Raw genomic sequence first — 136,329 nt, forward strand, 5'->3', positions numbered from 1 at the left:
TAAATAAATCCCAGTGAAATGACATTCTTTTATAGTGTTAAGAACAATGAGCGGGTGAGAAAATATATTATGACATAGTTAAACACAAGGCTATAATTTCTAAACTGCATAAATTACATGTTTTCCCTATTATGATACAGACAGCCAAACTGAACATTTTTGAAAGAAAATGACCAACGTATGATTAATTGCAAGCTCACAGATTTTGCAGCTTCAAGAGTAAATCAACTGCTAAGAAGTGCTAACTTGCTAAAATATAAACTAATTTTAGTCTCTAGATATTAAAATATAATTCATCTTCTTCCTCCATTGGGAAAGCTAATTAGAAATTGTGACTGGCAGAAGGAGGAGAACCCAGAGAACACAAGGATTAAGTTCACACGCTTAAAACCTGAGCCCGGAAAAAGTGGCCAGATTTTTTATCCTTTACGTTTCACATATTTGAGTTTCCTGAAACCAGCTTACAGTAATGGCTGCTGCCCAAATGTGCAAGTGACAGAAAAGAGAATTTGTGAAAAGAACACGTTTAGTTAACATAGAATGCTATAAATATAATGTGGAGATATAGAGAAATGGCCCATGGATTCCATTTGTACACTTCTCAAAAAAAATGTGATTGTGCACACGTAACACATCTAACAGCTAAGGTTTTGGAAAGGCCATCAGATAAGTGGCAATTGTGTTTTGAACCTTTATATTCTAGGAAATCTCGCAAACTTGTGAGCAAGTCTTGACTTCAAGTTGGCCTTACCTGGGCTCTGAGGATTCTTTCATTGGAAGTTAAGGTAAACATTTACAGGGTTGGAAATGCATAATGAATAAATAGACTATCTTACTCACACATTCAGAGCTCTCATTGATAATTTCATATCTCCTATTTTATATGGCTAGGGTCTTATTTCACAGAATTGTTATTTTGACACATTTTTTAAAGCATAAGTACACTATTAACCCATTTCACAGTATGAGTGTGAGATTTTTCAATTGAAAACAATGGACATAGCAGAAATGCAAAGGGAAGTTTCCTTACCAATATGATGATTTGGTGTGAATAAGTGAGTGAATTAGAATTGCAGTTTCAAGGAGCAACAGTTTTATAATAGTAACACATTTTTAAAAATTTGCCACTGAAAAAAGAGATTCAGGCAAACATTTCATAATAGAAATAGAAGACTACGAAATATGAAGTTGATATTCTATGAACATTAAAAAAATTCTTCAATGGATATTTTCATGTACATTTGAGATAAATGTATAAATCTGACATTAAGATTAGTTGCAATATAGCTTTTAAAGAATAGCATGAATTTCCCTAAAGAATTTTCAGCAATTTCAGTATGCATAACAAGACAATGACTTTCTTGTTGAGTTTTATTCGAACCAAACTTACACACATTTCTTTCCCTGCCCTTAATTAGTAATGATTTTAACTTGCCAGGATTCCAAACTCTAAGGTAATATTCCTAATGAAAATAGTAATTGTGAGAGGCATTCTATGTAGAGATTAAAAACTAGACCACAAGGGTTTTATGTTGGCTCTTTTGGCTCTGCCACTTCCCAGTTGTGAAATATTGGAGAAATTATTTAAAATATCTGCCTTAGTTTCCTCACCTACAAAATGAGAAAAACAATAGTATACACCTAATAGCATTGGTACAAGGATTCAAGATATTAATACATGTTGAATATCTGGACTAGTGCCTGGCACATAGTACGTGATTAATAAATATTAAACCACATACATACCTCAAATATTATATGTTATAGCCAATGTGTAACATGCATGAGCCTATGGAAACAAAATTTTCCTTCTTACGATAAGGTTTTTTGTCTTTGTGTCTTCAACATAAGGTAGCATGAAGCCAGGAAGATCTGGTAAGATGAAATGAGGGAACAGGTATGAAAACTTGCACTCCTATAAAATAACACCCATGTCTAAGGATACATGTCTTATAGAGAATGGAATATATCACTCTGGTTTTTGGTTCACACCTAAAAACTCTGGTTTTTAGTTCGTTACTATAATATTTTATTCAGAGGTTTATGATTTAGCACAAATAACAGTATTATTTTTAAAGCACCTAACACTAATTCATCAATCATATAAAGATTAACAATTATAATATGGGCATTCTTCTCTAAGAAGGGTTGTCCTTTTGAATGCCTACTTTGTGCCAAACACATGTATTTCAGTTGATGCTAATTATCACCACAATACAAAATGTTTAACATTATTATTGTTCCCACTTTGAATATGTATAAACATTTCCAGAGAGATTATTTAATGTACTCTGGGTCATAAACTTGTTAACAGTGGAGCCAGTATTCAAATGCAAATTTATTTAAGTTTAAAGCCAGTGTTATTTGTACCACATTATATATTACGGGAGATAAGAAAACAAGGTTTGAAATATGACTGTGCTTCTAAAAAAATTAACTTTTCTGTTCTTTGATTTGGCAACCTGTAAAATGTGTGAAAGGTGAAAACACTGTATTTATTTATTTACTAATTTTTTAAGAAGCAGGGTCTTTCTTTGTTACTCAGGCTGGAGTTCAGTGGCGTGATCATAGCTTACTGCAGCCTGGAACTCCTGGGCTCAAGTGACCCTCCCATCTCAGTCTCTTGAGTAGCTGGGACTATAGGTGCACTACCAAGCCTGGCTTAATAATTTTTTTTTTTTTTTTCAGAGATGGGGTCTTACTATGTTGTTCAGGCTAGTCTCTAACTCCTCCCATCTTGACTTCCCAAAATGCTGGGATTACAGATACGAGCCAATGCCTGGCCCTACGGAAAATTTTAACTCAAGATTCTTAGTCAAGAACCTGAAAATACTGGGTAAAAGTAGCTGTGGATGTCATCTCATTTATCTGAAGTATACTTTTCACACATTAGCTCTTTCAATTTCATTGCCTCATTAGATCATCAATGCTCTTAACCCAGCGTTCTCTGAATTGTATCAAATTATCCTAATTGTCCTTTGTAGCAGCACAAATCTGCTGCAGACTACTCTAACCCATCCGGGACCAATCCCTTGACATGCAGGACAAAATGAAAATGTCTTACATATGTTATTGAAATCTCAGAAAGAGTAGAAAAAAAGAATGTGGTAGAAGCAATATTTGAAGAAATAATGTTAAGATTTTTCAAAATTTAAAATGTGTATCAGATTCAAAAAATTCTGCAAACCCAAGCAGGTTGAACATAAGGAAAAACACACCTAGACACATAGAGAAAGATAGCTAGATACTGAAGACAAAGAGAAAATATTAAAAGCAGTCAGAGAAGAAAAGACATGTTACTTTCAGTGAAGTGGCAATGAAATGGACAGTTGAGTCTTCAACAGAAATGGTGGAAATAAAGACAATAATATTACATAAAATGCTGAAAGAAAATAACCATCAACCTAGAATTATCCAACACAAATATAAAATTGCACAAAGCAATGGAGATCAACCAAAAAGGTAAGTATATGGGTAAATATAAGTGGATTTTGATTGGCATTGAATATACAGAACAAAAATAGAAATGTTGGAGAACTTTATATGTATGTAGAGCTAAAATGCATGACAATAATAACATAAAAATTGAGAAAAGTAAATTGAATTAAGACATTTTAAAATTTTTAGCACTCGGGAATGTGATAAAATTATTAATTTTAATAATAAATCAATATACGATAAATCAAGGGTGTATCTTCTAGGGTATCCATTAAAATAATGTTAAATTATGGAGGAGAAATAGAGTAATGAAGAAAAAAGACAAGAAAAGAAATATAAGTAACACGAAAGGCAATTTAATGGAAACAAATAGATAAATAGTAAATACAAACCTAAGTGTATCATTATTTACTATGACTGTAGATGTACTAAATATTGCAATTTAAAAGACTGAAGTTGTCAGATGGGATAATATGTAGCAAGAAAGGAAAAGGTAAAAACAAGGAAGGAAAAAATACTAGCCAAAAGCAAAAAATAAACACAGAGAAACAAGAAAGAGTAATCTGCCTTGATAAAGCAAAGAGCTGTGAGTAGCAGAATTATACTAGAGTAGAAGTAACAAGAATGGGAAGAAGGAATCCCCTGAGAGTGGGGAAGCTTAATGAGAAAGTGACATTATTATGAAGGAAGGAGAGAGAAATTAGTTAAATTTAGAAAAAAATGAATTAAAACAACATAGTAGTGTGTGGAAACTCATATAGGATTTATTAAAGCATGAATAATGCACTAACTTTTAAGTTCATTTTTGTTTCCAGCAGTGTTATTATTGAAGCTCATAATAATGACCAGTACTTATCAAAAAAAGGTTAAATTATGTTCAGTATATGGTATTTTCGGAGATTATGAAATATGTTATATGTTTTGGGAAATTTTCCATCCAAATAAGGAAGCAGTGCTGCAAAAAGTGATGCCTGTACATTAACTAGAAAATCAGGATCCTCTCCTTCAAGACTCTAATGGTGGCTCCTTCTTTTATGTTGGAATAATGAAGGACATGAACTTCATGGCATGGGGAACTAAGTTGGGGACATGAGAAACATTTAAAATCAGCTGATAAAAGAATGTGGAAATGGTCCTAAAATACGTAATAGAATTGTTAGAGTCATGTTTCTGAAAATTTGAATTATCTGATGTTTCTGTTAAACTGAATATTCTTATTCAGTAGGTCTGTGGTGGAGTCTGAGATTTGCAACAAATTGTCAAGTGATGGACAACACTTGGGGTGGGCAGGTTGAGAGAACACAGAACAGAAGCTTCTTATGATAATAATCAAGGGTCAATGATGAAAATAACTTATTTATTTTATGAACATTGCCCCCATGGCTCTAAACTCTGTCTAATCAAAAGATACTCAATAGATCCCCAAAGGAAAAATACAACAAAAGAGCAGGCCATTCAGGAGATTTAGGAAACTTATAAAAATGGAATAAATATGCACTAAATTATTTCCACTCAGATAATTTTTAAATGGGTTTGGAATTCTGATTTATTTCTACAAAGCAAAAGCCTTTTAATGCTGCAATTGTGTCTCAGAACTATCAAATTCAACTTGGAAAAACAAACGCTTCCTTAGAAAAATTCTTACAGGGAAGCTGCAGTCATTTTTTATTATGATTTCTAAACTATAATTCCTACCAAATTTCATATAAAATTAAAACCCAGGGTCATATAAAACTGCCAATCAAAACATTGGCAAATGAAAAATGCACACAGTAAACATTTGGGAAAATAACGTAGCAGTTTTCTCGTTTTATTAAATTTTGACTGAACAAATGGTAAGTGCTTTGGTATCAGAGAAGCTGCAAGAAGAAAAGGCAATGAGGTTGAAAGCAGTGTGTCATAAAGATTAAGATAACTGTATTCAATTATCTTACTTGAGTATTCCCCTTACCCTCTAATACCCCTGTCCTCCGAACAAAACTTAATCAGTAGTTATAAAACCTGAAAATTTCTGGGAATTCTTCATGTTGCCTTAATTTGGTGACTTTTTAGCTCTGTCAGATAGTATGAAGAAATCAAGAGCACTAAAATATAAAATAGTTTTTCTAAAAAAATATACCAAAAGTAATAAAGTATACTGAGGTATCTTAAAAGGAATCTGATTCTTATTAAAAGTTCTATTTATATAGGGTTTAAACTAATATTGTTTAAAACCAACAATCATCTTTCCATTTAATCCCATGGCCAGAGTAATGAGAGAAAAACTACATAAAAATATTAAAGTCAGAAATATGAAAATTTAGAAGAAAGACATTAATTTGCATCATCAGAATTGGGAAAATCTAATTAGAAGAAAGAAAATAGTAACAGAATCTTCAAATAATATTTTGGAGAACTTTATATAAAGGTAAACATGAAATAAGAAACAATTTAGCACAACAGGGAAAAGAAATGTTGAATAAAATCCTGATGGAATTCTAACAAAATAAATATTATATTATAAAAAGAAGGAAAGGAGAAAAGTTCTTCCAGTTTGGAAATGAGAGGAACTCCTAGAAAATGCACTTTTTAATTCATAATTTTGGATATAGAATATGTATAATAAGATAACTTTAAAATGTATTTTTACACTGCAATTAGTTTCTAAAGACCTTAGTTGACTAAAATAACAATCAAAACATCACCATTATCCTTCTCCATAGTTACTTGTACCTAGCTACGTAACAGACAGTTTTCTAGACCCTGAGAACCCAAAAGGTATAAAATATGGTCAAGTGCTCTAAGTAATAACAATGCAGTGGAATGGAGAATGTATCATCTTATTTATTCATAAATTTATTTCTTTATTCAATCTGTATCAGTGCAGCGAGTATCAATTTGGCACAAGAGGCCACTAGGGAAGAAAGGATGAATGCTATAAAGTTCTTGGCTTCAAGGAGCTTATACTTCAATAGGAAACATAAATCATGTGCATAAATTAGGTACAATTAGAAGACATCAAATGATGGGTTATTCCTCTGTTAGCTGCAGAATCAAGCATAGGTATTGAGATACGCCCCTGAAAATTTCTGGAAAGAGTATTGAAGGAGTTTTCAAAGAAAGGGAGAGATGATGTGCCACATGATGCCACTGTTAGAACTATTACTTATGGATGATGAATGTTTTCTTCAAGAAGTGGCTTAAAAGCCAAGTATAAAAAAGTTAATAAGGTTTGAACAGAATGATTAAACAGGGAAGAGTCATGTGGCAAAGTGAAGAGCAGGGACACCAAAATAGGAAAAAAGGAAAAGCATAAGGGAAGTGGAAATAAAGGTGGCCATGATTTGGCTTGAGCATAAGAATGCATATAAAGAGATCTTCAATGGAGGTGGCATGTGAGTTCATACATTAAAATACATACTCTATCTCCTGCTAGCTCATGTATTTTTAATGTACAAACTTATAAGCCACATGCATGTCAATGATAGACTGGCTAAAGAAAATGTGACACATATGTACCATGGAATACTATGCAGCCATAAAAACAATGAGTTCATGTCCTTTGCAGGAGCATGGATGAAGCTGGAAACCATCATTCTCAGCAAACTAACACTGGAACAGAAAACCAAACACCACCTGTTCTCACTTATAAGTGGGAATCGAACAATGAGAACACGTGGACACAGGGAAGGGAACATCACATACTAGGGCCTGTCGGGGGTACTAGGGGAGGGCTAGCATTAGGAGAAATACCTAATGTAGGTGACGTGTTGATGGGTGCAGCAAACCATCATGGCACGTATATACCTATGTAACAAACCTGCACGTTCTGCACATTTATCCCAGAACTTAAAGTATAATTAAAAAAAAAAAAACATACTCGAAACACACCACATGCATGCACACCCTGCCAAACATCAAACAATGATATGTAAAATATTTCATAAGAGAAAACAGTCAGATGCAAGAACAAAAGGAACATTTCTGTGAACCAGAAACTGTCAGCAATATAATCAGTAATTGCTGAAGTAGCTTGTCTCCCCAAGTAAGAAAGAAGAGTCTGGGAATTCAACTGGTACAATCTAATGGAAATTACTCCATCTGAGGCAGGAGATTATAGCAAGTATGGTTGCTTTCTGGCTGAGAAGTATCAATAGCTGCCCAGGCTGGCCTGTGACTGTTCTGCCCTCCAGGACATTCTCTAGAACTAGAGTCCAAAGAGACCAGTAGTATAAATGGAAGATTCTCAGATCTTAAATACTATGTAAGGAAGAGTGGAAATTGAGTGAGAAAAATAAAATCTCACTCAAGAAGAGCTTCCAAAGTAAAATTTCAAGAGACAAAAATAAAATAGAACACCAAGAAAGATAACACTCAAACAAAGGGAAACCAGAAAATAGAGCACATTGAAAACATTGAAAAATAAATATGTTTAAGAAAGTTAAAGAAATATGGATAGGAATATCATTAAAATAGAAAATTATGAAAGAGAAGTTAGCAGCTAGGAATAATGAAAGAGTGCATATGAAAAAGAACAAAGTAGAAATCATGTAAATAATCAATGAAAAAAAGATTACTGCCAAAAAGAGGATTACTAAGTTGAAAGATGGATGGGAAAACTATTCAGAACACAACTTCAAGAGATAAAGTTAAAAATATGACCAAAAAAGGCAACATCGTAGCAGAATGACAATAGAGAGAATGATAAGAAGCAAAGAGATAATGACTGAAGATTTTCCATAATTAAAGAAAACCTTAAGCTCTAAATTAAAAACAAAAACAAAAACAAAAAAGCCCAGAATTTTAAAAATGCCCAGACACATTGTGTGAAACTGTAAAACATTATAAATAGAAATACTTAAACGTATCAAGAAAAAGGAGAATACTTACAGTAGACAAATAGATCAGCAGCACAATTCTTACTAGCAAAAAGATATGGCAGAAGATAGAATAATAGCTCCAAACCATCCAGCTAAACTTTTAAACGTGAGCACAAAATGCACACTTGCAGATTTTTAAAGACAGCATTTGCCACTCATTGACCTTCACTGAGAGAACTACTAAGGGACTATTGATACTTCAGCAAGAAAAATACTCGTCCCGTTCATTCCATAGAAAATGCTTTACAAGCACAACCTATATGGTAGACATTGTTCATATGCCAAGAATAGAATGGCCAAAAAGAAAACCAAAACGAAATGCAAAGTCCTGCTATCAAGGCACTTTTACTGAAGTCAGGGAATGATGCAAACAAAAAGCAAATTACTTGCCCTCAAATAATGATGAGTACTATGAAGAAAGAACAATAAAGCAGAGTGAGATAAATAGTGAGAGTCTCATTGGTTGGCATGTAGCAGTCAGTAGTCCTTCACAAGTTTAAATCCGATTGGTCTCTAACATTACCAGCCCCCCACCCCCACCCACACCCCCAGGATAGAGGCTAAGCCTTGATTAGGTCCCGGATCTCCCGGGGACCCCCTGTGCATTTCATTATATGCCATAGCTGCCGAATCCATTCTTCCTTTAAGGTCATCCTCTTTTGCGATTTCAGAAGAAGGCTTTGAAGGATATGCCTTTCTTAGCCACTAAGCAACTTATTCATTCACTTTCAGAATGTAGAAAATTGGGTGGCCAGAGGTGTTTCTGACCCTTTCAAACAGATTCAAACTCTTTTTGTCCAGTCCATGCTGGTAATGTGGTTGCCAAGAATTCTCTCAAAAACCTCATTGATTTTCCTTATGTTTGATTCAAGTCAAATTCAAATGCTAAAAGCCACACTCACAATTCTTTTGGAGACATATCTCTTTCTCTAGTATAAAAAATGGTATTTAAATGCATCAAATTTATGTGGGACCATTCCTTAAGCTTTCTGGGACCCCTTGTATACAGGTGAAAGCAACTACCAGACTTAGAAAACATAAATTTTATTAATATCTTAAATTCATAGGCCTTACCAAAGGGTGTTGATAACCAAACCCCTGATTTGGTCTTTGCACTGAGACCATATTTTACTACCAGTACCTGAATTCTGAGGCTGTCCATAAAGTTTACACATATTATGTAGTGGGAAACGATTTCCATTTTCAACACTGAAATCTATGGATTCTCTATATTCTCTTTAAATTCTTCCTGTAAACCAGCCAATTGTTTTCTGGGTTTATTTCTGCTTTGTATTACCTTGTCAAATATAGCTAGTGGCTACCAGAGGAAAAATATTGGAATTCCAGAGGGCAAAGCAAATCATGCAAGTCTCTGATCATGCAGTTATTCAGGTCTCTGATCATGTCACATCTTGTAACATCCCATTTGTACATCATCCCATATGACCAAACTCAACATCAATTAGACAGAGAAGTATACTCCTTTGGAGGTTGGGTGAGGAAAGGAGCAGAGAACATTTGTTGACCACTTATCATACAATCAACCATACGTAGGAATAATAAGTAAAGTTCTAAATCTTCACAGAGGATAGAAGATTCTACATATCAAAACAGATGGTACTGAGGCTGTAGAGAGTATACATAAACAGAGAGGAGGTTCTTGCAAAGGACTGTTGGACAATAGTTTAAAAATGACAGGGGTAGAAAAACACATGCATACTCCTCTTTATGGTCTCAAAAAAGATGAGGCAGAAAACAGTAGCTTCTTTTAGGGAAGATTTTAAAATAATTTTTATATACGAGGAACAGCCATCACGTGTATTCATATACATATGTCCACGGATGTTGAACCTAGAAGATTTCAAAGCTGAAAAATCAGTTTTTCAGAAGTTATCATCCATCTCCACCTTCAAGTAAGAAGTCTCTTTTATTCTGGGTGTCATATTAGTGGTCCCTTAAATATGCAGATATAAGACAATGCATATTCCCAGAGATGGGAAGAAGGCTAGGTCCTGAAATGTGGAAGCTATAGGGACCTGACTCAGTTGTTTTGATGTTAAATTTGAGCATGCGAGTTATGAGTGGACACTTCCTTTCCTTTCTTCCCACCTCTCTCCCTTCCTCCCTTTCTCCCTCTCTTTCTCTGCTTCTTTCTGTTTTCCTTCCTCCATTCCTCTTTTTTACTTTCTTTCTCTGCTTTTTTTTTTAAATATTTTATTATGAACCATATCTATAGCAAGTAAAAAGAAGAGAATAGCATAATGAGGTCCCATTGCACCTGTCACTCAGTTTTGGCATTTTCATTTCATGGCCACTATTGTTTCATCTATACCCCAGTCATCTTCCTTACCCCAAGATTTATAGAGAAGTAACCCTAGACATACTATTATCTCATTCTAAATATTTCAGTAGAACTGCCGTTTCTGATAGTTGTATTTTGTTTTTTATCCACAAGCCTTCAGTAAAATTGTGTCAAAAGTGAGCCTCTGGTGTGTATTATGCTGTGAAAAATTATGATGGTGGCATGTGTCTGTAGTTCTAGCTAGTCGGGATGCTGAGTGAGGAGGATCGCTTGGGCCCAGGAGCTATGATCACACCACTGCACTCAAGCCTGGATGACAGAGAAAGACCTTGTCTCAAAAAACAAAACAAAACAAAACACAAAAAGAAACACTTGTCCACATTCAGAAAGAGTAGCTAAGGGGAAATTGCATCTTTTTCAGGATTGGAGTGGGGTTGTTGAGACAATCACCTGGAACAGAAGTTTGTGCATGACAGAGAGGGGATTTCAAGAGGGAAGGCCATCTCAGTAAGCGAGCAGTGTGGGGCATGAGAAGAAAGCCAGAGCCCAGGTCCATGAGAAACAGATCTCTTGGACAGTACTTTTCAAACTATAATCTGCTGTCCATTAGTGGGGAGTAAAATCAGTTTCCTGGGTAACACCACCAAAAAATAAAATAGAATAGGTTAGAATGGACTAGACTAGAATTGAAAATGCCCGTACACATAATATGTTTCAAGCTAACTACAGTATTGTTTTTGCAAACTTCCACATGGGTATACTGGGTCATGATTCATAACACACTGGTGACTGGTAATTATGGCTACAGATATTTGAAAAGCATTGCTTTAGAAACTCTTAGAAATTGCTCAGGGGCATTTTGGGAGGACCTGGAGTTTATGACAATACCTGTCATAGCAGGCCATAGAGACCTGTTGAGTTGGCTTCCTGAGTATAAGGACTTACTTTGTTCACTAATGTTTTTCTGGCTCTTTGCAAAGCGTCTGACACATGGTGGGTTCTCAATAAATATTTGCTTAACACATTAATAAAACAAATACATGTATTTCTAATTAACTAGTAACTTTCCTTCTTGTGGTCATTTAAATGATGTAATTTTGTGACTCCACTTTCTCTAGGGCCTCATTGTTATCTGCATCTAGCTGCTGGTGGGGAAAAGAGCCCAGGTAGACATCCCTGCTCTTTAAAGCCTAGGCAAGATCTAGACTCAGGTCTATTCCAAAGTATAAAGGAAGCTGGAAAATAGAGTTCAGCTGTGTGCCCAGGAAAGAAAGAAGTAGATTTAGTAGACAAATGGCACAGTTAAATAAAGTAGTACATAATACAGACCAAATAAATAGTATGGTGAATGTTTTCTGTTCCAGTGAAATTGAGAGTAGTGTTTGAGAGGTTAATTGAAAAGATGAGTTAAAGAGAGGAAATTTTAAAAAGCTAACTTATAAATATTAAACATTGATTTTAACTTAAAAATGTAATTTATTTTTTGCCAATCATCCGTGCAGTTTGAACATTTAATATAGGTATTCCATTGGATATATCCTCCTTATAAAAATTATATCCATAGGGCAAACGATTTTCAGATTGATTTCTTGAAGTTGGAGTGAGAACTTGTGAATCAACTTGCATTCAGAATTCTTCTAGATTTTTATGATTTTTCAAACTATTTTTTCACTCATATATAAGCTGACATCAGATTGTTTTAAAAGAACTCTGATTAAATCTTTCCATCATTTTCAGTGTTTTAACAGAGACAGTTCTCTGTTTTTCTATATTCATTTCATTAGCTTAGCATATGAAATTATATAATTACAATATGCAGTGGAAATAAGCACATTTGAGAGCAAACATCACTTATGCTTTGTAGGCATTCAACTAAATTTTGGGGTTCATCCCCGCTGGTAACCTATGAACACAAATATTCAGCATGTTGTAGGGAAAAGTCACTAGTTTTCACCAAAAGAATGGTGAGCAATGGAGAGTTGATTCAGAGGAGAATGATTGAGATGGCTTCACCTGTTCATAATTAAATATTGCTTATATCATCAATCTTTGTTGCTACACCCTTAATATGCTCTTACAATATCTATTGTATATGCATAAATATATAAAGGTCATATATTTAATATTTTTATGTTTTCTCTTGTTGCTATTCAAACAAAGCTGAATTATATTAGAATCAGTCTTGTTGGCTCACAGCTGTAATCCCAGCTACTGGAAAGGCTAAAGCAGGAGGATTGCTTGAGGCCAGGAGTTCAAGGCTGCCTGAGCTACAATAGTGCCACACCAGCCTGAGAAACAGAGTGAGACCCCGTCTAAATAAAAAATTGATCTTTTTGATTAATACATTTGTTTAGTGTGTGGATATTTTTGGTTATTAGTGAGGTTACATGTAAAGGCTTTTCTTAGTCTTGATAATAATAATAACATAGCAAAGTATTTCTTTTACACTTAGTCCCCAGGTTATATATGTATCAACTCATACAATACTCTAAGCATCCTAGGAGAAGAAATATTAGTATTCTTATCTCATAAAGGAGAAAACAGGTTTGAGATGTTGACTATTTTGTTAGGATCACAGAGCTAGAGTCTAGGTTTAAACTAAGATACTTTGATTCCGGCTGAGCGTGGTGGCTCACGCCTGTAATCCCAGCACTTTGGGAAACTGAGGCAGGCGGATCACGAGGTCAGGAGATCAAGACCATACTGGCTAACATGGTGAAACCCCATCTCTACTACAATAATAATAATAATAATACAAAAAATTAGCCGGGGTATTGGCGGGTGCCTGTAGTCCCAGCTACTCAGGAGACTGAGGCAGGAGAATGACCTGAACCCCGGAGGCAGAGCTTGCAGTGGGCCGAGATTGTGCCACTGCACTCCAGCCTGGGTGACGGAGGGAGACTCGATCTCAAAAAAATAAATAAATAAAATAAAAAAACTTCGATTCCAAAGCCAATGCGCTTAACCACTGAATTACAAGTTTTAATCATAGTTGTTAACTTTGCTTAGGTGCCTCATAAATTGACTCAATTATTTAAGTAAGTTCCTGCTATCCAAATGTAAAATGGGGTACTACAGGCTGAAGAAACTATCTGTGAAGTCAATTATTTAACCTTTATAGGTTTTTGATTATCCTTTTGATATGCCCTCATTTAAAGCATATAAATAATATATAATGTTTCTATATCAAGAAATTATTCTGATAATCCTTAAATATATAACCTTTATACCTTAATCTGTAATCTAGCAGGTCAGGGACTGGATCTCCTTTTGCTGATAGCTGAATTTTCTTATTTATAGCATAGTACCTGCTTCAATAAAGATTTATTTGAGAATACAGTGAGAGGTAATCCCAGCACTTGGAGAGGCTGAGGTGGGCAGATTGCCTGAGGTCAATAGTTCAAGACAAGCCTGGCCAACTTGGTGAAACCCCGTATCTACTAAAAATACAAAAACTAGCCAGGAGTGGTGGCAGGTGACTGTAATCCCAGCTACTAAGGAGGCTGAGGGAGGAGAATTGCTTGAACCTGGGAGATGGAGGTTGCAGTGAGCCGAGATCACGCCATTGCACTCCAGCCTGGGCAACAAGAGCGAAACTCTAAGAAAATAAAAAATGCAGTGAGAGGATGCATTAATGTTTTTTCAGTATAATATAAACATTTCCTGAGAATGGAATAGCATGTCAAAGGTAAGAAATTGTGAAATAGCAATCAATATTTTTAGTATCAGTTGATATCCTTTATTTAATCTTTTGCAATTTGTTAAGACTGATTCAGCAGTTAAAATATAAAACCTCAAATATCATAAAACCTATGAGGAGTAATATACCTGAAGGCTCATTCCCACTAAAACAAGGTTAGGCCTTAATAAGCATAAATAGAATAATTATGTTATTAATTATCTAAAAATTTATTCCAGAAAACTATCCAGTGATTATTTAATGCCAGTTTTTACCAAGAACCATTACAATTTAGAAAATTCAGGATTACCAAATGTGTATGTTATATTTAAATCATACCTACTTCTATCTGAAAATCCATTGATTTAAACCAATATGAATTTGATATTCTATGAGTAAGCATTTCAGGAGGTAGCAAATGGCACACTCTTTAAAGATAGTCTAATAAAGAGACTCTTTAGAAAGGCATGTCTAGGGTTTAAGGGAACCACAAGAGATAATATAATGCCCCAGCACAGTAACTTGCATACCTTACTAGTAATAGCTAGTAACTAGTAACGACACTTTAAATGCCACCCAATGCCTGATGGTGAGAGAGGTAAAGGCAATTATGGAGGGGGCTCTGGGCTGAGGGCTGCCTTGAAGGAGATCCTTGACCTTCAGATGAGGGATGCAGTTTCCCTTGACAACCCTACATTACCTCACTCTCATCCACCCCTTTGATCATCTACTTAGGCTTCCTATATGCCTAAGCCAAAGGGCAAGGGTTCTCCTTCCTACTGTCAATACAGGATAGTTTTGCCTCTGAAAAGCAGGGTGGGTCACAGTTGAAAGTAGACTGGTTGGCACAAGCAGAAGAGACGTAGCATGGGGGCTAAATAAAATTTTTAAATTATTTTGGAAAAGATATTCAACCTCATTATTGTAATTTTAATTTACTTATTTATTTTTATTTTTATTTTTATTGTGAAGATGAGATCTAACTAAATTGACCAGGCCGGTTTCAAACTCTTGGCCTCACAAAGTGCTGGGATTACAGGCATGAGCAACTATGCCCTGCTCAAATTTTTTTCAACTTAAGAAGTCCTTTATAAACTGTATTCAAAGAATAATTTCTAGCAAGCACTTAGATTTTGCATTGTATAAACTAAATGGGAAAATAAATACGGCAAGCCTATATATGAAGGTATTTTTAAAATGATATTTTAAATATCATTTACATGTACATTATCATTTTAATGTGTTTGCAAGGGTGTGGAGAAAAGGAAAGTCTTGTGAACTGTTGGTCGGAATGTAGATTGGTACAGCTGTTATGGAAAACTGTATGGAGGTTTCTAAATAAATTAACAATAGAACTACCATATGACCCCGCAATACCTCTTCTGGGCATATGCTCAAAGGAAATTAAATCACCATCTCATACTGATGATGACGTTCTCAAGTTCATTGCAGCATTACTAATAATAGCCAAAATATGGAAACAATCTGAATGTCTGTTGACAGATGAATGAATAAAGAAACAGTGGCATACAGTGGAATATTATTCAGCCTCAAAAAAGAACGAGATCTTGCTTTTTGTCACAACGTGGATGAGCCTGCAGGACATTATGCTAAGTAAAATAAAACAGACACAGAAAGAAAAATACAATATGATCTCATTTATATGTGGATTCTTAAAAATAAATTTAAATATACAAAAATAGAGAATAGGCATGGTGCAGTGGCTCACACCTACAATCACTTTAGGAGGCCGAGGTGGAGGGATTACTTGAACTCAGGCATCTGAGGTTACAGTAAGCTATGATTGTGCCACTGCACTCCAGCCTGGGCAACAGAGAAATACCCTGTCTTATTTTTCAAAAAAATAGGTAATAGAGAATAAATAGTGATTACCAGGTGTGGGGGGTAGGCGATGTGTGTAGGTGGGAAGGAAATGGCAAGACTAGGTCAGAAGATAAAAAGTAGCAGATACATAGGGAGATCAATTCCAGAGATCTAATGTGCATGAAGACAATAAAACTTTATTGTGGTCGAGATTCCTTTTAAAAAAGCAGATTTTAGCTAATCTTGCTACAAAAATGAAAAAAAAATGGGTAACTGTGAATAATGGAGATGTTAATTTACTTCAGTATATTGTAACCTTTTACTATCTATTTGAATCCCATAATATGTTGTATATCTTAAATATACATAATTCAATTTATTATTTTTGTTTTTCCTATTTTTTTTTTTTTAACTATACTTTAAGTTCTGGGATACCTGTGCAAACCGTGCAGGTTTGTTACATAGTTATACATGTGCCATGGTGGTTTGCTGCACCCATCAACCCATCATCTACATTAGGTGTTTCTCCTAATGCTATCCCTCTTCTAACCCCCCTACCCCCAACAAGCCCTGGTGTGTGATGTTCCCTTGCCTGTGTCCATGTGTTCTCATAATTCAATTTATTTTTAAAAATTTTTAAGTGATACTTTTGAAAAGTGTAGTAGAGAATCATTAATTGATTTTAAAGAAAACGTTATCAATTTCTTTTTAATTGACAAAAATTGAATGTATTTATGGTGTACAACATGATATTTCAAAATACGTATACACTGTGAAACGGCTAAATCAAGCTAATTAATATAAGCATTGCCTGACATACTTATCATTTATTCATAACAGAACAATTAAAATAACGAATATTGATGAAAGGAATAATACTTTCCTTGCCTAATCCACAAGGTTACAGTGGGATTAAATAAAATGTCTATGAAAATGACAAAAATTCTATGCAAATGTAAGTTGTCTTTTTTTAAGCGAAGAAAGCAACCCGGTAATTATGCTCTTCATTTTTTCTTCTTTCACTGACATTTCTGAGAATGCACAATACTATGTTTCTAATAATCCAGTTAAAATGCAATCCAATCATTATGATATGACGTGGTAAGTATGGGAGATTAAATCTACATCTGGATGAGGGTTAGGTAAGGCTTCAGAGAGGAGGTGACATATGAATTGGATTTAGAAGGCTCAATAGGAATTCAGCAGGGTGGCCAAGAAGAGGCTTTCAGCAGGAGAAGGAACACAAGTAAAGGCATGAATGTATGTCACTCCTCGGCTTATTTGGGAAAGAAGGAGACCAGGGTTTCTGGCATAGAAGATGTATAGGATGCAAGAAGTGGCAGAAGAGGCTGAAGAAGATGTATTAGTCTGGATTCACCAGAGAAACAGAACAAATAAGAATATATGAAGAGATTTACTGTGGGAATTGCCTCACGTGGATATGGAGGATGGGAAGTCCCACAACTGCAGCTGGAGGCCCAGGAAAGCCGATGGTGTGATTCAGTCCAAGTCAGAAGGTCTGAGAATTGGAGTGGGATGGGGGACTGATGGTAAGTCTCGGGTCGGAAAGCCTGGTAACCAGGAGTGCCAATGTCTGAGGGCAGAAGAAGATGGATTCCCAGCTAATGAAGACAGAACAAATTCGCTCTTCCTCTGTTTTCCTTATCTATTCAGGCCCTCAACAGATTGGACAATAGCCGACTACATTGGTGAGGACAGATCCTCCTTACTCAGTCCACCAATTCAAATGCTACTCTCTTCTGGAAACATCTTCACAGATATACCCAGAAATTTTTACCAGTTATTTGACCATCCTTTAGCCCACTCAAGTTGACACATAAAATTAGCCATCATAGAAGAATTGCATCCAATTATCCAGGACTTTTTTCCCTGGATAATTTATATAGTTGTATATATAATATATTACTGTATATATAATACATATGTTATACTATTTACTACATTACTGTATGTATGCTATATTATACTGTGTATATATAATATATGTTATATATTTCTATATATACACTATATTACCGTACAGCAGTGGTTTTAAACCTAGGTTTCATTTTATAATTTTCTGGGAGCTCTTAGAAAATACTAGTGCCTGTGACCAATTAAATTAAAATGTTTGGAAATGAGGACCAGGCACAGTTCATTTTTTTTTTAATGATTAAGTGATTATAATATGCAGCTGGTGATCAGAACCTGCATCGTTGAATGAATAAGAAGACACATCAATATCTTCAGTCAAGCATTGTTTTTCTTGAGCAAATAGGCTCGTGCACCAGCTGCCTCCTGTGTACATCTTCAAGCTTACATCATCCTGGACATGGAACAGATGCCTACCTCACATTCAGAACTGCATCATCATTTCTCACCATGTCCCAAATACACACTTTGTATAAAATTCTCTATTCTTGTTAATGTCACCAAAATGCATCCAGTTCAAAGATGCCTTAGTCATTCTTGAGTCCTTCCTACCACAATCACCATATCCCTTTGTCTGCCTCGTAATTACTCATCCAGGTTGCCTAACTTCTCCCTTATCGTGCCACCACTGCCCTATGCCAGACCTCTATTTCTTCTCACCTGGACAGTAACTGGCATCCTAGCTGCAATTTTGTCCCAGTTCAATCAGTTTTCTATATAATTGCCTTAGTGACATTTCTAAAATATAGATCCACAAGTCATTCTAATATCGAATACCCTTTGATATTTTCTCATTAAAAAAACTCAAAACACTTTAACATAAATTGAACTACCTTTAAAACTACTTCACTTCCTGCTATCTGCCTCTTTCCCTTTGTTGCACTTCTCAGTAGGATGTCCACACACACTGTTCCTCTCACATGAAACCCTACACCTGCTACCCTTTACCTGGATAATTCAGTTCATCCTTCAACTATTCTTTTCAGGTATTTATGCTTTACTCTCTGGGACCACAGAAACCTAGAGTACCCTTATCAAGGCATGTATTGGGCTATATTTTAACTATTTGTTGAATTTAATATTTTACTCACAGGATACAAAGTTTTGTAGTACAAGGAAAACTTTTTTTTTGTTCATTGTTTGTGTTCCCAAAGGATAATGCAGTTATTGACGCAGAGAAGGCATTGAGTAGTTGCTGAATGGATGAATGAATGAATGTGCTAATCTTGGGGATGTAATGGTACAATGATGTGCAATACTCAGGTCCTGTCCATTAGAAGTTTAGTCTAATGGGAAGCAGACAAGTAAGTGGAAAAACATAATGTAATGCGATAAGTAATATTTTAGGTAAAAGCTATGGGTTTCTATGGAATACATAGGAGTGGCATCTAATTCAGTCATGACAGGGGTTAAGAGAGGTTAGTTAAAGATGATTTGGGTGAGGATTTAATATCTAAGCTTATCCCCAAAGGCATAAGGAATTGGTCAGAGAAAAAGGAAAGAGCAAAAATTTTAGGACACAAAGAGCAAGTTGCTAGCAAAGGCCAGGAGAAAGAGAAAGCAGCACAGGGAGGAGGAACTCCAAGTATTGAAGCATGGCTGAGACTTTGGAGGGAAACAGTAGGGAGAGAGAAAGGGAAAGAGCTGGCAGATCCCATATAATGAAACGGATGTGCATTTGGGACTTGATCTTGACAGCCAAAAGCTAGTAGATAACATAAGCAGGCACTTGACATGATCTGACATGATTTTTTTGGAGTGATCATTGACTGCCTCCTGGATATTTTTCGAGGAGGGAACAGCTAGAGGATCAGTTAGCAAACCTGGGTGGTGCCAGAAAAAGGTAGTTCCAGTGGACATGCAGAGATGAGAACTAATGAAGAGGTATGAATAAGGAAGCCTCACTAGGACTTGATGATTGATAGGAAAAAGGGGGCATAAAAGAAGATAGAATAAGGCAAAAAGACTGGTTTCTGACTTGGGCTGAAATATAATGGATATCAGTACCATCCTTTGAGATGGAAGTGGCTGACAAGGATCAGACTTTGGGAAGAAGACACGTTCAGCTTCGGGCCATTTGCCGGCAGAAATGTTAGTTTGCCCATAGGATATAATTATGGGTTAAATTGTGTCCCCTCAAGAGACACTTGTAGAAATCTTACACCCTACTAGCTCAGAATGTGGTCCTCACAGATGTAATTAAAATGGAGTTGCTGTCATACTGGGGTAGTGGTCCCCTAATCCAATACAATTGGTGTCCTTATGAGAAGACGGCCAAGCGAAGGCAGGCACAGGTAGAACACCACGTGAGAGCAAAGGATTGTGGCGATGCATCTACGAGCCAAGAAGCACTGACAAGGATTGCTGCAAACCATCAAAAGTTAGGGAGAAGCAAAGAAGTATTCTCCTCTAGGGGCTTAGGAGGGAGCATGGCCCTGTCAATACCTTGATTTCAGACATCTAGCCTCCAGAACTATGAGACAATAAATTTCTCTTGTTTGAAGACATCCAGTTTGTGATATTTTATTATAGCAGCACTAGGAAATGAATATAGATTTTATGACAATACTACTTAATATTTTTGAACATTTGCTATGTGCACGTTTCTGTTCTAAGTGATTTATGTGTGTCAACCAATTTAATCCTCCTGGCAACTTTATGATGTAGGTACCAATATTATAAAATATTAATGATATATAAATTATTATTAAAACAGGCAGCAAAACAAGTTGAGTAAAATAAGAAAATTGTGGAAAAAGGAAAGGAATTGGGTCGTTTTTGTGTGTTCTGGGTAACACTTCCTTTTGAGACACTTGATATGCCTCAGGAGCTGCTTTGGATGACAGAGGTCAGTGGGTTTCCTTTAATGCAAAAATCAAAACAAACAAGCAACTCTACAGTGAGTGATGCCTAAATCTAGCAACTGTGTAATGTAACCATTTGTTTCCATGTTTCTGGTTGTCTCACCAGGTGCTAATGACAGAGACCAACATGGAAGGAAAGGAGTGAATTCTCCCTCCAGGTGCCATAGATGACATCTTTTTAGATGGATCTTTCGGTTTGCCTTTATGGTAAGAAATGAAAGGGGCAGCTGATGCATTTAGATGAAACACAAACAAGCATGTTTGATTGTTTGATTTGTTTGGAAAGTTGTCAGCTTTATAACCATGTGGCTGATTTTCTTGAAGGACAGAGCCTCTTCCTGCCCCTCTGCCTAGCCCTATCCACAACCAAATGAACACTTTAGCCCCCATGCTCTGTGGGTGGTTGCATTAGGATTTGATTTCCTTCCTGCCTAACTGTTAGGGAAACACATTTTCTCAGAAATAAATCCCCATCGTAAGTGTATATATGAGTTGAGCCTGTAAAGTTATGAGATGGGATTTTTCTTGTGGTTTGTGGAATCAGTTTTAGAAGCTGAGGAAACAACGGAGGTGATTTAGGCTGCCCAGATGGATAAGTTGTAAGAGATAATTTATGTGATGCTGAGATATGTGATAGAGTTGAGATGATGTAAATGAAGAGATTTTGGAAAGTAGAAAGCACTACATAAAGACATTCCAACTCAGAGTGGTTAATAATCACTGTGTTATTCAGCACATTGACTGGGAATTAACTTATTTTATAGAAGCCTTGTATTTCAAGTTAAATGTTATCCAAAAGAGCATTTTAGGAAGTGATTTGTATTTCATCAGGAGTAGTCTTCTGGTTTTCATTATGATTTTAATATTACTGACAATTCATATTTGTTTTAGCTGAGGAGGATGTACACAGTGTTACTTGCACCTTTTTCCAGAGCTGTTGCAATGTTCTACAGGCAAGCATTAATTCAACTTTGCTAATGGATATAAAGGCACAGAAAAGTTGAGAGTGCTTCGTGATATCACACAGCAAGGCAGCAGCAGGATAAGGTTAAAACACACAAGCCTTGACCTTCAGTTATATGCTCACATATCTTGAACATTCCCTCTTTTACTGAACATTTTAAAACGTTGTTATTTATACTTGAATAACGGCCTAATTAAAGAAACTAGAGCTCAATTTTCAGCTTATAAATTCTTCTGAACTGAACTCCAAGTAGAGCCAGGAAATGATCACACTAGCTAATAGATGCAGCAAAAGGAATCATGCTATTGTGCCTATTAATATATGGCTGACAATGAAGATAATCACAAGTTTAGGTACTTTTCATTAAAAGTTTCTCATATAACTCTGTAATACCAGATATTGGTATATTCGTATTCTGGGAACACATATGTTTAAGTGTCATTCTGCTTTTTAGCAATGATTTTTAATGTCCAAATGCCCAGATATTTCTTTGGGATGTGTGTTCAGAATCTTGAAAAGTGAATTTGTGGCCAGGCGGATGGCTCACGCCTGTAATCCCAGCACTTTGGGAGGGGGAGACGGGTGGATCACGAGGTCAGGAGATGGAGATAATCCTGGCTAAGACAGTGAAACACCGTCTTTACTAAAAAATACAAAAAAATTAGCCGGGCGAGGTGGCGGGTGCCTGTAGTCCCAGCTACTCGAGAGGCTGAGGCAGGAGAATGGCATAAACCCGGGAGGCGGAGCTTGTAGTGAGCCGAGGTGGCGCCACTGCACTCCAGCCTGGGCGACAGAGCGAGACTCCGTCTCAAAAAAAAAAAAAAAAAAAAAAGAAAAGAAAAGTGAATTTGTAGGTAGTTGTGGACATATGGAAGTAAGGTAGCATTGGGAGTTGATGTCTGAGGAAGTTATCTTTAGGGAAATGGCATCACCAACTCTGGCTGCAAATATATTTTTATTGTTGCTTGTGATGCCATTGTCCTGGACAGAAGGAATTTCTATTTGCACTCACCAAAGAGACTGTAGCAGAGAATAATGGGGATATTGAGTACTACTTAACCAAGATATCTTGTTTGTATTCATTTATTTGTTTACTTACTTATTTGTGAACAACTGGCATAGTTTGTTACCCTGTGTAGGGATGTTCTGTCAATTGTCAATGTGTTTGCTCTATTTCATGAATGGGTATATAACATTCAAAGCATTCAAAATTAACATGGTCATTTTTATATTATTATTCATTTAAGAATAAAAACAATAAAATAAAATGACAACAATGAATTGATGTCACTGACACTATTTGGCAGGGATGGGGTGGGGCGAGAACCCAACTGGTTGAATGAGGGTAATGTTACATTATTCCTTTGAAATATTAACAGAAAAGTTTGGGGGATAATTAGGTACACGCCAGAAAAAACTCTCTGGACTCTATAAACTTCTATGTCTTTATGTTATACTACTTTGAAGCATCTAGAAATTATGTTTGTCATTGAGGAAGAAGAAATTATTATAAATTACCTATTATAAGTTTAAAATAGCTTCAAACACAAGTACTAATGATATGAGTAAACTAAGCTGAAATAAAATAAAATTGTATATTTACATACATGCATATATACATATATTTCTTTTAGGTTGAGTCATCTTTTTGAAATGTTACCTTCTAAATCATACTAAGAACAGCATATCTTTAGGTTATGGTTTATTCTTAACTCAGGAAAGTTACAAGTTACATTGGTTTTAAAAATATAATATTCCCTTTTCTTCATAATCATTTCACTTCCACTAGCTAATAATACCAAAGCATATAGATGCCCATGTTTCAATCCTAAAAATACTGTTGCCTCAAATGAACTCCAAAATATGCACACATCTATGCTGTCAATCAAAGATGAAAATGTTGGTATTGATAGACCCTACTCCAAAGTATTTGAAACTTATCACAATTACATTTTTAAGGTGTTTGCGTCTCATTTAACACTTGCATTATAATCAATAGTTTCTCAAAACGTGTCAACAGTATTGATATATATTTTGGTCCTACGTGCTGCTATGAATTTGGGAAGCACTTATTTGACTGTGGAATGGCAAATTGGTATGGTTACTATTGTGAACCTTTTCGTATGCTTTCTCATTTCCAATACAACAAATGCTTGTATGTCACACCTGATGCAGCAAAAGATCCAAATAAGACTCTTTAAGTTTTCAATGTGACTGTCATGAACATAATAATGTGTTATTCTTTCTGCTTCATTCACAACTCTGTAGATTGGGGGATCAGAATTTAGCTGGACATGATGCATATGATACATGAGAACACAATTTAATTTGTACTACACTGACTCTACAGTGCTGACTAAAAAAAACCCACAACTGATTTACATATTAAATTCATTTATCCAAAATAAAAATGCACAGTGAGGCCAAAAGAAAAAAATGCTTAGAAAAGATTCAAAACCTTAAACAAATTGCTTTTAATTTTAATAAAAACTGCCCAGATTCCTCTAACTTGTCACTTCAAACATAATTATTAAGGTCATCTGTGCTGCCTAAAGAAGAAAAGTATATCATAATTACTGAGATCAGCTCCTGAATTGAGCATGAAAACTTAGACTCTGACTGTCCAACCAAACTAGCCAATTCTGAAAGAATACTAAAATCAGTTGAGAGCAAAAATTAATTAAACAAATATTTGGACAAGTACTAAAAACTCTTTTTTTGGGGTGGACTTTTTCATATTGTTATAATGGTAGGGTTCTTGATACAACCTTAGTTTCTGATTTTTCAAAATATGCTATTGAGCACTGTGGCTTTGCAAAAACCAGTATCCATCACATACCAAGGAGGTATAAATTGTTGGTCCCCACCTAGAATGTAGACTATCCTCAGGAACCAGACCTATGAATCCCAGTGCATTTTTAGATGAGGTGGAGGTGGCTATGCAGCAATCCTGATGGTTTGATGCACTACTCACCTTTGATGTCAAAGCCTAAATATTAGCTAAGGTTTTTCATCAAATGCTCCATCTTTAATGGACTTTCTCCCTTTCCAAGACAACTTTTGAGAATAACATCTTCTGTTTTGCAGAAGCCTGGATAGGTTTAAAAAATACCCATTTGCTTATGTTAGCTTTTTGCTTTTCATAGCAAATTCCCTATGGCAAGTATATCATCTAGATGACTCTGAGTGTATGAGTATGTGTGTGCATGTGTCTGTGTATATGTGTGTGTATGCTCACAGATATTTTAAATTACTCTTTTCCTCAAATTCTAAGAAATCAGAAGATTAAATGATTTAATTATATAGCCTCCTATTTCCCAAAATCTTATAAAATGTCAACATCTCCTGTTTGGTCTTTGCAAACTTGATCTCTCTCATCCTTAACCCATTTATGAACATGTCTATTTTGCTTGGACCTTTGGGAGCTGACGACAGTCACCCAAAGAACCTGTTTCCTTGGTTAGACATGCTGTTTTACATGCTGGTAATTATTAGGTGATAAGAGATGAAATTAGAGAAGTAAAAAGATGAAGTTTGGCTAGAAAGGTGCTTTGTTCTGTTTATTTTAATTTTATGGAAATTAAAAGGTACCACTGACTCATTTAGTGCTCCTTAACATTGTGGACTGCCTTACTGGAGGGTTTTCCCTTGTTCTCACATTACACACATGCACACACACGCACACACACACAAACTAGATGCTCAGTTACTATTTATAGACTATCATCTGCCAGGGTCTTTGAAATTTCTGTTTTGCATTAAAGACAAAGAATTCCTCTTTCTGACTGCTCATTGAGGGTTTCCTGATACAAGAACATAATTAACTCTTTACTGGCCTAACTAATTTCTGCATTTTAAAAAGTAGCCAGATATGACAAAAGTGGAGCACTCAATCCACAGGGTGGCCATTAACTGCACTCCGTTACTGTATGTTCTCAATTCAGACCACAATTACTGTCAGGGAATTGCACTGGAAGCTCCTTCTTGTACGCAAACAGGAATACTATTCATTAAAGAGCACTTTCAATAAAATACAATCTATATTTTTTAATGAATATTTGAGAAAGAAAATACAATCTTGGGTTCAGAAACCTGCAATATGGTTATTATTCTTTTAATAACATAGACTTTCTCATGTACATATACTGACAGACGTAGAAGAAGGAAGCAGAAATGAGATGGCGGGCTTTAGCTCAGAAAAAATGAAAAAGACGAGCCACAGTAAACTAAGTCAATGTTAAATAAGGATTTCCTCAACCACCTACAGCAGACACAGCTTTCTATGGGTTTTATTGATGTCCCTGGGATAGTAGATTCCACTTAAATCTTTCAAGCCCAGTTAAATATGGGAACATGAGACACTTCAGAGACTGAAAAAACCATGAAGCCCATCAAAGACTATCTCCCGCTCTAAGAATTTGCCACTCCACACCAAATTCTTTTTCCTGTCAATGTATTTTTAATTTTAGTGACTGTAGTTTTCGTATTTTTGGACTGTTGGTTCTGATAAAACACCTAGTTGCAGTCCCTAGGAAATGTTTAATGCTCAAAATTGCCTACAATTATTTCCTTTTAATGAACTTTAAATATGAGTCAGTACTAAAAAGAAAGACAGAAATAGCAGTGTGTGTGCGCATACACACATAGGCACACACACATATGTATATACATATATATATACACACATATATTTGTAAAAAAAAAAAATAAGCTAGTAGACTTGTTAAATGCAAGAGTAGTTTGCTCTGATAGCACCCCTTTGGTAGTCCAGCTACATTGCCAGTTGCTTCAGAGAGCAAAAGAAGCACTCCATAGACTGAGAGTGTTTCTTCTTTGACAAAAAAAAAAAAATTCCAAGAATTCTGCTACTCAAACAAACCTTCCATTGAAAATCTAAATTGTGCTTTCCAGAAAACAACTGGATTACAATTCTTTAAGGAATGGAAAATAGGTGGAAATAACCTATTAAAGTATAATAAGCTGCCAAGGGGAAAAATGCAACATCTTAAAGAAAAGGCAGATCACTAATTTAGAGTCTCCTAAAGAAAACTCGTATATAAAGTCCAGAATTCATACTGAGTTATGTCATTTAAAATCATATGCAGCTTTCATTCTCTGACTCCCCACAAAAGAAACTGAGTGCCAGTTATCAGGATTATTATCAATATCCTGGTATTAGTTTTGAATCATGTTTTAACTAATAAGATGATGAAAACTGTGAAGTAAATTCCCCCAAAATGAACACGGTGTTTCCTCCCTTTTGTTTTTAGTTTGGTTACCTAGGAGAACCAGAGTTCAATAACACACTGATTGAATATTTGAGAATAGGGACATAGTAAAAATATCTTTCAATATTTCCTAAAGCAGGTTGCTTCTCCTCTTGCCTATCATTGGCAAATGGAAAAGGATTTAGAATTTCAGAGGCAGCACTTTGCTCATGTGTGCCAGTCATGCATGGAGTGAAATGTGTTAACCTTTAAACAATTTGGGAGTGGATGCAGTTAATAGGTAAGACAGATAGTTACAAAGTCCTGATTAACTACAGAGCACATAGACATGTGTATGGTGAAACTTGTATATGGTGAAAGGGAAGAGACAGCAAGGATTATTTACCATTCTAGAGAACAGGTCCTAGGGAACAGAATGAGGAAATTCTGAACAGCAACATTGCCCTCTTTTGGTAAAACAGTGTACAATGTGTTTACCTCACTCGCAGGTGAAAGCATTTCTTCAGGACACAGACATTTTCCACATGAAGAAAAATGACACAAACTAAAACAAACCGCAGAGAGGGAAAGAGTTCACCTATATGCCTGTAAGGTGGACGGAATTTGCATATAGAGTAAAGACACTTGAAGTGACAGGCTAACAAAGAAGCTTTTAGACTCAGTCTTTCTGGGGTCCAGTTTCAGTGACTGCCGGATTCTTTAACCCTTGTATTTATCCTTGACTGCTTCAAGCCGTCTGCGTTGTAATCAGAATCATGTAGCCCTCGGAATGTGAACAAATAAAACAGGAGCTGGTTCTTTTTGAGTCCCCAGTGCTTAAATATGCAGGGAGTCTGCAGTCTGAGCGGAAGTCACTGAATAAAGAGCCGTATCCCGCAGAAAAGACGTCCCCAGCAGTTTGTGCTTTGTGGCTCTAATGAAGCCTGCGATGATTTAGGACAGTGAAGGAAAGGGGCTTGATTGCATCAGAAAAGGAAAAGAAAACTGTCAGGACAAGACACAATGTTAAACTAATTACTTTTATTCATGCTGTAGGTGCCAACAGCACTCTTTAAATAATACTAATTTCAGGCTTGTCTCCATCTCTAATTTCCTCTCTGTTTTTCAACTTAGAGTCCTTCTCTCGCTGGATCCGTGTTACGGGATTTTTCTACGTGATACTTCTGGAACTTAGGGATGTCTAGTGTAAATGCAGACTCATTGAACCAGTTTAGAAGATTATTTGTTATATTTTTCTCTTCCTGACTAGGATATTAATCACTGCTAGTCACCTTTGCTAGCTTACGGGCTAAATACATTTGAAGGAAGTTATCAGTTCCCTTTAATGATCACAGTCCTTTTAGGGACTAGGACAAAGCAAGTTCATCTTCTTTTCCTCAGTAGTTTGAGAAAAATTTTACTTCCTGAAGGAAAGGTAGCATTATGGTCCATTCTTTAGCATTTAATTTATTCTCACTAAATAAAATACTAGTAAAGAGCAACGAGTTTCTGAAAGTGAAAATGTAACTGTAAAATAAATAATTACAGTCCTGGAGTAGGAAAGGTAACTCAGATTTGTCTTTGTAAACTGATTTTTCTTCTTCTCATTCTTGTGATTTGGAATACCTGGATCATTATGTATATGTTATCATTATTTTCAGAGTAGGGTTTGACAGGACTTATGAGTTTAATGTTTAGGTCACATTTTCTTCATAGAATTCATTTGCCAAAACAGTGCTGGAATCACTCACTATACCAGGACATTGAATTACATTTAAAAATTCTAAAAAAAATCTTTTGAGCTCTTTTGCAATCAATTTAGAAAACCTTAAGTCGGTTAATGCTATTAGTGCTAAAAGTTTACAAACTGCTTTCATATAAATCATATTATTTTATCTTTACCCAGTGAGGTAATTAAAGGTCTATTATTGCCTTCACTTAGCAGATAAGGAATTTGGAGATCAGAGAGTTAACTGTCTAAGAGCACACTGAATGTTGATGGTGAGGTTGGACTCAAATCCAGAGTTCTAAATTTAATTTTTCTGCTCTTTTACTTTTCCTGATATGTGAGCTTGTATAACTTATTTCTCTACCTGCCTGAAGGCAAAGCTAATGGAAATCTAGCCCCTTAAAGCCTCCAAATAGCATGTGGAGTTTGAAACTAAAGTGGATAAAAACATTTTAAAAATGAAACTGAAGTTGGGCCTTCCTATTCACTCCTGTTTAGACAGATTTAGAACTCCAACATTATCTTAATGGAAGCACATTTTATAGGAAACCACATTCTACGAGGCGAAAACAAAGTTTTTACTTTCTTAATTCCATCTACAATTTTGGTATGCTTCAAAGCAACAAATGAATCTATCCATTAACATGCTTGTTCTGTCACGATCAAATGGACGTCTCTCCCACATCCAGTGGCACCTCTCTAAGTTGTAGCTATCAGCCTTTGCAGGATTTGTACCTGAAGAAAAGGAAGCTAATCTTCCAATGGCAGGATTTGAGGGGCACACAGGTGGCAAAAGCAATTCTATAGGTCTGCCACCAAACACAAACAGCACTACAGGTAAGCCTTCCTAGACAGTATTGTTCAGTTAGACCGTATTTTCACTGAATTCCCCTTTGAACCTAAGGAATTTGCTTACTATTACCTGTAGAAGAAAATGTCCTTGTGCAAATTTCTCCTGGCCAAAATATGCAAGCCTTTATTATGGTAAGAAAGAGCCAGTTCCCTGTAGCCATCTATGTCTTTCTGCATGAATGTGTTCATTGACCTTTGAGGCCAGCAACATAATTGGGGAGTGGGGGGGGAAAGAATATTATTTCTTCTAGGATAAAATAAGAAAAAAAAATCAGTAAGTTTGCTGCTTTTTACATCTGGAAAGAGAAAGAAGCAAATTTTTCCTGTCTCTGTGAGTGCTGACATCCACATACACTATAGATTTAGAGTAACTTGTGGGCTGTTTCATTTTCACATAGGAAATATAATTCAAGTAAGATTCAAGTGACATTTTCCAGCATGATGCTCAAGTTATAAATAATAATGGTTCCCAGGATTTTTTTTTTCTGGATCAAAATGAATCCAAAAAGATTCACATAGGTATTGCTACTGTAATTTAATCTGTTGGTCAAATAGGAGTGCTTATGCTAGTGACAAAAATCTTGAAAAATTATTTGTTAATATTTTTTTCTTTCTTTATACATTTGGATCCTGGATACAAGAGGTATCAGGATATCATTAAAGGTTACTGTCACAGGTTTCTTTCAAGAAATCACACAATGTCTCATTAGTGTATTCTGTAAAAATTTTCTAGTTTCTTATGAATGCTTTAATTTCCTGATTTTTGAAATGTCCTCAGACATTTTATAAGTGGCCAAATGTTATATATGTGTGCATATATTGTTTTATATATATTATATATATTGTTTATATATAGAGTGTTGTTGTTTTTCTTAAGCTTGGTTGGTTTTGCATTCTCTATGCTACTTACCACTGTTTTTATTAGTATTAATTTTGTCTCCTGGTTGAAGTGATCAGTTTGAATAACAATTTATGCCAGGTGAGGGAAAATAAATGAACTTTCGAAAATGAGAGGTAACTCACTGCAAAATTGGTTGGGCTGGTGAATAATTTGATTTATTTACATGTGAAGTTGCAGACTTTATGATGCCTAATGGTATGAAGCCTCAGTGATTTTCCAACTATGTATATAGGCAGTCCCCTCATTCAGAATGGGTTATGTTCTGAAAGTTCATTTGTAAGTCACTTGCGTGGAACTCAGAATGCATTTTCTTCCAGCAACAATATTATAATGGTGATTAAGACCCCAGGCTAACCTCTCCCAATGTTTTTGCAACATTGTTTTACAGTTTCACAAAAATCCTGTAAAAATTGTGGGTGTTTTCATACTAATAATCAAATAACACAGGAAAATAACAAAATTGAAAAGGACGGTTTTTGAAATATTGGTGCTTGAGGAAAACAGGTTTAATTAGAGGAGGACGAGGATGTGGGTGGAGACTGTTGTGGAAATTCTGTAGGAGACTCCTGGGTACACTGAAGGGCTCTTGCAGTGTATGGCACTGGCTTGTGATTGTGTCTAATTTCACTTCACAATTTGAGACTCTCCTTCACTCTATATTACAGGTGTGTCATGAATGCTTATGAACCATAATTGATGTCATTGTTTCTCTGTGTGTTCACAAATGGAAGGAATTGGTAAGGGGGAAAAAGATTATTTTGAGGTAACTGTGTGAGAGACAGAAGAGGGAAACCAACAGCAACAGCAATGGCCACAACAACCACAGAATGTTTCCTGAGGGGAAATTAACGCGTCATAAATGGTTTTTCAGAAGGAAAAAATGAGCGAGCATGTCTAATCCCCTGAAAGTAAGAGGTGTGCTGCAGATACTTTTTAACCCTGGTCTGTGGATCTCCTCTAGAAAAAGCTAGGGGAAGAGAAAGATAGGATGGCTCTATGTGCATAGGCCGAGTTAGGGATTCTTTCCTGGTTGCATATTTATAAGATTGGAAATGTCTATGTTCTGTAAGTGGGAGAAATAGGGAGGCATAATACATGGAATAAGCTATGTTTGCTGTGCTGTGTTTTAAATATTTGCAAGCTCATACATTATCTAAAAATGCACATACACACACACACACACACACACACACACAGAGGGATCAATAGATTTCAATATATTGGGAAAAAGCAATTAAAATTGACCCTTATATTTTCACAAAGGGCACTTTCTCTTAGAATTTTCTTTTCATAAATTTACACTTTCTCTTAGAATTTACTTTTCATAAATTTTGAAAAAAATTGTAAAATATTGAAAGCCAAATTACTTGATAAGCAGAATTTGTAAGGAGAGATTGTGTGTGTGTGTGTGTGTGTGTGTGTGTGTGTGTGTGTGCGTGCGTGGAGAAAAAATTGATCCTTGGAATGATATGTCTATTTTAAAAGAATCCTGAGCCATAGGTTATACAAAGGGAGTAATCCCATTTTATCCCATTTTATTCATGGCTACTTTTGAAACACTGAAAATAGTTTCTTATCAAAAAGATGTTGAGAACCACTGAATCTAAAATAAGGGTAAAAAAAAGAAAGGATGTTGAGGTATGCCATGTAACATATACTGTCCATAACTACTCCCAGGAACGTTGTGAAAGAGATTCTTTATAAATCCCATGTGTCAGATGAAGAAACTGCAACTCACAGGTGTTATATAATTTGTCCAGGATCACACATATGGTACCTGATGGGGGAATTTAGATGCAAATATGCTTGATTTAAAATCTACTACTTCTTACAATTATGTGAATTCCAATGCAGAGAGTTGTTAGAATGTAAAGAAATATAAATTTTCTTACTTAATCCATTTCAGGGCAATGGATTTCTACCACTGGTTTCTGCCTAGTTCAATAGTGACCTCAGAAGGCAATAACAACAAAGAAAACAGTTCTATCCTCCAGGCTCTGATAGATGATTTTGCTCCTTTCCTGATGAGAGGTCTTCAGCTGACTTAGAATATCGGTGCCACTGGTCATGAGGAGGACATGTGACATGTTATTACACAATTATTTCTACTGCAGAAAGATCTTCAAATTATTCTTACAATTGGCTATTTTACCTTTCCAGAGATAAAAGACACTATTTTTGTTAAGTTGGAGGTATTGTTTATCAACGGAACTTTTAAATAGTTATATAGAATTCAACAGAGTCAACAAGGTTGTTTTTAATTTTTGGTATCTTTCATTATGAGCTTTAAGTTATATGAATAAGCTTCACTTACTAGACACACACTAACTCTGGTCCTTCCCAGGACCCATCTTCTGCTCGAGTAAATGCATAGACATGCAAATAAAGAAAAAAGAGAGAGAAAGAGAGAAAGGAAGAGAGAGAGAAGATTTTGAGGAGTGAGTCAGAAAACAACCAGTGATTTCAGCAAATTTCTGAAAGACAGAAAGCAAATAAGTATAGAAGAATGGATGAAATAGGAATACTACAGACTAGAATGTACCACAGAAGAGCTGCAGAGAAGTTTGAATCCAGTTTTCTGTCAAATGAAATTATTAAGAAAACCAGACACCAGAGTTAGCACCTATTGGAGAGGGCTGATCTGATATGCAGGAATGAAAAAACATTAAAATCTTTGTAAGGGTCAAATGAACCTGTGGTTTCATGAGTAGTCAACATTCACCTCCAGATGTTTCCATGGAGGTGAAAAAATGTTTCCATCTTTCCAGATGGAAAGCAGTTGAGTCTTCTCTAAACAAATTCCCTGAAATGCCTGTAAAAAAGATGTATATTGCAGCACTGTTCACAATAGCAAAGACTTGGAACCAACCCAAATGCCTATCAATGATAGAGTGGATAAAGAAAATGTGGCATATATAAACCATGGAATACTATACAGCCATAAAAAAGAATGAGTTCATGTTCTTTGCAGGGACATGGATGAAGCTAGAAGCCATAATGCTCAGCAAACTAACACAGGAACAGAGAACCAAACTCTGCATCTTCTCACTCATAAGTTGGAGTTGAACAACGAGAACACATGGACACAGGGAGGGGAACGTCACACACCGAAGCCTGTCAGAGGGTGGGGGACTAGGGGAGGGATAGCATTAGGAGAAATACCTAATGTAGATGACAGGTTGGTGGGTGCAGCAAACCATCATAGCACATGTATACTTATGAAACAAACCTGCACATTCTGCACATGTATCCCAGAACTTGAAGTATGATAAAAAAAAATTAATAAATGGAAGAATGTGAAGAGAAGGTATTCTGAAGTGTTCCATTAATAGGACTCTTAAAGATAATCAAAATTTAAATGAGCAGAGAAAAAATTGCATGTTGTTTTTGACATTTTATCAAATGGCCAGAGCAGACCTACCTTCTGTGTCATTTTTCAAAATATACAGAATATCTAAAGATGAAATAAAAAAATTTCTAAAGTAAAAAAAGATATATAAGTTTGCAATCATTTTTTAAAAATTTGACGACAATCTCAAAGATATTTGCAGAAACAAACAAAAAGGCAGAGACAGAAATTGTAGAAAGGGAGGTTTGAGAATATAGCCATGCCGTTAACAACTATTCAGGACTGGAGCCAGAGGATAGAAGGCTGTAGGGGGAAGGTTTGTGGAAAAAGAAGGAGTCAATAAATTACATGGTATTATTAAAAACTGGAAAAAACACATGACTCAAAAAAAGAAAAAATTAAATTTTATTTTATTGTGATAAGGACACAATCTTATGTCTAGGCGCCACCATGCCCAGATAATTTTTAAAAATAATTGTTGTAGAGACAAGGTCTTACTATGTTGCCCAGGCTAGTCTTGAATTCCTGGCCTCAAGTTATTCCTGCCTCTTGGTCTCCTAAAGTGCTGGGATTATAGGCATGAACCACCCTGCCCAATCTAGAAACATTTTTTGAGTCATCCAGAGTCATGACATTGGACCAAGAGGGAAAAAAAAAATATTCCCAGCCCACTAATTGACTCAGCAGTGAAAAATTTTTACTTAGCCATAATTAATTCTTTATATTGTTTTTCAACTTGTAAATTCACAGCCAGAGTTAGGAAGACTGCTTTTGCTTGTAGAACAAATGTAAATGTTAACAATAATAACGTGGAAAAATTCAAGTGTAACAGACAGGAGGTAGGATATATGAAAGCTGGCAGAAAGTAGAGGAAGAGGTAGAAGAGCTAACATATTTTAAAAAGTCGGGAACAAAGTGATATTATTGAAAATGACCATCTCAGATTTCAAACCAAGGCAATATAAGGTCATGTTTCAAAATATCCTCTTGTATTCAAGCAATATAGCAATTCTTGACAATATGATCTTTTCACTCAAACCTCTCTGAGCAAATCTGATCTCCATAAACTTCACAGTGGTAACAGTGATGTAATCATCAAGTTGCTACAATCACTTCTATACCAAACTTTGGCAGGCAGGATAATGTACCTCCCCAAAAAAGATGTGTGTTGTTTTAAAATGCTAAGCTTGTGATACTTTGTTACAGCAGCAATAGGGAACTAATTCACAAGTCAATTTACACAGCTCATCAAGAGAATGGATTTCTACCATTTCTCTGTCCAAGGTCACTTTCAGGCCTTGTGACAAAAATATACTAGAGAACAGAGAAAATATAGATTTGCAACTACATGATGTTTATTCATTATTTCTGTGTAGTATTTCAGCCTTATTTGCACATTAGAAACATCTGAGGTACTTTAAAAAATAACATGAGCCAGGCCCTACAGTAAAACAATTAAATCAGAATCTTTGGGAATGAGGCTTGGGCATCAATATTTTTTGAAATGTCACTAGTTGATTTTATTGTGAAGTCAGAGTTGAAGACCAGTGGTCTACATGACTCAAGTAAGTTACTGAGAGACACAAGAGATGGTACAATACGTGTACCCTTAAAACATGCAGGACTAGTATAAGACCTTATTAATAAGTCAATTCTCCCCCTTGTTCCTCTCATGCTCTGTTGCTAGATAAGTTTCTCCATCTAAATTGCTATATACTTTTATTTTCATGCAATTTTCTCGCTATAATTATTTTAAAAATGAGAATCATTTTGTCAAGATATCTATGAATACTGAATGGGAAATTCTGAATCCTTTTCTCGACTTGATCAACTCCTATTGAGATCTTAGTTCTCCTCACTTTTTATGTCAGAGGAAGGGAAAGTATCCTCTTAGTTCTGCTGCCTTCTGTTCTCTGTCTGTCCATTAGGTCCTATTAATGTGTTCTGTCTTTTCTAAATTTATTAACTTAACTCATTTTCTACTAACTCAACAACACGCTGTTTCTCTCTCCATACAACTGATTCTTTCTCTGGAAGTATTCTCTGATTATTATGTACAGAAAAAGATTAAATTAAAAGGATACAACCATACTCAAAAGCAAAGAAAGCCTCATTGTGAAACTGAACCAGAAGAGAAATAAAAAACAGCAAGTGGAGCAAAGGCTGTGGCTGGCTGAGGACCACATCTGTCAGTTGAGGAATGTTCAAGGGTAAAAGGACTAGAGGAAAGGCCATGCTTGAAATCAGGGAATAAAATAAGGCATCTTTAACCCAGAAAGGAAGCTGTATAAAGCTGTAACAGGTCACCGACTGGGACCGATGCCTATATGAATTGAACTGCATTTCTAAGAAAAGGGAGGACTCTACCTTGCATCCAAAGTCTGGGCCAAGCTATCCACTAACTCGAGTATCTGGAATTGAAAATATTCACAATTGCCCTGCAACCCAGTGATAACATTCTTCCAGGACAACTCATGTTCTGAACTGAAGGCCCCAAGCAGAAAGTGATGTGTAGTCAACTTAAAACTTCACACACGGAAAATGGAGGGAAGAGAAAGACACGGAAAGGCTGAGACAGAGAGAGTGTAGTAAACTCCCAACCAAGAAATGTCTGAAAATGATTATTAAAAATGAATGCCCAAAAGACAGCTGACAAAATAAAAATCAATTGCTGGGAGATGAATTCAATGTAGATAAAAATGAAAATTATAAAGTTACCAAAAAAAGACTTCACAGGCACATTGAGAATCTCAAAAAGATAAAACACTGAATTATATCTATTAAAATAACCCCTAAGAAATTATGAAAAAAAATCATAAATTAAAATAATTCTTTTAAAAAGTTCAAAAACAATACTAGGTGGACATGAAACAATAAATTAGAAATGCTAAAGTTTTCTTTTTAAAGAGAATTTAAAAATCTCAAGAGAAAAAAGTAACATTTAGACAGAGATGAAGAGAGAATTCATGATTCAAGAGATAGTACCAAGGATTTAGTCCAGATTGCAACACAGAGAAACTGAGTTTAAAAAAATACTAAAGAGCAGCTAAAAAAAAGAAAACATGTTTAGTTGTTTTTTTTCTTCACATTTTTTAAAATGCTAAAGTAATGTTTCTTTATAAATTTAGGAAATATGGAAAATTAAAAGGAAGAAAAAAATTCACCCATAGTTCCATCGTACAAATTCAATTTCTGAGAGTTTTATTTTTGTGTGTTTTATCTTATATTCTTCTACATTTTTAATATTACCATGTATGGGATTTTGGTTGCTTGCTTTGTAAATTTCTTTTTTATACAATTGTAATCATGCTGTATACACAATTCTGGTTTTAAAAACATTCCAGCAAGCTTTTCAATACCTTTAAGTCCTTTTGAAAACTGTGCATTATTTAAAAAATTATATAGCTGTTGTATTTATTTATTCAACAAATATGTCCTGTGAACTAAAGATAGTTCAGGCATAGACTGTTATAGGTGCTAGAGATAGAACAGAAAATCATCTTTCCTCATGGAGTTTACACATGAGTGGGGAGAAATCCACACTGAAGATAATAACTGAGTCACTTACATGGGATATTAGAAGAGACAAGGGAGATGAGTGGTGTTAGGGCAAGTTTCCAGCACTAGGTAGAAAAGGAAGGCCTCACTGAGAATATGATATTTGACTGAAGGTCTGAAATTGGTAAAAATGATGATCCCTATTGATATCTGTGGGAAGAGTGCCATAAGGGCAAGTAAACAGCCAGTGCAAAGGCCCTAAGGTGGGTGCATACCTGGTTTGTACAAGGAAGAAGAACAAGGTGACTAGACGAGGGTGATCATGGTGAAGAATAAAAGAGCTTAGTAATATAATGGGGAGCAGAAACCCACATGAGATTTCTGACTCTCATAAGAGAAATAGGGAACCAAACTCACTGAAGCTAGTTTTAGTGGAATTTTGAGCAAAGCTTTTAATACTGAATAACTAATTGGAGAAAACACTACATACTTGTATAAAGAAAACTTTCAGGTCATTTCAGGAAGGACTGAATGACCTTTCAATTTTTTACTTCTGACATTGGACTCTGTATAGTAACAGTCTATTCAAAAATGCTTTTGGAAGAAAATGTAATCTAATGGGTTTGTCACTGAGTTATGACTCAGCAGGGTATTTAATCTGCCCTTGATTTAATCTTGAGACACTTGATACCAGGGTACACTGACTATGGTCTCTGCTATGGAATTCTCTGTTCAAGTTATCTTTTAATTTAAAATTAAATTGGAAAGTATCCATTTGCTGCTGTTTACAACCTCCTGAAAAATGCAGAAATGTATTATTGAGCATCCTGCAAAGTGTTCTTGGACTTTTCTATTCTTCCTATACATTTTGTTTTTGGGTAACAGGCAGAAAGGTCAACTTGGTTTTGGCTTTACCATATATGGGAGTCATACGTTTCTAACGTTTTTGTGCTTCTGATTGCATTAATGATATTTGGGATAAATACATACACATAAAGAATCTGTATGAATATGTTGAATGTGATAAAAAGGATACTCATAATTCATTGTGTCTCTTATGGTGGATACAACTTTCATTCAGTTAATATTTACCTTGTAGTTACTCTGTATCTGAGGCTGTTTTAGGCACTGCGACACAAAAATGAGCAATTTATAGTTTCTACCTTTAGAGAATTTAAATAAGCAAGTCAACCTAGTGTGAAAAGTTCTATGCTAGAAGTACAAGATGCTACATGAACATGTAGAAGGATCATCTCATCCAACTCTGGAATTGCAGTGTTATTTAGGGTATGTTTCCAATGGTTAAGTACACATACATGCACATACAAACACAAGCTTAGATTTGCTGTTTTAAACATCTAAGACAACTGCATATGGGGCTGTTTTTCCTAGTGAATAGCCATTTGTAACCAGAGAAATGGGTCTGGTCCTCATTATAAAGTGAAAATCAGGGGATTTCCATGATAACATATAATGAACAAATATTTATCATTTCTACAGATTTTGCCAAATTTAGATGATCTGTTCTTTTACCTCATTAGAAACTCCTTATTCCTAGCAGAGTTCCAACCTGGGAGGTAATTGCAGCAACTACTAGCAAATTTGCACTTATCTGAAATCAAGCAAATAGTTGACTTCATCATACTGGCTACTAGCAATTAGTACAAAAATTGTTTTATAGATAGATGCCCCATGGGTAAAAGTCAAGAGCCATTTTGAATATAAGCCCCAAATTTCTGCAAAAATAAATAAATAAATGAAATTGATTGCCTCCAATAAACAGGTTAGACAGCTGGGAATAGGGCTGTCAGTACAGGTGTTTAAACAGCAGCAGAGGACAAGCCTCTGGTTTTCCCTTTCTTTGAGTATACTCTAGAGATTACTTGTCATTTTTACTATATTTAGGACCAAGGGTGATGGAAGAAATTGTTCAGTTTTTTCATTGTCTACCTTGTCTGCAGCCAGGAACTTAATTTTTCCTAATGCATAGGTTTTCTATGTTAACAATCGTTTCCCCCCCCTTTAGAAAACAAGAACTTTCTCTCTTGTGTTTTGTTGACAAGTGGTGAAATTTTGTTTCAGCAAATTTATAGAGACATTTAAATCTCATTCCCTGGAAAAGAGTAAACGAGTCAAATCCCAAGATGAAGAACCAACTCTTGCCATGCTGGAAGGAGTTAGAACAGGTTCAGGATCTTGGATAAAAGTACCTCTGTTGGCTACAAACAAATGCAAGAAATATGCAAAAGTTTCCTGGAGGAAGAGTCTAAAGAATCCCTGAAAGATGGGAGGAGTTAGCCCAGGGAGGAGTGGGAGAAGAGAGTTTCAGGCAGAGAAAACAGCTTGTGTTACCTGGAAGCTAGAGGTAACATGGAACCTATAAAGAAATGAAGAGATTCAGATTCCGTATGGGTTGAATGGAAAATGTGAGAGTACAATATGTAGCCATGCACTAAGAAGGGCTGCATGGCCATTTGTAGAAGAAATGGCTGTTAAACATACAGGTTTGTCCTGGAAAGTTACAACTCATCTGAATTGTGATTATGGAAAATTTGTGATTTCAAAAGAACTGTTAGAACTCACTACAACCGTTTTGTTCAAGAAGAAAATGAAACCCAAATTTTAACTCTTGGGCACAAAATCCAGTCCTCAGATATTTTCTTTCATGGAATATCACTATAAGTAGAGGGGTAAATATGATTATTTAGCCTTACAAATATATTTTTGAAGATGTTTTATGTGGGTAAATATACATATATGTTACAGATATGAAACTCTAACAAAACAGTCTTCAGGGTCCTATTATATAAAATAAAAATTTCTCAATGTCATAGAAAACAATCTATTTGTAATTTTTCCCAATATTTAGATAATGCACTTATCTTCTTGACTTTATTTTTCCCATATGTTACATTTTTTGAATAAGATTAGTTTATCTTTCATGTATTTTGAAGTTACCTTAAATTGATCCTTTTTTAAACTAAAAATATCATCTTAACATTTTCAGTGGAATTCCGGAGAGGTGGTATCATTTCGACTTCTATATTCTGTGCTACTTGCTTGCCTGTAGTGTGTATGTGTGTGGTGGTCACTCATAGTAAAGAACAGTGCATTGAACATTAGGCTGGAGGACTGGTATCTTCATACTAATTATAGGTTTTTGACATATGACTTTAGATAACTTACATGGCATTGTGTTCTAGAAAGAATGTGTGCCCTAGAGACTCACATCTGAGCTTGAAACCCAACTTTTTTATTTAAGACTACAAAAACTCGAGAATATTAATTGTCCTCACTAAGTCTCAGTTTTCTACTGTGTGATGGGAGTAAATCCATCACTCCAATGTCATTTTGAACATTAAAAATTTAATAAATGTACATAAAGTATGTACAACATGGTTAACATTAATAAAGAAGAGTTGTTGTGGCTAAAATAATAATTAAAAGAGTATTTACATAAGCTAGCAGCAAGTATTTTATGGAGACAGGGCAAAATTTAGAAGTCTTAAGGAAATATACTTTAAAGAGATGTGATACTTTGTAATGATAATTTAAATGAAATTAAGAGAAAAATGATCAAGTAAAATTTTACATACTGTTAAATAAAAATCCAAATGCTTTCAGTTATACCTGAGTAGTTGCTGGGTATATAATGAAATAAAATATAATTTGACAAATCTTAACTTTTTAAATAAAACCTAAAATAGGACTTCATTGCTTCTATTGTTTCTGGAGTTCCTTCTCTTACAATTCATATTAAACTCAGAAATTTCGTGTAACTACATTTCCATGTTCATTGGTCAAAGATTATAAAAGTACTTATAAATCAATAAGCATGATAAAAATGAGTATATCCTATTCTTGATATGATGAAGTTTATGCATTTTTAATAATGTACAATGCTATTATAGTACATAGTATTATAAAGTAATATCCACCTAATAAGTCATCTAAATTGTCATCCTAACCTCAGTAGGGTTACTGTGTCCTACATCATGAACTAGAAAGAAACTTGAATTCAGAATTTAATTCAGGACATTGATTTCTTAGAATGAGTTAAGAGTTATAATGTAGTATTGATGAACATGCTATGTCAAGAACTATGAGGAATAACCCTAATTTAAGAGAATGGCTTTTTCCTTGGATGAAATAAAATTTATATGACCTTGAAAATCAAGGGATAGTCAAACGCAAATAATATGAATTTGCAATGGACAAATACAAAAGAATACCAAAGAAGGGAAAAGCCTGAAATAACTAGAAATTACCAGTATTCCAGATAACAAACTGAAATGTATAAACTATAAAGTATATTCTTCTGCTTTTTTTAGTATACTGAAAAATTTCATACATACACAAAAATAGACAAAATGGTATAATGAGTCCCAGTGTTAACATTCAGCTTCAGTAATTATCAACTGCTGTTTAATTTTGTTTTATGCCTCATTCACTTTCCCTCTTTGTTTCTAGATTAATTTGAAGCAGATCTCAGGTAGCATGTAATTTCATATGTAAATATTCAGTATCAAAGGATATTTTTGAAAACATAACCATGATATCATATTTCACTAAACCAATCAATAACAATATATTTGTATCATCATATAACCAATAGCGTTCAAATTTCCCTATGTATCTCATATATAAGTACATGTGAATTTATGTGTGCATAGGTGTACACATACATACTTATATACACATATATACACAAATAAATATATATTTTTAAAATCAGGATCTACAAAGGTATTGACCTTTTTATTGTAACTGGTTGATACATTGCCTTGTTCCATGATATTTAGGCCTAGAACCTTGACCAGATTTAGGTTCATTTTTAATAGTTAATAAATTGTGTTTTGTGTTGTTATATACTTCTATCTGGAAGCATATACTCTCTTGTTATCTCTGTCTCTGATGTTAGCTGCCATTGATAATCATCGTCTATATCAAAGAAACTATGGCCCATGGGCCAAATTGTCCTGCAGCATCTTTTGGTAAAAAAAAAAGTTGTATTGGAACACAGACACATTTATTCATTTATGTTTTCTCTATGGCTTCTTTTATGCTATAGAGCAGAGTTGAAACAGAAACCATATGGACCTCGAAGCCTATAATATTTACCTTCTGATTCCTTACAGGAAAAGTTTTCTGACCTCTGGCTTAAATCAATTATTTTGATAGATTATGAAAACAAACATACTTTAGATATGTCATTTCTTCTTCTATTTGTAGACTGTACAACAGTTAGTATTCAAGTAACTGGACTACTTTAATAAAAAGAAATTTTACCTCATCAACTATTTGGTTACCTTTAGATGAAGATTGCATAGAAAAATCATATTCAATGTTTGATTTGCTAGTTTAAAAAATGAGTTGGTTTCTCAGCATCTTCTAGAGGACAACCGTATATTGTTTTTCTTTTAATATTAGTATGGGCTCATTTATTTAAATCTTTTAGATGATTTTTAATCCATTGCATGTTCATACCTACTGATGTTAGATTGTCTCAGTTCAGGCTATTGACAATATCTTTAAGTAGGCTCCTGAGTCATTGTATTATTACCCTGGTAGTCTTCGTTTCTTTGCTTTGGTATGACAAAATGTTCCAGGAGCATCTTGTATGTGTTCTGCTCAAAATGTGGAATCAGCCATTTCCTAAGGGATTCTCATATTCTTTTAGATATAAATGATATTTAGAGACCACTTTGAGGTTTAGAGACTTTATTTGATCATTGCTTCTAGGATTTTTCAGTAGACAGAGCTAAGAAATTTATTTTCTTTTCTTTAATATATCATGGATACTTGTAATTCATATTCAGAACTACATAGTTTTTACGTAATCTCATCTCTCTGATATATATATGCTGTTTCTCCATTGCCAAAGCTCTTGGTTCTCAATGGCACCAGGATAATTGTGTATTTGTTTTTTATCCCATAATTCATACACAACAGTCTGAAAATAACAATACCCATTAACTAAAGACTTTGTCTTTTTTCTCTCCCCTAGGTTATATTCCACTAGATATAAACAAATACTACAAGTTTTAGAATTATTTGGAATACCGTTCTGTGTTTTGCTACAAACTCGACCACAGAGTTGAGTTTCATATGTTGAGTCATGCTTTACTGTCTTCTCTAACCACAGATTTTACAATAACTGGCCAGTCATCTCAAAATTTTTATTTTTCATCTCAATTGTACCAGGTTAGAGAGTGTTTATGGGCTTTTGACTCTCCTTTTCCCTTTCAAAAAATATCTTCTTTCATTGGCATTAGCAATTCAACACTGAGCATACATTCATGCAATGGAATCTGTATTTTTCCTATATTGGGATAGCCAGACATATTGGATAGGGCTGCTTGTATTGACATCACCTTTAAGCTAAGAATATAATAGGAATAAGGGTATATACAGAGACAATCTGTATCCCTTCTTAACTGGGAAATCTGGCTTCCTAGAACAGTGATCTACTCTGTGATACCACTTTTTAAAATATAGAAATGTAGGAAAGAGACCACTTAAAATATATTAGGTGGAAACAATAAAAACTCCTATGATTTAGAATAACAAGTGGAACATAACACTTGATGGACCCAATAGTCTTTACTACTCCAAATAACTTTTATTTCTCATAGTCAATACAATATTTAGGTAAGCTTTTACATGTAAAAAATTTTAGTTCCTAGAATTTAAATAAAATTTGTCAATGTCGAGGCAGAATAATAAAATGGCTATTTAACAGCACCATGCATGCCAATAAATCACAGGGAATCTCTCTCTCCCTTCCTCACCCTCCCTAGTGTGATAAACATGGTTTGTCACATTCAGAGAGTATTGTATACCGTAGGAATAATCAGAACATATTGTTAGCTCCAATTTTCCATCATTTATTTTTCAGTGCCAAACAAAAGTAAACCTCACCACACAGTTTAGTCATGGGTAGAAAGAGAATTAGCCTTTTAATGGGAGCTGCTGTTTTAAAAAGTGGCTCTTAAAAGTAGAAGACGGAAGGAAACACTGTTCATGTTAATGCGCAATTGTTCATTGTGCTTACTAATGCTATAGAAAAGCCTCTTTCAAAACTTTTCATTACTACCTATTTTGCATAATGTCTATACTGAAAATCAATGTACTGTTTGCCTCTGGAAACACTACAGCTGATCTGTAAGTCAGTTTGGAAGAAAACTGAACTCAATTGACAAAGACGGATTCTTCACCCATCTGATATGTCATGCCAACAAATGGTTTTTTTGTGCACTCTGTCAGTGTCTTAATCAGTGTCGACAGCCCTCAGCACTGACACAGCTCTGAAAGCTCTTCTCACACTTAATCCTTCAACTTGTATATGTTGTAGAGACATTCAGATGAGGCATGATAATACACATGATTTACACGGCCTTGTCAATTCTTGGATTTGTCACACATCAAAGTCACATAAGATGATTTTCTCCCTTATTGCTATCTAAACTACTTAAAGAATAAGTTGCAAAGATAATTCTTAGCATAATTGCTATGCGGAACTATTTATTGTAACTTGATGTTAGAATTTTTATAAAAAGAGGTTTTTATGAACCTGTTAGTAAGATTTTATAGTAAATACGTTCTCACACATAGATGTTTATATTTAGGTTGTTTACTTGTTTTTTGACTATTGAATATATATAAATTATCACATGGTTATATAAATTATGTTATGTAAATTAAGGCTGAATAAGTATTTGCCTTATTAAATGGACTTTTTAGAGCCACGTAAATTTGAAGCTTTTTGGCTAATACATACATATGAATGAAAAATTCTTGATTTAAAACTTGGCATATTTTCTATGTATTTCAGATTAAGCTAATATTATATAAGAGAACATAGTAGCACAAAGTGGAACAATTTGCATTTATTGGATAGTTTAAAAATATAGACTGATTTGTATCTGTCTAACAATGGGCCCAAGAACTTCACAGTTGGATTAAAATTGGGAATATATATATTTTTTCTTCTTCAGAGATAAAGATACCAAGAATTCAGGAAGAACAAAGGAGCCTTTCTCTGTTCAGTGGAGAAAGGATGACAAGTATAAATGAAAGGTTTTATCTATAGTATGAGATATAAATGAGATAGCCAGAGAAGCTATAACAATAACCTAAAATACAGAAGTAACTGAAGAGCTCAATTAGGTGACAGGATGTAAATAAAAATGTTTTGATGTGATATTAAAATTAGGGTCTCGTAATTAGGCAATTTACATTTAAATACTTTATTATAAGCTATGGCATCATGAATAAGTTGCTTAAACTTTCAACGCCTCAGTTTCCTCATCTACATCATGAAGCTAGCATTAGTAAGTACTTCACAGAAATGTTGTGAAGATTACATTACAAACTTCATAAAAGCTGATTAGCAGCCAGCATGTTAAATGTGTTGAATAAATGTTAGTTATTAATATTATGATTATACAAGTAATAAATCATTAGAAAATATAATGAAAAACAATCTCATTAACATGATAAACAAATACTATATAAAATACTGGGAAATAATCTCAACAAGAAATGTATGGGACACATGGAAAGAATCCCTAAAATTGTGCTTAGATAAATAGAGAGGAATACTTAGCATTTGTAAACATGTCATTTTTTTTCCCCAAATAGAATTAAAGTTACATCATAGTTTTAGTTAAAATAAAGGGGAATATTTTGGGAAATCTGACAAATACTTCTAAAAAAAAAAAAGTTGAAAAAACATGTAAGAAAACTAGTTCTTAAGGAGAATAAAGGAGGAAATCAATGGACCCACTTTATCATGTTATGAACAAACTACCATAAAGGAGAAATTAGAAACTAATAGAGTGGAATAGATAGCCCTGATGCATTAGTTAGATTAAACCATCTGAAATTACCAGTATTGAACTGCTTTTGACTTACAAAACTGGCAATTTCATATGGTTCAACGTAATATTTTCTATGCATAAAGGTAGCATACAAGTGAGTGGAAAAAGATAAAATAGCCAATAAATGATGCTTTAAAAGTTAATTAGTTAGAAAAACATTATACAAGAGCTTTACCTTAAATTTTAGATCAGTTAGAATTAAGTAATAAATAACATATGAGGTATTTTATTTATAGTAGCCAAATATCTGTTTGCTACAAGCAATTCAAGTATCTGACAGACAAGAATGGGTAAATTACACTCTGATGCAAAAGATACAGTTAATAGCAAGGGTTATTTGGAAGAAAATTTAAAATATGGAAAAAAAATGTTTCTCTTGTAATTCTGGGAATAAAGCAGAATCTACTATTTTACATACAACCTGATTCAAATATAATACATATCTAGGGTAACTTATTAAGATCAATAAATTTGCATAGTAAAATATCTCTTTATGTTAAATCTATTAAAACAAAATAGATATATAAATATTATTAGAAAGTTAATCATATTATGACAGTTATAGGATTTTTCAAGCACATCCATATCTGTTTTGTGTTTTTCATGTGGCAAAACATTGTAGATGGGACTTAAGCCACTTCCTTATTTGTGTCCTTCTCTACACTGAGGAAATCTGATCTTGAATTTAGGGTTTCCTCATTTTTGTATAGTTTTAAAAGTATCTATTTATAAATAGTGTAAGTTCTTTTTACATTTTCAAAATGTTTATATAAATAATATATTATTTCTTATAGGTTTATTGTGATATAACTTATATAACAATGTTCTCATTCTGAGTGTACAATTTGATGATCTTTTAATTGTCATAGACTTGTGTTTCTTCTATACCATCACCATAATCCAATTTTAGGACATTTGCTTCAAATTTCCTAAAGTTCCTTGAACCCCTTTGCACTCAATCCTGCTCCCACCCCCGGTCCCAGAAAACCACTGATTTTCTATCTCTAGGAATTTGCTTTTCTGGACATTTTGTATATATAATACCATGTAATAATATTTTGGTTTGACTTCTTAGTATATTTTTGTGGTCATTAATGTAATGTAAATTGACATTTCATTCTCTCTCTGTATTGAATAGCATTTTATTTTATGGTATACTACATTTTGTTTGTTCATTTACCAAATAATGAAAATTTGAGTTATTTCCAGTTTTTAGCTAATATGAATAATGCTGCTGTGAAAACTTGTGTACAAGTCTTTGTGGGGACTTATATTTTCATTTCTCTTCAGTGGATTCCTAGGAGTTGAATTGCTGAGACATCCTTTCTCCACTGAACATATAGCAAATATGTGTTTAACTTTTTAAGAAATGGCCAAAATATTTTCCAAAGTGGCTATAACGTTATACATTCCCTTTAGCAACCCATGAACATTTTAATTTCTCCACAGCCTCACCAATACTTGTTATCGTGTTTATTTTATTGTAAGCAATCTATAATGCCTAATAAAGTTAGGTATCTTTTCATGTGCTTATTGGCTATTCTTATATCTTTTTTGTGAAATGTTCATTTAAGTTTTACCCATTTTCATATTGGGGTTTTGTGTTCTTATTATGACTTATAAGGCTTCTTTATTTATTCTCGATACAATACCTTTATGAGGCAAGTGATTTGCAAATATTTTTTCACAGTCTTTTGTCTTTTTATTTTCTTAAAGTATTGTTTGAAGTGCAAAATATTTTAATTTTAATTTTAATGAAATTTAATTTATCATTTTCTTTTGTTTTATGCACTGTGCTTTTGATGTCATGTCTGAGAACTCTGCCTAACTCAAGTTCACAAAGGTTTTCTCCTATATTTTCTTTCAGAAGTTTTATTGTTTTAACTCTTATATTTAGACCTAAACCCGTTTTGAGTTAATTTTCTTGATAGTGTGAGAAGAGACTAAGCTAATTCTTTACAAATGGATAACTAATTGTCCTAGCACCATCTGTCAAAAACACCATCCTTTCTTTAATTGAATTGGCTGAGTACCTTTGTAAAAAATCATTTCATTTCTTAACTCTCAATTCTGTTTATCTACATTCCTATCTTTATGCCAACACCACTCTGTCTTGATTCTTGTAGCTTTATAGTGCATTTTAAAATTCAGTAGTGGAAGTCCTTCAACACTGTTCTTCTTTTTAAAAATTGACTTGACTTCTGTTATCAGTTAGGGTTCACTCAGATGAGCAGAACCCATGCAAAATAAATACTAAGAAATTTACTATAAAGAATTGGCTTAGGGCTGGGCACAGTGGCTCTCATCTGTAATCCCAGCACTTTGGGAGGCCAAGGTGGGAGGATCACCTGAGATCAGGAGTTCAAGATCAGCCTGACCAACATGGTGAAACTCCGTCTCTACTAAAATTACAGAATTAACTGGTCATGGCGGCGCATACCTGTAATCCCAGCTGTTTGGGAGGCTGACGCAGGAGAATCATTTGAACCCGGCCGGCGAAGGTTGCAGTGAGCCAAGATGGCGCCACTGTCACTGTACTCCAGCCAGGGTGACAGAGACAGACCCTATCTCAAAAAAAATAAAAAGAATAAAAAGAACTAAAAAATAAAAAAAGAAGAATTGGCTTATGTGATGATGGGGACTGATTAGACAAGTCCACAATCTGTAGAGTAGGCCATGAGGAAACAGTCCCCAACTCTCGGGTGCAAGTTGAAATTGCTGTCCATGGCAAACTTTCTTCTTCAGAGATGTCTCAGGTCTGCTTTTAAGATCTTTCAACTTATTGAATCAACACTACTGAGATTATCTGGGATAATGTTTTTTGCTTAAAATCAAGTGATTATGAATTGTCATCACATCTACACAATACCTTCGCAACAACATCTAGAATAGCAGTTGGTGGAATAACTGGGGACTGTAAACCAGTGAAGCTGACATATCAAAAAAAAAATCACAGCTTATTTGTTTATTATTATTATATTATTATTATTATTATTATTATTATTATTATTATTATTTGAGATAGGATCTCACTCTGTCACCCAGGCTGAAGTGCAGTGGCGCAATCTCAGCCCACTGCAACCTCCATTGCTGGAGCTCAAGCGATCTTCCCACCTCAGCCTTCCGAATAGCTGTGTCTGTAGGCGCACAAGACCACACCAGGCTAATTTTTTTTTTTTTTTTTTTTTTTAAGACAAGATTTCGCCATGTTGCTCTGGCCAGTTTTGAATTCCTGGTCTGCCCGCCTCAGCCTCCCAAAGTCTTGGGTTTGCTGGAGTGAGCCACTGCGATCAGCCAAAGAAAAGAGAAGATCACAGTTGCTCTAGGTCTTCTCCATTTTTATATGCATTACATTCAACCTCTCCAAAAAATAAAAATAAATAAATAAAAAGCCTGCTGAGTTTTATCTTTTTTTTTTTTTAATTAGAATTTCATTAAATTGGTATGGGTAGAATTGAAATTTTAACAATATTTTCTTCCAATCCACAAACATAAAATATCTCAATCTTTAATTTCTCTCATCAGTGTTTTGTAATTTTCAGTACAAAATCTTACACTTTTTGGTTACACAAATGCCTGAATGTTTTCCACTTTTGAATACTGCAGACATCCCAGATTTATGATGACTCCACTCTTGATTTTTTGACTTTATGATGGTACAAAGCAAATTCATTCAGTACGCTCCTTGATGGAGTTACCTCAGGATATCGCAAATATCTGTACATATGGTAAGTTGAAAACACACTTTCCACACTTTCAATTTAGAATATTTTCAATTTATGGTGGGTTTAATGGGACATAACTCCATCATAAGTCAAGGAATATCAGCATTGTGAATAGAATTTTTTTATAACTTGTATATAATACAATAACTAGTATATATTATATATTGCATATGTAAGTGATCTTTAGCAGGTTGAGGAAACCCCTTTTATTATTAGTCTTTTTGAGCTTTTTGAAAATCATGAGTTACCTTTTATTCATTTTATTCTTCATTTATTGAGATTATCACATGGTTTTAGATATTCATTCTATTAATATTGTTTATTACATAAATTGATTTTCAGATACTATACCAATCTAACTCCTGGGATAAATCCCACTTGGTATATAACCTTTTTGGTATGTTACTAAATTTAGTTTGCTAATTTTTTGTGGATTTAAGTATATAGTTAAGAGCAATATTGATATCTAGCTTTCTTAATTTGTGTTGTCTTTTTTCAGCTTTAGTTTCTACTATTGGGGTAATGCTGGCTTCATATAATGATTTGGAGGAGTATTTCCATCTTCTCTACTTTTTTCTCTTTTTTTGAAGGAGATTGTGTGGATACTATTTGTTCTTTAAATATTTGAGAGAATTCACAAGTAAACCCATGTGAGCCTAGAATTTCTTCATAGGAAGTGTATTTATTATTAATTTATTTACTTGGTATAGATATATTGTCTAGTTTTTATTTTCTGAAAAAGTCTTACATTCCCTTTAATTTTTATATTTTTAAAAATAAAGGTATAATTTACATATAGAAAAATTCATGCTTTTTACAGGAAAATTATGCAAGTTTTGTAAGCAACACTACAATCAAGGAAAAGGATAATTCCATCACATAAAAACATTTCTGGATTCTTACTTTTTGTGAATCCTTCTCTCTATCCCCAGCCTCTGGCAAACAATGTTCTCTGTTCCTATAGTTTTTTTTTTTTCTTTTTTTTTTTTTTGCAAGAATGTCATATAAATGGAAGCATACGTACATACATTGTCTTCTGCAGAGCAGGAGTTCTTACATTTGATAGCATCCAATTTTTTGGTATACACATCATGCTTTTGGTGTCATGTCTCAGAAATGTTTGCCTAATCCAAGGTCACACAAATGTTTTCACGTTTTCTTCTGGATGTGTTTAAATGTTATATTTTACATTTAAGTCTATGATTTGTTTTGAATAAAATTTTGAATATTGTGCAAGTTATAATTTGAGTTTTTTGCATATGGATATCTGGTTTTTCCAGCATCATTTGTTGAAAAGATCATTGTTTTAGCATTGAATTGCCTTTATACTTTTGTTGAAAAACACTTGACCATATACGTGAGGATTTATTGTTAGGTATTTCATTCTGTTTCATTGACAAAGGGTCTTTTTTTTTTTTCCTGGTAGTGCCTAATGTCTTGGGTACTACAACTTTATTTCTTTTAGTCAGCTAGAATAAGTCCTTCTAATTTTAGTCTTCTATTTTCAAAATTATTTTGGTAAAAGGAAAAATATTCACTATATTTTACCCTTCGATATAAATTTTGTGATAAGCTTGTGTATTTAAAGAAAAACAACTAATTCTGCAAGAATTTGGATTGGAAGTGCATTCAACCTATAGAGCAGTTTGGGAAAAATTGGTACTTAAGTATATTGAATCTCCTCATCCGTGACATGGTATATCTCCGCATTTGTTTATTTCTTCATTAATTTCTGTTAGCATCACTATTTAGTATTCAGTTTACAGATAATGCACATAATTTGATGGATCAATACCTAAGCATATAATGTTTATTATTGCTGTTGAAAATTGATTTCTAAAATTTTAGTTTCAAATTGTTTCTTGTAACATAAAAAACACAACTTATTTTTTATTAGAACCTAGTATTTTGTGACCTTCCTATAACTCACTTATTAATTCTAACAGCTGTTATTTACATTTTTTGCATATTCTACACATACAACCAAGTTTGGTTCTTCATTTCCTATCTGTATGGTTTTTATTTCTTTTTCTTGCCTTTTTTCCTTGGCTAAGATCTCTAGTACAATGCTGAGTTGAAGAGGTAAGAGTAAACATGTTTGCCTTGTTTCTCTTCATACTTAAATGATGTTTCTACTGACATAAAATTGGAAATGGATAGTTTTATTTTCTTTTAGCGATTTGAAGATGATATTCTGTTTTGTCTTCCTCTGCTTTTTTCCCTGTGGATTTTTTAAAATCTTTCTTCCTTTGTACTTAATGTGTTATTTTTCTACAATTAATTTTAATATTATTTTGTTAATTTGTTTCCATGTTTTTAGTGTGATTTTTTTGTTTTATTTGTATTTATTCTGTTAGAATTTGTTGAGCTTCTTGGATGTGCTGGTTTATTCTTTTCATGAAATATGGGAACTATGTAGCCATTTTTTTCTCTTCCTTCACCCCCCTCCCCATTTCTGAGATTTCAATTACATGAATATTAGACCCACGTGGTATTGCTGCATATCTGTAGGATCTCTGTTAATTTTATTGAGGTTTGTATTCTTTGTCTCTATTTTGGATAATATCTAATGTCATATATTCGATTCGTTTGGACTATTCTTCTATGTCTATTTTGCTATTAACCCCACACAGTGAATTTTCACTTCAAATATAACTTTTTCAGCTCTAGAGTTTCCATTAAGTTCATTATTGTATCTTCCATTTTTTTCTCATTATTTATATTTTCCTTTAAACCTTTGAGTATATTCATAATATTTATGATATTTAAAACTTTCATTATCTTTCTCACTTCATGTTCTATTTACATTGGTGGATTTTTCTATCATTTTTGGGTATCACATTTTCTGCTTGTTCATGAATCTAGTAATCTTTTGTTGGATGCTGGACATTGTCATTCTTACCTTAATAAGTGGTAGATTTTGATGTATTTCTTTAAACCGTGTTGGAATTTGTTCTCTCAGGTAGTTGGATTACATGGATATGGCTTGGTCCTTTTAAGAATTTCTTTTCAGCTTTTTTTTTTTTTTTTTTTTTTTGCTGTAATTGGTTTATAGTAGTCTTACTTGATTTAGTTCCATTACTAATGTGAAAACCTTCTTGGATCTCTTCTTCAGAATACTGGATCTCTTCTTCAGAATACTCTGTGTATTCAATAAAGATTCTCTATTCTGACCGTTGGGTATTCAAACAATTCCCACCTATGTGTGAGTTCTTGGAATTTTTTCTTTTTTTTTTTTTTTTAAGCTTGGAGCTTCCTGTGTAATTTCTTTCTTTTTTCTTTTTTTTTTTTTCTTACTAGTTGCTGATTAGCTCAGCCTTGTGGAATTTCACCCTTTACATGCGCAGTTTTCAGCTCAATGAAGAGCCCGTTCAATGCCTCTCTAATACCCCTCTGGTGCAGAACCCAGGATCGCTTTTTCTGCATAGTTTCCTTTTCTCCAGTACTCTGCCATGGACATTGTAGCTACCTTGGCTTTTTTGAACTCCATTCTCTATATCCTCAGTTCAATTCTACACTTTTGCACTACGATCTGGAAATTACATCTAGGAAAAAACTTTTGGCCATTTTAAGGCTCACAGAATTTGTTTCTTGTCTTTCAAAGACCATAGTCCTGAATTTTCCATTGTTTCAATATCTGAAACCAGTTTTTTCATGTATTATGTCCAGTTTCTTAGTTGTTTATAGTGGGAGACCAAGTTTTGATGAGATTACACATACACAGATGAAAAACACAGGGCCTAATTTTATTTATTTTCTTCATCTTTCTGAACTTCTGAGCGTCTTTCTTACTAATATCTTCTACTTCATTAATTGTTTTTCAACCTTGGTCAGTCCACGGTTTAACCTGTCTATTTTGTTTCCTTATTTTATTTATTTATTTATTTGTTTATTTATTTGAACAGAGTTTCGCTCTTGTTGCCCAGGCTGGAGTGCAGTGGCACAATCTCAGCTCACCGCAACCTCTACCTCCTAGGTTCAAGCGATTCTCCTGCCTTAGTCTCCTGAGTAGCTGGGATTACAGACACCCGGCACCACAACAGGCTAATTTTTTGAATTTTTTTAGTAGAGATGGGGTTTACCATGTTGGCCAGGCTAGTCTTGAACTCCTGACCTCAGGTGATCCACCCGCCTTGGCCTCCCAAAGTGCTGGGATTACAGGTGTGAGCCACAGAGCCCGGTCTTCTTATTTGGTTTTTGATGTCCATATATTTTCTTTTCATTTTCAGTGTTTCTATTTGGTACTTTTTGACATCCACTCATTTTGATTTTGCATCTGTCAGTTTTATTTATGATATCTTTTTCTTTTTTTCTTTTTTTATTTGTGATATCTTTTTCTTTTTTTTCTTTTTTTATTTATGATATCTTTTTCTTTCAATTATCTTTTTGAGCATCCCAGTAATAATAAATTCTCTGTGAACCAAATTTTAATTCATAAGGAATTACATAGCAAAAGCTTATTTTGTTGACTGTCTTTTTTATTATTAATTTTATTCACATTTTACAATTTTGGTTGGAAATGCCTTTGTCTATTTTTGTTGTTGTTTAATTTTATTCTCCCTCCTTACATGTAGGGTACGTTAAAAAGTCTGCAGCTTTCCACACACTTCTTTGTGAACCTCCATCCAGAAACATTTTTTGTAAACTTGTCACTTGTAGCAAAAAAAAACTTGTAGCAAAATAAGCAATTCTTATAATGAGAGTCTCCTTTCTGTGGTTACATCAGACATAATGTAGATTTTTATCACTGTGTTTAGTGAGTAATTAACACAATTTTTGTGTCGTAAGCTATGCCATTTTTCTGTTTTCTCTCCAGTGCTATCACCTTTAAAGCATCAAATCATAAGCAGTTATGTGTTTGTCAGATATTTTGGTTTCGTTTTCTTTGCTGTGACAGCAGCCCTGGTTTTTCATTTTGTTTGATATAATTTTTAAAAGTAAATGCTTTATTGATGTATAACTGATATTAAGTAAACAGTGCATCCTTAAAATGTACAATTTGAGTTTGGGCACATATATATTCACTCTTCGGTAACCATCACCACAATTCTAATGGCAAACCTCTCAAGTTCCCTTGTAATTCTTTGTAATCTATTCCTCCAGCCTTCTACCACATAACCACTTGTCCTTATTCTATAATTATAGGTTAGTTTTGCATCTTCCTAGAACTTTATATAAATAAAATAATACAGTGTGAGTCCTTTTGTGTTTGGCTTCTTTAACTCAGCAGAATTATTTTTGAAATTCTTTCATGATGTGCATACGATAATTTCTCTTTATTACTGAGAAGTACACTGTTATATGGATATAGAATAGTTTATGCATTGACTTGTTGATAACCATTTAGATTGTTTACAAGTTTTGGCTATCACAAATAAGGCTACTATTAATACCCATGAACATTTTACACAAATATGCTTTTATTTCTTGGTAAATACCTAGGTGTATAATGGCTAGGTCATATGGGTGTATGTTTAACTTTTGAAAAACTACCAAAATGCTAGGCATGGTGACTCACACCTGTAATCCCAGCATTTTGGGAGATCAGGGCAGGAGGATGACTTGAGTCCAGGAGTTCGAGACCAGCATGGGTGACATGTGAGACTTCATCTCTAAAAAACATTTTTTAAAATTAAAAAATAAAATTAGCCAGACGTGGTGGCACACGCCTGTAGTCCCAACAACTTGGGAGGCTGAGGCAGGAAGATCACTTGAGCCCAAGGGGTTGAGCTATGATTGCACTTGAGCTATGATTGCACCACTGCACACCAGCCTGGGTGAAAAAGTGAGACCCTGTCTCAAAATAAAATTTAAAAAAACCTGTCAAAAGGTTGTCCAAAGTGGATTTTCCTATTTATGCTTTCACCATCAGTGTATGAGATTTCCAGGTGTTCCACATCCTTGTCAACAATTGTCTGGTCAGTCTTTTACATTTTTGCCAATGTAAATAGGCTTATACAATTATCACATTATAGTTTTAAACTGCATTTTTCCAATGACTAACGATGTTGATCTTATGTGAGGTACTTTTAATACATGCGACATCAGCCAGCTTGTACCTTTAGCCACCATTCAGTGATTTCTTTTTGTTCTTCTTCAGCTCTCAAGACATATTCACCATGATTTCAAGTCTGGCTACTTTTCCTCTTACTATCAATTGGTATGCATCAAGGTAGAGAACATGGGCATATTGGTGGGTCAATTCACTGAATAATCTAAAAATTCATAAGAATAGTTAATAAACATGAGCCTGATAGCTTGTTAAATGTTTAGGAGTTATCAAAACAAGAGTGACCATCATGGATTTCAAAGCAGAAGTAAATTCATACTATTTGTTCTGTGATAATCTGAAAGTGCTTAGTTATAATAATTGGGTCACAAAGAAGATATATTATTTTTTTCTTAAAGATAAATTCTAACAAATCCAAATAAAATATTTCTCAGGACTTAAAAAATCTACTTTCGTGGAATTGCTAAGCCAGCTTTTACTAGAAATTACATCTCCAGGTAGGTATTCTCTCCTGAGGAGCTAGTATTGATCGTATGATCTATGAAAGGTAGTCATTATACTGATATAGCACCATTGTAAATTAATAAATTTATTTTGTGATATTTTGTTTTATGTTAGTAAATGTTATGTGAATATGCATATGCGTAGGGAAAGTTGTGTATTTTGTTGTCTGATGCAGATTTAAGGCCCATAATGTTGAGGAACCAAATCGTAGACAATATAAAAATTTGCTAGATACTGCTCATATTTTCATTTACTTATCACTTTTCCTCCACTGACCAGTGAAAGTGAGCATCTACTTTTCTATTTTTGTACACCAAATGACCTACACAAATTTCCCAAATAGCAAGTAAATTGGTTATATGATTTCCTACATAAAGGCAACCATAAAAATGTTGCTACAACACTGGAGAATAAGGCATACAGAGAGAATGAGCCTGAGACAGAACCTAATGCTAGGCATACAATTCAAAAACTTCAACAACATTTAAATTAAGTATAAATTTATGAGTTAGAAACAGGGGGTACTGTAGTTTCAATTTCTATTCTATTTTCTAGGTTCATGCACTCTTTTGGTTATGAACATAGTATCTTGGGCTTTTCAGTGAAACTTGTATAAGTATAGTAAGTCCTCACTTCACCTCATTGATAGGTTCTTGAAAATTGACTTTAAGCAAAGTGATGTATAACAAAACCAGTTTTAACACAGGTGATATGGTTTGGTTCTGTGTCCTCAACCAAATCTCATCTTGAATTGTAGCTCCCATAACCCCCATGTGTCATGGGAGGGACCCAGTGGGAGGTAATTGAATCATAGAGGATGCTGTTCTGTGCTGTTCTGTTGACAGTGAATGAGTCTCATGAGATCTGATGGTTTTGTAAAAGGCAGTTCTCCTGCACATGCTCTCTTGCCTGCCTCCATGTAAAGGAACATGACTTTGTTCCTGCTTTGCGTTCCATCATGATTGTGAGGCCTCCCCAACCATGTGGAACTAAAGTGTGGTGCTGCTGTAAAGATACCTGAAAATCGGTGGCCCAGGCCTGTTATCCTAGCACTTTGGGAGGCCAAGGTGGGTGAATCATGAGGTCAGAAGTACGAGACCATCCTGGTCAACATGGTGAAACCTCATCCCTACTAAAAATACAAAACTTATCTGGGCGTGGTGGCGCACACCTATAGTCCCAGCTACTTAGGGGGCTGAGGCAGGAGAATTGCTTGAAACTTGGGGGCAGAGGTCACAGTGAGCTGAGGCTGTGCCACTGCACTCCAGCCTGGTGACAGAGCAAGACTGCATCTCAAAAAAAAAAAAAAAAAAAAAAAAAAAAAAGGAAAACAAGAAAAGATACCTGAAAATGTGGAAACAACTTTGGAGCTGGGTAACAGGCAGAGGTTGGAACAACTTGGAGGGTTCAGAGGAACATGGGAAAACGTAGGAAAGTTTGGAACTTCCTAGAGACTTGGAGGGCTCAGAAAACAGGGAGATATGGGAACATGTGGAACTTCCTAGAGGCTAACTGAATGGGTCTGACCAAAATGATATTTATATGACAATAAAATCCAGGCTGAGGTTCTCTCAGATAGAGAGGAGGTACTTATTGGGACCTGGAGTAAAAGTCACTCTTGCTATGCAAAGAGATTGGTGGCATTTTGCCACCATCCTAGAAATCTGTGGAACTTTGAACTTGAGAGAGATGATTTAGGCTCTCTGGAAGAAATTGTTTTCTTTTCTTTTCTTTTTTTTTGAGACAAAGTCTTGCTCTGCCACCCAGGCTGGATTGCAGTGGCATGATCTCAGCTCACTACAACCTCCACCTCCTGGGTTCAAGCAATTATCATACCTCACTCTCCCAAAGTGCTGGGATTACAGGTGTGAGTCACCAAACCCTGCTAGGTAGAAGATACTTCTAAGTGGCAAAGCATTCAAGAGAAAGCAGAGCATAAAAGCTTGGAAAACTTTAAGGCTGGTGATGTGATAGAAAAGAAAAACCCATTTTCTTGGGAGTAATTCAAGCCAGCTGCAGAAATTTGCATAACAACTGAAGAGTCAAATGTTAATCACCAAGAAAATGGGGAAAATGTCTCCAGGGCATGTCAGAGACCTTCATTGTAGCCCCTCCTATCACAGGCCTGGAGACCTCAGAGGAAGAAATGGTTTCCTGGGCTGGATCCAGGGTCCCCCTGCTGTGTACAGCCTTGGGACTTGTTCCCCTGTGTCCCAGACACTCCAGCCATGGCTAAAAGGGCCAACATACAGTTCAGGCCATTGCTTCAGGCCTTGGTGGCTTCCATGTGGTATTGAACCTGTGGGTGCACAGACATCAAGAATTAGGGTTTGAGAATCTCCTCCTAGATTTCAGAGGATGTATGGAAATGCCTGTTGTCCAGGCAGAAGTCTGCTTCAGAGGTGGAGCCCTCGTGGAGGACCTCTGCTAGAGCAGTACAGAAGGGAAATGTGGGGTTAGAGCCCCAACACAGAGTCCCCACTGGGGCACTGCCTAGTGGAGCTGTGAGAAGAGGGCCACCATCCTTCAGACCCCAGAATGGCAGATCCACTGGCAACTTGCACCGTGTGGCTGGAAAAGCCACAGACACTCAATGCCAGTACATGAAAGCAGCAGGAGAGGGGCTGTACCCTAAAAAACCATAGAGGTGGAGCTGCTGAAGGCTGTGGGAGCCTACCTCTTGCATCGGCATGACCTAGATATGAGACATGGAGTCAAAGGAGATCATTTTGGTGCTCTAAGATTTGACTGCCTTGATGGATTTCAGACTTGCATGGGGCCTGCAGCTCCTTTGTTTTGGCTGGTTTGTCCCATTTGGAATGGATGTATTTACCCAATGCTTGTATCCCCATTATATCTAGGAAGTAACTAACTTGCTATTGATTTTGCAGGCTCATAGGCAGAAGGGACTTGCCTTGTCTCAGAAGAGACTTTGAACTTGGACTTTGAGTTAATGCTGAAATGAGTCATGATTGGTTTTGAAATGTGAGGACATGATATTTGGGAGGGGTCAGGGCAGGATGATATGGGTTTGGCTCTGCATCCCCACCCAAATCTCATCTTGAATTGTAGCTCCCATAATGCCCGGGTGTTGTAGGAGGGATCCAGTGGGAGGTAATTGAATCATAGTGCGTGGTTTTCTTGTGTGTTCTTGTGACAGTGAATAAGTCTCATGAGATCTGATGGTTTTATAAAGGGCAGTTTCCCTGCACATGCTCTCTTGCCTGCCACCATGTAAGCTTTTGCTCCCACTTTGTCTTCCGCCATGATTGTGAGGCCTCCCCAGCCACGTGGAACTGTGAGTTAATTTAACCTCTTTACTTTATAAATTACCCAGTCTCATGTATGTCCTAATAGCAGCATGAGAATGAACTAATGCAGCAGGCTAATCAACATATAAAAGACTTAAGTTCTTATGGCAGATTTCTGGTTACAAAAAATTACCAACTTCTAAATAAAGACCAAACACTTCTAATATTAAACGTTGAGGTAAATGTGAGTTATTGTATTAGTCCATCCTTGAATTGCTATAAAGAAATACATGACACTAGGTAATTTATAAAGAAAAGAGGATTAATCATCTCATGGTTCCACAGGCTGTACAGGAATCATGATGCTGGGATCTGCTTGACTTCTGGGGAGGCCACAGGAAACTTACAATCATAATGGAAGGTGAAGGGGGAGCTGGCACATGGCCAGAGAAGCAAGAAACAGAGTAAGGGGGGAGCTGCCACACACTTTCAAACAGCCCAATATCATGAGAACTCACTCATTATCATGAGAAGAACAGCACAAAAGGGTTGATGCTAAACTATTCATGAGAAACATCTCCACGACCCAATCACTCCCACCAGGCCCCATGTGCAACATTGGGAATTACAATTTGATGTGGGATTCAAGTGGGGACACAAACCCAAACCATATCATTCTGCCCAAGCATGTCCTTCTCGCATTGCAATTAAATCATGACTTTCAAACAGTCCCCCAAAGTCTTAATTTATTCCAGCATTAACTCAAAAGTCCAAAGTCTCATCTGATACATCCTTCCACCTGTGAGCCTGTAAAATCAAAACCAGAGTAGATGCTTTCAAGATTAATTGGGGTACAGGTATTGGGTAAATACGCCCACTCCAAAAAGAAATCAGCAAAAAGAAAGGGGCTACAGGCCCCATGCAAGTTCAAAGCCCAGCAGGGCAGTTATAAAATCTTAAAGTTCCAAAGTAACCTCCTTTGACTCCATGTCCCAAATCGAGGGCACTCTATTGTGAGGGAAGGGTTCCTAAGGCCTTGGGAAGCCCCATCTCTGTGGCTATGTAAGGTTAAACCCCTGTGGCTCCTCTCACAGGCTGGTGTTGAGTGTCTGCATCTTTTCCGGGCACAGAATGCAAGCTACTGGTAGATCTACCTCTGGGGTCTGGAGGATAGTGGCTCTCTTCTCACAGTTCCACTAGGCAGTGCCCAGTGGGGACTCTTTGTGGGAGCTCCAACCCCACATTCTTCCTCCTCACTGTCCTAGTAGTGATTCTCCATGAGGTGCCGCCATCTAGGTGAAGGATCCCAAGCTTCCACTCTCGTACTTTGTGCATATACAGGTTTAACACCATGTGGAAGTTACCAAGGATTACGGCTTGTACGCTCTGAAAGAGTGGCCAGAACTGTACCTGGGCCCCTTTGAACCATGATTGGAGCTAGAACAACTGGGATGCTGGAAACAGAGTCTTGAGGCTGCCTAGGGAAGTGGGGCCCTGAGTCTGGCCTAAGAAGCCATTCAGTGTTCTTAGGCCTCCAGTCCTGTGATGGGAGCAGCTCCTGCAAAGATCTCTGAAATATCTTTGAGGCCCTTTTACCATTGTCTTGGCTACTAGCACTTGCCTTTTTATTTACACAAATTTCTCTAGCAAGTGGTTGCTCAGCAGTCCACTTGAATTCTCCCTTTTCTACCACATGACTAGGCTGCAAATTTTCCAAACTTTTATTCTCTGCTTCCCCTTTAAATAAAAGTTCCAACTTTAAGAAATGTCTTTGCTCATGCATATGAGCCTAGAATGTTAGAATCAGCTACACCACATCTTGAATGCTTTGCTGTTGAGAAATTTCTTCCACCAGGTACCCTAAATCATCACTCTCAAGTTCAAAGTTCTACAGATCTGTAAAGCAGGGACACAATGCAGCCAATTTCTTTGTTAAGACATAACAGAAGTTACCTGATGTGGTTTGGCTATGTCCGCATCTAATTCTCATCTTGAATTGTAACTCCCACAATTCCCATATGTCATGGGAGGAACCTGGTGAGAGGTCATTGAATCATGGTGGCTATTCTCATGATAGTGAGTATATCTCACAAGATCTGATGGTTTTAAAAATGGGAGTTTCCCTGCACAAGCTCTCCTCTCTTTGCCTGTCGCCATCCATGTAAGACGTGACTTGCTCCTCCTTGTCTTCTGCCATGATTGTGAGGCCTCCCCAGCCATGTAGAACTGTAAGTTAATTACAATTTGACATGAGATTTTGCAGGGGGACACAGTTCCAAAAGATACCAGTTATACATACATTTAAAACAGATTAATTAAAACAAGTAAGATAATGATGCTCCTAATTGTTTCAGTTCAGGTTTGCAGGTGGCTGGTGCCTATTTTGACAGCTCAGGGCACAAGGCAGGAACCAACCCTAGACAGAACACCATTCCATTGCAGGGTACCCTCACACACATGGTCACTCAGACTGGGATGGTTTGGACATGCCAACTAAATCAATGTGCACATCTTTGGGATGTGGGAGGAAACCAGAATACCCAGGGAAACCCCACACAGACATGGAGAAAATGTACAAACTCCACATAGACAGTGCCCCCAGCTGGGAAGTGATTTTTTTATTTCTCATCAAAGTTACAGCAAAATGATTTTGAACAAAATAACATTACTTGAGGAACTGCTGTACCATTTTGAAAAAAAAAATGTAGTTTTAATAGGACAAATGGATCTGAAATTTCTAGAATTTACCACTTTGTTAAAATAAAGTGTTATCTACTATAATTATGAAATGCTTAACCATTGGTGATTAGATTGTCTTTTATTTTATTTTGCTTAGATGGCAATGTTCAAGTATACCATCAACATGTAAATAAAACAGGGGAGATGAGAATAAATGAGGGGTGTGCTATGCTGTTTATTTTTTATTTTTTGGCATTTTATTAGATTTTTATTCTTCTGTAAAGAAGTGTCCTGTAATGTTTTAAATAATCATAAAGTATACTTCTTAAATCCCATAACACTTATCCAGACTCCAATTTCAAACTTTTAAATGGCTGTTGAACATTCTTATTTGTATCCTGAGTTATACTTCAAACTCACCATGTCCTGCCTGAAATTCATTAAGAAGCTCACTTTTCTGACATTGTCATTCATGAAAATGGAACCCTCATTCTTGTAGTTTTATAGACTCAAAATCTACTCATCTTTGACCTCTTCTTTTCCTCCCTTATTCTCTTCCCTCCTTTCATTTATTCTACTAACAACATCCTATCATATTTTGTCATGTAAATTTTTGAGTTAGCTGATCTCAAAGGGCCATTTGAGTTCTAACATCCTATAATTCTTATAATGAAATTGTTTTGATTTGTTCCCTTCAAGTTAATTGCCACTGTTATAACTTTAGTTCTAGTCCTTCCATTTCAATGAAATTTAAGTAAGTTGCCACCTGCGTAGCCTTCCCTTATTCCAACCTTAGCAACGTCCCTATACCCCAGCTAAATTAATTCTGGATATCATCTCCTGATTAGTGTTTACAAGACAATGCATGTATCTTATATTAGTCTTTGACTCAAGAACCTGAAAAAGATCCCAAGTTTTTACCACAGAATTTCCAGAAATACATCCCTGGTTTGGTAATAGTTACTTTCACTCATGCATCATACATGCAAACACACAAACACGCATATACACAGTTCTATAGTAAAAAAAATCTGGACAAGTAGGTTATCAAAATGTAAGCCCCCCCCTCTGCCTTTTAAATGAAGAAGTTCTTGGGTTTCTTGGGCTTTTTAATGTAGTAATTATCAGAGGGAAATTACATAGAAATTCAGCATTTCTTAGATATATTTTAACCTTTCTTTGGCTATGGAGGATTTTGTGGCACCAAGTGCTTCAGGTAAATCACACAGGAAATGCTCTATTAGAACATTAATTCTAAACTCCTGTGTCTTGTCAGTGCTTCTAATTGTTGAGTCCTAATGTATACCTCCATCTTTTTCATGCTCAAGTTAGGCAAGGATACTTATTTACATTCTCTGAGAAAAATTGTTGACTAGCCCCTTTATGATGCATTTCAACTCCCTTTTGCCTTTCCTTTGTCTCCCAAAAACGTTGTATTCCTTTACCAACTGCCAACCTCCCTTTCAGCTAAGCACTGATCCTGTGACAGAGTCCTTGCAGAAAAACAGAGTTTTCAAGTTAGTACAACTCACAACCTCAATGAAAATACAATGCCTTACTAGAAGAAGGCTTCTATCTCTCTGCCTGCCCTCTTCTTCCTGCCTAGAAGGCACCTAGCATGGCTGGAGGGGTAGAAGGGCTGCGTTCATGAGGTGATAAGTGTAGAGAACCATGCCCTGTAAAGTGCTAGCTCAAGGCCGAACACCATTCATTTATGGCACCATTGGAATTGCAGAATGTGGCAGTTTCAGCCCCAAGATAATCAAGCCTCTGAACCTATTGTAGCAATTTCTTACCTCTGAATTGCTTTTAAATGAGAAATACTGGTCTTTGCAGTAATTGGAGATCCATTTTCTTCTGTAAGGTCTTTTATTAGGGTTTCCTCTTATTTGTACCAATTGTAATCCTAACTTAGGCACTTCCTATCACACTGTACCACTGCATATAACTTTGTATCTTCGCATACAGGATTTACCCATTCCCTGAATGATAAGTATCCTCCTAATCAACTTTCTGAGCCCTGCTCAAGCACTACCCATTTATGAAGCCTTTCCTAGCAATTTCTACTTGCAATGTCTTATTAAATAGTTTGTCCTCATTGTTTGTACTATATGATTAATAGCTTTGTACTGCCATATGATGTAGAGCCATGCTACTCTGGGAGATTAGGTGCATGTTTGCTTTTTCCTAGTTGGATTCTCAGTGTTCATGGAGCGTGATAGTAGGAGATTGTTATATATTTCTTTTTTATGTTATATTAACTATATATGAAAGGGATTTAATTAATTAATTTTAGGATATATTTCACCAAAAATATTCTCCATAATCTTTTCTGTCAGTTTGTTGATTAAAGAAAAATATCTGAAACATTTACCAAATTTAATTCATGCATATAAGAAGTTTTAAAAAAATAACTTATTGAGATATATTTTATAAAGTATATAGTTCACCTATTTAAACCATATAATTTAATTGTTTTAGTATATTTAAAACCTTGTGAAACCATTATGGTCTTTAAAAGTTTTATTCACCTCTTAATTAGTGGAAATATAGGTAACAGTTTGTAATTTAATGAATCTTTGTTGACTGTCTAATGATACAAAATACAAAATTAAGGGATCATATAGGCAATCCTGGTATACATAGAATAACTCAAGTATAAACACATTACAGACTCTTATTCTAGTTGGCTTAATGAACACATTGTTTAAATAATAAGCTAATAATTAAGCATGTTCAAATATTCGATATTTATGTCACCACATGAGCAAAACATGATTGATTTAAAAGTTTGCTTTCTTTTACTTTTGGGTTTTTCTCTTGCAGCTCTCTGGTAATTCACTTCTACTTCTATCCCTCAAATACAACTTGCTTCCCTGTAAGTGCCTTCAGATTTCCACACCTCTTTCTTTCGAATTCTTCGGAATTCCCTTTTGTCTAATACATTTAATATTCTATAACTCCTACCAAATTTACTTTATGGAGACCATCTTTCCCAGTAGATTTAAAGTGGTTTTGAGACAGAAACCAGTTCTTTCATGTCTTTTTTATTCCTTTGAGAGTCAAGCAGAGATCCTCTACAAATACTTATTGAATGTTATTTTACAGGAAGACTTTTTGCAACTGAACGATCAAATGTGGATGGCAATCTGTTGTAAACATAAGCTTGGTGTAATTTGAAGAGTGGAAGTTTTTAGTTTTTGACTTTGCTTAACTTTCAAGAGATTTGTTTCAACATCATTGAGCATCAGAGAAATGCATATCTCAAATAAAACCTGGGGAAAAAACGCAACTGCCCTGACTGCTCTGTGCTGAATTGTAAGGGGACTACTTTTGATTGAACTCTTAAGTTTAACCATACTAATCTTGATTTTACTAATACTTATCATACTTAATTATACTAATGTAAGATGTATTATTATTTTTCTTCTCATATTAGAATCACATAGCTAGCCAAATACAGCACAAGAATAGCTTAAATGTATGCTGTTTCTGTTTTCAGAAAGATAGATTTTTGAAATACGAAAAGCAAACCCAAATCTATGTTGGAAATAGACAAGAATAGACACAGAAATAGACACAGAATAGACACAGAAAAAAAGTTTACAAATTGTTAAATTTTCTGGAGGTATTTGCAAGGGTCAGGAGGTGGATTAAATGGAAAGATTCTTATAGACAAGCTCCCTTTAGTTTTACGATGCATGTATTAGGTTGATGTAAAAGTAATTGCTGTTCTTGCCATTGAAAGTAATGGCAAGAACCGCAATTACTTTTGCACCAACGTAATATATTTCAATGTTTATGGCTTTGATTTTTGCATGCGCCACATTGGTTCACAAATGATGCTCAATCCTTTTTTGTGGTATTCTTATGCAAAGTACCTGTATTTGAAAAGACATAGTAAAGTACAAAGTAGAAAGACCTTCTGATTTGTATTGTATTCTGGAAGTAATGCACATCTAGCAGGAGAAAATGACATGATTTTTCAGCTTCAAGCTTTTTGACATATTTGTAAAAATAAGATAAATCAAAAAATTTCATCTTGCTATCAGTGTTGAATCACCAGATATTTAAAAAAAAAAAAAAAAAAAAAAACTTGGAAGGTAGTTTTCCTAATTTGGTTTCACCATGGTCAAAACTTCATGTCTAATTGTAAAAATTGTTAAAAACAGTTTTCATGTTTCATTACAGATGACTTCACAATATTTGCACAGATTTGGGGATACAATAAGCATAATTTTGATGCTTTTTAACTTTTATTAAGATTTTCACATTTTGATAACTAAAACAGAATGAAATCATATTTTATTACACATATACATTATACATTATATACATTATATATTTTAATTAGTAAAAATATTAAACAAGATTAGCTGTAATAATTTTTACTTATAATTTTATGAAGTCAAGGTATTATATTTTACTGTGGCTTTTAAAATTTTCATGGGTTTCTCACATGAAAATTCCTGGTTTATGTCCTGAAAACCTGTCAATGAAGGTCAGAGGCCTAACATGAATTACATTATGCAGCATCTCTACAATGTTCTACTCATGACTTATATTCACTGACATATATTAAGATGGGAATTTTTTGTAGTCTGTGATTTAAACTCAGTTTGGTAAAAGTTACATATATATATATACACACATATATATATATTCTAGAGTGTGTGTGTGTGTGTGTATATATATATATATATGTCTTAATACTGGTTTTTATTGGAACAAAAATATTTTTATTGAAAGAGTTTTAGATTATTCACAAACCACTCTCTTTTCCCTAATATTGCCATTGTATCATAAAATATCACCTTCAAAGCAAGATTTACAAAATAATCAAATCCACAAGGGTGGAGAGAGCATATACATGGTATAAGAAAAATATTTGGTCTTTGTCTCTAGTTCCTAACATAGAGAGCCTAAAGCCTTTGGAATTTCCTGAGTAATAAGGTAATAGGAATGTCATTTGTTCTAATGAGACAGCCATTGACAGGTGCCTATATAACTTTAGGATGGAACTGGTCTCCAGAAAGACCAAGCCTTGATTAGAAGCTTGGAACTTTAAGCTCTATCCACTGACCTCTGGGCTGGAGATTGAGCTCTATTAAATTTCTTGAACAGGAGATTCAGGAGCTTCTGTATTGGCTAATGCATCCACATGCCTGGAGGGTAACACATCCCAACTCCATAGACACAGAGGCTCCTGCCCTTAGGATCCTTCTAGACTTCATCCTACATACTTCTTTATCTGGTTGTTCATTTTCATTCTTTATAATAAACTGTAATAGTAGGCACAGCATTTTCTTGAGTTTTGTGAATCATCCTAGCAAATTATTGAACCTTGGGTGGTAGGGGAGAGACATTGTGCAAACCCTGGACTTTGTAGCCAAGTCAAATGGTAGTGTGGGTGTCAGAGGTGTTTGAACTAGAGCAACTCCATCTTGAATAGGGACTAGGTAAAACAAGGCTGAGACCTGCTGAGCTGCATTCCCAGTAAGCTAAGGCATTCTGAGTCACAAGATGAGATAGGAAGTTGGCACAAGATACAGGTCATAAGGACCTTGCTGATAAAACTGTCTGCAGTAAAGAAGCGAGCCCAAACACACAAAAACCAAGATGGTGATAAAGGTGACCTCTGGTCGTCCTTACTGCTACACTCCCACCAGCGCCATGACAGCTTACGAATGCCATGACAATGTCAGGAAGTTACCCTTTATGGTCTAAAAAGGGGAGACATGAATAATCCACACCTTGTTTAGCAAATAATTCAGAAATAACCATAAAAATGGGCAACCAGCAGCCCTTGGGGGGCTATGCCTATGGAGGAGCCATTCTTCCTTCACTTTCTTAATAAACTTGCTTTCACTTTACTCTATGGAGTCATCTCAAATTCTTTCTTGCGTGAGATCCAAGAACCCTCTCTTGGGGTCTGGCTTGGGAACACATTCCAGTAACATGGGTAACCTGGGCACCCCATACTTGTAACTGGTGTCTGAAGTGAAGGCAGTCTTGTGGGGCTGAACAAGACTGCCTTCACTTCAGACACCAGTTACAAGTATGGGCTGAACAAAACTGGATTCTGACATTAACTCCTGGTAGTTAGTGTCAAAATTGAATTGAATTCTAGGATACCCAGTTAGTGTCAGATGATTGGAGAATTAGTTGATGAAAAAAACCTCTCAATATACAAGACTCCCTTCTTCTGACAAATTACTAGAAATCCTAAAGAAATAAGTAAACATCCACAGAGGAATAACAAGAAAGTTGTCATTGATGAACTAAAAATTACAGCAAATTTCTAAAGACCAAAAGTAGATGGAGTTGGATTCATGAAGTAATTCATTCTCTAAAATGTGTGCATTCCAGAAATTGTTTTAAACAGTTTAAGAACTCGTTTAAATAGTTGTAGTGCTCAATAACCAGAGATGGGGGTTTTAGACGGTGTGAGAAACCAGCTCCTTAGAACAAACATGCTCAGTATGGTTCAGCGCATCAAATTTACAATGCCTGCTCAGTTCACCCATTTTCTTCAACTCCATCTCTTCTCCTAGTTGGTATCTAGGATACACTAAGTGTAAATGCATGACTTGACAGAAGAGCCATGCTTGTTTCCATACATAAATATTATTTACCTTGGTCTCAACTTTTGAAAATATACAATATCTGGCATTGAATTAAAAATTATCTCACACACACACACGGACAGAGAGCCAGAGAGAGAGAGAGAGAGTGCACAAGAAAAATACCTTATGTTAAGAAAGTAGAACCAGACCCACGGATGGTCCAGTTGTTGGAAACTGTCTATGTTAATATGTTAAGAAATTTAGTAGAAAAGGTGGGCGCATGCATGAAAAGATAAAACAATTCTGAAGGAGCTGTGAACTATAAAAAAAGACAGGTGAAATGCTTGAAATGAGAATTACAATATCAGAGATACTTAAGCCTTAATCAAAGTATATGGTAAATTGCTGAATGTGATTCACAAACATCCAAATTGATGAAAATCAAACTTTTTTATTAGGAACTTTTTTATGATGCCAGGCTTTTAATATACACATTTGCACATTTCAACAAGACAGAAAACGTAAAACCTAAGTGAGTACCGATTTTACAAGGTTAGTTGCTAAGAAGTATTCTGTCTTCCAAACTTCTGACTCAAATGCCAGGTGCGTGAATTTCTCTTTTCTATGTATCATACCCAAAGTCACTCTGCCAGGTTTTAAATATTACTTTCCTATTGTGTTCTGAAATATGAGACCATAGCCAGCTTTGCAGAGCATACCAAATGTGAAGTCAAGCGAGTCTTTGTTTGACATCCAGTTTGTCTGGCATCTGACATTAGCATTGCTAAGTACCTAATTGCTTAGTGCTACCAATTCAGATACTGTACATCATTCATGGAGTCTGGCAACTGTTTTATTTTAAAGGAAGGTAATAAAAAGTATTTCACAGAATATCAGGTATAATGAAACACACATTTGGCTATTTAAATGAACTGGTTTCAGATATATACACATACATATATTCACTCCTATAGATATACTTGTTAGTAAATAAACTACAGGAAATGAAAGTTGTTAAATATTGAAATGGTTTAATAATGATAATATTGGAATTATTTTTAGATGTTTTAAACATAAATTTTTAAAGTACTTAGGCTGGATTCATTCAGTCTTGCCTGAAGAAAAGGGCTAGAGTTAGATATTTTCTCAGTCATCTAATAGTTGAATAATAAAGAAAATACTATGCACAGAAGAAATTCACAAAGGAAAGAGAAAAGTATAACATGATATTACAGAATGAAATGTAAAATGAAAACCCTTAAAGTATGTAATATACATAGTGAGACTAATTTGGTAAAATCCTCTGCATGCCTGGACCAGTATGTACAGTAAATTGTATACACAGTATAATCCTCAAGGCTGCAAGGTTTAAGGATGAGAGCATGTGCAGTGAAGCTTGCCTGAAAAGATTCTGTGGGGAGTGGTGAAACAGGATTGGCAAGTAGTGATAGGCCATTGTTCAGTGAAAAAGACCAGTCTGCACAGAGTGAATATGAATAGGGGCCCATAGGAGGGTTTACTTGACTATGTCACACGTGAACTGGAGCTTGTGGAAGACGGAGACAAATATGTGAAAATCTAAAGATTGGGATAGGCCAGGCATGGTGGCTCACGCCTGTAATCCCAGCATTTTGGCAGGCCAAGGTGGGCGATCACTTGCGGTCAGGAGTTCGAGACCAGCCTGGCCAACATGGTGAAACCCTGTCTCTACTAAAAATACAAAAATTAGTTGGGCATGGTGGTGGGCACCTGTAATCCGAGCTACTTGGGAGGCCAGGACAGGAGAATCCCTTGAACCCAGGAGGCAGAGGTTGCAGTGAACTGAGATCACACCATTGTATTCCAGCCTGGGTAACAAGAATGAAATCCTGTCTCAAAAAAAAAAAAAAAAAAAAAGGAAAAGAAAAAAGAAAAAAGAAAAAAAGATTGGGATACAGTATTTGAAACAATAAGCATCTGGAATCCACTTTACATTTCTGAGATTTGCAGTGAAGTGGCTAAAACAACATTTGAGTAGGATACTTCAATATGTGTCTTTCCAACTTCAATATTCTTTTCTTCTCTAGGATTTCTATATTGAGTGGTTGTTTTTCTCTACTAAAACCCCTGACAGAATGAATCCATCTGATTTTTAAAATCATATTACTTTTAAAGATAGAGTGGAGAAATTACTGAGTCAATTTTGCCATAGACTAAATATGGGATAGATTTAAATATGGGAGACAGTGATGACATTGTGTCAGTGTTTAATGAAAAAGGAAGACAAAGAGACAGAGAAATGGAGATAAGAAGGGAGAGAGGAAGGAAAGAGGGAGGGAGGGATAGCGGAAAAAGAAAGGAAAGAAGGAAGGAAGGAGGGAAGGAAGGAAAAGAGAAATAGAAATTGGTGGAAATCATCAGCTGCGTGACTCGGGAGTGGACTGAGACATGTGCTTTGCCGTGTGTAATTTTCCTCAATCTTAGTGCATTCTTGGGGATGATTTGAAGTTTAGGTTTAAACTGTTTTAGAACTAAAAAGATGAGCTAAATAACCTTTTAATATTCCTTGCATTCTATGATAGCTTGTGCTTTCATCTGTACTATTCTTTAAGGAAAATTACGGCAAGTGAAAAGAGGGTATGTACATTCTAATAACTACAAATTTTGAGATCTTGATTTGTCCATCTTCACTTACATAAGAACATACCTAAGAAATATAATTATATTTTAATCACCCTCCAAAATAGCTATTTGCTTATACAAAAAAGCCATGCGGGTTAGTGCAATAGTTAATTGCATCTTCATTGTCAGTGTACTTGCCACTGAATATGTATGTTTTCTGAAGATGGGAAAATAGGATTTCTTTTGAAAACTTTACCCTGTGTTCTCAGGGGTATATTTGGGCAAAGGTAAATGTCATAACCCAAAGGTCTCCAACAAAAGTATGCACTGCCTAGAGACACCATCATTGAAGAAATATGGCACTGTGGACTGCCAAGAAAAAATTCAGCATCCAAATCTGAGTGAGGATTGTTGTATTTCATTGTGTATGACACTCGCCCGTCAGAGGCTCTCACTGCATGCATACATTTCACTATGAAAACAAACTCTCATTCTTTTTATCTACTACTTCCTTCTGAAAACAATAGAATAAAGAATTAACTACTAGAATAAAATTAATAAATCTTGTATAGACACTTATCTATTCTTATTTATTCATTGATTCAGCAATTGTTTATAGAGAAAAAACGTAAAAGTAGAGGTTATGAAACTGCAATGAATTTTAAGACCCCAAAGTTAAAATATAGGTTGAAAGATAAGACACATAAGGAAATTTGAAAGGCAAATAAAGTAGAAATTTCTATATTACATTGATTTTATTTTTCATATCATTGCTTAATCTGAATAAAGAATGGGCAAGATTTTAACAAGTGTATATTAGGTTAATTAATGCTAGCCGATATAACAAACAGCTCCCACCAAATCTCAATGGCTCAACAAAATAAAAATTTTTACTCTTTCACAGTTCATGCAGGCCAGGCAGGTCTGATTGACAGGTTTTACTAAGATAATAGGTGGAAATAATAAAATACAGCATCAACTTTAGCATGGTCTTTAGCATCAACTTTAGCATGGTCACATGGCAAAAACACTAACCTTGATTAAATTGAATTATTTGCCCATTAATATTTCCTGGCAACCATGCTACACTTTTCTGCTGACTTTCCCCAATGATTATTTTTACACTTGCTTTTCTTTCCTCAAATCTCTGATATCTTTTTTACCTATTTTTATTCTTAGCCAATGACCTGGTTATTATTTGACCAAGGAAATTTAAACCATCAGAGGATAATTTCTCTAGCTACCAGCACCTCAGATACCCACCTATAGCATCTGTATCCATATACTCTGCCCTTCTCCTTTACTGTGGAGGAACTGTTTATGTTCCAATCTAAGGCAAATCCCTCAGTTCTGTCTCAGATCTTCTCTACTCCTGAAGGATACTGCCCAGCAATTCCAGCAATTCTTCTTTCTCTTCTCATCTGTTTCCTCTTCTCCAGTGGAAGACAGCTATCAGAAATATGCTTTTATTTCTCTCATCTTAAAAAATCTTCTCCCAATCCCAATTATGTCTTCATTTATTATTTCATTTTTCCCTCTTATTATTAAAAATTCCTCAAATCAGTGTGCAAACTCACTGTTTCCAGTTCTTCTCTTGCACTGTTTGCTTAAACCATGCTAATTGAGTCTTGTGTACACCAGTTGCCCATTCATGGTTAATCTAATGATGAATTCTTACTTCTTATAATGATGAATTCTTACTTCTTATTTCATTTATCAGCAGTATTTAACCCAGTTAATCACACTCTCATTTTGAAACACCTTTTCAAACATTTTTCTCTACAATAAGATCATGTTGCTACTCTGCCCCAAGTCCAGTCAATAGCTTTCTACTTCACTTAGATCAAAAGCCAGCTTCTCAAAGGAGCTTACATAATCTGATCTTCTAAGAACTCTATGACCTCATGTTCTTCTGTTCTCTCCCTCTCTCTCTTAATTTCACCCACACTGAAATCTCTGCTGTTTCTTGAACACATCCATCATATTCTCTTGCATCTAGGCCTTCTCATGGGCTCTTCCATCTGCCTGGAACTTTCGGCTCCCAAAGAACTCATTTCTCATTCCCATGCTCCCTCAGTTAAATTCACTTGCTTAATGAGACCTTTCGTGTTGAAATTAGCAAATTTTCAAAAATGCTTGTGTTGCTTTCTTCCATAGCTGCTATTTTCTCAAATGCTATATACTTTACAAACTATTACTCTTATTTAACTGTCCGCTCTCATAGGCTGATACTTTTGTCTATTGTTTCCACTTCTCTATCTCCAAATCCTAGAGCAGTCTGAGGCTCAACATATGTTTATTGCAGGTAGGAGATAACACTGTTTGGAAAGGCTAAATGTCAGGTTTTTCCCCAAAAGCTTTCCAGCAAGGGAGTGGCATGGTCCAAGCGCCAAGCTAGGCAGAATGAAGACATGTTGGTGGGCAGAATCACTGAAAGTGGAGAAAGGTAGAGCCATGGAGAATAATTGTAATTATTAAAATTGCCCAGGCACAAAGCAATACAAAATAGCCCTAAAGCCTATCTGAATGTATAGTCTGTTGGCAAGGAAAGGAAATCAAAAAGGTAAAGGACATTGTGAACAAAATCAAGTAAGATTAGGCAACTCTGTGTTTGTGGTACAAAGTACAAAAAACTTTGGAGACAAAATAAATGATAGAAAAGAAGTCAGGAAGAGGAACAGTATTGATGTCAAAAAATGGATGGAAAGAATGAAGGGAACAAAAATAATAATATGCTGATTTTTGGTGAAAAAAGATCTAGTCTGAGCTATCTAGTATGCTGGCCTTAGTTGTGGGAGGGGAGACAAAAAGAAAAAGTGGGACTAAAAATCAAGACATTTAGGAGTTTCCTTGCTAATGCAGTGAGTATGCTATTTAGTCGTTACCCGACTTGCAAAAAATTGAATATTTATTTCCCTACAAATTTAAGTTAGCTTGTCAGCTTCCAGTTGTATTCAGAAAATCTCAGTTTTCTGTGACCTGCACTGGAGCAAATGGATCTCTCTGAGTCCTCTGTCCAGCCCATCTCCCAGACACTACCCACAATTACAGTTACTTTACCAATCTGTGCCCTGTTGAACACGGAGCTTTTCTCTGAAGCTTGTGGTCTTCCAAGAAAGATGCTGATGATTAGATCCTCTTAGTTGGCCTGGGGGATCTGTTACTATCCTGTCCTGAAACTGGGCAGGGAGAGCAGCGATGGTTACAAAACCTGTTGTTGCCCTTACCGAAGCTGGCCGCTTTCTTTCATAATCACCATTTCCCTGCAATCATCTCCCTATTAATTGCCTCACTGTGTTGTGGGAAAACTGCTACTTCTGTTCTCTTTCCAATGTGTTATTTTCAAATAAACTTAGTTTTTGTTCTTTCAGGCCTCTTGACATTTCAAGTTAGTCCTTTTAGAAAATTTAAAACACTTTGTCTCTTTCGGGAGTATGGTTTCTACAAGTGAAAGCCATGACTTGGAAATGATGTCTCTGCTATGAACTGTAAAATGTATTCAAATATTACTCACTTTTTGATTCCAGGCTAAAGTCTTCCTCCTCTTCAGGTAAGGACTGGTGACTCTGGGACCATAAGTGAAACACATGGGCTAGAAAACCTTGATGTCAGCCTGGACATTGTCTCATTCTATCAACATTCATCCATGTCCTCAATAGATGTTTGGCTATGGTTTCCAGTTTTCTAAGTTGGTCACTCCTTTTGTCACCTAAATTAAAATGCCTGAAACGTGTATTTGGATGTTCACAGATATATTACAGATGCATACATACATAAACATATACTACATATGTGTAGTGTGAGAGGACAAGCCTCTTTCTCAATATCCCTGCAGGTGCTTAACAGGTTTTTATTTACCTGCTCACTTCTGATCTGTTTTCCTTTTCCTACTTTATTCTTGATTCCACAGTTTATCTTACCCCTCTGTGGCCATTTATCTTCCTCTGCCCTATATTACTCATCTAAAGGTGAAATACTACCCTTCCTTTTCTATCCCCAGCAACGCCAATAGATGAATGACATGTTAACAGCTGTTTTAGTAAGTTTGGTTTTACCTCAACAATCATGAAGGGGAGGAGAATTTCAGCACTGTATGAAGCAGGAAACAATTTAAGATTAAATATTAGAGGCCAATGTCTTAAACACATATTAGCCATTTTCTACCATAAAGAATTTCTCACTTGCCTTGTCCTCCTAGACCTTGGTTTACTGCCTTTTCCCCCCAACCTTTACCCTAGTGACTTTTCTCTTCCTTCTTTCAAATTGCTCCAAATCTCAGAGTTCAAAAATTCTTACCTAACCTATACCCAAGTGGAAACTAAAATTCCTGTTTCCTCTCCCTCTTGTCTGCTTCCCCTATTTTTCCCCCTTTTCCTCTCCTTTTTCTTCTCTTCCTTCTTCTTTACATTTTTTTTTGCAAGTCTTAATTCCCCTTCCTTAAAACTTTTCAACTACGCTGTCTATGCCTAAGAATAGAGTTCTTCAATTTTATAAGTAAAAACCATTATGATGTTTTTCCTGAAAAAATGAGTAATCGTTTCCATGAGTAGAATTCTACCTTATTTTTAGATAAAAACTCCTCCAGTTTAGTCAACTTTTAAATTAACTATTTTACCTTCATCATAGATACATAGATAGATGATGGAAAGAAATACACACACACACACACACACACACACACACACACACACAGAGAGAGAGAGAGAGAGAGAGAGAGAGAGAGAGTTTTATTTTCTCTGTATCTGTGCCTAGCTTGGGAAAGGAGGACTCAAGACTCAAGGTATGGTTCCCTTGGGGTGTGATGTTGAAAGTGATTTCCTGAAGGATGAGAAGGAGTTTGAGGAGGGTACCTGAATACCTTGGAGTGGCTGAAGTCTTCAGATAATCAAATTCTTGTTAAGTGAAGAGCTAGGGTTAAAAATTGAATTCCTGTCATCTAAAACTGGCCAAAGATTCCTGAGTTTAGAAAATTACTATTATTTATTGGAATTGTAATGGCATGTAAAGATTTTTCTGAAAATCTCTTGAAACAACAAAGAATAATAAATATATATTGGCACTCAGAATTATGAAAATGTGTAGGCTCTGTTGTTATAAAAAGAATTTAGTAGAGAGGTTGCAGAACTAATTTGGCCTTGTCTGAACATAGCTGCGAAATGTCAGGGTTTCAGGAATATCGATTTTATACTGTGTGCTATGAAAAAGGGATAAGTCATCACACAGTGAGGAGTAACATCTATTCTGTTGAAATCTTATGCTTACTTACAATCAGTTCAACACATATTTTAAAGTACATTATGCAATACATTCAAAATAATGATTTTGAGACAAATTAAGCCATAACAACCTCAAATCAGTTTGCCCACACCGTTAATATGTTGATTAATGTCCTGTTAAGACTGAGACACTCATTTTTATCTCATTATTCAACCCAGTGTTTTCCCACAGCTATTGAATAAAAATGTAATTATTGCTCTAAATTATGTTATTATTAACTTTCACATGGTGTTTCTTGATAAACAGCAACACAAAATAAAGGACCATGGGATCAAGTAAGTCAGAATAAAAACCACCTAAGAACATGGATCCATTTGCTATTATGTGTTTCAACTATACTCAGTGCTGAAAAGAAGGATAGTATTTTTTTCTCACACAATTACAATCAAGGGAGCGTCATATTAAGGGTTTTCAATATTGATGTTACAAAGCCTGCATTTGTCAAATAAAATGCAGATGATAATCATTCCAAATTTGAATTTTGTTCTAAAAATCTGTGAATCTAGGACAGGTCTCTTCTCACATGTGCATATTTATGGATTCTTGACAGAGTGATCAACAAAAAGGTCACTCACCCCAATATTGCCATATTTTCTTCTAATATCTGAAGTTTTAAAAGGAGCATTTCTTGGTGACCTTTACCTAAAACAAACATGACTTCAGAAACTGAGCTCTGGGATCAGATTCACACCTGTGTACTTAAATGGAATACTTTCTCCTTATATCTTGTCAGCGACGTTATACAATGCAGAAACACAAAGCATTTTGGAATTCTTTAAAGATAATATATCAATCTGCTTGAGTTTTGTAACTAAGAGTTATGTTTTTGACACTATTGTTATGCAAAATGGCAGTTTCGTGCATTAATCCCCACAAGAACACTGAGTGTTACCCATTAATGTTATCACACTCAATAAAAGAGATTGTACCAGAGTCTGATGGTTGCAGGGTTTTTTGTTTTTTGTTTTTTGCTTGATTATTAAAATGGATAAAGTGTTACAGCATTTCCATTTATATAGAAATGACTGTATTTTAAGCAATTCTAATAATATGCCAAGAAGCTAACAATCTGGTAAATAAGCATCAATGCAGATTCCATAGCAGGTGAGGCTCAAGACCAGAAGGGTAGCAGAGTTTGACTATGAAAAAGTCTGTGAACTAGGAGACCAAAGCAGTGTCCAGAGATTCAGAAAAGCACTATTGGCAAGAGTGCCAAAGATGTATAATGAGGTCAGCAAAATGGGGATGGAATTATAATTATAGAAGGGGTACCTTACACAATCTCTTTTGATGCAAGGCTCAGAGAAGTTATGTGACTTGGACAAGATCATATAAAGAGGTAGTTGGAGAGCCTTTTCTAAGGAACCTATTCCTCAGCATCATGTATAGGAGGCCCACTACAGCAATCAGAACTTGGTGATAAAGGCAAAGATTCAGGATCAAGTAAATAACAAAAGACATAGCAAAAGAGATCAAAACAACTATATTCCTTGGTGCTTTGGGTTATAGTAGGGTAACTATAAGCCATGCCCCAGGCCTACTGTTCTGTCATTATTAAGAGTTCTTCTTTTGTTTTCAAATTTTTTCTGATCAAACAAGAAACTATATCATCACCGAGTTATCAGGAAAATAGCATGGAAACTAGAGAATTAGTTCTACCTCAGGCATGTATTAGCTGTATGATCTTGTCTAAGAAAAGTGAACTCTATGCTATAAAATGGTGATAGAGTTTGTATTTATTCATCATTTAGGTACTACTCTTTTAATCACATCATATGTTGCAAATCATTCATTTCTCATGACAGATTTGTACGGTAAGAATTGTTTCATTCCCTTTTGCAGAGAGGTTTAGTTGCCAAACTGGGATTCAAACTTAAGAAGACTGGCAGACTGGAGCTCACCTCTCAACTACTATACAGCACAACCTCCCTGGACAATACCATCTTTTCTACAATATGGTAAGGTTGATATAAGAGTAAGAAGACATCATATTTAGGAAAGAACTCTAAACTAAAAAGGGTCAAACTTGGGTTAATGATATTTTTTTTCTGGTATGAAATTTAATCCACAAAATTTTAGTGTGTAAGAAAAGTAACTTCAAATATTTCTATGACAAATTAATATCTGCTTTGAACTCCCATTTCCCCTGACTTGATATGCAAGTTTTTGGGAACTTACATAATGCCATAACCTTAGGAAGTTAAAGGTATATCTAGCCTTTGGTGTCCGCAACCCACACTGACATCCACTAAGGTGACTGTTACTCCATCTACTTCTCAGTAGTTTTAGGTCATCGTTTCTCAGGCCCAAAGACCCTTCTACTACCTCAGTGCTTCTAATGTATGGAGTGATTCTGTAGACCTCATGCCTATCTAGAGAAGGAAGCTATGGAACTGTCTCAGCCATCACATGGTCATTCTTACACTGGGGTCTTGCCACCTTTTCTAGATTTTCATAGAGGAGAAAATCATATTTCCATCTGCTTTGAGATCCCCAAGCACTTCTGGACTTTCTTTTATTCCCTCCCTCCACCCTAACAGGCCATGATCCCTGGGGATAAGAGTAGATAAGAAGCCTCCATTATCAGGAATCCTGAAATATCAAGGACTTCTTGATTCCCTCGAACTCTACTCCTCCCCATTCAATCTTTTCTAATCTTGAGTCAATGAGTGTTTCTTGTAAATCATCATATTTTTCCAAATGCACTGCCTTCGTCAAAGTCCTCTCATTTTTCTGAGAACATAAACTTTTAAAACACAAAATTGCTTCATTTCTAATCCTTTCCTGAGTCAATGAGCATGAAATTGTTTGGCCAGCAAGTCATTCAGAGATAAAAACCATAACAGTAAATACTTTTTAAAGAGTATCCAGCTATAATTGTTTGGAAAGGCTGTAGTTTCTTTTCTAAACTGCACGGTGTTAGAAATTTATCAAAGCATCAGCACCTCCAATAGTTGGGAAAAGTAGCTTCAGGGAAATATCAAAATACTTTTAAGTAAGATTTTGGCACATAAAAGTTAACTAGGTTGATTGTGTTTGGAGTCAATTATGTCAATTAGACAACTTCAAATTTCTGTACTGTTAAATGAGTTTTAATGAGGTTTTTGTCTTCCCCTGCTCCCCACCCCTACAAAAATTCCTAAAAACTGCCTTGTAAAGAGTGTGTTTCATCACTTGTAGAAGTTGAAAAATTTAGAGAATAGGTGAAAGAATGTGAATAAAGTGAAAACAATTCTTCCCTGATAAAACAAAAGCATAACTCAAAACTCAACACGTTATGTCTAATTAATAGTGAAGAACCTATACATACAAAAGATAATATAATAAAAACCTATCTACTTGTCAAATCCCTTAAATGTGATAGAATTTTATTATCTCATGACACTTTAGAGTCATATTTAAGGGATTTAAAAGTTTTGGTTGAAATTTGAATTTTTTTTTTTTTTTTTCCTGAGACGTAGTCTGGCTCTGTCGCCCAGGCTGGGGTGCAGTGGCCGGATCTCAGCTCACTGCAAGCTCCGCCTCCCGGGTTTACGCCATTCTCCTGCCTCAGCCTCCCAAGTAGCTGGGACTACAGGCGCCCGCCACCTCGCCTGGGTAGTTTTTTGTATTTTTTAGTGGAGGCAGGGTTTCTCCATGTTAGCCAGGATGGTCTCGATCTCCTGACCTCGTGATCCGCCCGTCTCGGCCTCCCAAAGTGCTGGGATTACAGGCTTGAGCCACCGCGCCCGGCCTGAAATTTGAATTTTAAGTCAATAAAAAAGACAGACTTTTATGTGAATAAAAAGGAGAAGATTGGTTGTTTTGTATGTAAGTATATTATTAAAAGTCAGTTTATATACTCAGTTGGTATTCAATGAGCCAAATTATAAATTTAAGTGAGCTAAATTATGTTTGTGGTTACTGGGCCCAAATATAATTTCATCACAATATGGATGATCACATTAGTAATTTACGTGGTTACTCACTCCTTTTTCTCTGAGTTAGCCCTAAATTGTCATGAATCCTTTTCCTTACATCTTAAAAGAAGTTGGAGAAAGTTACATAAATCTTTTAAAAAATTCAAAAACAAGCTGGGTGTGGTGGCTCATGCCTATAATCCCAGCACTTTGGGAGGTTGAGGCAGGCAGATCACTTGAGGCCAGGAGTTCCAGACCAGCCTGGCCAACATGGTGAAACACCATCTCTACTAAAATGATAAAATACAAAAATTAGCCAGGAGTGTGACACTCTTTTGTAGTCCAAGCTACTTAGGAGACTGAGGAAGGATAATTGCTTGAACCCAGGAGGCGGAGGTTGCAGAGGGCTGAGATCGCACCACTGCACTCTAGCCTGAGAGACAGAGTGAGACTTTGTCTCAAAATAACATAACATAACATAACATAACATAACATAACATAACATAACATAACATAGCATAGCATAGCATAGCATAGCATAGCATAGCATAGCATAGCATAGCATAAAAATAAAATAAAATAACAAATCTTGCATAACAATTTTCTAGTCCTATGATCACCTCTCATTCCTCAAAAGCATTGCTTATGTTTGCCACACATCTGTTCCTTACCTAAATATACAAAAAAAGCATGGCTCATGGTTGGGGGTGGAAAGTGAGGGATAAAATACAGTTTGAACATGAAACATAGGAGGCTTGGCTCTGGGAAATATCCCCTTTTATTTCCAGCAAAGGCCAAGTTCTTGGGTAAGATGGAAGGAATTTCAAAGGGGACCCTCATGCAGCAGCAGCACAGATGATATGTGCGTTTGGATCAGGTCACTTCACAAATAATTTTTTATTTCCCAGCTATGCTTCATCCTCAACCCAATAGCCTCAGTGATGGATGGCCTCTCAGATTCTAACACCAACTTCCCTCCTCTACTCTCCTTACCTGTGGCCACAGACTCCCTGATTCTTGACTTGAGACCCTAGTTGGTCCCCACCTTTTGACTTGGACCACCCACTTTAAAATCAGTGCCCTGCCTACATGCTCTTGCAGGGTCTCCTCCTTTTCAATTCTCTTTTCATTCTCTGTAACATGAAAGAAACTGCTGGGTGACTTTTGAAAATTACTTTTAAGGTAAATTAACCAGAACTGATATCAACACAGAAGCATAGTTAAGAGAAAGACAACACTTACCAAGGGACCTAGAATCATATACTGACCCTGTCATCAAGCCTGTTGTGTGGACCCTGATGTTTCAGGGTACACACACCCTCCTGTTTTAAAATGAGATGGCTGGGTTAGAGCATCATTTTATAAATGATGTTACATTTATTTCTCTTGTACTTTAATAGACACGCTGCCTTACTGGGAGGTACCACCAACTATCTTCCAAATTTGAGACTGAGTCCCACAGGTGATTTTAATGTTACAGGAGTAAAAAACATACACAATTAGAGTGGAGCAGATTTTCCTAAAGTCGTTTTATTTACGCATTCTCATGAGACTTCACAGCAGGGAAACTGAACCTTGCTTCTTTCTGTTAGAATACACTTTTGGATGATGAGACAGAATGTGTCAATGTTAATAATATATTTTGTACTTCATTTTTAGAGCTCACCAAGAATAAAGGCTTAGAAAACAACCTTGGTAAGAGCTTCTCAATGAGGCATTGATAACCTTGTTTTATTTTATCTCTGCACATCTGTGTTAATTATAACCCCAACATTCCCATCCAGATAGTATACATTATTTTAAAAATTACTTCCAAGATTTACACTTTAAAGAAGTAAATCAACTGATATTCTCCAGCTAAGGCAAAGTCGACTTTAGAGCCCCTTGGGTAATTTTCCTCCCTATAAAAAGCTGAAGTACAGATATTAGCCATGGCAAGGAAGAAAGTCCTTCTGAAACTATATTGTCCTATTATATGGGCCTTCTTCGAATAAAATTAATTCAACGATATGGTAGGAGAAAAAAGATGAAAAATAAGATTTTAAGAAGTAGAGTTTGTATATAAAAGTAATATTTTATGACTTTAATTTTAGATTATTTAAGAACCTCCCTATGCTCACATAATAGAAATGAACATAGAGCTTGTGTTCCTTTTTGATGTCTGCTATGTATGAAATTAGTCTAACTTTAATGTTATATATCCTTAAAATTAATATACAAGCTACTGAAACATGTGAACAGTGCTGGGATACAGTTGAATTATCTGAAATCCATTATTGAAAGAGTAGTTATGGCCCATTCTTTTTTATTCAGTGAGAGTTGTCAGATGATTAAATACCAATCTCACTTAGTACAGACAATTTGACTTAGTACTTGGGCTTTTCTTGCATGTACTAAGAAGGCTTATCTCCTGTTTGTGTTAGGACTGTGAATGGAAGTGGACAGGTCAACAATAAGCAATTCTTTTACTTTAAAATGGACTCCTCATTGTAAGCATCTTAATTAATTTAAGGGTAATTATCTTCACACTGATATTTGAATGCCAATCAAATCAAAAAAGTGAAATGATAACTTCAGGAAGAGTTAGTTTTTACTTTCATTATTCAATTAACCAAGACTTAGAAAGAAATTCCCAAAGACCTATTCAGTTAGGCTTATTAAAAACACAGTTCTAGAAGACTTCAACCTACTTTGACAAAATCAAATTCATTCTCAGATGAAGATTTTTTTATCCTTGAGGAAATCTAAAGAATAAATTGCAGACTTGAAAGCAATCCAACAGAAATAGTAATACTCCTTGAATGCATATTGTTTAAATTTTTAATGCCATATTACTTTATAATTACACATATTTTATTTAAAAGGATTTCCGTACATGGAAATCAAATTTCTTGCTTTGTCTCCAAGTCTACACTTTTAGATAACTGGGAGCAGTAGTTTCCAAACCTAACTCCACATCGGAATCCATGAAAGATTTCTTTTAAAATCTGGATTTTACAGGTCCATCCCACATGGGCAAATTCAAAAGTCTAATATCAATTATAAGTCAAGCATTTCTAGATCGCTGTCTAGAATTTTTCTAATGGGACTTTCTTATACTTGAATGCATTCAAGAACAGAATCTCTTTTTCACACCTAATAACGATTCTCTTTATATTTACCTTTTTCTATAAAAAGTACTACTGATACCTTGGTTTTATAAAATTTATGGTATTGGTACCCTATCTTTTTTCTCATATCTTTCTGACTGATCTTAAAATCCAAAACATTATAACTTATTAAATACTTTATCTTTCCACAGTCTTGATTACTCTGCAGTTATTTAAAACAAAACTGAATATCAAATCAACAAACCAAATATTATATAAGATTCATGGTAACAGTGAATCCCAAGATTCTGGGCAGACATTAGAAGAAACTTCAGGTCAACAGAGGAAGTCCCAGATGTGGAGATCTAGTCCAAGACAGCAAGGTCATCTTTTATATGTTAAATAGCTGCCTGGGCATATTAGACCAGGAACTAGGGCAAGAATCAATCTACTAGACAGTGGGCCACTGAAAACCCATAGTGGCAGTGGTGCTGGAGAAGCAGTTTCATTAAGTTGGAAAGTTTAATTGAAACGATGATTGGGCCAAGAAGCAAGACCATTTCTCAACCATGAAGGTGTTCTAACTATGCTTACCCAGGGACCTGCCATAGTGATTTCACACATACATGCACATGTGTGCACGCATGCACATGATCAGAGCTGGCACAAGGACAAAATTCTTCAGTTATAATTACCCATGGCCTCAATTCCATCTTTCTGTCCCTATGCTTAGCTAGATCAGTAAACTAGCAACGAGCATATAAATGTGTACGGTGAAAGGTTTCTGGCAGCCTGAAATTTCTAAAATTTAAGGAGGGAAGAGATCCAAGAGAAAGTCGTTTCCCTTGTTTCTAAATAAAAATCTTAACTTTTATGGATAAATAAGTACGGACAAGTCAGAAAACAAGCAAAGAAATATGGTTCTGAATCTGGTTCCCTGCATAGTAAGAAATAAAACTTTGTGCCCACTAGTTAGAAGGCCAAAACACTTATAAAAATGACTTCTTGAAGGATCATAAGATTTAAACCATGGCTCTTTTTAAATTTCCCTAAAAATAACAATAATTTTTTAAAACAAGAAATGCATAAAGTGATAGACGGAAATGAAAGGAAACAAGGCAAAAATATGTAAACAGAAGTAAAAAGAGAGTTAATGGGATGAGTAAGGAATAGTTTAAAACAAGCTACAACATATTTTAAAAATATAAGCAGTAATGAGCAGAATCAATAAAAGACATAATAGAAATAAGAGATGACTTGAAGAATTTGGAAGCCAACCAGTGAAGAATAAACACATACTTTTTTTCCATGTACTCTGCAGAAAACATTAAAACAAATAATAAAGAAATGTTATTCTAAGATATAAGAGAAGTAAATTTACTGAGCTAAAATACACACCAGATAACAGTGAACTAATTAATAACAGTGAACTAAGTCCAGATGGAGTTATTAAATATTGAGTACACAAAAAACACAATTTTATGTTACACATTAAGAAAATATCTAGGCAAATGTTCAAAAAAGAAGTTCCCTACCCAGTGGAAATTTTTAAGCTTTTATTTTATCTTTTAAAAATTTTAATTGTATTTATTTATTTTTTGACTTTTATTTTAGATTCAGAGGGTACATTTGCAGGTTTGTTACCTGCTGTGATTTGGAGTATGAATGATCCCATCACTCAGTCACTGACCATAGTACATAATATTTTCTCAACCCTTGTAGCCCTCCCTTCCTCTCTCTACCTTCTAGTAGTACCCCAGTACCTATTGTTGCCATCTTTATGTCCATGAGTACACAATATTAGCTCCCACTTATACATGAGAACATGCAGTGTTTTTTTTTTCTGTTCCTGTGTTAGTTTGCTTAGGATAAAAGGCTTCAACTGCATCCATATTGCTGTAAAGGACATGATTTCATTCTTTTTTATGGTTGTGTAGTAGTGTATGGTGTGTAGATACCACATATTCTTTATCCAATCCACTGGTAATGGGCACCTAGGTTGACTCCATGTATTTGCTATTGGGAATAGTCCTGCAATGAACATGAGAGTGCACGTGTCTTTCTGGTAGAATGATTTGTTTTCTTTTGAGTATATACCCAGTAATGGGATTGCTGGGTTAAATGGTAGTTCTAAGTTGTTTGAGAAATCTTCAAACTGCTTTCCAGAGTGTGTGAACTAATTTGCATTCCCACTAAAAATGTATAAGCATTCTTTTGTCTCTGTAGTCTCATCAACAACTGTTTTGGTTTTTTTTTTTTTTTTGACTTTTTAATAATAAACATTCAGACTGGTGTCAAATGGTCTCATTGTGGTTTTGATTCACATTTCTCTGATGATTAGTGATGATGAACAGCTTTTAATATGTTTGTTGGCCAATTGTATATCTTCGTTTGAAAAATGTCTATTCATGTATTTTGCCCATTTTGTAATAGGATTGTTTTTTGCTTGTTTAATTGTTTAAGTTCATTATAGATTCTGGATAGCAGACCTTAGTTGCATATATAGTTTCTCCCATTCTGCTTTTGTCTGTCTACTCTGGTGATAGTTTCTTTTGTTGTGCCAAAGCTCTTTAATTTAATTAGGTCTCACTTGTCAATTTCCATTTTTTTTTTTCAATTGATTTTGAGAACTTAATCATAAATTATTTTCCAAGACAGATGTCAAGAATAGTGTTTCCTAGGTTTTCCTCTTGGATTCTCATAGCATGAGGTCTTACAGTTAAATCTTGAGCCTACCTTGAGTTAAGTTTTGTATATGGTGAAAAGTAGGAGTCCAGTTTTTTTCTTCTATATATGGCTAGCCAGTTATGACAGGACCATTTGTTGAATAGGGAGTCTGGGAGTCCATTTCCCCATTTCTTATTTTTGTCAACTTTGTTGAAGAGTAAATGGCTGTAGGTGTGTGGCTTCATTTCTCAATTCTCTATTCCACTCCATTGGTCTATGTATCTGTTTTTGTACCACTATCATGCTATTTTGTTTACTCTAGCCTTACAGTATAGTTTGAAGTCAGATTATGTAGTGCCTCCAGATTTAATCTTTCTACTGAGGATTGTTTTGGTTATTTGGATTCTTTTTGGTTCTGTATAAATGTTAGCATAGTTTTTTCCAATTCTATGAAAAATGACATTGGTAGTTTAATAGAAATAACATTGAATCTGTAAATTGCTTTGGGCAGTATGGCTATTTTAATGATATCAATTCTTTTAATCCATAAACATGGAATGGTCTTCCATTTGTTTGTATCATCTATGATATTTTTTTTTTTTTTTTTTTTTTTTTTTTTGAGACGGAGTCTGGCTCTATCGTCCAGGCTGGAGTACAGTGGCCGGATCTCAGCTCACTGCAAGCTCCGCCTCCCGGGTTTACGCCATTCTCCTGCCTCAGCCTCCCGAGTAGCTGGGACTACAGGCGCCCGCCACCTCGCCCGGCTAGTTTTTGTATTTTTTAGTAGAGACGGGGTTTCACCGTGTTAGCCAGGATGGTCTCGATCTCCTGACCTCGTGATTCGCCCGTCTCGGCCTCCCAAAGTGCTGGGATTACAGGCTTGAGCCACCGCGCCCGGCCCATCTATGATTTTTTTTAAGCATTGTTTTGTATTTCTCTTTGTAGATACCTTTCACCTCCTTAGTTAGATATATTCCTAGTGTTTTCTTTTCGTTTTGGTGGCTATTGTAAACAAGATTGCATTATTGAGTTGGCTCTCAGCTTAAACATTATTGGTGTATACAAATGCTGATTTCTGTACATTGCTTTTGTGTCTTGAAACCTTGTTAAAATTGTTTATCAGTTCTAACAGTCTTTTGGTGGAGTCCTTAGGGTTTTCTAAGTATAGAATTATAAAATTAGTGAAGAGAATTAGTTTAACTACTTTTTCTCCTACTTGATTTCTTTTTCTTACCTGATTGTTTTGGCTAGCACTTCTAGTACTATGTTAAATAGGAGTGATGAGAGTGGACATCCTTATCTTGTTTCAGTTCTCAAGGGAAATATTTCCAGTTTTTAAACATTCAGTATGATGTTGGTTGTAGGGTTTTCATAGATGGCTCTCATTATTTTGAGTTATAATCCCTTGATACCTAGTTTCTTGAGTTTTTTTTTTAACAAAAAGATGCTAGATTTTATTGAAAGTTTTTCCACATTTATTGAGATGATCATACGGATTTTGTTTTAAATTCTGTTTATATGGTGAATTACATTTATTTATTTGCATGTACTGAACCAATCTTGCAATCTTGCATCCCAGGGATGAAGCCTACTTGATCATGGTGAATTAATGTTTTGATGTGCTATTGAATTAACTTTGCTAGTATTTTTTTGAGGATTTTAGTGCCTATGTTGATCAGGGATATTGGCCTGTGGTTTTCTTTCTTCATTGTGTCTTTGCCAGATTTTGTTATCAGGGTGATGCTGGCTTTGTACAATGCAATACGGAGAGTCCTTCCTGCTCAATTTTTGGCAATAGTTTCAGTAGAATTGGTACAAGCTATTCTTTGTACATCTGACAGAATTCTGCTGTGGCTCCATCTGGTCACCATTTTGGTTGGTAGGTTTTGTTCATTACTGATTCAGAATTGGAACTCAATATTGATCTCTTTAGTGTTTCAATTTCTAATTAACTAAATCTTGGGAGATTGTATGTTTCCAGGAATTTATCCATTTCCTCTAGATTTTCTAGTTTGTGTGCATAGAGATGTTTATAGTAGTCTTTGAGGATCTTTAGTATTTCCATGGAATCAGTTTTAATGTCACCTGTGTTGTTTCTGATTGTGCTTATCTGGATCTTCTCTTTTTCTCTTTGCTAATCTAGCTAGCAGTCTATCAATCTTGCTTGTCCTTTCAAACAACCAGATTTTGGTTTAATTGATTCTTTGTATGGATTTTTGGATCTCAATTTTGTTTAGTTTCACTCAGATTTTAGTTATTTCTTTTCTTCTGCTAGTTTTAGGGTTAGTTTGTTATTGTTTTTGTTTGTTTATTTTTCTAGGTGTGATGTAAGGTTGCTAATTTGAGCTATTCTAACTTTTTGAGGTACGTATTTAGTGCTATAAGCTTTCTTCTTAACACTGCTTTTGCTGAATCCTGGAGATTTTGGTATATTATGTCTCTCTTTTTATTTGTTTCAAATACTTTTATATTTCTGCCTTGACTTCACTGTTTACTCAAAGTCATTCAGGAGCAAGTTGTTTAATTTCCATGTAGTTCTGTGGTTTTGAGAGATCTTTTTGGTATTGACTTTTATTTTTATTTCACTGCGGTCTGAAAGTATGGTTAGTAGAATTTTGATTTTTTAAAAAATTATTGAGTCTTGCTTTATGGCCAAGCATGTGGCTTATCTTAGAGTATGTTCCGTGTACAGATGAAAATAATGTACATTCTGTGGTTGATGGGTGAAGAATTCTTCAGGTGTTGATTAGGTACAATTGGTTAAGGGTTGAGTTTAAGTCCAGAATTTGTTAGTTTTCTGCATTGATCTGTTTAATGCTGTCAGTGGAGTGTTGAAATCCTCTACTATTATTGTGTGACTGTCTAAGTCTTTCCATAGATCTAGAAGTACTTGTTTTATGAATCTGGGTGCTTGGAAATACATATATATTTAAGATATATATACAATTCAGTTATTAACTATGTACAAAAAGAACCCCATTAGGCTAACAGCAAACATCTCCACAGAAACCTTATAGGTAAGGAGACATTGGAGGCCTATTTTCAGCATTCTTAAAGAAAATCAATAGATCCCCAATCTCTCCTCACTTGTAAGGTTTCTGGAGTCTGCTGTTAGCCTAATGAGGTTCTCTTTGTACATGATCTGACCTTTTTCTCTAGCTGCCTTTAAGATTGTTTTTCCTTAGCATTGACATTCTGGTGATTATATGCCTTGGTGATGTTTGTTTTGTATAGTATCTCATAGGTGTTCCCTGAATTTCTTGTACCTGGATACAAGATTGGGATACATATATATTTAAGATATATATGCAGTTCAGTTATTAATTATGTACAAGGAGAACCCCATTAGGCTAACAGCAGACATCTCAGCAGAAACCTTACAAGTGAGGAGAGACTGGGGGCCTATTTTCAGCATTCTTAAAGAAAATAAAAGGGCCCCAATCTCTCTTTGCTTGTAAGGTTTCTGTAGTCTGCTGTTAACCTAACGATGTTCTCTTTGTACATGACCTGACCTTTTTCTCTAGCTGCCTTTAAGATTTTTTTCCTTGGCATTGACCTTGGACAATCTGGCGACTATAAGCCTTGGTGATGTTTGTTTTGTATAGTAGCTCACAGGGTCCCCTAATTTCTTGTATCTGGATGTCTACCTCTCTAGCAAAATTAAGAAATTTTTCTTGAATTATTCCATCTAAAATTTTTCCAGGTTGTTCACTTTTTCTCTTTCTTTCTCAGGAATGGCAATAATTCGTAGGTTTGGTCACTTTATATAGTCCAATATTTCTTGAAGACTTTGTTCTTTTTTTTTTTTTTTTTTTTTTTTGAGACGGAGTCTGGCTCTGTGGCCCAGGCTGGAGTGCAGTGGCCGGATCTCAGCTCACTGCAAGCTCCGCCTCCCGGGTGAAGACTTTGTTCTTTTTTAAAAAATTATTTTTTTCTTCATTTTTGTCTAATTGGGTCACTTCAAAAGATTAGTCTCCAAGCTCTCAAAATCTTTCTTCTCCTTGGTCCAGTCTATTGATAAAGCTTTCAATTATATTTTTGAATATCCTTAAGTAAGTTATTCAATTCCAAAAGCTCTGATTGACATTTTAAAAATATATATATTTACCTCTTTCTTCATTTCCTGGATTGCTTTAGAAGTGTCTTTGTGTTGATTTTCAACATTGTCTTGGATCTCAATAAGCTTCCTTGTAATTCATGCTCTGAATTCTTTATCTGTCATTCCTGAGTTTCCATTTTGGCTAATGGCTATTGCTGGACAGGAAGTGAAAATCTTGGTGGTGTTACTACATTCAGATTTTTCATGGTGCCAGAATTTATGCATTGGTTCCTTCACATCTAGAGACTCTGGCACTTCTAATATTTGCATTTATTTGTGTGTGGGTAGGATTCTTTTTCTTTGTTTACCTGTAGTGCTATAGTTACTATTATTTTCTCTTTCCCTCCCCAACCCTCCCCACCAGCTGGTGTGACTATAGAGAATGCTGAGTAGCATCTTTTGGTCTTTCGGCTTTGCTTCTATAGCCCTATGCATTTCTTTCAGCAGTTTTTATATTGAGCTGTGGAGTTTGACCTACAAGCCCATGGATTGCTCTTATATGTAAGAGCTGGCTGTGGCCCATATAGCTGGGTATGTACTTGATCCTTGACACTGGCAGAAGCTCTCTGTTGCCTCAGGCAATTAGCTGATTCATGGAATGTATGGCAGTCTAAGTTTCCTGCTCAGCCCTGGGAGGGTAGGAGTCCTGAAGGGCAGGCCTGGACAAGGCATGTCCATCTACAGGTCCTCCTATTACAGGCACAGGCACCAGTTCTGAGGAAGAATCCAGTGGGCAGCCACCAAGTACCCACAGGTGTGCCTAGTCATGGAGCTGGGACTAGTTTGACTCCAAGTTCTCTGCACAGGGATGGCGGATGGCTTAAAATTCTAGCCCAAGAGAGTAAGCCCTCCAAATGCCTGGAGATCTGCCTGAACATGGAGCAGAGAGGGACCCCCTGCATGAAGATCTCTGCACAGAGGATGTGGGGTAACTCAGACTGCTAACCAGGCAATCAGGTCCTCTGAATGGCTAGAGATCTGCCTGGGCATGAGCAGAGAGAGCGTCCTTGCACCAAGATCTCTACACAGGCATGGTGGGACAGGCCAGGCTGCTGATTCAGATGAGCAGTGCTCTAAATGCCTGGAGATCTTCCCGCATGTGGAGCAGAGAGGACTTCTCTGCACCAAGATAACTTTAATCAACCAGAGGCCATCATGGGGGCTGTTTGCCAGTGTTCTCCTCTCTGGGATCTGGTAACCTTTTAGCTTAGTTATTGGAACACTAGTTGCCACATGATGACATATAGCAAGTTCTGAGTTACAAAGATTTTGAACCAAGTCTTCCTTACTCAATTTAGTTGGTTAACAATTCAATAACATATATAAAGCAAAGAAAAAAGATGTACTTATAGACATACATAACAGAAATTTAACAGTAGGAAATTCAAATATGCTAGATTCATTTGCTAGGAGTTTTTTTTTTCCTTAATTTTTTGTTTTATAAGAGACAGGGTCTCTTTATGTTGTCAAGGCTGGTCTTGAACTCCTGACCTGAACTGATCCTTTTGTCTTAGCCTCCTGAGAAGCTGGGATTACAGGCACATGCCACCATGCTCAGCTGGTGGATTCATTCTTGACAGCTGACATGCATATAAAAGATTTGAATAATAGACTTTATAATTTATTTACTGGCTATATCACATTGTTATATCTGACATATTAAAAAGTACCCTTTCTTTCCAAACCTCTGTGAAAGATATGTTTTAGATTGATCATCTACTAGATCTTTAAAAAAATCTCAATACATTAAAAAGTAAAACCAAAAGACCAACACAGTGATTTCCACTAAAAAAACATTTAGAAATGTATGACAATAAGAAAACTATATATCACAATTTATAGAATGTGTTCAAAACCATAGTCAAAAGAAAATTAATAACATTAAAATGAGACATAAATACAAATAAATAGAATTATTATAATTACATAATCATATCCAAATAATGCACATCGTTACATAATTTATCATTTAATATACATTACATGATCATATAATGTATAATCATTTATAACACATTATATAACATCATACTGATTCATACTTATAAATATAGTATTCTATATAAAAATCATATGAAGAAGAATAAAATAAACTTACAGCATGTAGTAGAAAAACAAATATAGACTAATTTAAAGATTAGTAAGTAATAAAAAACCTAACTGATAAATTTGAGACAGGATCTTGAAGAGATTTTAAAAAGTGACATATGTTCAGTGAGAATTTTAACAAAAGTGAAAAAGAAACTATAAATTTACAATGTTACAAGCTAGGAAGAGAATATAAGTGCTGTTCTTTACATATATTTGTAAGTGAATACTATGCAAAACTTCATAATAACAAATTTGGAAGTCTTAAAAAATAAAGACTTTTCTAAAAATATACATATCAGTAAAACTGGCAGAGAATTTTGACCAAATATATTATAGCTTAAAAGAAATTTAACCAGGAAGAATAAAAATTGTCAAAGAACTACTCCCAAGAAAAAAATAAGAAAATTTCAAATATAATGTCCTCACACATTCAAGAATAGATTAACTACTAGATGTTTTAAGTGTTTCCTGCACAAGTACAAAAAAAGAAAGCTTTTCCAAGTTATTTTTTCCTCAATTATAAGTGGGAGTTAAACAATGGGTACAAACGCTCACACAGAGTGGAAAAACAGACATTGGACACACCCAATGGTGGGAGGGTGGCAGTGGGGTAACAAAGGGTACAATGTACAGTATTTGGATAATGAGTGCACAAAAAGCCCGTATTTCACCAATATGCAATATATCCATGTAAAACAACTATACTTTTATCCCTAAATCTGTAAAAATTAAAAATTAAAAAATTTAATTAAAAACATACAAGAAGCTTTAAAAAAAATCAGTGTAACTCAGATTTTAATCTTAGAAGTATAGTGTGAACAAAATTCACATGTAGATCATTATTACTTATGAATATTAGCAAAAGAACTAAATATTTACAAACAAATTTATCAATATAATGTGCTATAAATGTGTAAGATTTACTTGAAATATTGTTACAGGATCCTTGGGTGTTGTTTTGCCAGCTGAAAATCTCTGTGGCCAGTGGCACCTTTACCTGAGTTTTGCTTGGGCCTGCTGGGCCCACTAGGCCTGGCAGGCTGTGCTCAGCATGTGCTACTGGCCTGTATCCCATACTTGCTAAGGGTGAGCAAAGCGGCAAGAGATGTGTGAGCAAGCGAACACTGGTACTGGCTACTGCACGCCACCAGTCATGCAGGCTGTGGTGGGGTGGGCCGCTCAAGGTGCCAGCCTGGGTGCCAGCCCACTGAGAGGCTGTGGTTGGATGAGGTGTACCACTAACAGCTTCCACCTGGAAGCTTGGAGATGCCAGGAAACACAGAGCCCCAAAGGGGATATCACAGCCCTGGCTCCGGGAGCTCCTAAGTCTGGGATCCCTAAAAGGGCACAGCTCTTCTCTCCTCTCTTCTCTTCTTCTTGTCATCCACAATGTGGTGAGCATGGGGTGTGTTTCAGCCCTGTTTGTGTTACTGCTCTTTCAGCCCCAACCATTTGGCAGGTCTCAAAGTTCTTGTCCCACGTACGGGAAGAATGAGGTACATAGACAAGAGGAGGGTGAATAAAGTAAAGAGGAGCTTTGTTGAGTGATAGACCAGCCCAGAAGAGACCCGCAGTGGGTAGCTCCTCTCCACAGCCCAGGGTATCTCTGTGAGTATTCATTCAGCTCTCAGCAGACAGGAGACCCTGGAATGGGTAGCTCCTCTCCACAGGCAGGTCATCCCATTGAGTGTACATTTCTCAGCAGAGAGGAGACCCTGGAGTGTGCAGCTCAGCTCCTCTCAACAGGCAAGTCATCCCATCAAGTGTTCGTCTCTCAGCAGAGTGGAGACCTTGGAGTGGATAGCTCCTCTCTACAGCTATTAGTCCTGTCATCTGCTCGGCTATCAGCATAAGAGGAGATCCTGGAGGGATAGCTCTTCTCTGCAAGCAGGAAGTCCCAACATCACTTCAAGTCTGGCTGAGTCCAGGGTTTTTATGGGCTTCAGAGGCGGGGAAGCACATGCTGATTGGCCCCTGTGCAGCCATGGGTTGGCCCAGAAAAAGTACCATAAGTTCCCACTCCTGTCTGTGGGACTGGCAGCCTGGCCCCCAGTCTTTAGGCCTTCCCAAGCTTGAAGGTGGGGCTTCACCAGGGACTCGCCCCTTTCACTCAGGAGCTTGTCTGCCTCCTGACTCTGTTTATGGTGCTCAGGCTGTTCATGTGAGGGGTGCCAGCAGGCCAGGGCTGGGCTGCCCTCAGCACCCCCTCAGCCTCCCTCCTGTGCTCCTCAGTGTCCAAAGTGTGAAGGGGGCTGAAGTGGCAGGGAACTGGAATTTCAGTGCTGCCCTGAGGGTGTGCACACCCAGCTGTGTTGTGACAGTGGCCAGGCTTGGCCTTGACTTTGCTCTGAGATCCAAGTGGGCACCGGGGAGAGGTCAGGCAGCAGAAACAGGCACTTCTGAGCCTGTGGAGGGAGGGGGGCCTTCCTGGGCCCCTGAGAGTTCAGAAATGCCTTGTTCTGCAGCTGCAGCTTGGGTGGCTGCAGCTGTGTCTGAGAGGGTAGGGATTCTTCCTGCTCCTGGCCCCCAAGAGCACAGGGATGCCTGGGTCCCCAGCTGTGGCTGGGTGGCTGCAGCTGTGACTAGGGAGCGCTAGGCTCCCACCCTGCCAACTCAGAAGTGGGTGGGGTTTCTGCCTGTTCCCGGCTCCTGCTGGCTTCATGGAGCACACAGCCCTGGCTGGGCATCCCTAACTGCATCTGGCATCAGGCCAGCAGCCACTCCAGGTGGGACACTGCTGCCATCAGTATGGTAGGGCTAATTCCTGTTAAGAAATTAACAATTCATCAGATTAAGAGGTCAATAGAAAAAATATTTATCATTGACTACACAGTAGAAAATATAATGGATGAAAATACAATAATCATTATTGATCAAAAAACAAAACAATGACACCTAACTAAAATAAGAATAAAAGAATTTTTAAAAATCTATCTCAATCTGGAAGCTGGCATCATGCTTTTGAGAAAATGAAATTAGAAGAAAGATATAGAAGTTTAGCCCTACTATGATGTAACATAATCCCAGAATTGTTCTCTAATGTAATCAGTCAAGAATATAAAATTAGAGATATAAATATTAAACATATAATTAAATGTTATGATTTATGATTCCTATGGTGGTTTATATAGAGAATCAGTTAAGATGGCACATTGTGTAAAGCAAGAACAATCATAGACATAATCAAAAAACTGCATTCAAAATATGCTCCAAATTGAAAACCTATGGTTTAGGGGATAACTTGACAAAGCCATTTTATAAAGGAACTCTTAGAACAAACTCTGAAAATCACTGGAAAATATGTGTAAAAAGAGTGATGGAGGAAATCTCTGCTAGTTATTAAAATACATTATAAAGTTAAAATAATTTAAAAATTAATATGTTAGTGTCAAAATAGTAAGCAACTGGAACAGGAAAAAAAATTAGATATAGCTGTGTGTGTGTGTGTGTGTGTGTGTGTGTATTTATTTCTCAATCCCTTTTGAAGTCTCAATGAATTTCTACTTGAAATATTAAACAAAAACTGAAAATTATGCCTCTTCTTTGATTTAGCAATTTCACATGTAAGAATTTAGCCTTACGGGGAGAAATCAGAAAATATGTAAAAATGTATATACAAGGATAATTATCTGTCGTAATGCAAAAAGTGAAAAATAATTAGTGATTCATAAACAAACATGGAAATCTCATTGGAATTCTATGGCTATTAAAATAGTGATATAAATGTACAGTTTTTGAAAGGGAAAGATGTCTACTTTGTACAAGTATATTTCAGTCTGATTGCATTTTGTAAAGATAGAATCAGCACATCTATATTATTTTTAAAAGTCTGAAAGGAGAGCGCATGTGATAGAGATGATGAAAATGCTTTATTTTCTTTCTACAGTTTCAGATGCTTTTATAGTAAGGTATTTTTAGTCTTATTGTTAGACTGTTCTTGCATTGCTATAAAGAAACACACAAGACTGGGTGATTTATGAAGAAAAGAAGTTTAATTGGCTCAAGTTTCTGCAGTTTGTACTAGCATGGTGCCAGCATCCGCTTGGCTTCTGGGGAGGCCTCAGGGAGCTTTTACTTATGGTGGAAGGTGAAGCAGAAAGCAGGCATGTCATGTGGCCAGAGCAAGAGCAAAAGAGAGTAAGGGGGAGCAGCTGCCACACAGTTCAAAACAATCAGATCAGATTTCATGAGAACTCACTATAGCAAGGACAGTCCCAAGCTATGAGGGATCCAACCCCATGACCAAAACACCTCCCACCAGGCCCCACCTCCAACATTGTCGATTACATTTCAGCATGAGATTAGGGGAGACAAATATCCAAACTGTGTCACCTATAATCATAAAAATATTATTCATTGGTATAATTTGAGAGTAACGAGGATGTCATTTATCTATTTCTCCTTTCTCCAGCTCCTTCTTTAACTTCATTCAGTGTATTTCCAAAGTGTCACTCTAGCATTCTTAAGAAGGAAATGGTGATGTGACATGCAGAGGAGGCCAGGACAGATTTACATGGCAGGGTGTTTTTCCTGAGCTCATGTGAATAACTATTATCCTTGGATATTCCTGGAAGTATCTGGAAAGACTTGTGAATAAAAAGAATGCATTGAAACATGTGAGAGCTTATAGATATTGATGTCCTGATGCTAACTTTACCTTGACTGCTTTTATATTCAAATTCTATTTGTGTGTAAGACATATAGGTAATTCACATATGAAAGTCATTATTTCTCCTAATTGCACACTTATGTACTTACCTAAAAAGAATTTTAAGTCATCAAAATATAAAGAGTTGCTTTAATGTTTGAATGGTATAAAATAAAAGTACTCTTAATGATAAATTATCTTGACAAAAAGCAATTAGATAAATTTAAACTCCAGTATTACAATCACCAATATAAAATATGCATACTCACTTTATTTTAAAAGAAAAACAAAAAAGCTACTTGTGGAGCAATAGGTTCAAGAATAGGTCTAAGAATGAGGAAGAAAGGGCCATTCATATATAGTTTAAATGATTAGGCCAAACTAATTACAAATTTTAAAGAATTGAAACCTTTTTAATGAAGTATGGTAGTACCTGAATTACCTCTGGCTTCCTAAAACCAGACTTAAGTAAAACAAAAGAGAGACTCATAGCATTAACAATATATGCATTTATATAAGCTGCATTTTACTGCTAATGGTTTAAATTGGCATGCCATTGTAAATGCTGAATGAATCTGTAAAAGTAGTAATATTCAGAATGATGCAAAAATTAGCAGGCATATTTTGAGAAACCATCTATATAGGAACAAAAGAAAAAGCGCTTAAATTGACAAGTCTGAAAGAACATTGATAATATTAAAAACTATTTTATATAGGTATTATTTATATTTTCATTGTAAAATATATGTACATTATTAAAATTTAGAAAATAAAAAGCATAAAGAAGAAAAAATCTTTCATAATCTCATAGTTATAATTGATGTTGTTATATATTATTATATATTGGTCATATAAATATTAATAATTTTCCTTCCTGTCCTTTTTCTTTTTGTAAATATACTTCCTTCCCAAAATTGAGATCATATTCTGCATTGATTTTATTATGCTTAGACTTACTTAAGCAAAACAAATGCTTATATGTTTATATTATATTAAATATTTCCCCAAGCCATAAAAATTCCTTCAACTACATTGTGTTTGCTGTTTTATATTCCACCTTTTGCATGTATCCTAATACATTTAAACATTTCCATAAAGTCAGACATTTGGATTTGTTTCCAGTTTTTCAGTATTATAAATAGCACTTCAATAAACAATATTATACATACATTTTTGTCCACATTTCTAATCTTTTCCTTAGGAAAATTTTCTGAATGTAAAATTTCAAAGTAAAAGGACATGAAATTTCATAGATTCTGGACACAACTTCATTCCAGAAAGTCTTTACCAGTTTACACTCACAAAGGTACCTGACAAAAACCCGGGGTTTTTTTTTGTAAAGAATAGATCCTATTTTGTACCAAGAGTATCTGATAACATCCATACAAATTTCCATAAGGTTATGTATTCAACAACAAGGGCAGTTTCCATAAAAAAAGGATCAGGAAATTTTTATTTCTTCCCCCAAACAAATCGTTGCAATTTCCTTTTGAGGTGTCAACTCTTCCCTTCTTTTTTTGTTTTGTTTTGTTTTGTTTTGTTTTCTCTAGCTGTGGAAATCTCATCCAAAGAGGCTATGTGAAGTCTGAACTAATTCATCTTCCACATATGATTTACTGCTTCCTACCACCAGGCACAATAGATTGTGTTCCCAATTTAAATCTGTGTGTTTCTAACCAAAGAAGGCATCTCGATGTGATGGAAAGAAAATAAACTCTGCCTTGGGAAAAGAGAGTTCCAGGCTCTCCTCTAGCACACTTGAGGCTAAACCCTCTGAGGCTGAACTTCTGTATTCCAAGGCTAATCCTACCATTTCACAAGATTATTATAAAAATCAGAAAATAATGAGAAGGTTAGTAGACTCTAATATTAATTAGCACTGAACACTGTCTTTATTTTGATGAGGTATGATTAAAACAGCCAAAAAATGTTAGCTCTAAAACCAAATTAGATCCTAAGTGGATTTAGTTCTAAATTCATTTACAACCAAAATAATTCACTCCCATTCCTTAGGTAAATCGAAATTCACACCCATTCCTTAGTTAACATGAGCTGTACTTTGAAAACAAAAACATGAACGGACTTTGGAAGTTCAAAATTTCTTTACTTATGTCTTTTAAAAAAAATCTATGTCTAGAAGAAAAACACACATCGAGAAGACACTTTCAAAAGCCAGACATTACTAAATCATGTACACCACTTCTGCAAAGGAAGTTGCTTCATTTTGTGTTAAGTTCTATACCAAAAATTTATTGGAATTGAATTTTATTGCTTTAAAAACGAAGTCTATGTCTATTCAAATTGCTTCTAATACAACATAGGCATGTAAAAAGTTTTCTATATTCTACTCCATATTCTTCCTGTGGTCTATAAAAAGGAAATTTAGGGCTTACAATTTCTCTCTAATGGTTGGAAGACTGGAATGAAAGAGATATTTTCTGAGCTGCACCAAACTGTTAAAATGTAGTCAATTTCAGCAACAATGGTATCCTTAATGAGATTTAAGAGGAAGGAAAGGGATTGTGAATAATTTTGGCACTGTCTTGTCTTTCACCAGTTGCTGCTAATCTTTTGAAAGGTTTTCTATTTTTGACCTACGTTCAGATGAACCCTGCTGCTTGACAAAGCTTGTTTTCAAGTCTGATTCACAAGAGCATTGCAGGGACTCCAAGGATTGAAGGTAATTCTCCTAGAAATATAAAAGTTGCAGTTGGATAATTAACTACTTCCACAGGAAACTTGAAGTACCTAGAAATCTGACTTTCCAGGACAGCATCATTCTATTGGTAGAGTGGAGGAAACAAAGCCCCTATCTCAGCATGCTCTTCACTGAAAACTGAAGTCAGTAGCCTGTAGGGCAGAGTCAATGGATCAGTGGGGCATGAGAAAGCTAAGACAAACACTGGGAAAAAGAGGCAATTACTCTGTGTCAAAACCAACCTCAGGACTCAAGATACTGATGTTTGAATGATCCCTGCAAACCACATTTTTTACAAGTGTCAGTTGTAAAATGGTGGACTTATGACCCGAATATTTGGTTGCTTAAGACTCCTACTTTATGACTATTTCTGAGGGACTATGCTCCATTTCCTTTCCCATGTTTCTAATGTGAAATGTCCACTTCACCTATCACCATGTCTCTGAGAGACTTCTCTGAATTCTCAGTTTTTTATACCATTTAAATAAATGTGATATTCCATTCGACTTCAATATTGTCATAATTACTTGGGGACACCAATAGACTATATTATCACTAGATAATAGATAAATTAATGTTTAGTAAATCACATAACTAGGATTCTATACTATTATGTATACAAATGGAACTTGGAGATTAACATTCCTTCTTTCATGATCCATGTTATAAATGTTTTCTGGCTTCCCTCTATAGGTTTCCAAGGAGGTGCCTTAGGTTGCAGATCTCTGGTTAATGATTAGATTTAACCTATCCATGAGAGAAGTTCCACTTTATCTTTTAAATACAGTGTTTTCCTGAAAGATTTCTTTTGAAATAATTGTTCTGCTCCAGACAAAACAAAACAAACAAAAACAACCAGCACTACCTACAACTCTTTTAGTAGTTTTAACTGATATTTAACTCTATATTTGTATTCAAGACATGTGTATTGCTATTGTTCATTTTCAGTTTTAGACATTTTTTCAGTCCCAGTCTAGTCAAGAGATAGAAATCATACCAACTGGTTCATCAGAAAAAATTTAATATATAAAGAATTGTTAACCAGATATAAATAATAATTAGCTAAGTAACTGCAAAGGCTAAAAAGAAAATTAAGTTACCAAAAATGTAGTGACTCCAAGAAGCAGTTGCCCACCTATGGCTATTGGAACAGAGTGAAGAGGTTAGAATTGTTTGAAGTTTGGAAGAGGTGTCCCATGGGGTTGGAACTCAGATCTCTGAGGAGGGGATGCCAGCAGACTACTGGGTGTCTCTAAAGGCTCTTGCAATAAGACTTCTTTTGCAAGTCAGGATGAAACTCGAAACTGAATTTAACTGGAATTAAGTGCTGTTGCTAAGGTGAAGAATATTATCTATTGTCTATGTATGAGGAAGATTTAATTCTTTTACATTCCACACCTCTCCATCTCCCTGCCTACTTTTGTCACTCCCTGAAACTCCTCACCTCTCTAATATATACAGTCTATATTAATACACACCACAGTTACCTCATTATCTTAGTTTAATCCGTTATTTCAGTGTTTACATTATTTTGTCTTTGTAAATGTTATTCACAGCTGAGCCACATAGTGGACTATGAATAACTTATGAATGCAATATTTGTCATCCTTGGAGTTAATAATTTCTTGGGTATTTTTTTCTTTGCCTGCTTGCTTCCAGTGCTCTCCTAGATGCACCCTCTGATTCTCAATACACACTTTCATCAGGTGACATAATTTTTTTCTTTGATGCATACCTGTGGGCCCTCCTGCTCCATCTGGACTGGTTGTTCTGTAATCTGCGTCAGCTCTCAGTGTGGCTCTGCTTTTGCCTGTGGCCAGGGTTTCTGGTATACTTGATTTACTACAAGCATTCTGAAATGTCACGATAATATCCATTGAGGTGGTCTTTTTCCCCTTTTTCATGCTAACCCCTCAGTGGGACCTTTCAATACTGAAATTCATGGACTTATGTCCTGGAAATTTCTGTTTGATTATTTCTCTGATAACTACAACCCTCTCCATTTTATTTGCCCCTATCTTCTGGAACTCCTGTTATCCATATATTAGAACTCCTTAAACAATTATCAAATTTTCTCTCATATTTTGAATCTGTCATTTTAGTTTAGTTTCTGGGAGATTTTTTTTTCCTACTTTGTCTTCCAACTTTTCTACTTATTTTTTAAATATTTTCTATCTCATGTTTAATAATCAAGATTTTTTGGAGGGTGTTGTTTTGTGAATATTACTTTTGTATACCTTCTTCCATGGATGTTTTTAAATCTTTCTATTGTTCGTGAGCATATGCTTTAAATATTTTTTATTCTCCATCTCTATGTATTTGTCTACTCTCTGCTTTCTCTGAGTTGCTTTTCTGTAATGTTTGGTTTGGTTTCTGTTTTCATCTTTAAGATTTTCTTCAAATGTTGAGGCATCTTTGGAGTTGGCTCATATTTAAGAGCAAAACACTAGACAGCTGATGAGAAGCTCAGGTACCCTCTAGTAGGCTTCTCTGGAGAGTGATTGAGTGGGACATGGCCATTTTGCTGAGGGCAGGGTGCAAGTATCTTCCCTTACACCGGTCTCTCTATAGGAAGGCTAGCAGGGTTCTTGGTACCAGGTTGGGGAGCAGGGACTCTGACTAGAACCAATTGTGTTCCATATGACCTCTCCCTATCTCCCAGTGTCTACATTCCAAAAGTGGGATCAGTACCCAAGGTTGATGTTCTAGTCCAGCCTTTCTTTATACTAAACCTGTAATTGTACATGAGCAAGAAGTCATCTAGATGACTAACTTAACTTATCCAGCCTTTCAGATATTCCTCATGTTTGTAGCCCATATTCTCCCATATGGCAATGTCAGGAACCTTTTGTTCCTGAGACTTTTCAGGAGACACAAATAGGCTTTCTCAATACCCTGTCAAATTAATTACCACTAGTACATTTGCTTTCCAGCTGTTAATATTTTGTTGACCTATCTTTTCTGCTGCAATTGCTGTTTCTATTTAATTTGCCTCTGTGAGTTTTTTACTTTATTTCTCCACTATCACTGCAGTGGAGAATTTGGAAGTAGCGGCATTAAAAGCAAGTATCCAATCCACTCTCAATCTACTGTAATAGAATTCTCAATTCAATTTATTTAATGACTATTATTTTGCTAAGTATTTTTATTTTTACTGAGTTAACAATTTGTGTTTAACTGTTTTACTAAAATTTCAAATGTGGTTATTGACATGGAGTTTTTTTGTCATTTTCAGATAAATTTTAGGCCTTTTTAAAGTTAATAATTATGGCCATATTTCTGTGGGTATATTTCAGAGTCTCAATTTTGTTCAATTTGCCTGTATGTTTGTCTTTATGCCAGTATCTTTATGCCAGTAACTTAGTAATGTGTTTTAAAATTAGAAAATGCAAACCCTCCAGCTTTGTTTTTTCTCATTATTCTTTTGGCTGTATGAGGCCCTTTGTGAGTCCAAATAAATTTTAGGATTTTTTTCTCTATTTCTGTAAACATCACTGGGCTTTTGATAGGGACCAGATTCAATCTGTAGATTCCCTTGGGTATGCAGACATTTTAAAAAATACTAAGTTTTCTGATTCGTAAACACAACATCTTTCCATTTATTTGACTCTTTTTTTCAACAACGTTTTGTAATTTTCAGTATACAAATCTTTTATCTCCTTGGTTAAGCTTATTCTTAAGTATTTTATTTTTTTGATGCATTTGTAAATGAAATTATCTTAATTTCTTTTTCAGATTTTTTATTGGTAGAGTATAGAAAAGCATTTACTTTTGTATGTTGATTTCATGTCCTGCAACTTTGCTATATTCTTTTATTATTTCTAACAGATTGTTTTGGTGGAATTTTTAGAGTTTTCTATGTATAAGATTATGCCATCTGTGAAGAAGATAATTTTACTTCTTCCTCTCTGATTCAGATGCCTTTTATTTCTTTTTGTTGCCTAATTGCTCTGGCTAGTATTTCCACTACAATGTTGAATAGAAGTAGTGAGAGTGAACATCCTTGTCTTGTTCCTGAGCTTAGAGGAGAGGCCTTCAGCTTTTTATCATTGAGTAAAATGTTAGCTGTGGGATTCTCATATATGACTTTTATTATGTTGAGGCAATTTCCTTCTATTCCTAGTTTGTTGAGTGTTATTAACATGGAAGGGTATTGAATTTTGCCGAATACTTTGTATGTTTTGAGATGATCATGTAATTTTTGTCCTTCATCCTATCAATGTAGTATATCACAGTAGTTGATTTTTACATATTGAACCAACCTTGCATCTCAGGGGTATGGTCCACTAGGTCATGGTGTATGATCCCTTTAATATGCTGTTGAAATTGGTTTTTCAATATTTTGTTGAGGATTTTTGCCTCTATATTCATTAGGGATATTGAGCTGTAGTTTTCTCTTCTTGCAGTATCTTTTTCTAGCTTTGGTAACAAGACGATGCTGGCCTTGTGCAGTGAGTTTAGAAGTGTTGCCTCCTCTTCAGGTTTCCGGAGGAGTTGGAGAAGGATTGAATGATAGGTAGAATTCACCAGTGAAGCCCTCTGGTCCTAGGCTTTTCATTATTGGGATAATTAATTCAATCTCAATACTGGTTATTGGTCTGCTCAACCTTTCTATTTTTTTCAATATACAGTCTTGGTAGATTATATGTTTTAAGGAATTTATCCATTTCTTCTAGATTATCCAGTTTGCTAGCATATAATTGTTGATGGTAGTCTCTTATAATCATTATGATGTTTGTGGCAAAAGTTGTAATATCTCCTCTTTCATTTCTGGTTTTATGTATTCTTTTCTCTTTTTTAAATTAATGTAGATAAGTTTTGCTCATGGTTGATCTTAAAAAAACCAGCTCAATTTTGTTAACTTTTTTCTATTCTCTATTTCATTTATTTCTGTTCCTATCTTAATTGTATCCTTCTTTCTGCTCAGTTTGGCCTTATTTCCATCTATTTTTTAATTTCTTGAAATGTAAATTTAGGTTGTTAATTTGAGGTTTTTTCTTTTTAATGTAGGGATTTATCACTATAAATTTTCCTCTTGGTACTGCTTTTTCTGCCTCCCCTTAGTTTTGGTATGTAGCAATTTCATTTCCATTTGTCTTGGATTATTTCTAATCTCTCTTTAGATTTCTTTTTCAAGTCATTGGTTGCTCAAAAGTGTGTTGTTTTATGTCCACATATTTGTAATTTTTCTAATTTTCCTTCTGCCATTAATTCTAGTTTCATTTCATTGTGGTCAGAAAAGACACCTGATATAATTTCAATCTTTTAAAATTTGTTAAGACTTGATTTTTGAGCTTGGTTATAATTTATCTTAAATAATGTTACATATACATTTGGGAAGAATGGGTATTTTGCTGCTATTGTGTAAAATGTTTTGTATATTTCTTTTAAATCCCTTTGGTCTATAGTGTTGAGTTCTTTGATCTTTAATCCCTTATTGATATTCTGTCTAGATAATCTTTCATTGAAGGTGAAGTACTGAAATCCTTATTATTAAGTATCATTGTCCATTTCTGTATTAAGTTCAGCCAATGTTTGTGTCATGTATTTTGGTGTCTGATTTTGTATATATATATGTTTATAATTGTTATATCAAAGAATTGAGCATTTTATTATTACATAATTTCCTCCTTTGTCTCTTTTGACATTATTTTCAATTAAAGTTTATTTTGTTTTATATAAGCACAGCCACCCTTACTCTTTTCATTACCATTTGCATAGAATATCTATATCCATCCTTTCACTTTCAGCTTATGTGTGTCCTTAAATTAATTAATTAATTAATTTTTTTTTTTTTTGAAACTGAGTCTTGCTCTGCCACCCAGGCTAGAGTACAGTGGTGCAATCTCAGCTCAATTCAACCTCTACCTCCCGGGTTCAAGCGATTCTCCTGTCTCAGCCTCCTGAGTAGCTGGGATTATAGGTACAAGCCACCACATCCAGCTAATCTTTTATATTTTTGGTAGAGATGGGGTTTCACCATGTTGGCCAGGCTGGTCTCAAACTTCTGACTTCAAGAGATCCACCTGCCTTGGCCTCCAAAACTGCTGGGATTATAGGCATGAGTCACTGTGCCCGGCCTTATGTGTCCTTAAATTTAAAGTGAGTCTCTTATAGATAGCATATAGTTGGATTTTTTTTTTTTTGTCTATTTTGTCTGTGTCTTTTAATAGGAAAACTTAATCCATTTATACTTAAAATAATTTTTGATAAAGACTTACTAGTGCCACTTTGTTAATTGCTTTTCTGTCTGTCTTGTAAGGTTTTTTTGTTCCTCTTTTTCTCTATTACTGTCTTCATGTTTCACTAATATTTTTGGTACTGATATACTTTTATACTTTTTTCATATCCTTTGTGCATCTTCTATAGGTATTATATTTGTTTTTACCAGGGAGATTACATAAAATTTATTATTTTTATAACAATCCATTTTAAGATGACAGGAACTTAACTTTAATTGCATGCAAGTATTTTACACTTCTCACACACAGATACACACTTTGTTATTGATGTCACAAATTACATCTTTTTTATGTTATGTAACCACTAATGTATTTTTGAGTCACTTCTTTCTTTCTTTCCTTCATTTCCTTCCTTTCTTTCCTTTATTTTCTTTCTTTCTTTTTTTGAGACGGAGTCTTGCTCTGTCACCCAGGCTGGAGTGCAGTGACTCGATCTCGGCTCACTGCAAGCTCCGCCTCCTGGGTTTACGCCATTCTCCTGCCTCAGTCTCCCAAGTAGCTGGGACTACAGGCGCCTGCCACCATACCCGGCTAATTTTTTTGTATGTTTAGTAGAGACGGGGTTTCACCGTGTTAGTCAGGATGGTCTCAATCTCCTGACCTCGTGATCTGCCTGCCTCGGCCTCCCAAAGTGCTGGGATTACAGGCATGAGCCACTGCACCTGGCCTATTTTTTGTTTTTTTACTTCTATATTATAATTTAAAAGGATTTACTTGCCACCATTAAGTATAACAATACTCTGTGGTTGTCTATATATTTACCTTTACCAGAAAACTTTATATTTTCAATTTTTTGTATTGCTATTTAGTATCCTCTTGTTTCAACTTGAAGTTCTCCCTTTAGTATTGCCTATAAGGCAGGTCTAATGCGGTTGAACTCCATCACTTTTGTTTATCTGGAAGTCTTTATTTCTGCTTGATTTTCAAAAGATAGTTTTAATGACTTTAGCATTCTTGATAGTATTTTTTTTTTCTTTTAATGATTTGAATATGTCATCCCATTTCCTTCTGACCTGAAAGATTTCCACAGAGAAATCAACTCATCATCCTGTGGATGACGATGAGAGCTTTCCTTGTATGTGATAAGTTGCTTTTTTCTCTTGCTGCTTTGAAAATTATCTCTTTGTCTTTGACTTTTCACAAAGTAATCATTGTGATCATTTGTAATCATAATGTTCCTGGCTATGAATTCTCTGAGTTAGTTGCAGTAAGAGAATTTGTTTGGCTTCTTGAATCCTTCCTTAGATTTGAAAAGTTTTCATCCATTATTTTTTAAAAATCAACTTCCTTGTCCTTTGTTTTTCTCTTTTCTTTCCGAATATTTCATAATACACATATTGGTTCTCTTAATGGTGCCTCATAAGTCCCTTAGGCCTTCATTCTTCCTTACCATAGTTTTTCCCTTTTGTTTTTCTAGCTGGATAATTTCAAATGACCCATATTTGAGTTCATTGATTCTTTCTTCTGCTTGATCAAGTCTTCTTTGAACGACTCTAGTGAATTATTATGTTCTTCAGCTCCAAAATATCTACTTGGTTGTCTTTTACATTCCTTTTTCTCTGTTGATAGTGTAATTTCAATCATACATAGTTTTTTTGAACTAGTAGAGCATATTTATGATGGCAGTTTTGAATTCTTTGTCCAGTAATCCATATACTTCTCTTTCTTTAGGATTGGTTTATGAAGATTTAATTTATTTTGTCCCTTTTTGGGGTCCATGTTTTCCCATTTCATCATGTGTCATATAACTTTGTGTTGGGATCCATGTATTTGAAAAAATCAGCCATTTTCCCAGTCTTCATGGACTGGATTTGTAAAGAAAAAAAAAATACTCACCATTCAGTCTGGCTATAGATTCTGGGGCCTCTAAACCTTTTTAGGGAGATGTAACTTCTCTAGTTCTGTGCATACAGTTGCTCAGTTAAACAGACACTGGTTTCTTCTTCAGTAGTTCGTAGTCCCTGAATTCCTCTGGCATTTGTCTATGGCATTGCAGATTCTATGGTTCTACTCCGGAAGCCCTCTGCTCACCCTTCTCCTCAGTGGCCTCCAGGCATCCAAAGTATGCCAGCTCCCTGTCAGCATCCCAAGTCAGACAAAACAGATACCAGTCATTTGGACATCCCTCAAAAGATCTGGCATGTCAGATACAGCCTCTATCCATCTCCCTCCTTTCTAAGGAAGAAGACTTGAGTTATGCAACTATTACACCCAACTGTGCTGGCCACAGTAAACCTCTTCCATCACTTTTCCCTCTTCTTTGTTCTCAGTTTCTTCCGGGCATCCAAACATGCCAGTTCCATCAGCACTTCAAATGGAGCAAGACAGAAATTAGTCCCTCAGGCAGCCCTTCAAAAAGCCAGACATTGGACACTCCCTCCACTCTTCTCTGTCCAAACCGAGCTGTTCTCTCCTGGTGCTGAGCTGTACTGCTTTGGGGTAGGAGCTGATGTGGATAAAATGAAATTGCTTTTCTTACTTATTTTATTATGACTATTCTTGGCTTTGTGTTTGCCTGAGGTACTGTCTCTTAACTGGATTCTGGAATTCTCATAAAAGTATTTTATTTAATATATATTGTTAAATTGATGTTTTGGTAACAGAACAAGGGCTGAGGATTTATATTCCATCTTTCAGATGTCATCTCCCCTCAATCCTTTAATATGCAAGTTTAATGCATTTTATTTAATATGCCTACTGATATGTTTGTGCTTATTTTTACTTGATTTTTAATTTAAATTTATCTTTGCTATTAATTTTCTATTTTATTCCTTTCTCTTTCTACTTTCAGTAGAATTGAATAGTTTTGCTATATTGTTTTTATTAGTTTGGAAGCTTTATAATTTTTTCATTCTTTTAATTATTACACCTATTTTAAAAATACATAAATAAGTTTTTCTTAATAACAGTCTAAAGTTATTTATTATTTTATTCACCCAAGCATGACAGAGACCTTAGCACATTTAAATTCTCCACAAAGCGTCTCATTAACACTCAATCTTGTCAACATTGCCTAGAAATTTTCATGTTTTTTTCTATTGATACAAAAACTCTACTTGTTTTATATTTGCTAATAATTTTAATAAAGTTGTGTGCTCATTATTTTTTTCCCACCTCTTCCCTTTGAAGTCATTTAATATTTTCCTAAGTAAATAATTCTATTAATACTAGTTCTTTCAGCAAAAATATGTAAGGGATTAATTTTTGAATGTCTGTAATAATGTTTATTTCTTTCTCATTTTGATGGTAATCAACTTTATATTGAATTCCAGGCTGACATTAATTTTTTCCTAGGCACTTTAGAGATATTACTGTATTATCTACTGGCATCTATTCTTGCTGCTGAGATTTTTGTTTTGATACCATTGTAAACAATACATATTTTCTAAAGGTTTTAAGATTTTTTCCCTTGATCTTTGATAATGCAGCATCATTGAAATGTGACTAAGGATTTCTTTATTCTTGTTCATCTTACTCAGGACTTTGTAAGTCTTAGAATTTTTTTTTAATTCTGGAATATTTTAGCTGTTATTTCTTTAAATATTATTCTTTTAAAATTTTCAAAATTTTATTCTGGAATTAATATTGGAGCTTCTCTATGTGCTTTCAGAACTGCTCTTTCAACTTTTACCTCTATTTTTCTGTTACAATCCAGATAAGTTTTTTAGTGTAATATTCCAATGTCTTTTAAAAATTGTATCTAATGAAAAGTTGTAGTGTCTATTGTGATGAATTAAAAACTTAATAACCATCTATATCAATTCCAAATTCTCTAATTTTTTATATCCACTCCTTTTTGCTTCATGGACACCTATTTTAGTGTTACAATTTTTTGTTTATTAAAATGAAAGTTATAACTATATCTCTGAGCACACTGAAGTCAACATTTTTACTTAAAATTATTTTTCAGACTCTGACATAAAGTTAAATGTACTTAGAATCAAGTTATGTTATGACAGTAGGCTACTGTGAAAGAAAATTTTGTTTGCTTGTTTTTTCTCTTTCTCTTTCTCTGCTCACATTTCTTTTAGCAGTGGTTTTTGAAGTTTTCTCACCAGGCTCCTATGCCCTTAGTAAAGAAACAACACTTAAGGATTTCTATTTTATTATAATGTAAAAGACAATGTATACACAATCATCATTCTAGTAAGCTACTTTATTCAGTTTCTGGTTTATTTCTTCATATTATGAGTAGACTAGAAAACATAAACCCGTTGGACATTTTGAAGTGATGTTCCTGTCTATCATTTTGTGTATCCTTTTTGCAAATCTCATTGATCGACCCAGTGTAAGTTACTTCATTTCACTTCACTTTTCACTTCTTCTTTTTTATTTTTTATTTATTTTTTTGAGACAGAGTCTCACTCTTTCACCCAGGCTAGAGTACAGTGGCCAGTGGCATGGTCTCGGCTCACTGCCAGCTCCACCTCTTGGGTTCACGCCATTCTCCTGCTTCAGCTTCCTGAGTAGCTGGGACTACAGGGGCCCACCACCACACCTGGCTAATTTTTTGTTTTTTAGTGGAGATGGGGTATCACCATGTTAGCCAGGATGGTCTCAATCTCCTGACCTCATGATCTGCCTGCCTTGTCCTCCCAAAGTGCTGAAATTATAGGCATGAGCCACCGCGCCCAGCCAACTTCACTTTACTTCACTTCACTTCTAAACAATTGAGGAATGCTGGTAACAATATATGTCCATTTTAAGCTTATGACTTTTTCGGTTTTTCAGAACAGAATTTTGTTTCATCTTCCTGACCCTCCCAAGTCTCTAAATTGCAAGGCTAAACACATTTCCAGAACCAGAAATACTTTAGTATATAGGTAAACATAATCGATAATCTAGAATAAGATTTAGTTTTACTGAAGTAAAAACACTTCCATAGCTCTTAGTTTTTAATAAAATCTCTGCAAAATCAATGTTATAAAATAATAACTATTGCATACTCACATGTCTTTTATGCAAAATTCATGCACATGTAATTTAATAGGTACAACAAAGCTTTCATAGACACCTAAACACTGGAAGAAACTGTATCATATCCTTAGCTTAAACTATTTGCCAAAGAAAATTCAGGAAGTTAGTAGCTGAACTGGAATTAAAACCCAAGTTTGTATGATTTCTCAGCCTACAATTTTAGCTTTATTACTACCACACATTGGCCTAATGTTGTATAATTTGGAACTCTTTTGGTTATGATAAAAAACACTGTACAAACTAAAAGAAGAAAAGTTGTTGACTCATGTAACTGGAAAAACTCGGGGTAAAACGGGCTTCAGAAATGGCTCTACATACACTCAAAAATCAGCAGGATGTGGTTTCTCCCTGCTCCTGGTTGAACTCTCCTCCATGTGCTGGCTTTAATCTCTGCATCTGTAGTAGTAGAATTGCTACAGCAGTGATAGCCTCACATCCTCTCAAGTTTAAGTCCAAATTGAAAGATTCCCTTCCCAGTAGTTCTTAACATTTGCCATTATAATCACCCTGACTGGTGCAACTTGAGTCTTACGCCCACTTGTTTACAAATCACTGAGGCCGGGATAACTGTGATGATTAACCTAAGCCTAGGTAATATATTCTATCTGTGTATACACTGCATGGAATCCAACCTAAAGGAGTGGATTACTACACTCAAATTGTTAACATTTACCAGAAAGCAGTTGGTGGCTGCTAGAAGACCAATATAAAAGACATGTCCACCTGAGTTGTGACTAATAGTTGAGATTTTACTATTAAAACAGATTATCCATTAGCATCAAATGTCTCCTACTTCCTCAAGAAGAAACAAGATTTGTAAAATATACACATGAACTGGGAGAAATAATTGGAATTCAAAATATTCTTGTGATGACGTTGCTCTGGAGGCATAGTATAAGGCAGTATTACTAATCTAAATTGATGCCTGCCTTTTATTCACGTGAAAGAAGAGATGTGGATGTGCGGCAGTTGAGAAGGAGGAGTGAGTGATGCTTAGCTTGATTGAGAAAGGTTAATTACATGTGAAATGAGGCTGGGATTCAGAGGATGTTTGCTCTAGATTTTGTGTAATGTTATATTAACACTGGGATTCTCTTTATTCTATTAACAAAATAAACTCATTTTGTTTGGTTTCATTGTACAGTTGCTTTCATCCCACTGAACATTTATACTATTATTTAATTTTCCTAAACATTTGTGGATAGTGAAATATCTATACAACTAAGCAACTGCAGGATATTAAAGACATCCAATTCTTACAGAGATTTGATCTGCTAATTAGCCACACCAATTTTATGGATCATTGCATCTCACTTAAAATGTATTGTTATACGTTTATAATCTTTCCATAATGAGCTTTTATTAAGTGCATGGGCCAACTTCTGTGTGATGTACAAGAAAATCCTCTTTCCCTTACCTAAATAATACATTTGCAGACCTAGTAAATCACAATAATATTCCATTGAAAATGGTCCTCTTGGCATTATTAAATGGCTTATTTGGGACTGAGATAAAAATTACAAATACCTAAGAATGGAAGAGCCAGAGTGGTGTCCAAAGAGGATCAAAGACATAACCTCAGAGAGGTAACAAAAGAGACAGGTGGAGAGGAGGAAAGTCATCATCTAATAAACTGATAGGCAATATAAATTTATGGAGAAAACAAATGGGAGTCAAATTTTCTTTTATTATCACGATGATGTTATCTATCTTTTGCATTTCAGCTTTTCAGTTACTTAAATGTGATACACTAAAATATTCTAGATTCTCAACAGGGTTATTAATTTTCAGAATTAATTACTGACTTTTGAAATACATTTTAAAAACTTGAAGTTTGCTACTCCCTGAAAGGAATGGTCAGGTTGAAATGCTCCTGACAATGTTAACATTTACCTGAGCACTGTGCTCCTGGAGAACAGTGATGTATCAGTCAGGGTTCGCCAGAGGGACAGAACGTTTATATACACATAAAGGAGTTTATAGGGAGAATTAGTTCACAAGGTGAAACTCCACGATAGGCCAGCTGCAAACTTGGGAAAGAAAGAAGCTGTTAGTCGCTCAATTTAAGTACGAAAGTCTCAAAACCAGGGAAGCTGACAGTGCGGCCCTCAGTCTGAGGCCAAAGGCCCTTGAGCCCCAACAAGGTTGCTGGTTTAAGTCCCAAAGACTAAAGGCTGAAGAACCTAGAGTTCCATGTCCAAGGGAGGAGGAGGAGGAGGAAGAGAAGGAGGAGGAGGAGAAGGAGGAGACAGAGAGAGAGAGAGAGAGAGAGAGAGAGAGAGAGAGCAGATTCAGCAAACAGGCTACTTATCCCTTTTCTGCCTGCTTTGTTCTAGCTGTACTAGCAGCCAACTGGATGGTGCCCACCCATGATGAGCGTGGGTCTTCCTCTCCCAGCCCACTAACTCAAATGTCAGTCTCCTCTGGCAGCATCCTCACAGATACACCCAGAAACAATGCTTCATGGGCCATCTAGGCATCCCCCTCAATCCAGTCAAGTTGACACCTAATATGAACCATCACAAATGGTGATTAAGAAATTACTCCCAACCTTTTGTGTCCTAAGAAATGGCTTTTTGCAAATAACTACCCTTTCCTATGTGACTAAGAGGAAACTCATGAGTGACCTCTTGTTTACCTATGCCAAGGCCAGACACAGACCCTCCAAAATCTTATTATTTGTCTTATAAATAATTAGCTAAACTGTTATTTCTACTGACAGATTTGGAAGATTCCCAATAATTTTTATTTTATTTTACTTTATTTTATTTTAAGTTCTGGGATACATGTGCAGGATGTGCAGGTTTGTTAAACAGGTAAATGTGTGCCATGGTGGTTTGCTGTACCTGTCAACCCATCACCCAGGTATGAAGCCTCACATGCACTAGCTATGTATCCTGACACTCTCCCTCCCTCTGTCCCCCTGACAGGCCCCAGTGTGTGTTGTTCCCCTCCCTGTATCCCTGTGTTCTAATTGTTCAGCTCCCATTTATAAGTAAGAACATGCAGTGTTTGGTTTTCTATTCCTGCATTAGTTTGCTGAGGATAATGGCTTTCAGCTCCAACCATGTCCCTGCAAAGGACATGATCTCATTATTTTTATGGCTGCATAGTATTTCATGGTGTATATGTACCACATTTTATTTATCCAGTATATCATTGAAGGGCATTTGAGCAATTCCATGTCTTTGGAATTGTGAATAGTGCTGCAGTGAACATACATGTGCATGTATCTTTATAGTAAAATGATTTATATTCCTTTGGGTATATACCCAGTAATGGAATTGCTAGGTCAAATGATAATTCTGGTTCTAGGTCTTTGAGGAATTGCCACACTGTCTTCCACAATGGTTGAACTAACCTACATTGCCACCAACAGTGTCAAAGCGTTCCTATTTCTCCACAGCCTTGCCAGCATCTGTTGTTTCTTGACTTTTTAATGATCACCATTCTGACTGACATGAGATGGTTTCTCTAATGATCAATGATGTTTAGCTTTTTTTATCTGTTTTTTTCCTGTGTTTCACATTTCTGAGAAGTGTCTGTTCATGTCGTTTGCCCACTTTCTAATGGGGATTTTTTTTCTTGTAAATTTGTTCAAGTTCCTTGTAGATTCTGGATATGAGACCTTGGTCAAATGGATAGATTGCAAAAATTTATCCCATTCTGTAGGTTGTCTGTTCACTCTGATGCTAGTTTCTTTTGCTGGGCAGAAGCTCTTTAGTTTAATTAGATCCCATTTGTCAATTTTTGCTTTTGCTGCAATTGCTTTTGACATTTTCATCATGAAATCTTTGCCACCACATGAGTCATATCAGTACTACAAAATTTACACTGTTAGAGGAGACAGAAAGGTATTTTATTTGTTTAAATCACTGTTATTTTGGTATTCAATGTAGAATTGTATTATATGCTAATATTCTCTCAAAAAATCCTCAAAGAATAAGTGAACGAATAAGGTACTATGTCATTAAAATTAACTACTTCCTCTGTAGCTTGGCTTAAAAGACTTGGCATAAGTACCATGCACTAAATATTTTAGGTAGAGGTAACAATCTGGAAGTTCTTGCACTTGGCTTGTTACATAGAAGCATATTGATTGGCTCATATATTGTTTTAAAATGGAATTCTTGCCAACATTTATTTCACAGGTTTCAGAACAACATTCCTATTTTTGGATCTCTTAAAGCATCATATGATAAAGTAACCTTCAGCCCACATTCTGTCTTTGCCCCAAATGACAGGAGTAGAGCCGCACTTGGACCCTTGGGTGACGCATGTATTCCCATGTTTGCCAGCCCAGGCCTACTTCACTCATTTATGTGACTGCCTGCCCGTGTGGCCACTTGAGTGTGTTACCTGCCATGGTGTATTCTAATCAAACTAGACTCCTATTACTAATGAATACATACTGCTTCACACACATACACACTCCTGCAATGGCCAAAGTAAAGCTCTTTTACTGGAATTTCCTTCTTTTATGAGCTCTTTCAGGTCAGGAGCTAATTACCCTTTACCCTTTGTCCTTTACATTCACTGTGGTGAAAACCACACTCCCAAGCTGCTTTATGGCTTCTAATCTAATTGAAGGCAACACTAGGGGCATCCTGCATGGGATTAATCTCTCAAGCAGGTCTCAGCATGAATAACCCTTCCATGAACTGACAGCCTTCCTCTCATGGCTTCCCCAGGAGCCACGTTGCCTGTTTCTCTGCACAATAAAGGGACCATATTAATAATTCGAATCTTAGCCCAATCTGTCATAATTGGGAGAAAGTCTCACCTTCATAACCTTATAAACCACTTAGAAAATCAGCATCTATCTGATTTACAATCTATTTCTTAGTATAATAAATATTGAAACTTGGAGTAATAATGTATTGTTGATAATTAACCATAAAAAGGTTAAAATACAATTAATGCTTTTTCAATTGGAAGAATCACGGAACATTTTTTAGGAGCATTGCCTTTGAAGACAGGAATAGGGAAGGCAGGAGGGATGATAACTGGAGGAGACTGCTTACACTTTATAATGTTAGAATTCTTACTTCCTGTATCTATAACATAAAAAAATTCATTAATACAGAAATATCTGAATGAGAAGATTTAGGGTACTTTAAAATTTTTTTAAAGATATAATGTAAAGTAAGATACAATAAGTTATATAATAATGTATATAGTTTTATTTATGTAACAAAAACTTTACCTTCATGTGTACATATGCACATCTAAAAGCATTGAAAATGGAAAGAATGACACAAAATTAAGATGACCAGTGAGAGGGGACATATGAAACAAAAAACAAAAAGAGACCATCACATTCACTTTCGGTACTTTCATACTGCTTTACTGTTTCTGAATTTCTTATATTACTCATGTAATTTTTAAAAGTAATTAAAAATTAGAGGCAAGTCATAATCTTTGACCCAATAATTCCATTACTGAAAATATTCTTTAATTATTCTCACTCTAGCTGACAAAAAAGTATCATGCATATAAATTCCTCAGGAAAATATTTTAGTTTTGAAAAACTAAAAATAATTTAAATATATCATTATAAAACACCTGTCAATTATAACAAATCCACAAAATGTAATGTTGCTTAGTTGTTAAAAATCCTGACAACCAAGAATATGTAATGTCGTGGAAACATTTGTGCTTTAATAGCAAGTGAAAAAAAGTGGAGTGCAAAATTAAATATTCAACTTGGTAATAAAATGAGATAATTATAAAAATACTAGAAAATACATCAAATGCTAATGTGATTGTGTTTCACAAAGCATTATTTGAAATAAGAACTTTTGATACCTTCCAAAGTCATCTGGTCCACTGTGCATCCTGTAACAAGAAGAACACGAAATATCCTGGGGTCGAAAGATACCAAACTGTTTCTTTAGTATCTAGAGAATTAGACTTTTATCTATTGCAACGAACTTTAAATTTATGTCCAAACATCCTTGTGATATCTGATGTTCAACTTAGTATGTAAGTTTTATGAGCTTTTAATATGTAAGTTGAACATCAGAAACAAGTGGAATTTTGAACAGCCACAGAATTTCTGTACACATATTTCGGTATGAATTTACATACAAAGAAAGAGTAAAGCCTCCTGTGCAGGCAAAGAGAGAATAGAAATTCATCTCACCCCTAGGAATTCTATTTGGTAACGGCAAAATATGCTTTCTCTATAATCACAGGTAAATTCATTGCCAAACTCCTGTCAAATGACTTTTGTTGTATTAGAATGAGCCTATTACTGCTCTGTTTTGCTTTCCTATTAAATGTGTTTACATTTTAGTGTCCTTCTTTCTTCCTCCTTTGCTATTTTTCTGTTAACGATGGTGAGAAAGGAGCACCTTTTAGTCATTAGTAATACTCCAGAAATTTTAAGCAAGACTTTTATTTTAGAGGATTTATAGTCACATTCCTGCTATAGAAAGAGTCCAATTCTAAGTTTTCTGATTTGCCCATTCATAATGTGAAGCTACATAGAGAACTGTGAGCCTGAAAAAACTTCTCATGAACTCAAAAATCTTATTTGATCACCTGAGGCTTACCAGTCTCTTCTCCCATGAGTTGTTGCCTCTCCCATAGGAAATCCCTACACTCTTGCTCTATTTTAATGTTTGATTAATGATGCAGTGGGATCTGAATGACAATCCAGAGAATGTTCCATAAGCAATTGACTCTTCCACATCCTTGATCTTCTTTCCTTACCCTGCAGTCTGTCTCCAGGTAAAACCCAGAACTTTCTGCCAGGCACTTTTCTGCAAAGTTTAGAAGCTTTAGCTATTGTTAGTATATATTTGCTGCAAGTATTCCTTTTTATTGTGTTTTGTACATAGCTACGTATTACTTTGAATTTTTTGCAATATAAGCTAAGTTTTAGGCCACAATTTGAAGTAGAGGGGTTCCAGACCTTTACCAGGAGAATAGATTTAACCTCTCAATATCTCTTTTTGTGGGCCTGTGAGGAAGCCCTATAAATTACCAAATGACTAAAAATTGAATAATAATTATTTTTGTAGACATAACTAGATCTCAGTTTATACCTAGGTAATTAAATCACATTCCAATTTTAGAAATATAATTTTAATATATTTTTTCATCAAAATAAGCAGTATAATTGGTACCTTTTTAATAGTCCTCATATGATGTAATATATTTCACTACCACCTTACTTTTCTCAACTGTCATTTTTATTTCATTTTTAGGTTCATTAAACCATGCATACTTGCAAAAAATTATAGAGTCCCAATCTAGAGGCACACAGATGATTAAATAAATTAAATGAATCCTTTGCTACTTAACTTCTACTGCTGATACTTAACAATTGTTGTTTAGAAGTAAATTAAACATATTTTTTAATGCCATCTGGTTTATCACCTTAAAAATCTACATCTTCTTGATATCTGAAAATAAGTGTTAAAATATAAAGCAACTCCTTGAAAGTCAAATCATATTGCTAACTAAAGAAATATCAAGTCAAATATTTGATTCCCAACGTAAGGAACAGTAGAAACTCACTGAGATGTTTAGAGCAATTTAAGCGTGTTGAAGGTGTTGATTGCCTCTTCAGAAAACGATCATTGCCTAAAAGACCAGGGGAAAAATACCCAATAGTTTTGGAAAACACACATTTTTACATGGATCATGAATAAAAAAGAACTTCCTAGGAAAAACGGAAGAAAGTATAATTTTATTGCACATGCAGCTTAAAGTAAAACGGAATGGCGAGTGGCTGTTTATGCTGAGACCCTTGATTAGCCCACAGTGAAGGCTATGTTCCACAGCAAAACAAACTCTCAGTGTACAGTAGCTCAGGAAAAAATAATCCAGTATCATACGTTTTTCTTAGTTTTATAGAAAAATACAGTCCCATCTCAACAAATGAGCTGTGTTAATACATAAAAATAAGAAGGCATGAATATTAGTTTATACAGTATTCAATACGCTGAAAATTAAAGGACTATCCTGATTTTATTAAGTGATAGGACAGCTTAACACTGACAATTTGACGTGGAGGAAAGCATATAGAGGTACAGGTGTTCTCCATTAACCTAATGATTCTTTGCTTTCATTGCTTTCTGCATGGTTGACATTTGCATTTTAAGAGAAGGAAAAGAATCAAACCAGGCTCTTCAGTAGATGATTTACATATTAGTATAAATTAGAGAAAGAGACTTCATGTGGAGGCAAAAAATGAGTAGCCAGGGAATTAAGACTGCCTCCTCTAAAGGCACATTAGTGTGTATCACAACTGGCTGGTTAGCTGGTTGTGCACATATCTTTATATCAAGGTCAGATGAAAGAGTTTTTTTGAGGGCCAGGTGGTGGTTCACGCCTGTAATACCAACACTTTGGGAGGGCGAGGTGGATGGATCACTTGAGGTCAGGAGTTCGAGAACAGCCTGACCAACATGGTAAAACCCCATCCTACTATTCATAAAAATGCAACTATCAGCCCGGCCTGGTGGCACATGCCTGTAGCCCCACCTACTCAGGAGGCTGAGGCAGGAGAATCACTTGAATCAAAGAGGTAGAGGTTGTAGTGAGCAGACATCGCACCACTGTACTCCAACCTGGGCAACAGAGCAAGGCTTCATCTAAAAAGAGAAAAAAAAGTTTGTGTGAAATCCAATGAAAAAATATAAGTGGAAAATCACCTATGAGATTTTTTAAGTCTCTAGGGCAGTATTAAGACACAATGTTATTGTTTTGTTTTGTTCAAAACCATGCACTATTTATAAGCATAATAATAATGATGATAAACCAAGACAAGGTTTATGTTACTGAACTTACTTTTTTGTAAAGGAAAGTGTTATCTAATGCCTTATTCAGAAGTCTTTTTACATGCAAAGATGAAATCGAGTTTTTTTTTCTTTCAGTAAGAAATCATTAATATATTCAAGGTTTAACTTTCCTTTTACAAGTGTTTCTGAGTGTACCATATGGCACCAGTTAGTTTTGAAGGTTTTCATTTGCTTTTTAAAAATCGGAGAGAGGTTTCCTTTCATAAGCTCATACATACTGGTTATTTTCTAATAAGCATAAAACTTCTATATAACACCAAATGCATGATTTAACAGGAAGGAATAAAAAATACATGGCAATATAATAATTGGCTCATTTAGTTAGGAGTTCCTTTGAAGCTTAATAGTAAAGGATAAGCAGTCATTAGCTTATTAGCTCAAGTTGGACTCAGTACTAATTTTTTTTTTTAAATAAGTGCTGGAATACATATCTTGACAAATTGTAAAATGCCTATCCCCTTTCCAGTGCCCCCTCCCTAGTTCTTTATTCATAAAGAGGAGTGAGCTATTTCCTGCCAACTGAGTCAGTTGGAATGGAAACGTTAATGTATTTGAGCAGATGTGTGTCAACATCACCTTGTAAAAAGGTTGCCTGTATCCTTCATTGGCACACACCATCTCAAAATAAAAGACTAAAATTCTGTACTTAGTTAGAACTCTCCTATGAAGGCCGAGCAGGGTGACTCACGCCTGTAATCCCAGCACTTTGGGAAGCTGAGGCGGGCGGATCACAAGGTCAGGAGATCGAGACCATCCTAGCTAACACGGTGAAACTCCGTCTCTACTAAAAATACAAAAAAATTAGCCGGGCGTGGCGGCATGCACTTGTAGTCCCAGCTACTCGGGAAGCTGAGGCAGGAGAATGATGTGAACCCGGGAGGCGGAGCTTGCAGTGAGCCGAGATCGCGCCACTGCACTCCAGCCTGGCGACAGAGCGAGACTCGGTCTAACAAACAAACAAACAAACAAAAACCAAAAAAACTCTCCTATGAAAACGAGGTTGAGGACTATAATATAGATGGTTTGAAGATTTAAATGTACTTCCTGAAATTGTTCACTGACAGGCCCTGCTGACTGTCATGAAAGAAAGACAATTTCAACAATATCAGTAGATATCATAGGAATAAACTTTAGGGAATGTGAATGGGATCTATGTTAACTAATAAGCCAGTCTTTTTTGAGCCTTATCATATTTTTCATAAAAGAACTAGTGTGATAACCTGCTCTAGATAAAGGTGTTTAGATAAATTGTTTCCTGTTCAAGTTTGAGGGCCTATTTTTTTTCTACCAGATTTTCATTTTAGTTTATGTTAATTTCTAAAAGGAGTATTCTTATACTGGATAATTTGTCAATTTTTGACCTACACTTTTTTCCCCAGTAAAGGCAATAGACTAAGATTGTATCTAAATATAGTTTAAAGGGATAAATGGCATAAACTAGGTTCACCTGACTTTTATAATTTTATCTACCTGTATATTCAGTAAATATTAATTAAGCACATATTCGCTATGCATCATTTGGAATTATATGACTGACATGGAGGCTTCAAGAAAAATACAGTACATTAAAAAGGGCAGTTATAATGACAGGTATTATGCTAGAGACAGGTACACAAAGTTACAACAGCAAACAGCAAGTTACTCAAAAAGACATAACTTTAGTGAACCTTCGAAAAATGAGTAGAAGCTTTCTTGGTAGAGAAGAGAAGAAAGATGGGAGAAACTTGAAGGCGGTGAGAGAACATCATACAAAAAAGAAACAACTGGAGCTAATGTGGCTTGCATATCAGTTTGGTAGATTAACATGGAAGTAAGTGAACGGAAAATTGCAGATTTTTGAAGGCGTTATATATTGTCTTGGTCTTTATCCAAGCAGCAGAAAAGCATTAGACGATTTTAATCATAGGAGTAACACAATTAGATAGCAGCAGTGTAGAGGGTAGGTTCGCAAATATGAGACAAGCTACAGGAAGCCACTGCTGTAGTTCACATAAAAAAATAAAGGGAACTTGAGAAAACCAATGACAGTGGAGAAAGGTAGAGAAGATGTGTAAAAGGAAGAAAGGAGAGAATGTGGTGACAAGGTGTCAAGTAGGGAGGGATTTTCTGGGATATCTTCCATTCTGAGCAGGTGGTAATACTAATCTCCAAATTGGTGAATATAGGAAGAGGAGCAGGTTTAGGAGTTTCTTATAGGCAGGAGAGGGGAGTATGTAGACAATGATTTTACACATTAAGTATAAGATGCCTCTAAAACATACAGAACAGATATTCAGTAGGCGTTTGTGTAGATGTGTCTTCAAGAAAGAAGTCAGAGACGTGGGAGGATATTTAGCATATAAATAGTAATAGTTAGGATTCAGTAAAAGATTTAGATCAAACCTCACAAGAAGAGTGTGTAGAGTGAGAAGAAGGGAGTGCCAAGGGCACGCTGCTTGGAAAACCAATAGTTAAAAGGAAGTTAAACAAACTAAGTGTATCAAGGAACAAGAAAGATAAAGGCAAAGGAGGTGGCACAGACATATGGAAAGAGTGGCATTATGGAAGTTAAAATTGTGAAAAAATCCAAGACAGAAAGAGTGATTAACTGCATTAAATATCTAGTTGAAGTCTAACAACATAAAGCTCATGCTGAGTATGTCACTGGTGACTTTGGAGAGATGAGTTTCAGCTGAGTAGGATTAGCAGAAATCAACCCATGGTGCACAAAAGAATGAACAGGGAGTTTCAAAATGTTGGAAGATAACAAAAATATAGATTTCTAAAAATAAAGTTAATGTATTAAATAATAAATTATGAAATTATGAAAATTATGAAAATGAAAATGATTGAAATTATGAAAAAATTTCAAAGGTTCCCTAGAATTTCTTATAAGAGAAGTTCTTTCCTTTATATTTACTAAAACATTTATCTGAAAATAGAAGCAGACAATTTTATTAAGACCAATAAAACAAAATGAGAAATGACTTAGAGAGGAAATGAGGAGGAAGTCAAGATAAATGAAGGATGCAGTGGGTGTTAGAGACAGAGCTAAGATGGATGAGTTTAAGATTTCAGAAATAAGTGTGTTCTCTTTAAGGTAGTCATGAATGCAAATTGTCAAAGTGGAATAGAAAAAAAAAGATATTTGAGCTGAAAAGATGAAGGATTGTGATTCTAAAGTGGTAGCTTCAAAAGTATTTTTGGAGTCTTCTAAAATGATGGGGAAAACTCTAAGGTAAAATACATTAATTCTGATACCAAAGTTACCAAAGTTTGTGGGAAGCCAAAAATAAAGTAAGTAAATGATAAAGGGTGGTCTTATTGGAAAGAAAAGATGGTAGCACAAACAAATAACTAGAACATCGCTGGCCCTATGTTCCTGGCCAACGGTGGGCATGCTGTGAATGAAGAGGAATTTTTAGTAATGAGGGTTGAAATAGGGGCCCAACTTAGTTCTATAAACACATTTTGGTAAGTTATGCAGGAAGAAAGAAGGCCCTATGATGTGTTTAATGATGTGTCAAAAAAAAAAAAAAAAAAGAAATGGTGAGCTAAGAGGACACCAATTAGTATAAAACAAGCAACAAACTATTTATTGTCTTATTCTGTTTTATGCTGCTATGGCAGAATACCACAGACTGGGTAATTTATAATAACCAGAAATTTACTGACTCATGATTTTGGAGACTGCAAAGTCCAAGACTGAGGGGCCAGCATCTTGTAAGGGCCTTCTTGCATCACCTCATGGTGAAAGGGCAAAGAGAGCGCAAGAGTGAGCAAGAGATTGAACTTGCAGCCTCAAGTCCTTTATAATTGGCATTAATCAATACATGAGGCCAGACCCTCATGACCTAAACACCTACCATTAGGCCCCACCTCCCAACACTGTTGCATTGAGGATTAAGTTGTCAACACATGCTTTCGGGAGTTTAAATTCACACCATAGCAGCTATGCTCTTTAAAGTAAAGTTTTGTCTCTATCCAATAAAGCTATTATGGTCATTGCTGATTACTTTCACTTCAAGGAGGTTAGAATTTCCTTCATTCTGTTACAGTCATTCATTGCTTAATGATGGGGATATGTTCTGAAAAATATGTCTTTAGGCAATTTTGTCATTGTGTGAACATCATAGAGTGTACTTAGCCAAATTTAGGTGGTACAACCAATATGGTACAGCCTATTGCTCTTAGACTACAAACCTGTACAGTATGTTACCGTACTGACTGCTGCAGGGAATTGTAACACAATGGTAAGTATTTGTATATTTGAACATATGTAAGCATAGAAAAGGTTCAGTAAAAACCTGGTATAAAGATAAAAAATGGTACACCTGCACCATTTTTCATGGCATTTATTGTGAATGGAGCTTGAGGACTTCAAGTTGGTCTGGTGAGTCAGTGAATGAATGATGAGTAAATGTGAAGCCCTGGGACATTACTGCATGCTGCTGTGGGCTTTATAAACACTGTACACAAACATGCATATTAGCCCAGGCCTACACAGGATCAGAATCATCAATATCTCTGTCTTTCACCTCCATCTCTTGTCTCACTGGAAGGCCTTCAAGGGCAGTAGCACTCAAGGAGCCTGTCACTGCCTATGATAATATAACAATGCCTTCTTCTGGAATACCTCCTGAAGGACCCAACTGAGGCTGCTGTATAGTTAACTTCATTTTTTTATAAGTCACTGGAGTGCAATCTAAAATAAGGATAAAAAGTATAGTATAGTAAATACATAAACCAGTTACATATTTATTATCATTATCAAGTATTATGTACTATACATAATTGTATACATAATTGTGCTATACTTTTATAGAACTGGCAGCACAATGGGTTTGTTTACACGAGCATCACCACAAACATGTGAATAACGCATTACACTATGATGTTACAAAGGCTACAGCTTCACTAGGTGATAGGGAATTTTTAGCTTCATTATACTCTTATGGGACCACCATGATATATATGATCTGTCATTGACCAAAATGTCATTATGGCGTGCATGACTGTAATATCTACTGAAAACCTACTAATCGCTCTTGGGTAGTTTCAATAGATAGAACAGCCTAAAATTTAGTCCATGCAGTTTTTGATTCAGATTGTTGATTCTCAGAGTTTAGGGGATCCAGGTGGCCTGGTTTGTCCCATTATATATTTAGAAGTTACAAGTAGGCTGCCTTCCCAAGACTTTCAGATACACTGTTTAAAAATGTTATTGCTAAGCAGTAATAATAAAATTTATTCTGAGACTTGATAAAATTCAATTATACACAGGGGTTGCTGCTAGCAAATTAAAAGAAATTTTTTATTGAAACCACTATTAAACAATTAGTATAATTGGCCTGTGACTTTTTTATGTTGTCTCTTAGTCTATATATTAAACCCATTGAAATTTTCTTCTTTTAAGGCAGGTATCTCGTTAAGCTATTCAACCTTCAAACTACCCTTTGCCATCTGTTTAGTTCAAATGGTTGTGTGGATTCATCTCTTGCTAACCTTTAGTAAGCTTGCAGCAACATAGCATTTTAACCTCTAAACATAGGAAAAACAACAAACAGGTGAAGATCAACAAACACTGCAGGAAGATTTTAAATGACTAATCAGATGGAAGAAATACCTAAAAGAAGCAGGCAGGAAAACAGAATGCCAACTGTTATAGCCTCAAGCTTGAGAAGGTGAGAATAGATGGCTGCCTGTTGAGAAAACCTCAGGCCCTATAAATTCAACATGTTATTACAAATAGAATCACTGGTACACACGTGTGTGCACACACACATGTACGCACACACATGAGGAAGCAATGGCAAATTTCTAAAAAGGATTTGTAAAAGAAAACCTTTAGAATTTTACTGGGGAATTACCACACCCTAGAATCAGACTGAAGGGAAAGTATTACAGAAAATGTTCAGTAAGATATAATGAGCTAGAAAATGGATTTTAGAATCAGGAAGATGAGAGTCAAAGTCTTGCTTCTATCATGAAATGATTGGTTACGTTGCACAAGTTCTTTAACTTTCTAAGCACATACTTCCTCAGTTTCAAAATGGGGATAAAGCACAGTTTCTATGTCTAGGGCTCTTATGAAAGTTGAACATGGACATGCAGGAAGGACTCCAACATGGAGGAAGCACTTCCCATGTGCTAGCAATTACCAATTAATATGATTCTTTTGTTTCCTTGGTACCCATTTCCAAATGCATTGCACTTTTCCTTTAAAGGAATATCTTTAACTCTCTGGTAAGTTTGCCTTGACTTTCAAATACCGTTCTAGTTTCTCCTTCCCCATGACACAAGTCTCCATATAGTTTAGATTTCTCTATTCCCAAGTAAGAAAGCCTTTTTCCTGTCCTAAAATTTTTCCTCTCTTCTTCCAAGTACCCTCTCCCCTTCTCTCTGTCATTCATCAGTTGTCTTATTTTATGACCCATTTCAATGTTTTCCTAAAATCCAAGTGCTTTCTTTATGGAATTCCTATGTTGGTCATTTAGCCCTTTCAAAATTTCTATAACATGTACAAATTTCATCAGAAAGATACTTTATTGGTCAATAAATCAGTTTTATTTTTGAATGTATACCTTCAAGCAGTTGTATATTCAATACTTAATCTGTAGACATTTTCATAATTTTGGCCTTATCATGGTCCAAACAAACTCAAGGCCTTTTGAATATACTGTAAATGCTCCTTCCCTCCATCTCATTAGAGTTTTAGTAAAAGTTTGTGGTTTTCCAATTATAAACTTTTACACAAAGTTTTCTTTAAAAGAAATTTGTCAGTTATGTCAATAATAAGATAAAAGTAAATACATTTCATTATTCTGCAAATATTTTTGTACCCCTACTATTTACCAGACACTGTTCTAACCTCTGGAAATGTAACAGTGAACCAGACAGATATATTCGCATAAGTAAATGAATGAATAATAAGATATTTTCAAATAGTGGTGAATGCAATAACAAAAATAAAACAGGTGGACAAACTTATGATTGAAGAAGTGGGAAGGTTGGGTAGAGTGGCTAACATAGTCTTAGATGTGGAGATGACATTTGAGCTAAACCCTGTATGACAGAAGGGTACATCAGTAAGTGGAAAAGATTGGGGGCAAAGTTAACCCTGTATGCTTAAGAAAGCCAGCTGAGCGTATGGTATAAGGAAAATATTTTAGGAGCAAAATCCTGAAAGAAAACATTTTAGGAGTCAGATCATACAGGACTTCGTAAGCTTCTGTTAGCAGGAAGAAGCCATTGGGTTTTGCAAAGGAGGATCTATAGGATCTATATTTTTCAAAGATCTCTCTGGATGCTATATGGAGAAAAATTAGAAGAGAACAAAGATAGAATCAAGGAGATCATTTAATAGGGTATTTCAAAAGTTCAGGTGCCAGACTATAGTAGATTGGACTGAGATTAGCAATAAAGATGCTGAACAATTATCAGATTATTACAAATTCTGGAGGTATCATCGATAGCACTGTCAATGAATTGAATGTTAGGGATGAGGGAAATACCATCTGAGTGAATGAAGGATATTATTACTACCTAAAATGGAATAGATTTGGGTGGAGAGGGGGGTTTAAGAGGAAGGAGATAATTGAGATTTAATTCTGTAAGTTTAATGTAAATTTTGCTTCTTTCATTTCTAGTAATCCTAGTATTTCTCTCTTTTTTTTTAAATTTGCATTGTCAATTTTTAAGGTTTTACCTGTAGATAAGCTCAAGCTCAAGCTCTTCTTTTTAAATTGTTTTATAATCTGTTTCTGGCACATTCATTACAGTTCATTACATAAAGTATGTATAGTTTTGTTTGCTTGTTTGTTTTGGTGTTTTTCCTTCATGGTATTTTATTTCCTTGTACTCCTGGTTATCTTAAGCCATATGACAAAAATGTATTGGTTGTGCACATGTACCCTAGAACTTAAAGTATATAAAAAAAAATCATTGACAATATGGAACCCATTGACAAAATCATTTTCAGGGAGCTTTGTGACAAAAACCTTAGTGAAGTAGCCTGAGGAGTAATAGAGGTGGTAACACGGAGTGATGACAATGACATAATTATTTTCCATGAAAAAGAAGATAACAATGGAGCAGTAGGTAAAGGAGAATTTATGATCATAGTGGGGAGTACTTTTAAATGGAAAGTGACATAGTTGATTTCTTATTACACTAATATTTTGTCTTTTTTTTTTTTTTTTTTTTTTTGAGAAGAAGTTTCACTCTTGTCACCCAGGCTGGAGTGCAATGGTGCGATCTCGGCTCACTGAAACCTCCGCCTCCTGGGTTCAAGCCATTCTCCTGCCTCATGCTCTTCAGTAGCTGGGATTACAAGTGTGAGCCACCACGCTGGACTAATTTTTGTATTTTTAGTAGCGACAGGATTTCACCATGTTGGCCAGTCTGGTCTCGAACTCCTGACCTCAGGTGATCTGCCCACCCTGGCATCCCAAAGTGCTAGGATTACAGGCGTGAGCCACCGTGCCCGGTCTACACTAATCTTATAGAAAGGGTTAAATTGCTGATGTAGGAGATGGTAGTGATAACTGCAAGTATAACGTCTTTGGACAGACAAGATGGGAGACAATCTACAGTCTATGGGATCAGGGATACTTCTTCCACTGTGATGAGGAAGGAAAGCAAAGCCAGTGATTCGAGATTCATGGAGGCTGATACAACTGTTGATGAGAATTTATGTTTTGGTTGGATTTGTTGGTCTTCATGGAAGATAGGTTTATCCTCCAAATTATTTTAAATGTCTGATAAGAAAGTTTACGTTGAAGAGGACTAAAGAGAACCCATATGCAGGAGAAACTGACTGGAGTATGAAAGGGTCTAAAATTTTGCTACTTAGGGAATTAGTAAGCTTCAAATAATTGAAATATAGTCATGTAGCAAAGCCAGTAGTCTTTGTAGTCTTTTCTATGAGTGTGTGTGTGTGTGTGTGTGTGTGTGTGTGTGCGCAGCTCCAGAACAAAGAACCATAATGAGTAGGTGGAAGTTAAAGGGAGGATAGATTGCAATTCATAAAAATAAACTTTGTAATGATCAAAACTTTGTAATTTGAAGTTGTGAAGTTCCCTTCACAGAAAATGTTCAGAGAGCTAACTGAACTTTGTGAAGACAATGTGGAGATAATCCTTGCATTGAAAAGGGACGTCGTGTTAGACACCTTAATCTTACGAGAAGTGAGTTTGTTGAATTCTGTGACTGGTTCATCTTTTCATATCGTTTCTCAGCAATGTCATCTTTTCTTCCTTATGCTTTCCTCTTGATTGTAGTGTTGTAGCATCTGAGTTGTAATTAATGGAGACTTTTAAACAAGTGGTGATGAGACAGAAGATATAGCTCACATTACTTTCTATGGTCATATTTTGCAAACTTTACAGATGAAACATGTGGTATCATAGAATTCCTCTGATCCAAGGTTGTCAGAGAAACTTGAGGAATCACATATCCAATTTTAGTTTCTTTTCTCCTTTTTAATGCTTTTGAACTTGAGTCTGTGCATAAGATGCTTCAATAGGGTTATTGCTTAATTAATTAGAGACAAGAGAAGAATAAAATTTTAAAGAGAGAATTGTAGATTACAGAGGCAGCTGTTCAGCAATGACATGGACTACTTTGATAATTGAAGGGTCAGTACCTGCAAAAGTAAGAACACTGCTTACAAGCATTAGCATCCAACTAGTAACAATGTGCACGCCAGGATAATGAACTTAAAACAATAGTAATTAGCAGGCTAAGGCAAAGGATTAAAATTAAAAATGAATGGTGCAGTGCTTTCCGCTTGCTTGTAAAACAGCATTAAGCCAACTTAATCCATTTTAATTCATTGTGAAACCTGCAGTGCAAATGAGATGGATTCAAGGGTCAGGTTCAGCTCCTGAGAAAGTGCGATACATTCACCTGTGACAATTCTTTCTGGAATGATAAAGTAAGGGAAGTCTCTTAAGAACTCTGAGTGACTCCATAAGGTCCCCAGAGATCAGGTGTCAAAGTTGTCTATCAGATGCCTGAAAAGAAAAAAGGAAAGCATTACTCAATGCTATTGTGAGACAGTTGTCATTGACTGATCAGGCCTTTGAAGCACGCTTTCACAGTCAATGAAACCACCTGAATAGATGAAAGCCAGACAGCTTCTGACAAACAAGAGTCTATGGAATATTCATTGTGCATCTGGGAGGGAAAGATTAATGTATTAGAAATTAAAATGGGACCAGAATGTATGATCTTGCTCTAACACTTGGCCAGACCTGTGTCACCCACTGCTAGTGCCTGAAGTCGACAGACAATTCTGCCAAGGTAACTGAGAATCATTAAGTATCCTGCTATTGTGCATGGTGAATAATAAAACTTTCCCCCTATTCTTTGCCTAGAGCTGACAATGAATAATTCTGGAGCTATTTGCAATGTTAACAGCACCTATCTTGCCCATCCATTCCTTTACGATAAGGATGGAAATATGCATTTCAACAGTCTGTACAGGTACTGATTCACAGGCATTTCAAAGGACACCTGTCACTCAAGTGAAGGACCTGTCAGTCTCCGATGTATGATGGTGCCAAGAAAATGGCCAAAAAAGATTATCTGTACTTTATTTCTCCCTTTTTTTCAGATTAAAACACTGTTACATTTGCCATAGACTGACAAGTGATTTACACTGGCAACTGTAATGTGTTTAAGACTAGAAAAAAAGGCTATTCTCTTAGGCAGGCATATTCTTCCAAGGTTTACAACTGTATCAAATATACTATCACAAATGTGATCTAGACCATACAGAATGTCATTATGCTGGATATTAGAAGCATTTAATCTGTTTGCTGAAATAAAGGTGACATTGATAGAGCTGTATTTTTGACGTCAGTACCAGAGTAAATTTACTTTTAGGAAATTGTAAGTAGACTGGAATCCTTATAGCGGGACCAGCTGATATTGGACACGTTCATTAAAATTATGTGTTGCTGAAGATTTTTCCTCATCAATATATTATTGAATGTGCAGTTCACATCAGAGAAGTCTTTTTATCATCAAGAGAAATTCATGCCACGTATTCCAAATTTTAAAACCCAAATACCAAAAAGATTCTTAATATTTTGTTCCCCTTGACAAAAATTTAGATCACTTTATAGATCTTTGGACATCTTCAAAGTCCTTGTTCCCTGAACAAATTCTGTGAGTCTTATGAGGATCCCAGTTGTTTTATTGAATAAATTATTCTATCTTTTTGAATTACAGTTAAATTAATAATTAAATTAAGTTTATTAGTTTAAAATAAGTTTACTAATTAAGTAAATTAGTAAACTTCAAAGAGGTCTAACCTTCCTTACCCTTGTTGAATGTCATGAGAGTTCCACTACTTATCAGGGTACTAGGGGTCTTCTCTTTTATTCCTTAGAGCCTCCAGCCCACTACACTGTCTGTTGCACACAAGGTGATTCTTGGAAGATGTGTTCACGGTATTCATGTACAAAAGAAGGCTGGCACTTGCTGTATTAAAGAACTGAACTGTGGAGTTCAGCTTCTGGCTGTGAGAGATTCCTCTCTTCTTCCAATGTAGTTCTTATAAATGGCAGAATCTGTGGTCTTTTTTTTCCAAAGGATATATGTTAACCAGGGAACTGTTCTGACAAGAAATTGTCCCAAATCTCCCTGGTACAAAGGGGTACATTCAGGTAATTGTGACCAACTTTATTGCTTTGTGATAGATGAGGGACAGACAGATAACTTCATCTTGCAAAGAAGCTAAATGTGATCTAATTTGAGGCTCTGAAACTCATACAACTATTGTAAAATTGCAAACAGTTCATTAAAATCACTGATAGAGATATAAAACATTTAAAATCATTATGACAAAACATTATTTCATGAAGCACTGTTTATAATGAAAGTGGATGAGGTGGATGAGCAAAGAGATAAAACAGAAAATGTCTTGATTAGAGAATATGATGGATATTAGTAGCTAGATTCATAGTACTTTGGCTTGCAAGCGGTTCCACAAGGGTTTCATAAATTCCTAATTTTTTTCTTTCCCGATAGTGAACATATTGTAGCCAAAGTCTATCATCCAGCTATTGTAAATAATTTTTCCAGATTCAAGCTCTAAAATCTAGCTTTGTGATGCCTCTAAACATTGACAAGGAATTGTTCGAAATGCCTTCTCCAGTATTCTTCCTATAACGAATTACAAAACAAATTATTAGGTCCCAATAAAATGCCAAGTATTTTAGTCACTTTTTAGAGCACTAAGGTGTTGGGCACCACATAGATTCTCCAGATATACTAATTTTAAGTGATTCTCTTCACACTATTCTACTTTACCTAACATCTATCTGTTTTAACTTAAAATTATCAGTGCTGAGGTAGATTTCCTCTTTCTCATCTTACCAATATCAATTCAAAATCTCCTCATTTAATTTTTATTTTTGAAAGTGATTTTGAGATGCTTCCTTTCTTGTTCCATTTTACAGATGTGGAAACAGTACAAGGTCTAGCAGTTAGTAATCAACGTCGTTATGTTTAAACTCAGCCAGTTTGACTCCAGAGTTCATGCTCTAAGCTATAATTCCAGACTCACTCATGAGAGACATTTTGTATTGGCATAAATTCACAATCAAGGTGTAACTAAACTAATTGTATAAATAAAAATATGTTGTACTTTTACTAATAATTTCCTTGAGAAATGAACTTGTCTTTCAATACTTAATCACATAACATACAATATCTGATACATGAGTATTTAAATGATAACAAAGCCACATCGGTGTAATATTATCAACTAAAGTGTCTCTTAAAATAATGATAAAGAAAGAAAAAATACTTTCTCAATCCTATATGTTACTACATTACCATTAGCAACGCCTATTTTTAGTGGTGCCAATGGACAGTCAACCTAAAAGGAAATGTTGAACTTGTATTTCCAATATTTAATTATTCAGTGAAAGAAAGTAGGATAATTTACTTCCTCTGGGATATAGAATAATCAAATATCATTTGAGATCAGAACAGAATAGCAACAATTCAAAGTATTATTTTAGATTTTCAAGCTTGTTGGAAGCAAAGTCTCTCTGTTTGGACAAAACCACAATGCCTTTTTTCCTACCAACTGACTTATTTATAAAAATCCTCTTTGACTTCTATTTTATCAATAGATACAAATTTGCAGATTTTATCGATAGATGTTAAATTTCATATACAAAATTATATAAGTACTCTAGCAGTCCAGAGACTAACTAGGTTGTTATTTGCAACTAACTATTAGCTCAATATGAGGTGATGAATTGCTAGATTTGTGAGTAAAAAACATGGTACCAAAGTGAGAGAGATTTCCAAACTATGTGATCAATGCTAATCTCTGGCAGAAATGTGGTCAAGTTTGCAAATGACCACTCATCTATGGAAATTACTTTTAGAAGTTTGTCTTTTGAATGAAAAATAAAAGAAGTTAGAGTATGATGGGGAATGAGGTTTTGTTGCATCCACAGACCTCAGAAGCTGTCTCCAAGTTTACCTAAGGATAAAGGCTAGAATAGAAAATTGAAGAGTTGCTTTCTTGGGAGACTTAGTGAGGCTCTTTGAACACTCAGTGTGTTTCGGGTCTGGGTTAGGGCCATCCTGCACACTATACTGTGTCCTGGCCACAGCAATATGCTTGACTTGCCAAGAACTGCCCAACTTATTTGAGCAGTGAGATGATGGCACCCAGGAGAGAAGTGGGATAGTCTCAATATATGTCATCCCCAAATGACTTGGCAACAGGCATTGCTGAGGAAGCCAGAGAAGCAAGTGCCCACACTTGCCACTTCTATTCAACATAGTCCTAGAAGTACTAACCAACAAAGTAATAAGCCAACAAAAAACTTTGAGTCTCACATGTACATCGTTAAGACATTTTGAGTTGATTTTCGTGTGTGGTGTAAGATACAATTACAATTTCTTTTTTTTGTTGTTGTTGTTTTATTTTGGTTTTCTTTTTTTTTTTGGTTTGTGGATATCCAGTTTCCCTGACATCATTTGTTGAAGAGACTATCCTTTTCCCATTGTGTATTTTTGGCACCCTTGTCAGAGATTAGCCAACCATGTATGTGTGGATTTATTTCTGATGTCTCTATTCTGTTCCATTGGTTTATATGCCTATATTTATGCAAGTTCCATACTGTTTCAATTACTGTAGCTTTACAATGTATTTGGGAAGTGTGATGCCTCCAGCTTTGTTCTCTTTCTCAAGATTGTGCTTTTGTGATTCCATATGAATTTTAGGAATTTTTTTTCTTTATGCAAAAATGCCATTTGGAATTTAATAGAGATTGCATTAAATATGTAGGTCACTTTAAGTATTAAGAGCTGATATGGTTTGACTCTGTGTACCCACTCAAATCTCATCTTGAATGGTAATCCTCATATGTTGAGGGAGGGCCCAGGTGGGAGGTGATTGGATCATGGGGGTGGTTTCCCCCATGCTGTTCTCATGATATCTGATGATTTAAAAGTGGCAGTTTCCCCTTCACTTTCTCTCTTTCCTACCACCTTGTGAAGAAGGTGCTTGCTTCCCCTATGCCTTCTGCCATGACTAAGTTTCCTGAGGCCTCCCCAGCCATGCAGAACTGTGAGTCAATTAAACCTCTTTTCTTTATAAATTACCCAGTCTCAAGTAGTTCTTTATACCAATGTGAAAACAGACTAATTCATAAACATTTTAACAATATGAAGTATTCCAATTCATAAACATGGGATGTTTTTCTGTTTATTTGTGCCTTCTTTAAATTGTTCCTTAATATTTCATAGTTTTCCATATATAGGTTTTTCACCTCCTTAGGTAAGTTTATTCCTAGGTATTTTATTCTTTTTTTTTTTGGTGCTATTATAAATGTGATTGTTTTATTAATCCCCTTTTCAAAGTGGTCATTGTTAATGTTTCAAAATGCAAGTGATTTTTGTATGTTACTTTTGTATCCTGCAACTTTACTTAATTTATTTACTCTAATAGTTTTGTTATGGAGACTTCAGGACTCAATAAAAGATCATGGCATCTTCAATAGGGACAGTTTTACTTCTTCCTTTCTGATTTGGATGTCTTTTATTTTTATTTACTTATTTATTATTTATTTATTTTTGCCTAATTGCTTCGGTTAGTACTTCTAGGACTATGTTGAATAGAAATGGCAAGCGTAGGCATCCTTGCCTTGTTTCTGATTGTAGAGGAAAAAGTTTCAGTTTTTGACCACTACATATTATGTTAGCTGTGGACTTTTCATATGTAAAACTACTAGAAGAAAACACAAGGGAAAGCTTCATAGCATTGATCTTTGCAATAATTTCATGAATATGACAACAGAAGGACAGGTAACAAAAATATAGAAGTGTAACTGCATCAAACTAAAAAGCTTTTGCACAGCAGAGGAAACAATAAACAGTGAAAATACAATCTATGAAATGGGATAAAATACTTGAAAACAATAAACCTGATAAGGGAGTAATCTGCAAAACATATAAGAAACTCTTATAACTCAATGTTTAAAAAATGCAATTAAAAACTAAGCTAAGAGCGTGAATAGACATTTCTCCAAAGAAGACATGCAAATGGCCAACAGCTATATAAAAAATGCTTAGTGTCAATATTCACCAGAAAAATGCAAATCAAAACCACAATGCAGTATCATCTCACCACCGTGAAAATGGCTATTAGCAAAGAAACAAAAGACAAATGTTGGCAAGAATGTGGAAAAACTGGAACTCTTGAACACTGTTGGTGCGAATGAAAAAAATGGTACAGATGTTATGAAAAACAGTAGGGAGATTTCTCAAAAAATTAAAACTAGAACTACCTTATGGTCCAGCAATTCCACTTTTGAGTGTTTATCTAAAATATTTGAAATCAGGATCTTAAAGAGATATTGGCACTCCTATGTTTATTGCAGCACTATTTACAATAGCCAAGAAGTAGGAACAACCTTAACATCCACGGACAGAAAAATATGGTATATAGATAAAAGGGAATACAATTTAGCATGAAAAAAGAAAATTCCGGGATATTCTACAACATGGATGAACCTTGAGGACATTATGCTAAGTGAAATAAACTAGTTGCATAAAGACAAATATTGCATGATTCCTCTTACATGAGGTACTCTAAAATAGTCAAACTCATAGAATCAGAGTGAAATGGTGATTGCTAGTGGCTGAGGGAGGGGGAAATGAGGAGTTACTAAAGCATAGACATTAAGTGTCAGTCAAG

At 35.4% G+C, this 136,329-nt stretch overlaps 1 long non-coding RNA gene across 1 annotated transcript; it reads left to right on the forward strand.

Moving 5' to 3' along the window:
• Positions 1 to 20,984: 20,984 nt before the first annotated feature.
• LOC105493218 (uncharacterized) lies at positions 20,985 to 108,914 on the forward strand. Its single transcript, XR_011609565.1, has 3 exons — positions 20,985 to 21,105; positions 78,736 to 78,851; positions 108,597 to 108,914. It is a non-coding gene; the product is annotated as an uncharacterized lncRNA (long non-coding RNA).
• Positions 108,915 to 136,329: the final 27,415 nt, after the last annotated feature.

The sequence above is a fragment of the Macaca nemestrina genome, chromosome 11, assembly GCF_043159975.1.
Source record: "Macaca nemestrina isolate mMacNem1 chromosome 11, mMacNem.hap1, whole genome shotgun sequence".
Lineage (NCBI taxonomy): Eukaryota > Metazoa > Chordata > Mammalia > Primates > Cercopithecidae > Macaca > Macaca nemestrina.